General features: G+C 40.6%; 3 protein-coding genes across 3 annotated transcripts; all 3 read right to left on the bottom strand.

The window, feature by feature from the left end:
- Positions 1-10,979: 10,979 nt before the first annotated feature.
- tars1 (threonyl-tRNA synthetase 1) lies at positions 10,980-27,741 on the bottom strand. The gene is made up of 19 exons (XM_020099296.2): positions 27,461-27,741; positions 26,137-26,214; positions 25,382-25,572; positions 24,883-25,006; positions 23,907-24,031; positions 22,020-22,137; positions 21,814-21,878; positions 21,265-21,343; positions 20,887-21,033; positions 20,285-20,383; positions 18,657-18,823; positions 17,764-17,926; positions 16,324-16,461; positions 14,402-14,479; positions 14,217-14,317; positions 13,895-13,999; positions 13,398-13,470; positions 12,447-12,561; positions 10,980-12,338 (listed from the first exon to the last, which is right to left on the bottom strand). The coding sequence occupies exons 1-19, from the start codon at positions 27,518-27,520 to the stop codon at positions 12,190-12,192; spliced, it is 2,175 nt and encodes a 724-aa protein (XP_019954855.2). The 5' UTR covers positions 27,521-27,741; the 3' UTR covers positions 10,980-12,189.
- Positions 27,742-54,374: 26,633 nt separating this feature from the next.
- On the bottom strand, positions 54,375-88,372 carry tmem8b (transmembrane protein 8B). Its single transcript, XM_020099032.2, has 13 exons — positions 88,142-88,372; positions 83,653-83,842; positions 82,960-83,167; positions 79,468-79,601; positions 78,592-78,860; positions 75,728-76,110; positions 69,312-69,408; positions 68,900-69,023; positions 65,587-65,729; positions 64,106-64,284; positions 63,229-63,375; positions 58,637-58,753; positions 54,375-55,484 (listed from the first exon to the last, which is right to left on the bottom strand). The coding sequence occupies exons 1-13, from the start codon at positions 88,224-88,226 to the stop codon at positions 55,149-55,151; spliced, it is 2,412 nt and encodes an 803-aa protein (XP_019954591.1). The 5' UTR covers positions 88,227-88,372; the 3' UTR covers positions 54,375-55,148.
- Positions 88,373-94,183: 5,811 nt separating this feature from the next.
- On the bottom strand, positions 94,184-108,522 carry mccc2 (methylcrotonyl-CoA carboxylase subunit 2). Its single transcript, XM_020098977.2, has 17 exons — positions 108,305-108,522; positions 106,204-106,270; positions 105,661-105,745; positions 105,266-105,367; positions 104,677-104,804; positions 104,000-104,112; positions 103,168-103,281; positions 102,869-102,933; positions 102,500-102,599; positions 102,309-102,404; positions 101,030-101,102; positions 100,874-100,950; positions 98,767-98,833; positions 97,992-98,148; positions 96,389-96,503; positions 95,361-95,446; positions 94,184-94,603 (listed from the first exon to the last, which is right to left on the bottom strand). The coding sequence occupies exons 1-17, from the start codon at positions 108,434-108,436 to the stop codon at positions 94,486-94,488; spliced, it is 1,695 nt and encodes a 564-aa protein (XP_019954536.1). The 5' UTR covers positions 108,437-108,522; the 3' UTR covers positions 94,184-94,485.
- Positions 108,523-113,450: the final 4,928 nt, after the last annotated feature.

Raw genomic sequence — 113,450 nt, 5'->3', positions numbered from 1 at the left:
TAATCACGTTCCTCAGTTTTGTTTTGTTTTTGATTAAAAAGTTTCTCCGTCCGCTTTTTTATTCACATTTTACATTTAGGTTTGTTTTTTCATTTGGTTTAGAGCCGTGAAAAGAAATAATGATGTAATATTTTTTGTGATAGCTAATAATAATATTTACTGATAAAAATATTTTTTTATCTCAATAACATTTTTGGGGCATATCATCCCATTCTAACATGAAACTAACACATGACACATATATAACAGAACCTTTATGATCAATTTATCTCCACTTATGTAACAACAAAACAATTATCTTCGTTTATTGATCTCATAAACATTTTTTAAATCCAGATTTTTGGCTCCAGTAAGTTGAGTTTTGAAAATGGCTTCACTGGAATCAGTAGCAAAAAGCTGCAGAGTCCTGGCAGCGACTGAGTGAAGCAGCTTCCTCCTTCTTTCATCTCCCCTCTAATCTTGTGTTTGCACAGCTCTCTGTCTTGTCAGTGTAGTTTGTTTAGGTTTTACGCCCATCAATACGGCGCTATTCCTCCGTCTCAGCCCACATCTGAAAAGATCATCGCTGATAGATTTGCAGGCACAACATTTCCACAGCCGCAATCCCAGGGCTTTGACTGGAAAATGATTAAGGCCGACGGAGTGTTTCTCCCCAAACAGCAGCAAAGAAAACATCTGCGAGTTGCTGGAAGTCTGCAAATTCGCTTTCTTCTCAACACACCTCGATCCAAGAGGTGTTGGAGATCATCGGAGAGGTGACTGCACCAGATTCACATGGTGCACCAGAGAGCACTGATCAACGTTTTCACAGATTCCCCACAGAATGATTCATGGATCTTGATGGGGAAAAAAAATCAGGCATACTTGGACAGAAGTAGGAGGGCAAAAAGATGACAGGTCGGCCGTCGCATCACTAATCCAAACAAATAAAAAGACTGGATGATGTTGACGGCCCTATGGCTTCCACAGATTTAAGTTTTTGAACTAAAATTTTAGATTTTCCACTGAAAAAAAGAGTCTGGCACATTTTGGGAAATGATATTTATGAGTGTGTGTAATTTGGTGCGGCTTGAATTTCAGGCGACTGCAGGGTCTTGGTGGAGGTTTCTCTTCATGAGTGCCCCTCTATAGTTTGATATGCAGCTGCATTAACAGAATTTAAACAGGAACACACAGTAAAAGATTAAAATAGTGAGAAAACCACGCAATCACATTTATTTTGGCGTAGTTGGTGTAAAAACCACTAATGTTGTGCGGTTGTAGCTGCTCCTGGTTTGAATGACACAGTAACATGGTGATGAGCGTCCAACACGACTCCGGCACGAGGAGGAATGAAGGCTCAGGTGTTCACGTCTCCACTGCGCTGACCAGCTGTGCTCCGCCCGGAGAAAGAGGGTGTTGTTTCCCGTCGACCTCTGCAGGCGCTGACTCACGCTGGAACTTGTTGCCAGCAGACAGAGTTTGACAGTTTAATATTTATGCTGTCAATTCCAAAGACTAACTTTGGTAATTAGGGGAGGGGATCCCGGGCAGATGTGGATGGAGGGACAAAAGGGCCTTTTGTTTGGCTCCCGTAAACACTCGTCTCTACCATGACAACATTAAAATAGGCCCAGAGTCATTGGCAGCCCGATGAAGTCACATGTCTCCGTGGCGTGATGTCACTCTTGGGTGGGACGTCACGTCAATCCACGTGAGAACGAGGCGTCTCGTTGACTGTGGAGAAACTTAGCAGCTGTCGTTCATTTAAAAAAAAAAGAAGATTACTCTCTAACTGCTCTGAATTATATATTTAAACATAGTGACTCAATATTTTTCCAACAGTGGAAAAGTAAATACAGACAAAGTGTGACGTGCGGGTACAGAGACGGGTCTGTGGACGCTTAGAGTCACAGGTGCGATTCTGTCAACAGCAATATTACCTGAGTGCAGGCAGGACACTGAGGCGGCTTTACTGTTATAACAGTCGACTTTTTGTACTTTTGTATTTTGCAAGTAACATTACTTGATATCTTGACAAGATCTGAACTCTGGGGATGGAGCTCTGAGTATTTTCCCTGTAATTCTTGCCAAAATCTTCATTTTGCCAGAAAAAATACCTGAAGAAGCCTGAGATTTATGTCTGTCTGGACTTTTTTTATTTTTTATTTCTGCATACTGGACACTCATACGTTATGAGAGAAAGACAACTTCTGCAAACCTCATTCGCTGCACAGCCAGACTGTCATATGTTGCTGAAGTCCAACTTTAAAAACGCTGGATCAACGTTTCTGCTGTAGTGTGTTTTTTCAGTTCTTGCTAAAATGGCATCTTAAAGTTCTGGATATTTTTGAATCGTATGATTAAAACCCAGATACTTTACTTAGATCTGGTTTTTGTTTTATAAAATCTTCAATGAAATATTGTTTACAAGCTTTAAGCAAAGACATTTTTTGCACGTGTGCAAATGTATTTTGTTGAATTGTGTATTTGTGTATTTACATTATCCAAAATGTTTCCAATAATGATAAAACCCAGAGAAATGCACAATTTTAATCAAGGTGAAACACACTGCTAGTCATTTAGCTAGTTAGCAAGATGGTTGTTTTTTCTTTCCGACGTTTGCAGTGGTCACTCGTAATAGATCACGATTATTTATACGAATTTAAAAACATAACCTCATCCATGAACTTGATTTTATCGATTTGATGAGTCCCGTGGTGAAGACAACTCCCATGAGCCCACATGGCGTCATTTACCTGGGTTATTTTGTTGTTGTTTTGGTTGTGAGACCCCTAGTGGCCAAAATTATTGTACGTTCAACATCAAACATCAAAGCCAAAGAAATTCAGTTTTCTCAGATTATTTGACAAAGAAAACTACAAGTTCTGATATTTGAGAAGTTGAAGAAATCCATTATTTATAAAGTCATTTCCAATTAGTTTTCTATCGTTAGACTAATCGTTTCAGCTCTGCTAGGATTTAAGTTCAACCAGTAACAGCTTTAGAATTCCCACAAGAATCTCAGCAAGTGCACATTGCATTTAAATTTTATGCAACAATACATAACAATAACTGGAGAAATGTAACAATGAAAGCATCATAGTTCACATTGGTGAAGTCGTTATACAACTACATATTCCCAGAAAAGTCCACTCTGAATATAAATATATGCATACTTAATACTACATAAATACACGGATACATACAAGCTGATACTCTACACTAACCACTGTTAACACTGTGGTCATGTGGTCATCGGCCCCGGCTCGGCCTCTCCTCTCCGACCACTGACTGTAACTCTCTCTTCCCTCCAAACACATCACACACCACAAACGACCGCTTGTCCACAGCAGCACATCAGGTACTTCATACGTCCAACGTCAATCAGGCTCCGTCATAATGAAGGAAATCTAACTGCAGGCCTCGTTAATTAATGCTGATTTTATTCTATATTCAATTTTTAAACATATAATTAGTGGATATCTGTAGTGAGCTGTTGAGTTTAAGACCCAAATAAAAATTTGAAGATTGTCATTTAAGTGGTTCAAGGTTATGTTGTTATGTAATCAAACGAAAACCCACACTGTTAATTATTGTCACATAAAAACACCACAGATCATTATTCATAAAATCTGCAAATTTGTCATAAAAAGAATTATTCAATCACAGCATGTTTTTTTTTTCTCACAGCAGCTGGTGCTTGACAAATTCATCAAATTCATTGCTGACATTAACCAACAACATAAACCACAGACCGGGCCGCAGCGTTATGACGAACATTAACATCATTTATTTTATTCTCCACATGTCAGCCCACCTGGGCAGAAAGAGAGAGCGGAGAACAGGTAGTCCCCATAAACACTCGGGCTTTATCGTCATGGGGCGAAGCCAGGAGTCGTTTTGTTGCACACTCTGGTTTAATGAGAGATGACCTCCAGCCATTTATAGGCAGTAAAGGACACGCCTGTAGCAGCTTTAGTGCATCGGAGCCAGGAGGTTTCAGGCAGAGGTCAAAGTGTACGGTGAAGACAGAGGATAGGCCAGCGTGCAGGAGGGAGGGAGGGTTTTCACGTGAGGGGGTGAAGTGACCTCTAGGTGTGATTAGTTTCTCCTTCACTTCTTTATTCTTCTTTATGGTTTGGCAGGATTACAGTTTTCACACACCTAAGTAAACTGAGGGAGGATGTGGGCCAAGGGCAGAGTCAAAGCATGAGGCTCTTTTCTTTTTTCATCTCTTCATTGTGCGTTATAGCCTCTGCAAGGGATTCGTTCATGGTGATAAAAAAGAATTATTATAGTGTTACTCTCTCCACTGATAACGATGAACCATGAGTCTACAGCTGCTTTAAACTGTTATTATAAATCTTGATCAATCTGCCAATTATTCTCTCAATTAATCAATTAATGTTACCAATACAGTCATGGGATGAAAATAAAAGCCTGAAGCTGTCGCCCAATATTCTTGTTAAGTGCCTCGTTATCAGCCCAAACCCCAGTAATTCAGTGTGCAGTCATCTAAAACTGAAAAAGAGAAAACTATTAAGCAGGAACAAATCTAACTTTGCCAGTTTTGATTGAAAATTTCAGTTGTTTTTCTCTGCTGAAAACATGCAACATTTCAAATGGCTTAAAACTGAAATTTCTGTATCATGTTTGTAGGATATATGTTTGTCCCTCTGTTGCAGCAGGAGGTTCTCCATATTCATTTATCACCAAAAGCTCTATTTCTTTACGCATGGCTTCACTTTTTCAACGTGTAATTTTTATTTTTGCATCTGTTGCATGTTAAAAATCATCAAGACGTTCTTTCACTCGCTCTAAATCCAGCTGTTTTTAAAACATAGGAGAGAAAGGGAGAGGAGCGGTGTTTGATCAGTTGCTATCTACAACCTCACCTCTAGATGTCATTAAATCCCGAACACTGCAACTTTAACACAAATATCTAAAATACAGAATTGATAATAAATAAAGACTCGATGGATTTGAGTGCATTTTTAAATTATATTCTCAGCATCAGGAAAAAGTCAGTTAAGATCTGTAACATCTGTGACAGCATTTGTTCAGATTCTAAAAGAAAATAAGAAACACACGGTTTTCTATTTGTACAGATTTGCTTTTGTTTTGCCCATTTCACTCCTGGGAAACTGTGCACACTCATCAAATGTTTGTCACGGGACACAACAGCAGCTCAGACACGCCAGAAAAACATGGAGAAAACGGGGGTGGTCTTACATTTAGACTCCACATGCATGGTCAAACCTGATGGCACGGGGGGCCCTTCACCCAAGGTGGAGTTTTGTTGTGCAGGACCCAGGGATTCAGGCCTTGTGATTGAGCAATATGCTCTGCTTTGTGTGTAGAGGGTCCGCCCCCTCATGCTCTGCTTGTGTTTTATCTCCGCTCTTTACAAAGAAAGAGGCCCTGCAAGCAGCCACCCTCACACCTCTCTCAGAAGCTCTATACTGAATGGGCTGGAGCACGTCTCCATTCACACGTGGAAATATATTGCACACGAGAAAAAAGTCAAGGTAGTGGTGAGTGTGCAGCCCTTTCTCCTCGGTGTGAAGAGGAAAAACAAAACGTATTCCACGAAGCTCCGAGATCTTCATATGAAAGAGGAAAAAGCAAAGGCTCCTGTTTGGTTATTGGCCTTGAAATGTTTATAGGTTTTTCCAAAAGGGCGATTGAGGAGGGAAGCATTCGACAATATGCCCCAAGAAGCTCCAGCAGCTTGAAACCTTTATGAAAGTGCCAAATATGAATCACTGCACTGCGGATGCCAGACGGGCCTTTCCTGTGTTGCTAAGAGAGCCCCTCGGACTGGAGCGGGCCGGGCAGCTTGAGGGGGGTTAAGTGTTTTGGATGACTGTACAGTGCTGCACGGTAGATATGACTTGATGCTCCTACTCCTGCACCGCAGCATGGGTGGTCTGCGCTTGATTTTATACTGCCACCTATTAGCACCATGAGCTGGTGATTTATGCAGCTGTCAGCTTCAACTTCATCAGCTCCGTCAGCCACTGGTGAATTGTGGGTATGCTGGCAAAGCCTTCCCTCTCCTGCACCTCCTACTTCGGGGCTAAAGTAAACCACCCCTGAGAGCAGAAAGGAGGGGGAAAATGCTGTTAAAGAGAAAAATACAATTTAGATAAATAACAACCGTGCATACCACTGAGGCCTCCTCTGTGGAGAACTTCCAGCCTAAACATCTGGCTGGCTGCACATAAGGAAGAGACTGTGTTTGAGTAGAAGCAAGGTGAGAAAGAAGGGATTCATGGTTGGAACAGCCAGCTAACAGTTGAACTGCTGGGATCAGTCAGATGCTGCACAGAATTATCGAGGGCAAGTGTAATCAGGAAAAAATGGCTGCATTTATGGGAGTAAATGTTCTCAAAGTATGTCACTTAATGGGAAATAGTGCTTGAGAACGGAATGCGTTTAAATGTGGAAAAATCTGTTGAACATTTTTTGATTGAGGCAGCGGTAAGTTATTTAGCATCAAGGCCGTAGAGTAGAAAGTGATGGAAACTGTGAGTGTCTTTACTTGGTTGTGATGAGGCTGCTATAGATTCATGGACCAGATCATGAAGGGAAGGCGGACAGTGCATGTAAGTGATTTACAGTATCAGGTCTTTATCGTCAGGAGAGAATTAGCAACAAGAAAAGCAGTTTGAGTGACACTGTGATTCTCAAGGCACCGATTTAAGATTAAAATGCTGATGTGTGGGAACAGCGCTGGTGTTTTGGTTTAATTGCTTCTACTGCAGTTGCAGCTCAAGAATGTGAAACTTTATTAAACACATGTTAAAGTAATAAACTGTTTGTTGGAAACCTGAATCCTGTTGGATAGAACTCAATGGAAAATCATAACCTGGAGGGAAGCAGCACAGGGAAATGACAAGTGAATCTTATATTTAGAAGGTTGGAAAATCCCTAACAGTATGAAAAAGTTGTGTGATCTTTATTATGACGATGACCACTAACTACCACTAAATAAATCGATTAATGTGTCAGGTAGAAAAGGTATAGATTGTTTCAACAGTTAAAGGTACAGTGTATGTTGCATGTTGCAGCTGATCACCCCTCACCTCCCCCTCTCCTTCCAAAAGTGAAAGAGAACCTGTGGTAGCCTTTAGTAAAAACTCAAAAACAAACTGGTGAAAACATCACGAGGATTGTTCTACATTAAATATCTATAGTTCCCTTTCACCTAAATCTTACACCTTTAACTAAAAGTAAAAAAAAATGGATAAACAGTTGAAATAGTTCAATAATCAAGTTTTGAAATCAAGTTAGTTAAAAATATAAAAGTAATGGATAAAGCGTTAAAATACCAGATAGTCAGACATTCAAAATAGCCTAAAGAAATGGATTAACAGTTGAAAGAGTTACAGCTAAAAGTAAATAATTAACATATGAAATGGATTTAACTGTAGTGGATCTATAGAAATAGTTGAAACTGTTGAAATAACTAATGAATTGTTTAATTGTTGAAATTGTGTGTTAAAGTGGATGAACAGTTGAAAACGTAATCGATAGTTGAAATAGTTTGTTAAAAGTAAAATTAACTGTTGAAACAAAAGTAATAGAATCAGTTAAAATATAAAAGTAGTGGATACACAGTCAAACTCTTCAGCTTGAATAAAGTAGTGACTGAAAACTTTAAAATGTCAGATAAAACAGGCAAGTGGATAAATGGTTGAAATATTCCAACAGTAAAAGATAGTGAGATAAAAGTCCTCTGATAGAGACACGAACATTAGACACAGGTTTGGGAACCACTGCAGTGAGAAACGCTCATGTACCAATTTATCACATCAGCTTTTTAACAAACTGACTGAACGAACACTTCATATCTTTTATGGTTTCATGTTGATCTTCATGCTCCTCTGAACATCTGCTCAGTTGGGTGTGACGTGCAGCTGGCTTGCGTTTGCACATCAGACCTACATCACAGATATCCACAGTGAATCGTTGGTGCTGTCTACATGTTGGGTGTGACTGGTGGCAGACTCCTCTCCTCGGTGTAAAGTGGTTTACTGAACTTACGCTGGTTCACAAGCGGAGGTCGTTCTCTGGAGATGGGAAATAACGCCTCTTAAGGTCACACGTAAGCTCTCCAGATGACAGAACGTGTGATCAAACGGTTCCCAATTAGAAGCATATAATTTGGTAACATTATGATATTAAAGATGGCAGCTTGGTTTTCCCAAGCAAAACTAACTTCACGAGCGGCTGACCATAATTTGGGGTTCTGCTGCAGCTCTGCAGAGGGGTAATGGTGCAGGAGGAGGCCGGGTGCGTGTTTGTGTGTGGTGAGGGTGGTAGAGTCGCTGCAGAGACAGAGAAGTATTCTGGAGAGGAAAATGGTTGGTAAGGATTCAAATATGCATTCGGTTGGTCCAGATGCAGCATGACTCAAGGAAGAAAAGGGCGGAGAGCAGATAGAAACACAAGCGTGTCACCGGGGAAGCTTTACGGCTTTTTCGGCTGTCAATGTTGGGAAAAAAAAAAGTTGATGGGAACAACCTTGTGAAATACATCATTCAGACTGATCATGGAACAGTTACTGCAGTTTTCATGGTGACAAAGAAACACAAACGAAAGAAGAACCTGTTTCTCCTGAGAGGAGAAAAATTTAATTGGATGAGAAATCTCATAATCTTTGATGTTCCTTCAAAGGAATAGTTTGAGATTTGGGGAAATGCACTTAATTTGCTTTCATGCTGAGAGGAAAATGAGAAGATGGATATATCATATGTTTCTGATGAAGTCCGAGGCTCAGAGGCCCGCTAGCGAAGTTGAAATTTGTTAGCGAATAAATTAACAATCCACCTCATTCTTAGAGCACTGAAAATAATTATGGGTGGAATCTACTTTTATCGTCCTTCACAGTGTTTTTTTATTCTTTTAGGACTGTGTTATTTGTTTTTAGGTAGTTTTTCTTCTGTTTTGTTTTTATTTGTGAAGCGCTTTGTGACTTTGTTTTGAGAAGAGCTCATTAAATGAAGCTATTATCATTATTATTATAACTTCCAGGGGCGATAGCAGAAGCTGCAGTAATCTAGTTTGAGTAGTTAAATAAAAGCAACAAGTAAAAAATGGAGAATGATGAGTACTTCAGAATAAGTTATTGCTGTCCTTGTAAATGGGAACATTTTGTTGGGCTTTTAAAAGCATTTTTTTGTAAGTAATTAAAGGTACAGTGTGTAGAATTTTGTGATATCTAGTGTTGAGATTGCATGTTGCAGCTGAACACCCCTCACCTCCCCCTCCCAAACATGAAAAAGAAACTGTGGTAGCTTCATTTGTGATAAAATCTCAAAAGGTGTTTAGTTTGTTCAGTCTGGAATAATGTAAAAAACATGGCGGCCTCCGTAGAGAGGATCCCCTCCCTGTAAATATAAAGTATTTAAATATAAAGGGCCTTTTCTGAGGTAAAGAAAACTACACTTCATACAATTTAGATGAAACAAACCAGTGAAAACATCAATTATTCTACATTCAATTTCTGCCAATAGTTCCCTTTCACCTAAATCTCGGAGCTTTAACTGTTTAACATACAAGCCACAAAGTATTTCAGATTAAAAAAGTATGAAATCAAGAGATTCTTTGAAAGACGGTGAAGAACAGTGAACGCTGAAGTTTTTCCCCGTTGTAAAAGTAGAGCCCTCCACCTTCCCACCATCATCTGAGTACAGAGCTGCAGCAGTGGGACCTTCTCACATGTGAATCGATACCTTGAAATGCACGTGTGTCAAGAGACAGAGAGGAGTTTGCTCAGTTCAGTGAAGCGTTGTGACCCTTCGTGGTCCGTCTGCCAGTGAAGCATACAGCCGAGGATCCAACGAGGGGAAGAGGGGGGGGGGGGGGGGGGGGGGAGGATTCACAGGGAGGCAAAGAGTCAACAGCCGAGCCGGATCCCCAGAGATCTCTGGCTGTCTCGCTGGGTCTGTTGACTCTCTCCTACTCCACTGACTCTTTCATTAACCCCTTATCAAAATGTTTTCCTCTCCCACACTCCACTAACATTGGCCCCACTTCCCCCCCCCCCCCCTCCTCAACCACAAGATCCTGGTTGAGCTGTTCCATCTTGTGGTCAGATCTGATATGAGGATGTCCCTTTAATATACCAGCAGAGGGTTGATCTGATCTGTCATAGTTTAATGTTTGCTCCATTTAAAATTGTAAAAAATAATGAGAAGAGTTTAGGATCATTTTTCTTTACGTATTTCAATCTGAAACTTTAACATTTCACAAAAACAAAACACAAACATTACGTTCATTAAAATGAGTAAATCCTTTAACTCCTTCTCTTTAACAACGTCTCACTAAGTATGAAACATAGACCTACACAAGAAACTGAACCTGTGAACATATTTTATTTGGTGCTGAAAACTTCAAATTGGCCAAAATAACTGATGGCTTCTCACTTATTTTAATTACTCGCAACTTGCAGAGCGGCCAAAATCAATGTTTTCATTGGCCCGTGTTCAGAGTTGCTGCCTGTTCCACAACTGTGAGACCATCTTTCACTCCCAACTTTAACCTTAGCGCTAATGTTCCTACTTAAATTAATGGGGGAAGTTTTGCGTGATTTAAATCTGTATCGTCCAAATAAAACAGGGAACAGTTAATGCGAAGTCCCGGAGCCAGAAGTATCTCAGGAGTTTGCAAATGTTGAACCTGTTAAGTACTTTGTGAACGTTGAACCTGTGAGAGCGACTGAGTAAACAGCTAAAGTCACAAAAAGTGTTTCAGGTTTTTATGGACAAAAATTGCCCTGTGTTTTTACTTTTCACGAAAAAAAAAAAAAAATCCATTGGCATTAGTCAGAGCCACAGAGTCACTTCTTCCAGCTGCTGAAACACACTCCTGTGTCTCTGCTCCAGCTGTGACTGGAGCATACGGATATACCACCCTCTTGTGGCTGGAATAAAAATGCAAGCTGTGCCAGTTGTATACATCAAAAACTAAAATCACATCACAAATTTAAATACAGTTTTGCATGATTTAATTGAAATGACAAGAGCAGGTGGGAAACAACTACAGGATTACATTGGAGGGAAAAACTGGAGCACAGATGTTGACAGCTTTCACTTTTTTGTGTGATACTAAAATGTCAATGGAAACAAGGTTCTTATTATTTACTTATTTAGAATGAACAAATCTTCAATCATGCTTTGGTGTCATAGAGCATTATTAGATATTCTTGAGTTCAGTAACCATGTGACGCTGAGAAGCATCAGGTGTTCACTGATTCTCATCCTCGCTGATGAAGCACTGGAGGAGGACGGTGATAAAGATCCTCTGCTACACCTCATCCCTCTGTTTCCACCTCTGCCTTGTGGAAAATTGGATGTTTTCAGTCTCGAACGATCTGAATATTTCAATTTTAATCCTAAACTTGTGAGGTGAGCAGTGATTTATTAAAAAACTGTAGCAGGGAGCACCAAAAGACAAATATTTAAAGTTGCCTTTATTTTCATGTCCTCACAACGTTTATAGTGCAATTTCAACACATACTGACTTTGTCAAATATTCTGCTTGATTTGATGCTCAGTTTAATGACTCTACCCTTCAATAATCTTATTCTTTTGTTCTCACACAGGTCACCTATGGACAGCCTCATTTAAAACAGCAGTATAAACTTTGGTTGTCAAGTTTCCCCCAAACAAGAGAAAAGCATCTCATCTTATCTAGTTTATAAAAAAGCAGAATATCCACATCAAGAATAGATTGTATTATTATCAAAATTGTAATCCACGAACAATTCCCTGAAGAAAAAATGAATGATTGATACAAACGAGTTAAGACAGCGGTAAAAAGATCCCCTGAGCTCATGGCTCATGTTTTTAAGATGTAGTCAATAGTACAGACATGTGCTGTAAAGCTGCTCAGAGACAGAGCCAGTCTCATTAGTTGTATTTCATTCTAAGCAGAGGGGATATTGACTTGATTATATTTAATTCTGTGTAGGACAGTAACCATTAGACTCGGAACTGAAAACAAGGATTCAGTTAAGAAGCAGCTGAAGACACTAGAGAAAACAAAAAAGGACTTGTCGAAACAGGAAAAGGCTAGAATGTGAAATAAGTTTCATCCCTCACTACAAACTGATTTCAAACACACGACCCTTTGAAGTTACCACATTCAAGCTGCTGTTGAGAGAAGGACAAGCCGATCGCCGCAGGTTTTGGGAAAAGCTCAGAAATCCTCCTCGGCGTTCTTGCTCCTGGACGTCTTGAGCTGCTTCAGACGCTCCACGCACTCCTCCACGCTGCGCTCGCCGTGGACTTTGTTATCCCGAGTGCGGACATTCACAGTGTTGCTCGTCTTCTCCTTCTCTCCCACCACTGAAACAAAGAGGAAAGAAGAAAGTCAATAACTGGTTTGACAGCGAGGAACAGACTGAAGAAGGAAGTGAAAGACAGAACAGTGAAGGAAAGTGTGTCGCCACTCGCCCAGGATGAAGTTGTACTGCGCCAACTGGGCGTTCCTGATCTTTTTGTTCAGAGTGCAGCTGGGGTCGAGATCCACGTCAGTCATGAAGCCGCCTTTGTGGAATTCCTGCTTCACCTGACATTTAAACCAGAAACACACCCAACACTTAAAAACAGCCAAGTTCATCAATTTACCATTTATCGACAATTCGGCTCAAAATTGTATTATAAATGAATCATTTTGTAGATTTTCAGTTCACTATCATGTGTGACAAAGAAAAACTTTTGTCCTTAAATCAGAGAATCTAGAAACAAACATTTCACATTTGTGCTGAGAATTCTTTTTTATAACATTTTTAAAACAACTACCAATTTTCTGTCAGTTCACTTATAATTGCAGCTTTAAGATGTTCCACACATTTTACTTGATTACATTTCTGTAGCACTGGCCAACATGTTTTATCAGTTTCAACATTCATCTCTAAAGTAATGCTGAGATCTCTGAACACTTTTCTCTTTTCAGTGATTTGTCAAAGGCCAATTGTAGAATGATTACACAACATATTCAATTTAAACAACCATCAAGGTTTACAGACAGATTCTTGACTCATCTTATTCACAATAAAACATTTTAGTGGCGCTCACTGTGAGTTTAACCTTTAAATAAAGTGGTCGCTGATCTGGCTGTTTAAAAACCTGTTTTATTGTCTGACCACTTTCCAAGATCTCAGCGATTACTTTGGTGACATAGAGCCAATGGCCTGAGCTGTGGACATAAAACCAAGGTTGTAATGAAGTTTGGTTTTAAAAGATGCAGGAACATGAAAGAGGAACTGTGAAAACAGCCTGTGACACCAGAAATCTAAATATATATAATGAAACAACTTCAAAATCAGTCTCTTGTTGATTTAAGTCTGGTTGCTTTAGGGCACTGTTTGTTCTGTCTCTGAAGCAGCTGAGGTCAGTGTTTACCTTCTGAGCGTACTCCTCACAGGTTGGTCCCACAGGTACAACCATCACCTGCCGAGGAGAGAGCCACAGAGGCCTGGAACGGGACACAGTCGGTTGGTTAGCAAGAAAAGAAGACCAGACACAATCTGTGCAAATGAGGTGATTCTGTTTCTGTCCCATAAATCTGAGAGGAGTCATCAGGAGAAGAAAGGTTCTTAGTTACTACTCTCAGTTTAGTCAAACTTGTTGCCATGGTAATACAGAATATCTTTTTTTTTTTTTTTTAATGAAACTCAAAACCTCAACCTCACCGCCTGATTTACATCATTTTGAATTTCATGAAGTGAAAGTTTTACTGCGTAAACAAAATGATTACAGATGGACGGACATACGGATCACTGTATCCCACGCATTATATTAAATACTATAATTAACAATAAACATGATCATCAATCTGAAACAACTGCAATAAAATTAGACTTGAGAAGTCAACCTTTCAAAAACGATCGTTTACGAACCATTTGCCTCCGTAGTTTTCAGTCAGGATAGCGATCATCCTCTCTACTGATCCCAGGATCGCTCTGTGGATGATCACCGGTCTCTTCTTGTCGTCGCCATCATGGCTACAAAATCAGGGTAAAGAAAACGGAAATTGGTATATTTCATTATTCAAGATACGCTGTTATAATATGGTACAATATTTTCTTAAATGAAACTGTGATCTTTGGTTGTGCTAATCATACGTCGACAGGTTTTAAGTCTTGAACACATGCATTTGCAGCAGTGGAAACAATCTTCTTCATTTGAGTTGACACAAATAAAAAAAGAAGCACCAGTCACCTGACAAAGCTGAGATTAAAGCGGATCGGCAGCTGGAAATCGAGCTGAATTGTGGCACACTGATGGTAACGACCGATGGCGTCCTTGATCTCGATGTCGATCTGTGAACACAGGACACGTCATGAGCAGCCGCCCTCCTGCTGTTTCACAGGCTAAAGACATCATTAGTGTGGCGCACAGCTCACCTTTGGTCCGTAGAAAGCTCCGTCACCTGGGTTGAGAACCCACTTCTCCCCAAATTCATTCAAGCTGTTCTCCAGTTGCTGTAAAAACAAACAGTTGCTGCTTTGTGAGGATATCAGTGGCTGACCAACAAGTAAACAGCGGTGTTAAGCAGAGCTGTAAATTTAGACTTGACATTTTCCTCATCTGGAACTAATCACTGAACTGAGAAATGTTAACATCTCAATAATATTTTATGGTTGCTTGTGGGAGTTAATGAGGTGAGGGAAACATGCAGCAAGTTCGGTTCCAGTGGCGATGCCAAGTTTAGAAATCACCGTGGTGTATTATTTTCCACCTTTGTTCACGCAAACATTCATAATAAAAACTCAAGAGGTTCATTTAGAGAATGTTTTCCTCAGAGAAAAGTCTCCCGATAGGTCAAGTGAAACAGCTGCAAGATTCACGAGCTATTAGAACATTCTTCTTCTTTGCTCTTTTAACAACTGCTCTCCTGACCTCACTGTTAATTACACAGATACAGTCCATACGTGGACTTGGGACATAATTAACACATGGAGTCACTGAGAATCAGCAAAATACTGTTGAACTATTCTGTTCAGTAGCAACTCATACTGTGGTACTGTGGTTTCTTGGTCTTAATGAGTTAACACATTCACAATAACTTCCACATTTACAAGTGAACTTAAAAATACCCACAAATTCAAAAAGGGCAGTAACTGTCATGGAATTTTCCTCTATTCAAACTAAATGTTATAATTGAGCAGAAAAAGATCATATTTGCTGCAGGCCCTCACTTTTCCAAATAATCTAGTTCAAACCATTTTTTTTTACATGACACACAATTTGTTCAATTATATTTTGGATTACACCCTGGCAGAAAATCAGAAGAGGTTCAATTACTGGACGTTGCTCTGCTTTGCAAACCAACACTTGTTTGTTACAGTCTATGTTACAAAACACAACACAACTTCCTCACACTGTTTTTCAGATGCTTCGGTGACCTCTGGCACATTCCTGGCTCAGTTTACTGATAGGTCAAGAGGTCATGCAGGTCGAGTTGATAGTGAGCGCCCACTGCTGGATCACCACGCAAACTACTTTTCATCAATGTCCAAGTTTCTAATAAAAAGGGACAGCCCTCATTTGCAGCACAACATGTTGAAATATCCCAGTTTCAATATGTTCACACTAAAAGACTTGAAGCTGTGAGAACTGAAAGTGGAGAATGGGGACTAAGGTTTCTGCTTCTCAAAATAGTGAATTAATCCTGAAAGGTTATTGATGTAGCACTTTTCCTTTCACCTACCAATGGTCAGACAAGAGAATATCAATCCATCAATCGAACAGTTGCCCTGGAGACTACAGCCCCCGCACCTTTTCATCCATTCAGAGCTTGACAGCAAAGACTAATGAACTGATTGCATGTGCTTTACACACGTGATGAGATTATGCAGTAAACACGTGGCACTTTTCCTCTACAGATTCATCTGTTCGACCCGAAGATGTATTGATCTGTTTTTCATCCACTTCAGACAGCACAGAGAAATAAAAGCTCATCATCACTCACTCTTGTTATTACTTTGTTAAAGCTCATTTTGATATGTTATCTTTTCTTGCACAGAAAATTAGATCTGAACCCCGGATACTAAAAATATAGCTGGTCTACACACTGAACTTGATTTGACAGTGATTGCACTGTCGTGGATTCTCTGGAGAAGAACTAAAAGCAGTTCTGCAGAATAAAGCCCATTAAAATATAAATGTTCACTGGGTCTACAAATCTCTTCAATTTGCCGTCTGCGGAGTGGCTCTCTAATTTCCACTTTGATACTATCACTTATGTCAGCATTTTAATTCTCCAGTGAGAGAGCTGCTCACATTTTCCTCTATATAAAAAAGAAACAAGTGGAATCCTGATTACCTTCTCGGCTTGGTCCCACACCTCCGGCTCCCCCAGGAACTTCTCTGGTCTTGTGGAGAGGTTGAGTTTGAAAGTGAAGCCAAACACTTCATACACAGTCCGCAGGAAGTCCAGGCAGCCCTTGATCTCCTCCTCAATCTGGGGTTGAAAAACCAGACATAGTGCAAGTGTGACTTCTGGTGTAATGTCTGATTTCATCTTTCTGTATTACTTAAGAGGAACTGATGAAATAAATATCCAATCAAAAGGGTAAATGATGCAATCCAAATGAGATCCACCTTATAGATAATACAGCTTCTGGAACATATAAGCATAATATAATGGTTTCACATGTTGCTACAGGGTCTCCATGGGGCAATCATTGCACCAGCATCACATGTGATCAATCACAAGTTTTGAGTGAGCACCTTGGATTTATAAAAGGAAATAAAACACAAAGACAAGGAGAAGTGACTAACGGAGGGATGTCTCTCCTAATAAACACGTTTTATATACGTGGCCCACCATCTGGACTCACTGATTATAAACTTAATGGTGGCTGTAAGATAAGAACATACCCTCTGCAGTCTAACTCAAGTTTGGATTTTGTGAATAATAAAAGACGAAGAGTACAAGAAGTGCTTTGCAGGTGCCGCTGTGAAAGGGAAACATTAAAACTGAAATACTTTTGATTACAAAGTTCAATCAAATGCTTAACCATCTAACCCACTGCCGTTACTGACAGAAAGAAAACAAATCAGTGAGATTCTGGTGGCAAGTCGCTGCGTCGCTATGTTTGAACGAAGCCATTAAGAAATCTCTTTGGTCTCTCAAAATCCTGTTTGTGTGCATCAATATAAGCAGCACTGCACTGGAGAAGGTCTGAGAATGTGACAGGACATTCAATGGCAACATTAACTGCATTTATTCAATTAACTGTGGCGGCAAGACACTGATTGATTCTTGTGAAAGTGTGTGATTGTTTACCACTGTTTGTCTTAACATTGTGTTCCATCAACAGACTCTTTATTTATTTGAATAGCAGATTACTAATTTATCAAAAAGAGAAGTCATATGAATGAATTAATGTTAAATGTGGGATTAAAGTCAATGAGAAAAATCACAATGCATCACCCCCACCATAAACCATAGAGTTTAAATAAAGATGGAGGTCATGAAAACTCCCCAGAAGGGAAGCGAAATCCTCAGATGACAGACGTGTAGTTCATCTTTATTTACAGTCTATGCTACTGTTAGAATGTCATTGTACATAACAAAACTGAATTTTAAAAGTGCAAATTTATATAAAAAAAATTGAGTCGAGAAATCAGCAACAAGACACAAAACAATAAATATGATATTCCCATCAGGCAACAGTTTTAATCAGACTTGTATGAATCCAAAATGTGTGTGTTGTGTGAGCTTGGCGTGGTAACGTCATTGCAACAGTGCACGACTCACCTGGTCCATGGTGCAGAAGATGTGAGCATCGTCCTGCTGGAAGCGGCGAACTCTGGTGAGGCCGGTCAGGGCTCCTGACAGCTCATTCCTGTGCAGGACGCCAAAGTCGGCCATGCGCAGGGGCAACTCTCTCCAGGAGCGTGGCCGGTGATCAAACATCAGACTGGGGTGAAAAAAAAAAACATAATTACTAACTGCAATAACAATAACTGAAAATTGCTCTGCTACTTCAATACCACCGTGAAAGACTACATTTAATATTTGATTTAACTGACATTCACTTTGACAAAATGTGTTGGCAAGCTCAATTTCCATTTCGGACCGATCACCAGAGGGGCTGCCCATTTGAGTAGCACAGAGATTGGAACCGTGAAAAGAAGAGAAAAGATTTGAATACAAAGAGCCGCAGTCTGACTCTTTACACTGCAATGCAGCACTTGGCAGTAAATTGAACTGGGTCATTCAACAGCTGAAAACATAGCAAGAGCATCAGTCATTTTAAGCTGAGCTGAAATGGATGACAAACTACTGTGGCAGTGAAATATGATGCTATTTCACTACTGATAACAAAACCCTGAGCAAACTCTAATAGGCTATTCAGGTGTGGTAACCCATTATTTAATGGCTGTCCTCTTTGCCAGGGTTCTGTGTTTTTTCTTGCGATATATAAATGAAAAATTCTAGCAAGGTCCAGACATTTTGCACGGCGACAGCAGCACCCCGAGTTTGTTTAATGCTTCCGACAAACACAGTTGTTTCCAATTACAGACAGAAACCAACTAAAAATACCTATTTCCCACTTGATGCCAGACTTGATGCAAAATGTGCGACACGAGCGGATGTGTTTTTCTCAACACTTTAAACTCGGCCTGTGCGGAGAAGTGAGGCCTCACCAGTGTCCGGGGCAGTTCATGGGTTTGAGGGCGAAGGTCTCCTTCTCGACCTCGAAGGAAAACATGTTCTCGCTGTAATGCTGCCAGTGGCCAGAGGTCTGCCACAGTTTGCTGTTGTAGATATTGGGTGTCACCACCTCCTGGAAACCCCTCTTCTTGTACTCACTCTGCAAAACACAGATCAACGTTGTCTCACAAAGGAGGTTTCACTTTTAAGACCAGGCGTCAGAATTCTGCACACATCACAACTACAAACTCGTTAAAACTATATCAATTAATACCACTGATAGTGTACACCCTCTGAAATCTACATAACTGCAAGCAGAAGCAGTGGTTTTGATTTTTAAAAAAAAGCAAAGTAGTTCTAAGAATATTTCTGCTGCTACATTAATGTTTGTTTACATATTGTGAAGGGGGTCTGGGGAAGACTGAATGCTTTCATGCTGTGTGGTTTTGCCTGTTTTGTTTGCCGTCAGTTTTAAAATTCAAAACAGACAGCTGATGGCGATAATAATATAATTTATTTAAAATCCCAACGGTAATAGACGATACAAATATTTAGAAGTGTGCCGTGCTGTGTTGCTTCTGGAGGCAGAGCCATTTTTAAACAGATTTCATTACTCAGTCGCAAATCTATTTTACCACATTTAGGTGAAATCACATCCAATGTGCACTGCATTGACCCCGCACCTAACGAAGTGAGTGTGTTGAATCATATTGATGTGTGAACGCTTAGCTTGACATTTAAAACCATGAAATAAAGCAAAGACCTTCCTTACAAGAATATAAAAGTCAAAGAGACTTCATTCATTCACTCATCATCTACACCACTGATCCTTTTCATTGGAGGGCTGGAGCCAATCCCAGCTGACATTGGGCAAGAGGCAAAATACACCCTGGACAGGTCACCCGTCCATCACAGGTCTGATGCCCTGGACAGGTCACCCGTCCATCAAAGGGCTTTTAAATTGCAGCAGTTTATCTTGTGACAGGTTATTAACAAGAACCAAGAGACGTAATCACATCACTCCTGTTTTAGTCTCTTCATACTGAGTTCCTGTACATTTTAATATAGATTTTATAGATTACAGTTAAGGCTCTTCAAGACTTCTCTCTGTGTTTTATTTCTAACCTTCTAGTACACTTCTTACCAGTTCGTAACCAGACATATCCTGAGGCAGAGGCCTGTTATCTGAGACCTGTCTTCAAGCTTATGAAGACAGAGTACTTGCAGTCAGGGCCCTGAGGCTCTAGAACTATCTGCCTGAGGAAATCAAGTTGGCTTGCTCAGTAAAGTCCCTTCATAAGACATATTTTCATCTGAGATTTTACTTTAATTTAAATTTAAATCGCTTAACCTTTGTCTTCTAATTCTGATTATTTCATGACTTGTTTGTTTTAATTGCTGCCTTGTGAAGCACTTTGTAATCTGGATAAGGATTCTACAGATAAAGATAACAAATATTATTATCATTACAGGTTACGCCAACTAAGGGCATAACCTGCTCTTTTCTTCTCCCCAGTTGTTCAAGCAAATTTGTACTTGTTCACATCCTCATCACCTCTGTCTTCAGTTAAGAGTGAGATCACAGCATTAATCCACTGAGGGTGTGAAAGCTCTGACTCACTCTGATGAACTCAATCAGTGCGTTGTAGATGAAGGCCCCCTTTGGCAGGAAGAAGCAGCTCCCTGGACTCAGGTCGTGGAAGAAGAACAGTTCCTGCTCCTGAATAATGCAAGAAAAATATCGTCCTGTTACTGCGGCGGAAAAGGGAAACCACTCAGGCCAAACTGGTTTAAAAATGAAATAACGCAGCAGCTCATCAGATATTTAAGGTTTGTCGCACAAACTACTGCTCAGCTCGCTTACCCACACCCGCCATTGTATTCAAAGAATAGCAACAACAAACACACCCATACATGTAGCCTGTCAAAAATGAAGTTACAGATTATATGACAAGAAAGATTCACTGCAGATTAAAACAATACGCTGCTCAGAGACGCCTCTGGATATCTTGTCTGTAGAGAGAATGTGACTGTAACATCAAATCAAACCACTTCAGAGGTTTTCGTCCTATATTTCATATTTGTTTGCAAGTCAAAGCTTCAAAAACTAAACCGACAAATACCAACATACTGTAAATAACCTGCTTTCTAAGACTGAAAATCTTTGGAGACCATTTTAAAATGACACTTAACCGACAGTCTTTTTGCATTTTCAGCACTTACTCGACCCAGTTTGCGGTGATCTCTGTTCTTGGCCTCCTCCTGAAACTTCTCCCACTCTTTCAGCATTTTGGGGTCAGGGAAGGAGATTCCATAGATCCTCTGGAGGGTTTCCATGTCCGCCTTTCCCTCCCAGTATGTAGATGAATTCTAGCACACCACAAAAAGGATTACGTTAGCTTTCAGCGTTCTTTTGGGTGCATCAAATCCCTCGAGAATGAAACAAAAGGTAACAGCTCTAGGAATGGGGACAAATGCAGCAGACATTTAGGGCACAGATTAGAGAAACTCAAAATCCTATCTAGTTTAATTAACCATAAATCCACATGTAGTGTCACAACCATCTGAGTGCACATGATGGTGAAGAGAAAACAGGCTCACCTTGTGGACCTTCAGTGCCTTGATTTTCCCAGTGTGTCTCACATGGGGCCCCCGACACAAGTCAATTAAGGGGCCGCACCTGAAATTAGTTTTGAAGATATAAAAATAATAATTGTTGTGTTTAGAATGAGGCAAGCGATATGTTAATGTCAACCAATTCCATAAAAGCACCAAAACTAATGAGGAGTTCTTAATAAAAGAAAAAAGAAATTCTGAAAAAGAAATTAAATATATACAGAGAATGAATTACTAGTGTTGTAATTGGTAACACTAGTGCCACCCCTTGAAACTGCAGTCTTGCACATGGTACACGTCGCTCTGGCTAATGCTACACAACCAGAAATCAGTTTAGGAGTGAATAAGAAGAATTGATTTCCAGTTAAAGCAATTTGAAATTTTGAGGACCAAAAAAAACCCAATATATTTTGAAGACATGGTATTGGATCAGTAGATTTGAATACTCAGTTCATTGCTGATTTCAGTCTTTTCACAGGATTCGCTGACAAGAAAAAACTGAATTATCTTCACAAGCACAGTCCCTGAACTCACCTGTAGACTGTGGTGGTCGGAGTGGTGACTTTCTCATTCAGGATGCGGCACTTAAACTTGTTGTACTGTAAAGGACAAGAAGTGGTTTTAAAGTCCTGGTTCTAATGCAATTCTCCTTTTATTTTATTTTAAGTTTACATATGTGTGTGTGTGTGTGTGTGTGTGTGTGTGTGTGCGTGTGTGTGTGTTTTAGTACTTAAAGATACCTTGAACATTTCCAACAAAGTCTCCTTCTTGATCTCCAGCCTCTCAAATGGCTGCTTCTCCTTGATGATTTTTTTGCACAAGTTTTCCAGACCCGGGAAGTCATTGCTCGATACACCCCTGTCCAAAAACATCAAGATATAAACAAAACAAGAGCAGCACATTCAACAAGGACTCTCACTTAGACACCTAAATTAATATGCAAACCACTTCCAATTACTAAATTTTGTCTGCCACAGTTTCCAGAGGGCATTGTGGATGTAACCAATGTAATTCTTTGCCTACCAGAAACTGATAACCTCTGCAGAGGATGGGCAAACACTTAAGAGTCCTTGGCTTTAGGGCTTGAGCAATGTCAAAATATCCTTGCACAAAACAGTCTCCAAGAATGCCATTAGCATAAAATGACTTCATTAAGGAGCTTGTAGAATTAATTAGACAGCACTCCTCGTGCTCTCCTGCAGCCTGAAGCGGGGAGAAATGCCTCGTTTCAGGGAAAGGTCAAGTGAAAAAGTTGTTTACGAGTAAGAAATGTTTTTGAGATTGAGGGTGTCTCAACACGCTTTCAAAGCTTCACTGAAGTAATGTCTAGCTCTCTGTTTGAACCGATGTGCTTCTAGGCTGCCAATCTCATACACAGATATTGAAAGGTGCCATTTAATATCCACGCCCGAGAAAAATCCAGCTACACAGCATTACTGTCATTCCACCTGTTTTGTGTTTACTACCTGTCTCACACAGTGAACTTAATTAAAAATAACCAAGCCTTTGAATACACACCAAAATAACACAGAGCTGATCCATGAGAATTTAGACTGAGATAGAGTATTCAATATTTTTGCCTCTGCATATCACCACAATTAATTTGAAATGAAGCCATCAACAAATGAAGGCTTTCCACTTTATTCAAAAGTTTGAATATCAAATTACCTCATAAGAAATGACTGCCATTTTTATTTATAGTCCCTCCATGTCCCCATTAACTAACACAGAGGAAGAGGGATTCATAACCTATGCTCCAGACTATTGACGTCACCAAACGCTGAGCTTCGTCCCTCTGACTTTGAGGTCATGTGAATGACTTGGTCAATGAAGGATCCCATTTCTTTGCCTTGAGAAGCTCTGGGGTTGCTTTCATGGTACGTTTTGGGTCATTATCCATCAGCAGCGTGAAGCACTGCCCTATTAGCTTTTGCAGCATTTGGCTGAATGTGAGCAGATAGTTTAGACCTACACACTTCAGAACTCAACCTGCTGCTTCTAGTCTACTCAGCGGTCTCATCATTAATAAACAGCGGTGACACAGTTCCACTGGCAGCCATACATAACCATTCCATAAATACTGGCTCCCCCTGGTGTAACAGATGATGTGGAGGCTTTGGATCATGTTTCTTTTCCTTTCCTTACTCTGCTCTTCCTATCATTCTGGTTCAAGTTCATCTTGGTTCCCTCTGTCTAAAAACATCCAGCACAGAAAGATCCACATCAAGATCATTTGTTTTGCAATTCCAGAATTTTATCTTCATAATCACCTCCAGCAAGGATATTATGGTTTCACCCCACAACCATGGTTTGTTTGTTTTTCAGCAGGACTGGGCAAAAACTACAAAACAGATTTCCACAAAACTTGATGGAAGGACATGACATGAGCCAAGAGAGAACCCATTTTTATATATTAAAATGTCAAATGTCTATATTAAAATTGAATGGTTGCGCAATATTTTTACCTTAAATTAAAGCTAAGAGCCTACACATCGATCAAATATTTGTGGATTCATTTCAAACATATCGTGGTGGTGTACAGATATAAATAATGGAAATTGTGTCACTGTCCAAATACTTCAACTGTAATAATACAGATAAATCTGAACTCAGATTCTGTGACTCACTCATTGTTCTCCAGGAACATGTCGTAATAGAAGCCGCTCTCGATGGGGGGACCGTAGCAGAGGCAGCCTCCATACACCCTCTCCATGGCTTCACCCAGGATGTGGGCACTGGAGTGCCAGTAAACCTAAACGATATACAAAAATATATGGTCACATCCACAAAACAGCAGTCCATTCTCTGTTTAATAAAAATGAGAAGTGTGACTTCTTTGGCAAAGTGTGAGAAATGTGTACTGTAAAATCAAGATTGTTGTGATTCACTGAGCTGTTAAAAGCCTTTGACAACATCTACACCACATAAACAATACACATGTCACTTACTCTGAATGTTGACAATATGCAAACTGTGCTACAGAACACTCTGAAATAAGACACCAGGGAAAGTAAATTGAATGAGCCTCTGAAATATCTTACTGCAGGAACGGCTGACAAATGGTTCAGGACCTTGTAAAGAGGACGACACTGAAATTGTCCTTTTTCTTTTTAGCGATGTGTCTCATTATTCTCTCAGAGAGACCACTTGCTGTCACTTTTATGACAGTACACGATTGCAGCATTTTTATATATTCTCAAATCTCCTCTTAATGTCTTAGTGGCTCAGACACTTAGTGGATAACAGGGCTTTGAGGTTTATTATTGATTGTAAACCTCTCATTCATCACTTTAATCTTACATGCTCAGGTACTTTGCCCTAAGTGCATATTAATAGGGATGAAGCATCTCTTCAAAATGTTGTGTATCAAAGTAATGACCTGATTTGTTAAACTAGCTGAACAGTGACAAATCCAAAAGGGCAAATTATTATTTTTACTTGTAACACAAAACATACATATATTCTTAATTAATCATTTGTAGAAGATCCATTTGAATTTAATGCTAACCTCCTTTGAACCTAATGCTGGGAAATAAAAACAAATCTGCCCTATTCATACTTAGTCATAGACAATGTGTTAGAGCAGGGGTGACCTGTACTTACAGCTTGAGCTTCCTCATCATCGAACTTGAGCAACTGAAGGTTGCAGTCATCTTCCAGAGGTCTATCCAAGTCCCACACATTCTTGTCCACTTTTGCAATGACTGTGTTGTCAGCGAGGCCTTGACTGGACAGAGAAAAACATGAAAACATCTGGAAACCTATTTTATACTTGACAACGCTGGTAGGAAGCTCAGTTCCATTGTTTTGCTGAGGCAAAGTTTTCTCTTCTTTTAACACTGGTGAGGTTTTCTATGTCCAAGGCCTTTCTTGTCTTCAGTGGTGGCTGTCATTTCCAATTACTGTATTCATAATGTGGGTTTTATGAAGTCTTTTGAAACTGTAATAATGATAACAGGCTGCAAAGCTGACAGCTCATCTTTGGAAATTAAATTACTGAGGTACCCATAAGGTTCTTTTTTGTGCTACATGAAAGCAAGGTGCCACATTTAATGAGACACATCTCATCAAACATAAGTCCCATCATCATCATCTCACTCACCTGATTCCACAGGCCACCTGATATGGTGTGGTCTTCCAAGACTCGGCGTCCACCACCTTTCCGTCGGGCAAGGTCACCTTGATCGCTCGACTATTGTTCGCCGCCCTCTCCGCCATCAGAGCTTCGTGCTCGGTTTTCAGCTTGGCGTACAAAGCAAGACGCTCATCTATGTACTGAGGTGGTGGTGACAACTAGATGAAAACAAAAAAGGTGTGAATAAATTGGGCGTAGTGGGAAATTTCACCTGATGTTAATCTGTACAAATTGCTTATGTCACTGTTACTTAAAGAAAAAACAGAAAAAACTGTTTGAAGTAGTTAGAAATCCAAGTATGAGGGCCAAAGCAAGGCAGATGAAAAAACGGTTAAAAATGATTTCGATAAGTTAAATATATCTTTTGATTTACTTTTTACTGGAGAAAGAAAACTGAAATCAAAACCTGATATTTGTAGTATAGGTTTTGATTTGACAAATCTGCTTCTGTTAGTCCATTTATTTAGAAAAGGTACTAGACGTGAGTGTTATTATCAAAAGTCTGCTCAAGAGGTCTGTGCATGAGACTTCAAACTGATGTCACACAGATAAACATAGAAATAAGCATTTAATAGAGAGATAGATATTCTACATGCTACTACATGTGCGGGTGTGTAATGACTCACTATGCAGAGTTATTTATGTACTTGTAAAACAAGAATCTAAAATAAGGTCTAAATATAGCAGGTGCACACTTTCTGACACTTTAATTAGAAACTCACCTCGGCCTTGCCTGCAGACTCTCCAGCAGCACCCTTAGCCTTCTTCTTTGTTCCATCTTTACCACTTCCGGTTTCTCCCTTTCAACGAAAAATGAGATCATCAGGTTAGTTCTGCTTTATTAACAAAGCTTAAAAAGGTCAAGTTTATTGGGAAACTTTAGTGTGAAGTACATAAAAACTATAAAAATATTAAGACACAGCTACACATTCACGAAGCTTGATGAATAACAATGGTGAGATACACAGCTAATATCCTCAGGAACACACTCACCGGATCTTTTTTAGAGGCCTGGGTATAAATCCTGCAGTACATTGAATTAACCTTTCTGTTTCCACCATGTAGTATTTCTTTGGACACACTCCATCAACAAAGCAGTGCATTGGTATTTTGTACGTGCCACGTGCGTCAGGGATGTGATGACAAAGACGTTTATAATATCTCGACAATGACTGAAAAACACACTTTCGAGGATTAAATACTAACTTAGATGAAACTTTGAGCTATAATGCCCCACAATGCTGTTCAATTCTAGGATGTTGATCACAAACCGTTTACCCAAAGTTGCTGAAAGCTGTAAAACAATGTGGGAATCATCAAATGAGACTAAACAAAGTCAGAGTCCACAGTCCAACAGTTTAAAGTTCATCAGCACATGTCTCCTTTAGTCAGGATCCAAACCTCGTGAAATTAGCAATGTGACCTAAAGTGTGATGGTTTGACACATAAAGACCCAGATAACATGTAGACCAGGCTGATTCACAGGGAGTGGTGGGATGAATCATTATGAATTACCCAACATAAATATAAAAAGGCTTCAGACCACCACCACCTGAGCTATTACTGGAAATGTGTGAGTCCAAACCAGCTTTTAGAAGGCGAGCTGCTTATATCTGAGAAATCCATAAATCACGTAGTGTATGCCGATTGAATAGAAATCAAAAGTGAAACATGCTACACGATATACAAGATCCTCGCATGTTTGCAATACGATGAACTAATAGCGAAACTTTTAACCTGCCAACATTTTGAACCAAGTTTGGTTCCACACTTCCTCTCCTCAAAGCTACGTCTGCTCAACCCAACTATCCGGCTGGACGAGCTTAACTGCAACGTGGCACAAGTGTCCTCCCGCACGGATCAAAACACAAACACACAGACGCTCCCGACACGGTGGCAGAGACATGTACAGTGAAACCAGCACAACGTTTCTCACACATGTTAGCTTGTAACATTAGCACCGCGCTGGCTCAATGACAGCACTGAGTCTGACCGGTGGCTAGGCTAGCTGCTTATGCTAGCCTGCCGAATGATAAGAAAGTTCACCTTTTTCCCTCCGTCCACTTTCAGCTCGCTCATCTTCTCCTCGACCGTCTGCTCCGACATCACGAGCTGCTTCGTTCTTCAGCACAACTTCACCAAAGAGAGACAAGTGTGTCCCGAGCTGCCGGTGCCGGGCGAGGACCAATGACGTCTCCCGGATGTTGCGATTCTGATGCAACATTTTGCCGTGGTGGGCGGGGCTTAGTTAGCATGTTAGCATCATGGTGATTCGCATCTGCAGGAGGGGAGGATGAGTCTGCTGATTGATCTGAGGTTGCATCAGGGGGCTTTCCAGATTTCAGTGCTGCGTTATATCACGTAACATTTCACAGTCCATTTATTCAACCAATGGGTTTTAACCTGATGCAAGATTGCAAGAACATGTTGCAAAACAATTTAAACCCAAAAAGTTTATCATGCCGTAAAACAATGTTTCCTTAATACTCAAATATGTCCTCATGTGGAACAGTCTTGTTGTTGATCTCATTCCCTTCTCTGTTTTCTTTAAATTGTCAAATTTACTCGCTGTTGTATAGTGTGGATTTTTTCATCAGCCTGTATTCTTTATATATTTATATATATTATATTATATTATTATTATTAGTTTATTATATTTATATATATATAGAACAGAAAGCCTTATTTTTGAATATTTTTATTCATTATATATCATTTGGATTTGTTTAAAAGAACAGAGTGTAGTATTTTGTATAATCTAGTGTTGAAGTTGCACGTTGCAGTTGAACACCCCTCACCTCACCCTCCACTTCTAAACATAAAAAAGAACCTGTGGTGACCTTCAGTTGTCATAAAAACTGAAAAGGTGTTTAGTTTGTCCACTCTGGACTAATGTAAAAAACATGTAGAGAGGGTCCCCTCGATGTAAAATGTAAAATATTTAGATATAAAGGGTCTTTCCTGGGATAAAGAAAACTACAATTCATACAATTTAGATAAAACGAACTAGTGAAAACATCATGAGGATTATTCATCATTAAATTTCTGCCAATAGATCCCTTTCACCTCAATCGTACACACCGGACCTTTAATCTTTAATCAGGTGAACCAAGTGGCCTAAACACTTAATTTAAACTCTCAACGCATCCACAATCAAAGTAGCTAACAACAGATTCTCGTTGCTGATGAGAAACGCATTGCTGATTCCTCTGCTTCCTGAAAGAGTATCTGCTGCCATGTTTGTTTGCCTTGTTTGTTATTTTCCCTCAGCCTTGGTTAAAGCCTCCAGACTTCAGACAACATGTGCATTTCAATTATTGTTGAACAGTGGTTTTAAACTCCTGACACTCTCCCAGGGAATAAAGAAGAAGAAGCTGTAGCTCACCGAGCCATCCTGCTGTTCTTGGCTTGTTGAGAAGAGAGGGAAGTCTTGAATAATTAACCTTGAAGTCATTGAAAAAAGAAGCAATATGTTTTATTTCCTGGCTGTGTATCAGGTCCTGAATATTCTTCTTCTTCACCTCATTAGTGCAGTTTATTTGTTTGTTCAAACCAAAATGCATTACAGTGGAAGCACTGGATCTGCAGCAATATGTTTATAATGAGCTTATTTCTTTCATGATATATATCATGAATAGTAATCACATTTTAGTATAATACCTCATTTCATTTAATTCTCAAAGTAGCAAGATAGAGCCAGATTTAAGGTCGTAAAACAAATAATTGATTGATTTTCGTAGGTCACTGATTTAATAATTCATTATGGGAACTATTATAAAATGCCACTAGTGTCTATTTCCATAAATAAAGTAGTGCATAAAAGCAGAAAAAGGGGGAGAAATAAAAAGTGAAAAGGGGATACTTATAATTTATAGCCAGAAAGGGCAGAGGCACAGATCCCGTAAAAGTGGATTTATTTGGGGAGACCCTGCTGTAAGAATAAGATTTATGAGCCGTGTCTACATTCATTCTCTAAATATTTGGACACATTTGAATATTTTATATCAGTCTAGCCATTAGGTGTCAGTAGAGAAACCTTGGGAAAGACAAACCTGAGCCTGGATCCAATGGCTCCAGTCTCAAACACCCTGTTCTGTGTGTGCAGTTTGTACTCCCCCGCAGTTCAGCAGCTGACATTGTCACCTCCCTCACTGAAGTTTTGATATAGCCAGCATTTGTCTACAGGCGTCTCTGGAGAGAGCAGCACAGAGCTCCCGCCTCTTTCACTCTGCTCTGCATTCAAAGGAAATTGCAGAGGCGAGTACATGATGGGATTTGTTCCAAATGCATCATAAATATTTTACTCCTCCGTGGTAAAGTCTTTCTTTCCCAATCCAGAGTTTGTGAGATCATTATCGTCTTTCACACGTTTCTCACTTTACCTGCGCAAACCTTTTGATCTGATACTTTGAAAAAAGGTCATGATCCCGGGAAAACCCAATTAACGATTCTCACTCAAATCCAACGTCCACAAAGTAAAGCCTTGAACCTGTGACGCAACACAGCAGCAAAGTCTGGGTTTGTACAGAATGAATGGAGATAAATGGTAAGACTGGGAGATGTTATTCAAGTTCACAGCTGATTATAGCTCTTAAGAGCTCCTCATGTGGGTCATCAACACCCCACAACCGATCCCAGTTTAATAACAAAGGTCTGTAAGTGAAAGTGTTCTCACAGATAAATGAGCCTGCTGTGTTCCTGCTCCAAGGGCACGCTCCTGTATGAAAAATCACTGGCCTTCACCTGCTCTCCATACTGGAAAAGGATGACACCGTGTCAGAGACGAGGGCAGGGAGCGCCGCCGTTCACCCGGACCAGGCAGACAACCATCTGCTGCAAAATCCTTTATGAGATGGTCGGATTCTCCCCAGGCTCAGTCTGAGAGCAGTCACACTGCTCCACCCGCCAGTGTCACGCTCATCCACAATGCACACACATTCAAACACACAATGCACACACACACACACACACACACACACACACACACACACACACACACACACAGTCTCTGGACTCAGTACATCTAATTTTGAAATCTACTATTTCTGATTATTGAAATTCTGTTTAATTATTCCTCAAAGTATTTTCTCTTAATGCATCTATTGTCATTTAAACATGTCCATCAGCAGTTAGTTAACTCCAGTGTTTTATTTATTCATCTACATTGCAGTTTAGAGTCTGTTCTATTGTTATGTTCTTACCTCACAAATCACATATTTTGGAGTTGGCTGCAGGATTTCAATCACAAACACACAATGTTCATTGTTGACATTGCCAAAATATAAAATAAACACAATTTAGGCAAACAAGGACGTCTTCCATCCATCCATTCTCTATGCTGCTTATCCCTTTTGGAAGAGGACATATTGTGAATCTGAATAATCCATGTGTCAAAACTGATGGTGATCCAGCCGTTAACATATTGTTATTCCCCAATATCTCAATTGATTATTTGCAGAGCATTTACTTTTATGTATCAATATCCAAACAAATAATATAAATTCTATTTGTGATGTCTGTGATCATCCCTCGTTCCTTATGAATAATCCTCAGCTCAAATCTCCTCATGCTGTGTGAATACAGATACAGCCCTCCTGGAGATGGCTCTTCAGATCTACATCAGCCATTGTGAGCTCGCCTATTTTTCTCCACGACACTCTCACACACGTAGATGTGTTTGTGGGTCGTCTCCTTCCTCCGCTGTAGCTTCCTGCAGAGTTTGCGGTTCAGACAGAGGTTCTCCCTTTGAGTTGAAATTCAAATTCTCAGCTACATGAGACAGCTTTGACAGCAGACGAATGAAGCACAATGAACAGGAACAAAAAAGAAAAAACTTTTCAAAGGAGAAACATGAAAAATATGTTGTCAACAGTGTCTCACTGAGCCTGACTTGTTTTTACTCAAGGTGAATCACTCACATAAAGCGCTCCCCTCCTTAACAGCAGAGTGGCATGAAGTCATGAAGTACACTAATATATTAAAGTACCAATTCCGCTGCATCCATATAAGTGCAGATGCGGAGAGATCAGGTGTGAGAGTCTGCATAACCACCAAAAACATATGAATAAATCATTCACTATACGATTTAAATTGTGGTCACATTTTTTGTGTGAACCATTTCTTCAAAGCATGAGGGTCACATTCCAGGCAAATGGTAGGGGGTCCAGATTATGCTGCTTCGACTGCCAGCTCTGCTTTGCCACATAATGTCAGAGAAACCAAGGGAAGGCTTTAGCAAAGCTTCCTTTTTCAAACGCTCTGTACTGCCAGGGGAGAAGGTAAGAAGCAGAAAGAGAATGAAAAAAAAACCAAGATGTTCAGCTTCTTTTTCCCTGCTCAGAAAGAAATGAGAATGAGTCGACGTGCTAGACAATAAAATGCACTTCACATCACGTGGCATCAGCGGAACATTTATTGGCTTCCGCCCACAGCCAGGGGTGATGACAGATGAACTGGTGGTGGTTAGTTTGAGGAGAGGAGACAGAGACGGAGGGCGATAGAAGGATTAGGTACGATCCCGGTTCCTTATCATTCCGTTCAGTCTGCTGGCTCAGCAGCAGTAAGCAAATTGAAACTAACAGGATCTGCCGTAGCTTCCCCCTCTTCACAGTAATATGTGAGCCAAGTCGGGCCTGACTGTCATTAGAGGATTACACTTTATGTCCTCGGCAACTGCCAAAAAGAATCCCGGTGTACTTAAAGGAAACAACCTTTCCCTGAAACAAAAAAATCTCATTTAGCTTTTGTTAACACGAGGGTCGCTCCCCTGAAACCAGAAGCCAAGAATCTCTCTTGCTTTATCAGGACAATGGTTTTGTCTTTAACTTTAGCAGTGGTTTATTACTGTGCTGCAGATTGGAACCTGGAAGCACAATCATCTCCTATAGGATATTCTATCTCTGGGTTCTATTCTAACTTCATGATACTCAGTCAAATTATTGATCCATCCATTTATACAACCGCTAGCTGGTTGATTATAGTGACTGTTCATTTATTTATCTATTTATTCATTTATTTGATCCATCAACCAAACAAAACAATTCAAATGCAAACACGAAATCTCAAATCTTGAATGAAAAGGAGCAGAAAGAGGAATAATATAATCTGCCCCTCTTTCAAAAGACATTAATTAACAAAGCAAATAACTAAATAAAAAATGTGAGTAATGTGAATGAGGGGTATTCGCTTCACTTTAAGCCGTTTGCAGACATGATCTCCGGAGAATGTTCGTATGTTTGGGTCCGAGCTTTCCCCAGAGGTTCTCTGCTCTAACGCATTTACAAAAACACAGAAATCTCCAGAGCGTAGATTGCATATTTTTGTTTACAGCACACCAACATCAGCTCTTATAAACAAACCCTTGTTTTGTTAGTGTCCTCTATGTGTGTGGCTCAAGTACTGTGTGTTCTTTTTGTTTGTTTCATTTTTGCATGAATCCAGAGGGTCTCCTGCTGTTCTTACATTGGGTTATAGGACATTTTCTGGAGTTCTTAATAGGGGGCTGGCTGGAGAAACTGAAGAGAAAGTCCGCAGCCTCTCAATCGGACATTTGCTTTCTAACATTCTTCCTCTGGAGAATGTCTGGAGATTATCTGGAGTTCAGTGCAGGTCTGAAAGCAACTTTATTCTACTGAAAATGTTGTCACGTCGGATGTATCATTTAGACCAAATATAGATCCCCGAACAAAAGTTAGGATGCTACTACGCAGTAGTGAGAGGAAGTGAGACTCATTTTTAACTCCACAATACACATGTATTCACCTCAATTACAGAATAAGCCCCTTGAGATGAAACAGCTCATTAGAAGCATAAAAACAAGAAAGAAAAAACCCGAGCACGACTTTCTCTGAATCATTCCCAAATTGTACTGTAATGGAAATCCTCAGTGACACACACGAGTAAGCTCTGTTAATCTCACAGGTTCTCATTTCTTTATACAAATTAAATAGCAAGATCCAGAAAGCTCATCAATTCTTATAAGGAACATTAAACTGAATATTAAATTTTCTACCTTATAAGAGCAGCAAAGACAAACATTACTTTGAAAAGCTGATTGTACTGATATTGCTATAGAATCATCCAGATTTCATGAGCTTCTGCAGTTGTAATCAGTATTCTTTTATGGGCTGATAACAACAATGTGGTAACAGTGTGAAAGGGGTTGCTCACGGTGCAGCAACAGAGAGAATTATCACCTGAATCTGCAGCTCTTCTCGGCTTTGCAGAGCTTTATAGTGAGTTTCAGCTCATTGATTATCTGCCTGACCTCCCCAACTTTACTGAGTGAACATATGGTTCACTCTCACAACTCTGGAGCACCAGAAATGAAAGGCATTAAAACATTTTAAAAAGTGGAGCATTTGTTAGCTAAAGAGACAGATGTGTCTCTCAGAGAGTGGAAACACACTTAGTGTGAATATTGGTCTGGTATTCAGAGAGATCGACATTGTTTGTTATTATATCCAAGACACAAACTTAACTGTCTTTGCTATCGTAACCATATTGACGAAGTTCCTCCAACGTTAGGGAAATATTTATTTGAACCCAAACTGATCTTTTCCTAAAAAATAACAAAGTACTTTTCGTGCCTCAACCAAACTGTGCATGGAGACATTTTCACTCACTGAAATGATTTTTATGTTTATTGATTGAGTCAGTTCTCTTTCATTTAATCTTCTCTTACACTCAGAGAACGTCTGTGCACAGCTCACATGCACGTTATTCACTATAAACAGTTCACTGACTGCTCATTGGAAAGCTGCGAAGATACTGATAAGGAAAATAGTCAGAACAAACAGCCTGTGTCATTTTCATGGAGGTTAGTTCAATTTTCCATGTAAAACACAGTCTCAGGGAATTCTTCAGGTATAGAAGCCACCGGATTTTGCAAGATAACACAGTCAAATGGATAAAAAATGGTTTTGCTATTAAAGTAAAAACCTGCAGTCAACTGCAGTGCCTCACCGCTCTTTTTCATAATTTGGAGAAAAAAAGGAATCACTGTTTTTCCAGTCTCCTAAAACCAAGGCCACACTCCTGTAACTCTCTATTTTGGCATCAAGTCACATACTGTTTATAATAAGAAGTCGACTCAGTGGTAGAAACTATAAAATTAAAAAGACACTTCAAGAACTCTACTCAGGTACAATTTTTAGATATTTTAATTGAGTATTTATTTCCTGCTACTTTTAATATCTGCTCCACATAAATCAGAGGCAGGTCTGTCCTCTTAACTTCACAACTTTTACATTATAACTTTCGATTTCGATCAGCAATACAAACTGTAATCAACAAAAAGTTGATTCATTATTAAAGGTAAAGATAAGATATGACTTGATAAGACTTCATTAATCCACAGGGGGAAAACAAAGGCTACCCAGCACCATATGAAATAATTAAAATGAACTCAACCTCTACGAACTGAAGTGATGTACACATTAATGAAATAATAATTATAATACAAAAATATACTTTATTCTGATACGAGCTGTTCTGCACATTCTCTACTTTTACAATTGGTTCTTGAAGTATATAGTGGTGCTAATACTTTACACTTGCATTATTGTATTCTACTTTTACTTTAGAAAGAATCTGTGTATTTCCTCCAACATGAACATTAGTAGAAAAGCTGGAATAGGATAAAATACACAACAATAAAATAAACTAAATAGACTGAAATAAGTAAGAAATTATTAATATTAGCAGACTTTTAAAAGATTCTGCAAACCTCAGATGCACGGAGCTGATTAATATTTATTATTGTTGCATGTTTAAAATGCCCCCTTACTTTTTTAGCAGTGGGAATATTGTTCCATTGTTGAGTCATTTTTGTGAACTGTTCAAAAAACATTGTACCTTCAATAGTTTTTATCTGAAAATGTAGATTTTGTGAATAGATGGTTTGTGATAATCTTTCTGGGTGCAATCATCTGCACACCAAAGAGCGGTGAGATATTGTTGAACATATAATGAGACATTCACAATTCACCAGCATCTGCTGCAGAATTCAAGTAATGGAGAGGGAACACGAAGCAAAAGCCAATGAACCAGATACCACATGAATAAAGCAGTAGGGAGATGGATGGAGCAGGGGGCGCAGGCCCCCCCTCCCCTCTCATTTCCTTCGGAGCGGGTCGGGAGGCATCCTTGGCTTTAATCAGGCTCACCTAAGCGCTGCCATGCCACCATGATGGATGGCCTGGAGAAATACCTGTAATGGCAAGCTCTCTGCAATGCTTTGTGTTTGGCAAACCAGGTGCTTGCTCTCACAAAGTACGATAGTGAACCGAGGAACAGACAAACTGAGGCGTGTACGTCTGCACATTTTTCAACATTTTCACCCTGTTAATTATTGCATTACCCCACTGTGCCTTATTTGCATCTGGGGGGGGGGTTACCCTGGTGTGTTGATGTATGGACACAGCTGAGGAGTGCAGTCTCTCAGGGCATCTCTTACATTTCGCGGGTTGTACCACAGAGCAGCAGTAACGGGATTCATGGCTTTTTGCCTCTGGACAGACATCATGTAGGGCTGATAGAAAGATGTCTTTTCACTCTGTCCTTAACGATACATTTTGTTCTCTGAGAAGTGCCAGAGGCTCAGTTTAATCTATTCACACTCTCTTTGTCATGCTGTTGCCTTGGAGGGCTGAATCTCCTGCTGCACACAGAGCAGGTCTTGTAATTATTATAAATAAAGTATGATTAATATGGCTGATTAAACAGTCTGGGAATCCTCTCCCTTTGGGCAACACTACTTCTAGCAGAATAACAAAGATTACCTCAGAGCTTTCCGCTCTTGTCACACCATTGTCTGATAAGGAGATAGACAGCGGCTGCAGATCAAACAAACACCTTCATGCAGTATATTCAGTTTAAGCCTGAACGTCCTGTGGTTTACAGCGGGCTGGTATCACACGGTGTGTAGTTTGCTGCTTTCACTGAAATATGTGCTGTGAAATGGATGGTAATGTACATTTATTTTGTTCAAAAATACTTTTACTTTTCCCACAATTACCAGCCCTATCTACTGCAAATTACCTTGATGGGGCCCCCTGCTGGTCGTTGGGCTAAGGCGTGGAACATGGAATGGGGTGAGTACCTTTGCTGCATGTTTTTCATCCGCTAGCTTTATTCATCCTTATTCTCTGTCATCACATACAACAAATCAGGTGTAAAATCCTACCCAAACAATCGGAAGCAATCAAAACTGATTACAGTTATATACAACAAAACTGCAGCAGCAGAGGTATTTTGAGTGAAGTGTAATTCAGAGTGAATTATGTTTAATATCATTGGGAACACATTCAAGGAGTATAAGCAAACAAATCTGCTCTTGCACAACAAACTCTGCTTGGAGCAAGAAAAGCCTGATTTACATTCATGGTAATGTTCAGGCACTCAAAGCAATTCGTAAAGGTTAAGGAAAGATCATGCTCGTGCTTGGATATATTGAAAAAGTCAAGGTGATTGAATTTGTTATTATAATTATCGCTTTTGTTTTCTACAAGCTTTTAGCTCCACTCAGGACTCAGACTGCAGAAACAGACTATTCAAACTGAACAGCCTCATGGGACCTGCATGGGTAGAAGAGCATAAAATACATTTTCAGATATAACCACACAGCCATTATGTTCCCCTAGATAATATATTGGTGAAAATAAATGTGCTAACATAAGTAGAAGGACCTCCTCCAAGGCTGATTGGCCACTTTATGTTGTATATATATTTATTGAGATCAGATGCATCAGATCATTATATGGATGAACATCAAATGTCACCAGCTCATAGATATGAGCATTGAACATGTGCATATTATTTTCATAAAGATCTGCACTATTTTTTTGAGAAACTCACAAAAATGTTGAAAATGTTGAAAACATTTGAAAAGAAAGTGGGGAAAAAATCAACCCCTGATATGGATCCACACCAAAACTGAACGTCTTGTCTCTCTACCCATACTGCATCCTTCCACCAAGTTTCAAGGTAATCCATCCAGTAGCGTTTGTGTAATCCTGCTAACTAAGGAAACAAACAGATGAAAACATAAGTCAACCTCCTTGGCACGTGGACAGAACTCGCCTGGATCCAAACATGGACCATACGATTCACCTAATGTACAGCTGCATCAACAGGGGAACGTTGCTATCATGGAGCTTTTAAATTTTTATAATGAATAAAGGGACTGTATTTTGGCCAATGCATAATTTTGAAACCACAGTGTAGGCTGCTTCTATGCTTTTCATCCACTCTGCATATACTCACTGCCATTTGTGTTTCAGGAACAGTACTAGAAAAACCTTTTTATTCAGCCTGTGTTAAAATCACCTGTTGGGAAATTGCATTTAGCCGCTGCACACAAGGTCCGCTGCCTCCAATCCTTGAGTCACCCCTCTTCTCCTCTACTTTGGCCTTCTCCTGGCACCAGTAACACATCATCATTACTTGCAGAGATAAAAAAATAATAATAAAGCTGGCCTCCATTTCTCATTTTGAGATATTTCTTTTCTTTGTAGGGTTTGTGGAGTGCCCTGCTCTGAGGACCATTCAACAGTAGACACAAAGTGTGAAAAATTACATCTCCTGTCTGGTCTTCCTGATGGAGACAACACCAAAACTTTTCAGCAATAAATTCTCTTTAAACGTCCCCGGACTTTAGACAAGGTCATAATCTTTGTCCAAGAACAGGCCCCTGATGTATGAAGAGGAAATGCAGTACAAACTCAACTGCTTTTGAGGAGGAAGCTTTGCCCCTGCACTTCGGATAATATACCTAATGGAACTGGTAGCACAAGCAGTCAAGCTAGAGTAGGAATGGCATATTTCTAATTTAACTGCCAACATCTTTGACAGACACTGACCTTTGTTAGACAGAGGTCCTTAGGCACTATTATAGGATTTTGGGTGGAAATAGAAGTCATTTAGCCTTGTGCCTGGCACAGGCACTCACAGCATCCAATAAAGCAGAAGGTTACAGGCTGTCCATTTAAATCTGAAAGAGTGCACTCAAAGAACACTTGCTAAGTGCTGTGTGTTACCTTGTTGGGACTCCGGAAAACTCAAACTGATCTGACAGGTCGAAATAGGAAACCAGCAGTTTGATTCACTGGAAGACAGATTTGAATAAGCTCAGACACAAACTCATTTGTTATGTAGTATTGAAAGTAACCAGGCTGGTGAGGTTGACTGAGCGCTGAGCAAATACAGATTTATAATCAAAAGGTGACAAACTAAAAGATACTGTATATGCCAACAAGCATAAGGTTTCAAGAAGCTCTGCCCCACCGAGGTATTGTTAAATTGGCCTGAACATCTGAAACAGTAACTATGGAATTCTTTTTACATCTTATCTTTGCACTTGCACTGAAAAAAACCCTACAGCATCTAACTTCACAAGGTTTTCCATCCAAGTTTAAAGCTGACATCAAGATTTTCAGCACTTATGCACATAAGCATATGACTCATGGTATTTGTTCACTGTTGAGATGTACAATTGAGAACAGTTTGAGAGCAGAGAGATGCTGTGTTGCTACTCCACTGTGCCTCTCACTACTTGATGGGGAGTTGGCTGGTCTTAAAACAAAGCACACTCAATATGTGCGTGTTGTCTATAACAGCATGCGTAGGAGGCACTCTGGGATTCATCAGGATCTCAAGACAGAGGGAGTGAGTGAATAAATAAATGCTCAAATCCTGCAGACATTTTGGCATTTTACAACAATACAAAATGACAAGTGAAAAGACAGAGGAAATGAGGAATGACTGTGATGATATTTAGCTAATACCGCTGGAATGTATTGTGTGCTGGCTAAGACTCCATCAGGGCTGCAAGTCACACACACTCTTGTTTCCAAAATGAATGACATGACATGCATGTGTTTGGACAACATCCAAAAGATATCCACACACGAGGTAAAAATATGTAAATGCGCTAAAAACTGAGCCACCGCGGCGCCGATTTCCATATGTAACTCAAAATATTGAAGCACAACTGTGATATATTTCAACAACACCTCCTGCAGCAGAAAAAACGTGTGTTAAAATGAAAACAAAAATGTAAATTGGCCCTAATGAAGGACAACAACAAGGTTAATGGCCCGGCTTGCTTTATGGAGGGGGGGATGATTACTTTTCGTGGTAATTTGCTGGTTATAGGAATAGAAAAGCCTATAAATACTGCAGCCTTGTAGAGTGACAATGTGATTATGGCTTTGGCAAGTCAAGATAAGAAAATCGTGTTGCTCTAAATAAAAGCTTGCCTGGGATTCATTTTCCTTGACCTAGAAAGTTCAGTCTCTCCCACTCATCCACACACTTATTTCCCCTCGGGATGGTTTGAAAAGTCAGTTAGTCTCCGAGGCAGCGGGTCCGACAGTGTCCGCAAGTAACCTGACTCTTTACAGCCCCTCACGGCACCAGACTTTCACAGACTGGGGCGGCTCATTCCGTCTGTGAGGTGATTATTGTGTTTAAAACAGAATTTGCCGTCTAAAAGAAGAGAATTAGAGCACACATTCATGTCTCCCTGAGGATAAGCTGTAATTACATTGGTGATTTCCTCACTAGAAATCTTAACAGCCCCACTTGGTCCTGAGGAGCTAAACTCTGAGTCTAATTGGGTTGGGCCAGGCTTCATTTTATAGCTGAAGAAGGAGAGATTAACTTTGTGTGTCAATATCTCCAATACCTGGGTGGATCTGGACGGACCTAAGAGGACATAAAGTATTTCACAGTATCTGCTCGGATCAAGTGGGACATCACAATGTCTACAAGAGGGAATAATGGTGTGTTTTGAGGCAAGAGGGAGAACGAGAACAGCGAAGTTCATGTTTCATTCAGCGCCACAATCATGTCACAACTTTTATTTTCTCCAATACTTTGGTTTATGACCAAATGTTCCCACTAGCCACAGTTGCAGTTCTAGCAAATGTGCTAAACAACAATGTCTAAGCATTCTGCTCAAAGTACTGCTGTGCAAGTACAACAGCGCTGGCAGCATGCAGCTATAGACTCTTAGTACGCGATAACAGAGTATTTCCGTCGCGTTCATCAGTCAACCATGTCACGACTAACGGAGCGGAGACATGTTGCTCAGGTGTTGTTTGCTAACGATTTATTGAAGAGAACGAACAGAACTAAATCACTTCCTTGTTCATTTCTCACTTCAGTCGAGCGTTCTCAATTCTGCTCACTGGAGAAATGGGATCTGTTCAAGTCCAGGATGGTATTTCATTGATCATGTTGGGAAATCACGAGTAGTAGGAAATAGATGAATATGTGAAGAGAGTGATTGATGGTGGAACAAAAAAAAATAGTAGCAGAGCGAAATACGAACGAGCTGTTTTCAGACACACGGCAGTTTCAAAAGTTCTCGAATCTCGTTGTCTTTCCAAGTTGACATCTTTGTCGGCGTGTTCTACATCTGTGGCACCTCTTTTTCATCCTGAGATATTTCTGTTCTTCCAGTTTTGTGGCCGTTGCATGTTCATCATCAACACGCCTGATCTCTGGCTGTAACTTTTCCCTCTGTATTCTCACATGGGCTCACTTTGACATTTCCAGGACATTTTACTCGGAGGGGCTGGCAGGAAAAGTTCTGGAAAATGTCCCTGGCAACTGACTTTGACATTTGCATTCTTACATACAGTCAGGACTTCAGTACATGTCTGAACATAAACAGCGTTAGTTCATGCAGGTCAAACTCAGTCACAATCCAGTGCATCAGCTGACAACAGCAGATCTCTGTACTGGCAAATCTTATCCAGGGCGCTGTATTTAAGCTGTTTTAACCTGACTCTGCACGCCGCTTTGCAACCCGCCTCCGCCCCAGCACCTTCTTTTCATGCTGTATCCAACTCAATCAATCAAGACCCTGCTGCCCTCCCTGACAAATATTACTTACTGCACTTTTGTAATGATTGAAAATAACATCCACGTGTACCTGACTGAATGGTGAATAGCTTTGAAAGATGTAGATTACAGCAATTCATATGAATGACAGCTAAATATACCTGTTTCAGCAGAGTATTGGCATGGCAACAAGTATTTCATATATTTGTGACAGAACACAACAGGAGGAAAAGGGAGGAAAATATTGGATTTAAAATAATTGTTCATATTAAATATCAGTGCTTCTTGATCAAGTAGCCTAAACTGAAAGAAATGTTACGTTGGGAAGCTCTGGCTGGAGATTCTCAGAGCCTTTAACTGTGAAGGGGTCGGTGATTCGTTCACTGAACATACAACACAAGACGTTCACTGTGTCGTACATTCAGTGAACACACACCGCTCCCTCGAAGTGAAAGCATCTGATCCAGTCTGAAGCTGCTGACATCCCCCTGATACGTTCACTGAACAAACCACGAGTGAACTGGTGCGTGTTCAATGATTGGTTCCCTGAATGTAGCCTTCATGTGATAGTCAGCGAGTCGTAAGAAAGTTTAAGTGTAAAGTCAAACTTGTAAAACAGATCAGTGAAAAGAATGATTCATCTCAGAAATTCAGCAAAGAAACTTCAAATATCAGGATTTGGTTTGTCTGATAAATTCAGCCTGTGTGGTTCTGAAGCTGTGGATGAAAAGGAACAGACACTGCTCAGCCATGTCTCAGTCAGCGAGTGGGACTACACCTTCAAAACTCTTTTCTTGGCATTTTTATGGACGGAATGGACGCTGGACTCTTTATGATATGATAATATGATAATCTGATTAGTGTGATGAATCGTTTTTGTGTGTTGTGATTTCTTGTGCTTTCTTGTCGTGCTGTTGCGATTTGCAGTTCAGGGCCAATCTATACTCACCTTTAAAGTAAAAATACTCAGAAATAAATTTAGGTGCTCAGGCTGTGACGATCATGTTTTCTCATCGCAGCTATCTCTAATCATTCTTATTCAGGGATTTGTCCGTTATCTCTCTCTGCTCGTTCTGTGCCGGGTCGGAGCTCAGTATACGTGCTGACAACGTGGAGTTATTACATGAAAGAGGCTGACCATGGCTGAGCTTTTACAATCAAGCCGGTGCCTTAGGCGAGAAACACATTAAAAAATCTGCCAAAACAGCAAAGTGGATTCATTCTCTCAGCAAAAATTGATCCCTAATGAGCTGAATGATGACTTCCACCCCTTTTTATGTGGATGTTGTTAAATTTTTTCTTTCCATTATATTGTAATTTGAAATATAAATATGCAAGACAATTATTATCGCTAGATTTACATTACTTAAGATACTAATGTAGTAACGTCTCACATCACTGGCAGCTTACAGCCATTGTACTCATGTGTTATCCATATTTTATCATTGTATATTTTCTACTGTTTATTATGGGAAGTGGTGACACAATATCCAAATTATCACATTATTCGTTAACTTGATGTTTTTATATATCCTACGAATTACGTTTGGTATTAAAACAAGGAAAATAATAATAAATATGATATATTATAATTATTAATATTCTTTATTCAATGAATTGGTCGGTCTGGGTGGCCAAGAAGATGCAGACAAAACGCTGGGTTGACCTTTCTGTGTGTAGTTTGCATGTTCAGCGTCAGATTACTCTGGGTACTCTGGCTTCCTCGCCCAGTCTAAAGACATGCAGACTGGATTTAGGTTAATTGGAGACTCTAAATTGGTTTGTTGATATGCTGGCAATCTGTCCTGGATGCATCCTGCCTCTCGCCCAATGTCAACTGGGACTGGCTCCATTCCCCCTGCAACACTCATAGGATAAGTGGTGTAGATACTGAATGGATGGATTAATCTTTCTGTCAAGTTTATAAAAGGTCAGCAAATAAATGAAAAATGCCCAACAGAAGCTGCAGAGGCCACAATGATGTCTTCAAATATCTTGTTTTATGTGCTTCACTTTTATCACTATAAAGAGATGACAACAGCAGAAAGGAGACATAAGAGAAACAGATGTAAAAGCAGGATAAAAACTGCTTAATGAAGCAAATACAAAAACTACTTGAACTGCCAATTAAGTTCAACAACCTCTTTCAGTGAGGAGTGGTGCGACAAATTCCAAAACCGAGACAGCGTGAGAATAAAGGCTGTTCTCAAACTTTGCATTTCTGTCCGAGTGGCACTTCCAGTGATAGCTTCTACTTGATGAGAGTGGAGTAATTAGTCTGTCGCCCTGTCGTTGAGTTTTTATCCGTGCGTCTCCCAATCACCGCAACGAAATGACACCCACAGATGGCGACTGTGTTCCAGAGCTCTTTAATGTGCAATGTGTTGTTTTTATGACCTTGTCTGTAAACCTCCAGTCCTCATCAGAACAGTCTTCTGATGAGACTATGTGGAAACATTGACTGTTTGACCAGCTGCAGTTGTTGCCTGTTTGTCAGCAAAGACACTGGATATTCCTAATAATGGGAAAACTAGAAATTCCACCCTGCAGTTGTATGCCTCCTCAAACCAGTTGAGTTTCAGTCTATATACATTTCTTTCCAGACTCATATGACCACTTTGACAACTTAAATCTATTCAGTTCATCCATCTGTCCACATTTTATCAACATATTCCCTGAAGGTGTTACACTGACCTTTGACCTTTGACCAAATTGTAATCAGGTCATCCTTGAGTCTTTGTACACTTGTGCCAAATATATTGCATTATCAGGAACGTAAGGTATCGGTGACATTTGACCATTGAAATTGAAGAAATTCCTTCAAGGTGTTCTTGAGCTGTTGTGTTCACAAAACACAAGGTCACAGTGACCCTCACCGTTGACTTGTGTCTACCAATTTCTAATAATGTCCTCCTTAAATCTACTTGAACATTTACACCAAATCTGAAAACATGTCTTGGAGGTGTTCCTGAGATATCGTGTTCACAAAGTAAAAACTGAGCTCGGTGCACCTTGACCTTTGAACATCAAAGTCTAATCAGTTCATCCTTGAGTCCAACTGAACATTCGTACCAAATTTGAAGAAATTATCTTCAGGCGTTCTTGAGATAATGTTTTTACAAGGATGAGCCAGACAACCTGAAGACATGATGCCTCTGACCTCTTGGTGTGGTCTTGGCTTGAAACCATAATAATACTTTCTTCACACCGACACCATTGACAGTAATAGGTGAGTGCTCTCTGCTGTTTTCCTTTGAGTCAGTAACGATTTCCTTCGTCTTTGTGGCATTTAAATCAACCATAATTTCACTCCACGGCTCCGTGAGTCACACAAACTGCTCTCTGTGCAAAAGACTCATCATTATTCTGAATTCCCGCTATCAGTTTTGCTGCTTGCAAATTTAATGATGCAGTCCCTATCATATTTTGCAATGCAGTCATGAGTGAAATGTGAATAGAAGTGAACTAAGGACGCACCTCTGGGGTGCACCTGTGTTCATTACCGTCACAGATGAAGTGAAATCATCTTTCCTCACTGCTTGTTCTCTACCAGTGGGAGAAAAGGCCCAGAAACCCAGGCAAACAAAACGTCTGCCCACTGTTCAATGAAATATATTTTTAAATGTAGAATCAATATTGAAATATTCTGTCTATTTTTGTTCTAAGCTCTCTACAATGGAAAACACATGAACACATCCAGATTTACCAGATCCCTGTTTTTCAACCTCCCAGAATTTATCAGCATCTCTCTTCATTTCCACGATGATGGATTGAATGTGGCTGAAAAATAGACTTTTATAAGGTTGACGAGACAAAGCTAAGACAATAATAATTTTAATAACACTGACAGAAATACTTATGCTTCTAAGGATCTTCACACTTTTATAGCAATTTCCACATTCGATGGGAATAATTCATGGATCTTAATGAAAAAGAAAACCAGGCATGTTTAGGGGACTGATGTTGTGAATGTGTGAAATTGTGTGCAGCTTGATTAAATTTAAGGCTCTCAACTTAGTGCTATTCTAGTTGTGTAATTGTTTCTTTTTTGTGAAAGAATTTGAATTTATTGAGAGGAGAGCCTCTTGTCACAGAAGGTCACTGAAGGTCATCCCAAACAGGGATCTTTCCCCAAACTTAACCAAGTTGTGTATGTGCCCAAATCACAAAAACTATATCATTTTTCCAACAATGATTTTCAATGGATTTGCAAACACAGACAAATGATGTTCATCGAGGTGTCACTTCAGAAAATGTTATTAGCAAAAGACATATTTTGTCATTTGATTTGGAGCATTTTACTTTTCTAGAGCTCTATGATGTATTCACATGAATCGGTCTAAGAAGAGAAGATTACTGTTGAACTTCTCATAACACACATACACATATCCTACTTTGTTTAAGGGGTCACAAGCCCAAAAAAGTCTTGGCTCACTAATCAAACCTGTAAAAAGTTCCACAAAGCTTCTGTCAGCTCATCTTCAGCGTCACGTGAGTGGTTGCATCATCACGAGCTGTTAATGAGCATGTGTTTTCACCCACTTAACTCCGATCCTCCTTGTTTTGTTTTGTTTTTTTTGTTGTTTCTGGCTGCTTTCCGACTTCATTTCCACCTCCTCATCCCGACCAGATGTCGCACCCTCAGCAAAAGTCTTTGCCACCAAATATCCAGAATTTCACCGTGAGCCAACTCCAGGTGAACAAGCAGATCAAGCCCTGCATGGGCTGATTATGTGGAACACACCCAATCTTTTTAATGTTGCTCTTTTTAATGCCAGAAACGCTCCATAGTGCAGCTTAAGCAAATGTTGCTACTGCCTCAGCGTTGGCGTATTTCCACTTTTAAAAAGCACATTTTTCTCAGTGTATCAACACCCTCATTTCCAGGATTCTAGCAGATTCTAAACTGTTCAAAAATAATAAGTAAGTGTGTTATTTACAAAACACCGTACACCATCTCCACCGAAAACCCCACAAACGGACGCTCGAGCCAGTCACTGACCCAACTTTCCGGGCTCCCCAATCCCTCACCTCCCAGAGCAATACTCTGTGCCCCCTAATTGGGGAGACTGTGGGCTCATAGCGAGGAATGAGCCAATCAGGATGTCGTCCTCTCCACAGGAGTGGAACTGAACGCTGGCTGTGGAGCTTGTTAAGGCACAGTTACTTGTAGCATCATGGGAGCTGTAGCACACACACACACACACACACACACACACACACAGAGCAGTAACTCAAATCACCAGCTGTATAGAGAGCACCAAGCAGAAATTTTATGTGGAACATTTGAGGAAAGTACACAACATCATAGTCAAACATTTTGTTGTAAATCACTTCACCTCCCAAACCTGTCCAGTGAACGACAGTTGGCTCAGTTGAACAGACACATCAGGCTGACTGAAGGACGATGAAACTTAATGGAGAAAGTAAAATGGGCTCAATTAATCAAATTGTTGTCTGTTGTTGTTGTTTCACCACCGTCAGTTAATGTTTGAGGGTGCCCTGGCACGAGTGCAGCCTCAGCGGCCTCGAGACGCGAGCTCTGACATGAGTGAGTGACAACCTGTGAAGAGATCACAACACAGGTCACATCAAACCTGGCTGTCTAAGAGAAGACAGTGACTCACGAAAAACCTGTCTGTCATATTAACTACAGGCTGCTTGTTTCATGACGCCTGTACGTTAACAAGCACTGAATCCAAAAGGAAAACACAATGGAACTCTGCTGATATAATTATTTTACATGTTTGATTCAAACGGTCTTTTATAAAAGAAATGACGGAATAAGAAAAGTTTCGTGGAAGGTTTTAATTCTATCTGCAAACTCTGCAAACTCCATGAGATAGTCCTCACTAATGAACGTCAACCTCAGCAGGTAAATAGTTTGTTAATTAAGTCTATTTAATCATATAAGTCATTTTCATAATTTCACTCAGCAGCTGGTACCAGCCTACATATGTTGAGCTGATAGGTTTAAGTATTAAGCATAATGCATGACACCCCTGAAGGCTACAGGGAGGCCAGATGTGTCTCATGATATGGAGGAAAGGCCTCAGGCTCCACTATAACCGTTAAGTGTAGTCTGCAGCAGCATGTTGTTGGACCACTTCAGATCAAAAATAAAACTGGGGGGAAATTACATCATATTATAAACCTGCATTATGCAAAACAGGTGAAGCAATCAAAGCTCAGAAGTCCATTAAGTTGGTTTTGCAGCTTTCAACCACATATATATATATATATATATATATATAGAGAGAGAGAGAGAGAGAGAGAGAGAGAGAGAGAGAGAGAGAGAGAGAGAGAGAGAGATTTTCTTCAGTGAGAAAATTTAGATTTATCAGTAAATCTGCTATGTCATCTATTTGGAGATGCTGCTTTCAAGCCCTGAAGTGAACATGTAATCCAACCCAAAAAATATATATTTTTAAACTATTTATAGACAGGAACTCACCTCATCAGATCCAGAGGAGTTGATTTAAAGAGCTGGGCCAAGAAAAAGTTTAAATTACGAGACTAGGAAAACTTTCACTGACCTGTTTCCTGAGATTTCAAGACAGTGTTATTCCTGAACATCCTCAATGCTACTACATTTCAGAGACCTCTGTTGAATTATACATTTATCTGATGGTTAGCAATTACATTTTAGATTCAAATTCAGTCAGGAACAAACACACTTCTCACTTGTTCTATTATGATAAAATGTGCAACATATACATATTTACATTATTATTTACATATAACATATTATGCATCATCCACAAATATACTATCATAATGTCCCTGTGGTCATTCTGCCGTTCAGAGAATCTGAATCTGACTTTATTACCTGTGTGCTTCCCTTCAGAATTGCATGGACAGCTTCCATTGCATTTAATCATCAAAGTTAGCTTTGTTGTGTTCATGTTTATGTCAGTTTTATATGATGTGATATGAATAGCAAACATCAATCTCATCAAAAATGATCCGACTCGCTCTTCCTTCGAGGGTCGCTCAGTCCCAGCTGTCGTTGGGCGAGAGGTAAGGTGCACCCTGCACTGGTGGCAAGCGCATAGAGACAAACAACCGTTCACATTCATATTTGCAATTTAGACTTTTTTCAGTTAACCTGAGCTGCATGGTTTTGGACAGTGGGAAGAAGGAGAAAACCAACCAAGACAAGCTGAGAGCATGCAAACTCCCCCAGCACGGTGGTTTCAAAAAGGAATCCTGATTCTGAATATTTTTTGTTGTTAACTTGCATGAAACTTCAAAACACAATTTAAGATTTGGCATCTTTAACACTCACAACACAGTGTTGACATTGAGGCGTGATAATGAAAGCCCTCGTCATTCTGTCCAGCACCAGTCAAATCTGAGGCTAAACTGCAAAGACAGGTTCCTAATTCCTGAAGTAGCATCATGTTTGTATCTTAAACTACAAGCATCATTAGCTCTACAAACCCGAGGCTCCTCACTCCGTTAAAGGCCAGTCATCATTTGATCCTGCATGACAGATGTCTGTGCACGACTACACCCTGTATATATACCCACGACAGAGTTTATTAAATTTCCCAGCGCCAACGTTCAGCCGATCTCTCTCTACACAGCATCTGAAATGTAGCATGACCTCTCTGGTCCCATCAGACGGCGCGGCTGTCTGCTTGATGTGTTTGGGTCCACCATGTGTTGACAGGAATCCAGAGGAGGAGCAGAACACAGCCAAATCAGAGACGTGAGGCTATTTATTTAGATCTGCTGTGTTTTGACAGTTTTCTTCCTCTTCTACACTTCTCTTCTCAGGCCTGACTTTAAAATGCTCCTCAGCTTAAATTTTATGTGACATTGAACGATCAGTATGTAAAATATCTGGACGAGTCAGAACCATATAATTTTCTATAAAGAACTCATGTCACCTATGTTCAAAAACGATGATCTATGAGCGGCTGGCAGTATTTCTGAGTCAACATTTTTATTTTCTATCTCAGTTTAACATGTGCTTATATGTGGCACATGAATTTGATCATCAGTATTCAGCCGGCACACCAGCTACAAGAGGAGCCTGCACAAGGTTTTATGAATGTAAAGGAAGAACACACTCGATTTTAACTAATTTGAGTTTTTAATACTTGAGGCTGATACCCTGCAGGCGATTCCTAAATCGTGTGTATCAACCCAATCATGGATGATGTAGAAGAGAAAATCCTGGGAAATAAAAGTCTTAAAAAGCATTTATTTTGTGTAGTTTGGTGCAAAAACTATCTACGTGTTTGAATTATTGATCAGCTGAATGATAAGGGAAATATAGACAATGTTGTTCCCTCTTTTTCATCAGCTCTATATTTCCTTTTGTGATTAAAACCTGTTTTGTGTTGATATCTGTCTCCATTCACAGCTCTTCCGAGGCACAGGGGTGATTTGAGCTGTTGTTATCACGGTCATGACTATTATGTTTGACATGTTCTCCAACTTAAAGTTAGCCAAGCAAATTATTGAATGTTTAAGTAAAGAAGAAGAAAAGATCTTCAAAGTAAAGGCAAAACAGCAGGGATGAGATGATTCATCTTCAGGGGGCCATGTATGTTTATTATCGTCTTTAAACGTGAACATGAGCTTGGCTTTCACATATGAAGAACGCAGCAGGATCTGGAACATTCAGGAGGGGGGGCGTCTGGATGCAGGAGGCAGAACATGATGCATACATTTGAGTCTTGCTGTTCTTCCTACTTGTTTGAGAACATTGGCATCAGTCCCTTATCACCGAAATCTCTTGAATCTCATTGTCTTTCCAAGTTTATATCTTCGTCTGCATCTTCTGTGTGTATGATGGACATTTGTATTCTTCCAGTTTTGTGTCGCACGCACATTGGAAACTTAATTAACTCGCCCACTCGCTCGCTGAGAATGTTCTGGACATTTTCCTGGTGTATACTCGCAAATGTTCAGTCTCACATTCAGCCCCTCCAGGAAACTGCATGTCTGAAAGCAGCTGATGTAAATATCATCAAAATTCATGCAGTAGTTGTTGATATATTTCGGTCTGGACCCAAGTTCGGACGTGCACTGGCAGACCAACAGCGTGATACCCTCAGGGCCATGCTGCTAGTGTGGCTTAAAGTAATTCAGTAAAGGCAATGAACAAGTACTTTTGGGTTAAAATAGGTCACTGTGGTAAGTAAATACAATTTAAAACAGCAGCAACAAGGAGCCATGAGAGATCAGGAACAATAGGATTCAGCCCGAGGATCTTTATATGTGATATCGATCGGCTGCACTCTGATAGTAACTGCATGATCAGACCTGTGGGTCGTGGCTGCACAGACTCCCATTAGAAATAACTGGACAGGAAGGTTTTCACTTGAGATATAGTATGTCCATTGACTTTACACCCTCGGCCTCTCCAGCCCCTGCAAACCACAATCGGTACAAATATCAGCCCACTCAGCAGACCTCTTGTTCCTGCCTTTACCTGGCATGTTCTCTGCGGCGCTTCTTCCCCACAACAGTGTTTAACCTGCAACCTCGAGTTCAGCAGCCAAGATGAAGCTCAGCTTTCCCTTCGGTCTGCGTGCTCTTTTCTGCTGGAGTCCTCTGCCTCCTCTGATAGAGCCATGGCGGCTGAATCAACTTCATTTCTGATTTCGCTCCCTTTCGGAACTTTTTTAATCTCCCTCATGGACATTCGCTAATCTCTCATTTATATTTAAGTCACAACTTTATGCAGAATTATTGGCTCATGAGGCAAATGAGGCTTGTTACTGTTTCAAGCTCAATTTAACTGAGTGATAACATGAAGACGCAGGGAAAGCTAATCTTTTTGCAGCCTGTTGGAACACAGCTAGGAAACACTTTGACGTCTCCATGAAAGATTCACTGAGAAACCAGCATGTTCCTCAATAGAGCGTGTGCTTCCACTAAAGCCCAACATATGAATTCCACACTAAACCTTCAATGTTTGTTTTGACATCATTATAAAACATTGAAAATACATACAAACTGTTGATTGCATTCTGAATCTACATTATCTCAGGTTTGTAGCTCGATGTGTTAGCATAAAAAGCCTACATCCCAATCAAACCACATTTAACTCTGCTAGATCCAGATGTTAAATTGATTTGCAAAAACATCAGTCCAAACTATAGCGTGTATAGAAAAATGGACAACAAAATGAGGTCAAAATATTCTTTATCTGCAGTCTACAGTCCAGATCCAGACCAAACTTTCTTTCTTTCTTGGTCCATGTTCCATCCTTCCAACAATATTGTGTAAATTTGTTCAGTATCTTTTGCTTAATCCTGTTAAGTAATAAACAAACCAGTGGACAGGGGGAAAACCTTTTTAATTACCGTCTATGGCAGAGATAAATATGATGAAGAGAGAAAAATGAAAACAGCTTTTGTTTATTTCCTGTAAAACGTATTAACCTGCAACAGATTCTTTATTAACTTAATCTAAACTATCCCAGCATCATTATGGGCCAGCGTCTGCACCCTGGACTGCAGCCGATCTCATAAAATAACCTCATATTTCCTGGTTGCTATGCAATCTTGCAGAACAAACAAACCCTGGACTCTCACCAGATGGACGCCCAAATCATTACGGATCGACCAACATGTTTAATGACAGGCAACAGATACTGTAGGTGACATTAGGCTTTCTTCAAATTTAAACCCTTCTGTATGAAAAGGCTGAAAGGACTCCTTATTACTTGTCCATCACTCATCCTGTCACCGTTTGTGCCCCGTAGATCATAACAGGCATCTTTGTGTGCCGGCCTTGGACACAAATGGTGCCCAAATTGCATTTCTACCATAATTCCCATCTTTGGGAGGCCTGTGATGTGCAGTACGTATTGTTTATGAGGCAGAAATTCAATTCTAAAGTGAGTAAATTTCAAGGCTAAGCTGCAGTTTTCTCACTGAGGCAGTTTGTCCGTGTTTGGAATGAGTTGTCATGTTTTCCAGAGTCCTCCCTCTGCAGCGTTCAGTTTATCTGACAGCTGTACGTGCAACTTGGGGAAGCATCTATTGTTCCTCTGTGAAAGTCTGTTCGCTGCCTTTTGTCGATTTATAAACGCTCATTCTCTGAACTCTTGTGCTGTGGCATGTTCGGCTAATTAGAATTCAAATTAATATAAGTTGTTGTGCGGCTGCTTTGTTATTGTGTGATGGTTCATTTGAATTCTGTCTTTTACATCCAGTTAACAGAGTTTTCTCTTATAGTATCTCATCATAGTTAACTGCAGTTAACTATGATGAGATACTACGCAGTTAACTGCAATTCGAAGTAATAATATTATGAAAATTAAAGTAATGAGTCAAATAAAATAAACAGTATTCAAACGTGTTTTGGCAAAGCACTGCTGCTGAGTTTTCAGCTGTGCACCGTGGGTCTATGCTCAGACTGCAGGATTTATCCAAGGACGAAAACAGCCCTGTAAACAAGCGGAGCTGAAATTGCTCTGGTGCTGTAGGTTATGGTGTGTCAGAGTAATAATCCTGTTAGATATGTTAGCCAGGAATCCATGAATACAAAGAAGGCACTTGCTTTGAGTTCATGTGTGCTGGAATTACAGGGATATAAACTGTTTGAAATTTCAATATCTAAGACCTTGTCGTTTTGGTCTAATTTGTCTCATTAAGTGCAGTCACAGGGCCTTTATATTCCCACACAGGGGTGCACTCCCCACTCAGAATACTGAGTCTCTCATTATATGAATTTCCATCTCTTGGCTTTTCACTGGAGCGGCTGGGGACTGACCGAGACATGCCCTAAAACACAACATACTGCAGAGCTTCACAGAGCTTGGTGTTGATTTAACCACAGTTTTCAATTACTTTTTATTTTTCCTTTTAATATTAGCAGGATCCTTTTAGAGCAATTTGATGTGATTAGACCTAAAAAACAGGGAAGAGGTTGTTTGACGAAAAGGTTATATGGGCGGTTTGCTGTCTTTTATATTCTTGATACAATAAAAGGATATAAAGATTGTTCTATTTAAGATTTATTTGTCATTACTTTCTTGTCCCTCCTTCACTTTCAGACCCAGACCAATGAGCAGAGAGGTTAACGTGCGGACTTTAAAATTACATTACAGTTAAAAACTCAGAAACACTCAGAGCAGAGAACCACTGTATAATTAAGTGCAGCTGTTCTGATAAAAAATCATGAATTGGATTTTTTCCCCCTCCTCCTCTGTCAAATAAGCGATTACAGTTTGAATTAAACGGATCATTAAAGGTGAGTTTGAGTCTTTGTTTAGCATCAGCAGCAGCATCTCTGGTTTATTGTCAGATTCTCTGCTCAACCATTCAGAAAATGTACACAAACATAAGTCAGTCTCAGCTGTCAATCGTTTCGACCGCTTCAAATAAGTCAAATCCAAATCGATCAAAATAAAAAATGAACATATTAGTGCGAAATCAAATTAACATGTAATTTGACTTTTGAAGGTTCATCCACACCCCAGTAGCTAACATGGAGGAGCCAGTAGAAGCTGTAACTCATGTGCAGTGCTTCTGTTATGAAATCAGAATTTTAGTTTGGCAGAGCAGCAGCTTGCAAATAGCTTGAAAATGCCTGCTGGGTAATATGTAGTATTAATGGACCAACTTTCAGTCAGATTTTCAGACTACGTTCCCTCCACAGTCTGACAGAAAATCACAACAATGGAAACAGCTTTATCAGGAATTCGTCTGTATTAAAATACAGTCTATGAGAGGAGCAGCCAGCAGGAGCATCCTGACATTGTCAGGTTTTGACCCAGTCTTGATTATTTGTGCCTCTAATCTTTTCTTTGCAGAAAGATGCAGAGTGATAAATATCCAGGTGCATCTCACCTAATAAAGAACAAAGCAAAGAGTGATAAAATCTCTTTTCCTTACGTAAGAACACAGAGAGGCTGGATATCAGTATGCTCCGACGCTGCCGCCATGCTGCTGCTGCTGCTCTGTAGGAGAATTATTTATCCCTCGCTCTATTCCTGGGAGGATGCTGTTGACAGCGTCTCATCTCACTGTCTGAGCAACACCAGCTTCCATTAAGAGCCGCGGAATTGCAGTGAGATGTCTTTGCGGGAGGTTCCACCGGTTGCGCCGCGTCTAAAAGCTTCGAAAGCACGAGTGATACTGAGGCAAAGAAAGAAAACATTTATTGTTTATGAATGTGGTGTCACACAGGTCCTGTCAGAAAAAGAACAGGGAGGTGAGGTCTTGGTTTGAGGTCTGTGAAGTATTCCTGCCTCCGCTCCACGTCTCTCCCTCAACAGGCAGCCGGACTTTGGAAAAGTTCCTGTTAAAGAACAATCAGCACGTTTGTGTAAAAGCGAAAAACATTGCAAGTGCAAAAAACAGACGTTCTAACATTCCACACGACTACTAGGATTTTACATTTGTGATGTTCGTATTGTTATAAAATCTTACAGAATAACATTTTTGTGTCTCAGTGCAAAAGATATATTTCAAAAGAATTTCAGAAAAGCCGTGCCCTTGATCAATGTGCCCCACACGCCCACCCTGACGCCCCCGCCCCCACGACCTGTGCCCCGACAGTAAAATAACTGGCCTGTTAACGAGACCACCAATAAATAACCAACAGAAGCAGTTTTACAGTCACCGTCAGATAGCAGCAGTGTTTCAGCTTTGACTTTAAATACATATTCACAAACAACAGTGTGTCACTGTACACCCACGACTCGTCAGAACAACTTTACCTATAGATTATAATAATTACAGCTGTTTCCATAGCAATTACAATTACAACAGAAAAGAAAGGAACTCAGTGTTTCACATACGCATCAAAGTATGTACAGTACTTTTTCAAGTTCTGTGGCTTAATTTCCCGTGTGTGAATTCCCCAAGTAAAAGAAGGCAATGACGTGTCTCTAAGGTCAAAGGCTGAGAGGTCATCAGCTGGTGCAGATGCTGTTGATGGAGATGATGGCGGGGTCCACCAGGCCCAGCTCCTCGTGCTCGTTCACGCACAGCTGATAGCCACAGCCCCGCCTGCGCTTCAGCGGGGTCACCTTGGCGTCGGGCTTGGCGCGGGGAGGCAGGAGGAAACCCACGCTCCCGGCGATCAGCATGTGCCAGATGCTGTGGATGTAGAAGTAGTTCTCCTCCGTCTCCACGAAGGCGTAGAGGGCCACGGCCGACGTGGCAATCATGGTGCCCGGAAAGAGGAAGAACACCCAGCGCTTCCAGGTGGGCGGGTAGCAACGCCGCCGACGGATGGTGCGCACGGTCTGACGGGCCAACAAACACACAACACAATGTTTAAAATGTTGTCTTGGTATTTTTAATACATTATTTAATATTCCTGTTAGAAGGTTTCCTGGAAAAGCCTCTGAAGTTATAGGTTTAAGGTTTAACAACTTAAAGGTCCAGTGTGTAAGATTCAGGTGAAAGGGAACTATTGATGTAGAAATTGAATGTGGAATAATCCTCATGATGTTTTCACTAGTTCATTTCATCTAAATTGTATGAATTGTAGTTTTCTTTACCTTGGAAAAGGCTATTTATATTTAAATATTTACATCGCCGCCATGCACATTTCAGTTTGAAGAAAACCCAGTTTTCAGCCCGTTAACAGTGTGAAGTACATCTGTGAATCTCCCGTGAACGAATTTAGATTTGTCGACGTAAACGAGCAACAATATAAAAATGCCTTAAAGAGGAGTTCAGTTTCCTCCGCTCAGCTGGAGGCTCGCCTGTGGCAGAGCTGTGCTGAAACGTACGGCTGCACTCTGAAAGAAAAGTGGAAGAAAACCTTTTGACAGGATGTTGAACTTTCTTGAAGTGCAGGTCAGCGCTATATCTGCGTTGTTGAGACGTGGGAGGAGTTCAGTTCACATCGGGTCCTCTGTGAGCCTCTGCCTGTGTTTCTGCTTCCAACTTCACTCAGCTTTAAAACACTCTCTCTCTTGTCTATGTGAAAAACTGCACCATCATTTACAAAAGTCACGTAATTACTCGCAAATGAAATTGTCCTTTCTAAGAAACCTCGAAAGACATGTAAATTACACTCAAAATATCTTCCTAGAAATTTATAAAGACCCATAAAAAGCACTTTATGGTTTATTTGTATTAAAGAATTAGAGTGGGAGGCCACACAGGGAGCAGTCATTCAAAACAAAGAGCAGTGGGATTTCATCGAGGCAGCACTTCGACTCCTCGTGAATCTCTATTGGTTCTAATGTCTGAAATATGTATTAAAGCAAAAGCCCATCGCAATGATCAAAATCAGCTGATGGATGTTTTAAATTGCTCATTTAATCATTTGATTGAGTTGTTGTGGAGCTGCTCGAGTTGTTTTCTCATTCGTGCTCGCGCTTTGTTCGACACCTCATGTGCACAAATGTCTCTATTTGTTTAATCCAGGTAATTTGCTCATTCTTTCTATGAGGAGCCGCAATTACTGAAGGTGTGGCCCCTGCATTTGTGAGCAGTCAAACTGGAGAGTGATTCATTATTGTATTCAAACTCGCTTTATAAACACTGATCGCAGATCTTCCTCCCTAATCATTAAAATGACGCCTCATTGGAGGGAAATTAAAGTTCTTCATGAATGAGAAAAATAATTACATGTGTTCTGGAAGGAAAATGGCTTTGATTTAACCATTCTGCACGCATCTTAGGTTAAAGACTAATAATCATTAACAACTGTTCCAATTTCTTTGGAAAAGCCTTATTTTTTTGTATAATATATATATTTCCAGCTAAGACAAACAGTGTCCAGGGCGGCAGGACGGTCATTCAGAGAATTAGGGACATTTAGCAGTGGAAATTTGAGCTTCTTCACTCCTCTTCTCACCGCTCATGACAACCCCTGCAAAGCAGCAGCAGCCGCTCTGCGCCCTCCGCTTGACTGATCTAATTCGGTTTGTGTCTGGGAACATTCAGAATGCCAGGCTTTGCAGAAACATGACAAGTTGAAATGAAAGGGCTCTTGTCGAGAATGTGCGGCACTCAAACTCGGGAGCTACAGAGGCCGGGGGCGGGGCAGATCTACACCGTTGAACAGCTGATAAATTATGAAGCAATCAAAGCGTGAGTGCAGGTTGATTTTACAGAATTGTTACAGAAATGCTGCATTAGCATGAGATCCAAGAGAACACCATGCTAACTGCAGCTTTTATTGAAAAACAGCAGCTTGCATAGAAAAGCAGCTGTGCGGAGTTTGCTATCGTGATCTGAGAGTGTGTGCGGTTCATTGTCAGAGATCTCCTGCCTGCGTCAGTGCACCTGTATATTTCCATTCTATAGATAATATACCAGACAAGCATTAAATAACATATTTCAATAAGCCATCCATGATTGAATTACCCAAGAAAACCAGCCATAGAGGCTTTATGTAAATCTCTGCATACCCTCACATTGAATGATGCAGCTGGTGAATTCTGAAGAGCTGTTGTTAAAGAAGAATCTCATCTGTGGTTAAATATACTATCTCCTGTATTCGGTGCTGAAGGCAGAGGGTTTACATGGTGGAATTAAACAGGACTTCATCCTCCACGGTTTTCTTTTTGTATAGGATCCTGCAGCTCACAGGAAGATAACTCACAGCTACAACTCCCACGCTGTATTCAATGCAAAGCTTTCTCCGAGGAAGCCGCGAACCATGTTTTCAAACTCATGTCAGAGGTTTGGTGTTAAAGGCTTCGTCTTCTTCTTTTTTCAAAAACGTTGCCCGAAAGACTATTATTTTTTATCTTCTCAGTTCAGGGAGCACATTATGACTCGACGTAGAGTCACTGAAAGTACAAGCTGACTTATAATGGAACTACAACCCATGACTAATACCCACAGGCTGCAAAACTTTTAAAGCCCCTTCGATGCTAATGTAAAGAAGCTTCGTTGGTCGGAACCCCTCAAGTCTTTACAGCCGTGCACATGTTTCACTCCCGTGTTAGCTTAAATGATGGATTATGGTTTTTTTTAACACTTGCTGGCATGAGGAACAAAAGAGAGACAGCGCCGACATGTTTCAGCTTCATGTTTGAACAAGCTTGTCCATGAACGTCAAACACAGGCGGCATATTAGAAGAATTATATTTCATCCAGTTTGAAGCATCTACAGGAGCATAACTCATAATTTCAGAATCTCATGTGGTGACTCTACCTCAGACGATCACAATATCTATCTATGTAGTATCTTTACACACTGTTGAGCTCTCCTGGACAATTATTTGAAAGCATTTAAAAGACAGTAACAACCATGTTGTGTCTGGCTTTACAACTGCAACCCTCTGATTTCCCTAGTTTATTTATTTCACTCAAATAGTTTCTTTATCTGTTGTGTTGTGCTGCAACATGTGAAGTCAGATCTTAAGATCAATAATCTCTTATCTGCTCTTTTATAATTGAATCAGTTTGCAAACATATGAACGTCTCTTACCCAGGCCACGGCCATGATGCCCAGAGCGAACAGGCTGGGTCCCAGCAGGTTCCACAGACCATGACGGTCCAGCTGCAGCGCCATGGACAGAGACATCGCCCCCAGCAGATACAGCACCTGACAGAAAAAACATGCCGATCAATAAGTGACAACACCGGCTACATCCCAAAATAAATATGTATGCAAGAGCTCTCCCCACGTTGAAAACATTGTGACGAAATCTTCGGAGATGCATCATAAATCTTCCGAAGTGATCGGTGCTCTCTAAACCACCGGGACATGATTTGTAAGTGTTCAATACTTTCATTTTTCTCCCCTGTTTTGCACCTGTGTCCTGGTTTTTTTTTGGCTGCAGGAGTTTGTGCTTTTCCTGCAACAGCTGCTGCCATTGGAGATTTGGTTGAGAACTTTGTTGTGATTAAAGAAAAGGCAGAATGTGCCACACAGAGGCAAAGACAAAGATAAACCTTCTGGAAAATGTGTTCTAGTTCATTCAGTTTGGTTGAGAAAAAGGGATAGAACATGAAAATATCTTGTCAGTATGATGTATTATAAAATCTAGTTTGAAAAGAGTTAACACTATTCTTGTATTTGATAGCCAACAGGCTGAAAAACAGTATATCAACAGTTCAAGCTCGGGATATTCTAAATTTGAATCTCTGCCAAGGAAGTTATGTTTTAATAATAAAACAATAAGAAGAAGAAGAAGAAAAGAAAAGAACCCATTAGATTTAGGGGCGAGACATTTTTTGTAGATTTCTTCGATGGATCTTGATCAACTCAATTGGTGCAGATCCAAATAAATATTCCTGTCAACAAATGACAGAAAACGACAAAACTGAATAGGCCAACAGGGCAAAGATCCCAGTGGCCTAATGGGTCAGAGGGTCACAACCAGACAGACAACAGCAAAGAGACAGAAAATAATCATGAAATGCAAAATAAAGGAGACAGAAAACAACATGAAACCGATTGTACATTAAAGTTCTTTCAGTTTTTCTTGCTTCCTCATCAATCCTGTGCATTCAAAGACTATGACATAATGTCATAAAACTTCATTGTTGCCCCAAAACTATGATGAATGCCTCAGCACGCCTCAATCTGACATTATCATGAACACACACAGTCCCACATATTGCATCATATAGTGTTGTATACGCACTGGAGCCATTAATCCACTGCTGAAAACAGTCCCCAGCAAATGCACCATTTACTGCTGCTTTTAAATAACTGGGCACAATAAAAACAACTGTATTTTACCTTTTTTTTAAAGAACGGTCTTCAGAGCTGAGTGCATCCGACAGGTTGGTTGAGTCAGACAGTAACTGAGAAACAGTTTGACTCATAGTTATTTAGTCTTTTCATGGAATTCGTTGACAATAAAAAATAAAAAATAAAGCGGCGTAGCCTGATTTTATAATGTTAACACCCACTATGAGAATTGGCTGTAACCAGCAGCATGAGGTAAAAAAGATAAAAGCCGGTCGTTACGTAAACATGCCATTAGTTTAATATCAGTGGGGAAACGGTCAGTTCACAAAATAACGATATTAATGATAAAATAATGATATTTTAAAATGCTTTCAAAAATAATGCAGCAACTGAGCTTCCTCTGTAACAATGGAAACAAAATTCTAACAATAGAGACCAACCCCACAAATAAAGACAGTTTAATATTTTATTTCTTTGCCAAGCTCACAATTTGACACAAAGCCATGGGATATAAAAGAGATAAAGCGAGAGGGAGAAAAATCAATAAACTGTGCTGCACATGCGTCGGGAGAACCTAAGCCTGTCCAGGATGCCTGGGGTCTGCATTCGTCCGTCTGCTGGAGGAACGTGAGGAGAAATTGGGGGATTTTCGAGCAGGGGAGTCGATGACCCGCCTGCAGAGGAACAGGACTAATTGGCACAAACCGAGGAGAGGAGGAGCAGCGTGGTGCAGCCAGAGGACTCTGTGCAGCAACAGTCATCAGTCATATGCTGCACCACTACTGAATCCCACCGCAGCACCCAGGCATGCATGTGTACATGCATTGTGTGTGCCGCCGTGAATTGCATGGACGCTCACAGGCAGAGGTTTCGCTGTAATTAATCATTATGTGTCATTGTGATGGACGAGCTTGTAGGAATTGTGGTAAGGGGTCTATTTTTATCAGTCACATCTTTTCATGTTTTCCAATATACAGTAACACAGACTCACACTGTATTTGTACATGTGAGGATCACAGCAACAGGGCCATGATAGGAGGATTCCTGAAATTAACAATTTTAAACATGGTCGTTCAATCTCGACCTTTTGGAGCAGTGAAGAGAATCTAAACACAGAGATGTGCTTATTGTGTTTTAGAGCTTTCAGACACATCTCAGGGTCATAAATATCAAACCTTGGCACTTCATTCGCTTCAGCACATAAAAAAAATCTCATTCATTAATGTTGAAAGCTTCTGTGCTGCTGCTTTAGCGCCAGTGCTTTCACAGCTCTGATACTGAAGGTCTGTGTACTCTGCTGATCTGCTGCTGCTAAGGTGGCTGGACAAATGTTCTACTTAGGAACATTCTGAAATAAGTGAATTAAGAAGATATACAAGTGATTTAAATGCTAATAAATAATACTTCACTGACTTAAAATGATAATTTTTGCTTTTTATTGCGACTTTGACGTTGTCTTCATCTTACACTGCTAGAATCTGTGGTGACATCGTGAGGACTCTTTCACAACTCTTAATTCTGACACAACATGTGTGCAGTAAACAGACCAGTGTCCCTGGACTCTGATTTTACCCACAGCCCTAAACTAAGTTAGAAAGTGGCCAAAACTACTAAATGAGACTGAATTCATCACTCTGAAGTAATTCTGATTTAAATTCTGAAGTCGAGAAGAACAAATCTGTGAAGCTCACAAATACTTGTGAGATGTTCTGCCCGTTTGTCTGCGACTTTAAGACCTTCGGAGGTCTAAGCTCTGGTGATGGACTTAAAAAAACAACATTACATATGCAAAGAAACAAACACACACTATTTAGTACACACACACAAACACACACACACATACACATACACACACACACACACACACACACACACAGTTCCACTAGCCCGTCCTGACGTGCAATTTGATTAGTGACTGCGTACTGCAGCGCTCAGCAAAAACGAAAACTCTAGAGGACAGCAGATGTTCGTATACACTCCCCTCCACCCTCCCTCTCACTATCCCCTCCCCTTCTCCTCCTCCTCCCATTTATGAACACGGACACACACACGCACATACATGCACACACGCTTTCCCTGACTCTGCTCCATGTTGGTGTGCAGCCAGGGGAGTGACCCGTGGAGAAGGTGCACCTGTTAGTGTTTCCTGTCATCCGCCGCAATATGTCAACAACCAGATAATTTAGCACCAGGCATCTTTGGTCCTCACACATTGATCTTTTAATTTATCACTAAAAATCGAGGCGTCTGTGCACTTCTCATTTGTCGCTCTCTCACTCGGCTCTGCAGCTCCTCGTCCTCTAATCCCTCTTTGACTCGGAGGCTCGTGTCAAGTTGTCGCCCACTAACAAGGAGCTTTGGTTGAAACGCTGGCAGACGGCAACACGTGACAGTGGACACGCGTTACTGCCGACATCTAACGTCTTTGTCAAAGAAATCAAATGACTCTAGAGTTGCTCTTGGAGGAATGACAGCGTCTCTGCTTAAGAGACACAACTCAGCCAATCACAGCCGTGCGTGTGGAGCTGAGTTGAGGTTGAATCACTATCAGCCAATAATGAAAGATCTAAAAGTGGAGAAGATGGTAAACTTTAATCTTTTCTCAGTTTTGCAGTGTTGGCAGTATCGTCCCTTTTCATTTTGGATTCAGCCAAAACAAGACGAGTGAAATATGTGTTTAATAGTCTGGATTGTTAATGATACTGTTGGTACACTTGGACTTTCAGTGTTATTGATTCAGGTCAGTGATGTGTGACGTGTTTTGTTCTAAAGAGAACATCAATGAGGGCAGATTTACAGTATTGGGTATTTGTGTTGGTTATCAAGCTGTGTCAGATGGTGCATTCATGTCGGATCTCGTAAATCAACATCAGAAACTTTGTGAAGCAGAAATGATCTGATGCGCTTGGTCATGACTCGAATAAAAGTTTTATTGGAGCAAATCAAAATGGCCACTCACTCTGAGTATCAGGTCAGAAAACATTATGTGTCGAGGAAGGAACAGGGGGTGGAGCCTGACTGACAGCTCAAGGACAAAGCCTGTCCACTGGATGGTACAAGCTGTCAATCACACTGTGTCCACACCCCAATGTATAAGGTGCTTTATTTTCTATTGGACTTTAAACGGGACCCTAGTTTACAGAATGAACATCATGCTGTGTTGAAGAAGACTTGAAACTAAGACCATAAACGTCTTAAACGTTATAAATCAAGTGAGAAGTCTGGTTATTTCCTCATAGATTTCCATAGAAACAACCGAGTCGCCCTCTGCTGGGCAATCAAGAGAACACAGGTTTCAGGCACTTCCGCCTTGGCTTCACTTTCTAGACCTGAAGTCTACGTTCATTTTTATATACCATACATAGTGTAGGGGGACGTACCTGTTTTATGATGGACTTCAGCCTCGCCATGGCGATGACAGTGACCCACACAGACATGAGCGACCCGAGGAAGTCGCAGAACTGCAGGACGTCATACTCCATGATGCAGAACACCACGATACCCGGCTGGTCACATGCGTGGTAGAACTGTCGGGAGAAAAGAAAATGTTGAGGCCAAATAACAGGAAAATGTCATTGTGAAAATGTACTATTAGATGAGTGACGGGAATTTTATTTTTTACCCAACAACAGTTTTCTGGTTTGGTCTAAATTTACTCCGTTGTGGATAATCTATTTTAATCCATGTCTTGCCAGCCCAGTTCCAATTTCCTGTGTGTTCATGCTTAATAATCTCTCAATTTACTTAAATTGTTGTCCCTTTTCCAAACTAATTATTTTCAACCAAAAATACATAAATATTAAATAGTTTGTGAGTCATCTCTTTGACCGACCAGAACACATCCGTCCCTGAATATTAGTAGATTCGTATTTCATTAAAGCTTTTTTTTTTGGATGCGATATGACTTTTATTACCTCTCCGATAAATCCCTGTGGAGTTTTCCTGTTAATACCGAGCAGGGAACGAGCTGCCCCAACGACACGTGAACTACAGAGAAGTCCAGTTGGATCAACAGGTTGAAAAAAGAGGAGACTGGTATCTGTGTGTAATTTGGCCTGATTGAATTTAAAGGGACTGTCGGGCCTTGGCGGAGGGATGAGCCGTTCTAGTTGCTCTCATGTGTTTTGAGAAACAGCAGCTGCAGGGGAAGCAGTGAAGCTGCTTCCTGGTTGTTTGTGCTTTTTTAACACCCAAAAATATTTTATAGGTCAGCTCTGGTGTTTGTGCAGAGACGTGCAACAACATGCAGTCACTCACAGTGGAGAAGAACATGGTGAAGATGTAGACCGACGCCTCCAGCAGATAGTGGCTTCGGATGGCGATGGCCACGGGCGGGACGAACATCAGGTTACTGAGACAGAGCAGCAGCGTGGAGAGGAGCTGGAAACTGTAGGAGTACGCCTCCGAGTTGTCTGTGCAGCCCCAGCCCTCCCAACCTAACACACACACACACACACACACACACACAGAGTCAGTACTGTATGTTGTCTAAGAAAGCAAAGATGTAAGAGAGAAGATAGCTTTTGTGTTTGCAGGTTTTATAGGGTGTTTAAAAAATGGCGTCAAAGCAGTCTGTGTCATTCTTAAGCTCTATATAAACTTTATGAAAGTCTTCTTAAATCTTTCGAGAGGATGAGTAGAGACTCAACTCTACATAAATCAGTTTCCTTCAAAAGCTCATCCCCTCAGAATTGACCGAATCTCTCGAAATGGAAGAAAAACATGTTTATCTCTTACAAGTTGAAAGTTTGATCAGCCCTTTGTTCTAAACAGACACTTCTCCATGAAAACCATCAGAAATCGATACGAGTGCAGTTGTTTGTCGTGCACAACAGAGCCGCGGTGGCGTGATCTGCCTCCGATGTTACAATCCCCCGCTTTGCCACTTGATCTGGATCCTCATCAAGCCGGGGATTGGATGAGACGGTGCGAATTAAATATTCGTGAGCGCTGTTGAACGGAGGCTTTGCGGCGCGAGACGGACCGAGGGGCTAGGGCTGAATGCAAATGCGTGCCAGGAAGCAGTCACACATATGAAGTATGACAATGAATTTAACTGCAGAGAAAAGCAGCTCCGATTAAAAGAAGATCAAAGCAGGACTTAAAACAAGCCTTGGAGGACGTGCTTTGTTTAGCTTCATAAGCTCATCTTTTATTAAAAAGCTGTTCGTAATTAGGAGTGTGTTTTATTGTCTTATCAGAATGGCTTATATTAGAAGATTAATACCAGGCCACTGCATGACTCATTAGACAGTGGCATCTACGATTTAATGGCGGTATTGTCGGTTCAGCTCTGGCAGATGACCCGAGCCACCCCCCACCTTGCTCCGCACCCATTTCTCTGTCACTCTGCGTGATGTATTTTCCTGCAAATTAAAGATGCTCTGCAGCAGTGATGACCCAATTTCCTCACAAAAACTTTTATCTTATCTTGTATGCAAAAAAGCTCTTGACTGCTGAAAATCACTTCCAATTATTAATTCATGGTAATGTGTTTTTTCTAATTATCAATTACTGATTAATAACCAAAGCCCCTGCATATTTATACAGCACATTTGAACAATTATTTCTCCACTTAAATCAAACAACTTGCGTTGTTTTGTTAGTGACGGGCTTCCACAGCTCAGTGAATGAACTTTGAACGGACCCCCTTATCTGAATTGAGTTCATCAGGTGGAGGCTGGAGAATGAACTGACAATGCAAAGCTTAAGAGTAGATTTTTACAGTGAATTATTACCTGCTTTGCATTCACATGCAGCGTATAGGTAGTTGTTGGTGCGCAGCAGTTTGCACTGTCCATACGTCCCACAGTCATTGATGCAGGGAGTCAGGTACGAGCGCATATACACCTCGGCTGTAACGTTGGTGCACGCCTCAAATCTGAAAAAAAGGCACAGACAGACAGGCGGACGGATGAGGAAAGTAAAAGCAGAACCGCTGGTGAATTCAGGTCCTTGTGTAACAGCGTGAAAACAAACATCAACTGTTTCACCTATTAATGGATTTCAACTGACTTGTTTTTTGTGGGTAGCAGCTTTTAGCAAAGACTCTCAAGTTATTAATGTCAGTCTGTTGTTCAGCTCCGTGGTCGAAAGTGAAATATCTTAACAGCCATCAGATGGATTGTTATGGCAGTTTACACAGAAATTCATGTTCCCTAGACGATGAATCCAAGCGGCCGTGGTGATTAACCTGTGATTCTCTTCACTGTTCCTCTCATGCTACAATGAAAATGATATTTGTAAATCTCAGTGAAATATCTCAACAACATCTGGATGGATTAATGACTTTTCATTTGGCATCATCATAAGGTTTAAATTAAAAAGTCCTACAAAATCATTTCAGTTTCACCAAATACCATGAAGCTAAATGTGATGATAATCCATTAAGCCTCAGCAGTTCTCTGCATTTAGCGCAAATTAGCAAATGTGGCCAATTAGAAGATGCTAAAGATTATACCTGCCAAATGTTGTTGAGGGAATGTTAGCATTTATTCAACCCATCACCGTTGTGTCGAAGTGCGGCGCATTGACTTTGTCTCCACTTCCTCACATTTAAAATTATTTGAGACCAGAGTCTGCATAGTAGTGATCGTGAGGTGGAGCTGCAGTATCATCTGCTAACATGGAGGAGGTGCTGTTTATGACCTATACTGCAGCCAGGGGGCGATAGAGATGTTTTGGCTTTACTTCTGGGAGCCGCCATGTCGTCCATCTTCATATACAGTTTACAGCTGTATCCCAATTCAGTGGCTGCATCTGTCACAGCAGTGCAGCAAAGTGCGACCACTTCAAGAGCTCCACCTCATGAGGCCAACAAAAGCATCTTTCCATCCCTGCACTTGCTTATATGTTTCTGCTTGACAATGTAATTGCTAATTCCTGACAATCAATCACAGAGAATAAAACTCCAGGAGGTAACAAATGTGTTTCTTTGCCAGAGGCCATGTTTTTAATCGACACATCTGCTTACTTTTCTATTTTTAACTCATATCAATCAACCTCACGTCACTCACGCCCCTTTTCTCTCTAACGTTAGCATGTGTTGCTGCGTAGAAATCCAACACATACAGAAGCTATGTTCACGTTCTCCACATTGTCAAACCTCAGCAGTGCTTCTCATGTGAGGATGAGTTTGTGTCTCACACCATCTGTTATTATCCGTTACTCAAATTCAATGGGAACTCCCAGGAGACACAGGAATAGAAAAATCTGCTTAATTTCATTCTGTTCACATTTTCTCGCCATTAAGGATTCGGCAAAACAGCTCAATTTGCTGAATATATATTATCGCTGTGAACTTATGAAAAACATTGAGTTGGACAGGTTAATAGAATCATTTCTGCCTCCTTCTCTTTCCTACATCTCTCACAGTGATTTTACACAACCCAGAGAACGAGCAAGTTCTTATCGCTATCACTGTACATGAAGGTGCAGAGAACAATGGAGATTACGAGACGTTTTCTGGTTGAGAAAAGATAAGAGCTGTGCCCTTTACAAGAAAAAAAACAAGGTTTTGTCTGTATGTATTAATATTTACAGATGGAGAACCAAAGTCTCTGCCTCTGTACAATGAAATTCTACCTGTGTGAACAGTGACATGATGATAAGCAAACAAAGAGATGAGGAAGCACTTGCTCTCTCACCAAAATCAGACATTCACTTTTCACAGTCAGATTAATTTAAAAAAAGATGCATGAATTCAAAATAAGCTGCTTCACAAATTAAAATGAAATGAAAATTTAAACTTGCAAAATTTCACGAAATACATATTTGAATTGTTTTGTTATCACTTCCCAACATGCAAATGTGACCTTAAACCTCAGAATCGAACCCTCTCTCTCGTCGTATGCTAGGTGTGCAGCAGAAGCACATTCACGAAGCCGGTCCCAAATTAATTTGCTGGGTGACAGATGGGAAAGGATGTGGGGGGCTGCACCGTTTAAACGATGAGGATGTTGTCTTCATTAGAGCACTGAATTATTAATTTAGGTAAATAAACTAGTGATGGTTATTTGAATATGAGCTTAAAGAAATATTGAATGTCCCGTTTTGAAATTGTCCTCCTGTAATCGACAGCAAATATTGTCTCATGTAGATTGATGTGGGGCGCTGGGACAAAGCCAAAGCGCTAATAATGAGACTGTCAAACATTTATGAGCAGCAGTCATTCAACTGGCTTCAGTGGATTTTTACTTGGAAAATCATGTTTTGGAGAATTTCTGGGTTGAACAAAGCTTTGCCATCACACAACTGTTTCCATTCTAAAGGAAAAGTTCAATAGTTTTGTGGGAAAATGCAAATTTTCCATCCTGCCCCTGAGTTACATGAGCAGATCGACAGCTCTCATGGCAAATATAAAGCTCCAGCTAACAGCTCGCCTGATTGTGAAAATGTAAAAAAACAAACACCTGCTGGCTCCTATAAAGCAAAACGATTATCACAAACATGTTTTTTCAAATAGTACAATGGAAATTTGATGATTGTATACTTTGTTTTTGTAAATCGACCACACGAGAAGTGCCAGCACGATTTTGTTCAGATTTAACACACAAAATGTGATGTGTTGATTTTTGAACTTTAGAGCTGCTGCTGGGCGGATTCTCACCTTTGGACAGAGCCTCTCCTCCTCTTCAATGCTAAGCTGAGTTAGCCAGCTACTGGCTGTAGTTTCATAGTTGGTGTATAGCCAACAATGTATTGATTGTTTAAAAATGATCAAATAAGGGAATTTCTGGGTTTGTCAAAAATCATCTTTGAAGACAAAAACTCAATTACTTCTGACAAGGAGGTTCCTGTCTGTGTGTTTGTTTATGCGTGTGTCAGCAGGATTACACAAAAAGCACCTAATGGATTTAATGGCTAAAAAGTACCCATTTAATTTCAGTGCAGATCTGGACAGAGGGTCGGATACAGGAATTAATTTTTTGGGACATTTTCACAATTGTTCCAGGCAATTTGTTGCAGCCTGATTGAATTTAATGGGACTGTTGGGCCCCTGGGTGAAGTTCTCCATTGGCAAAAACACAATCGCAGCAGTGGCTGTCTTACCCGTGTTCAGTGGCACACAGAGAGCGCAGACTGAGGTACCAGGTTCCTGTCTGTGGGTAGGGAATCCTCAGCTTGGTGATATTAGCAGAGGCGTTTACAGAGAGGAAGAACCCGGACACCGATTCTGCATCAGAAGAAAACAACAAACAAGATTAAAACTGATATGAACCCAATGAAAGAGAAGCTGAAGATCAATCACTGACTGTAATTTAAACGTCAGCTTCATCGAGCTGATAAATCGAGTTCAACTGAAGAAACCAAAAGATGATGGTTGAACTTTAAGGAAAACAGTCGTAACTTGCCTACGAGCAGTCTGAGTTTTGGGAGTTAGAATCGGTGAAGTGTAAAACTCTTATAGGAAAACAAACAGTTAATCAACTTGTGACTATTCTGTGAGTCAAATTGGATTTACCTGATTCACATTTCAGTGATGAGTTGCCTCGTAAGAAGAGAGGCGTCCCGTGATTCAAGCAGCCAAACACCGTGACATTAGCTCCTCTCAGCACAGTCTGCGGGAGGAAACACAAACAAACGTCATTCATCCGTCCAGCCGGCCATCAACCATCTGCTGCCATCACGCCTGTGAGCTAACACTGTCCATGATTACCTGCAGCTCTCATTTCCCCTCCGCTGTGAGACAGTAAACTTTAAAGCTAACAAATCAAGCGAAAGTGCTCTCCCTCTGTCGGCCTCAGGCACCTCAATGAAGATGTTAGCAGTTTATCTCCTTAAAGCATCAATTATACATTAACACGCTCGTGCATTAAAAGAAAAATTCCTGGAGAGGAGTAGTGAAGCGTTGAGAACTGTATATGCTTAAACACAGCAGCTCACTCTGCAGAGACGGGAGGTGAACAGAGGCCGCCGCAGTCCAATTTGGTTTTGGTAGAAAACAACAGGGATACAAATAGCAGCAATAAATACTGGATGGGTTCATCCAGTATTTATTGCTGCATCCAGTGAAATTTGACACTTTATAAGTTTGGAAATTCTTTCCAATTTATTCACAGTGCTTCTGCCGTTTGGGAGCAAGGAGAAGGTGCAGCAGAGCATTGAAATGTTTTACAACCAGAGTGGAAAGTGTCCAAATAAGTTACAAAGTCTGAAACTGCAGCTTTTATTCCTTCGTTTCATCCATTTGCTGCTTTTCACGCGTCAGACTTCGACATCGGCTTCGGCCTAAAAGCTCTTGAATCTCATCGCTTTTTCACAGTTGAGATGTTTTTTTGCGTCTTCATCATCTCCTCATCTCATCCTGAGATGTTTGTATCTTTTTGTTTTGCGTTCAACAACACACACACACACACACACACACACACACACACACACACTGACTCGTGCGATATAACCTTCATGCTTTTCCTCCGTGCCGCCTCAAACTGAAAACTTAACATAATAAGATTCAGCACAGGTATTTGCTGTGTGTCCAAAGGGAAACAGAAGTGGTTTGGATAACTTAAGGCAATTATTTCCTGAATAAATAAGATTTGTGTCGCCCCCCCCAGCATAAAATGTATACGCAGGGGGAGTTGGCAAAGTTGTTGATGCAATAACTTAAACACTTTGCCAGGTGCTGAGATTTCAAGCTTCCTAAACTCACCATCTGGCCGGTCCTCTCCTGGAAGTAAGATAATGCCCACTAGCATTTCAAGATAGTGCCCCCCCCCCCCTTTTGTCCCCACTCTCCCCCACAGTTTGAAGATGAAGGATTAAGAAAGAAAAACACTCGTGGACAGAGAACTGAATGAGACGCACGGGGACATGCAAGGGTAGAGTGGCCCCCAAAGCCAGACGTCGTATATCAAGTGAATTTTATCAACATTTCTGGTTGGCAAATCAAAGAGCTCAGTTCAAAAAGGGGAAATGTTTTCAGCCATGCAGGCTGCATGATGATGTCTTTCATCTGTCCCATGTGGATCTTTTGAAGGACTTTGATCTTGTCGGACTCTTTGTGTTTCTGTTATCTTGTTGTTTTCATGCGTTTGGTTTTTGGATTTGTGTCTCTGTCGTCTCCTCCTCGAGTTGAACTACGTTATTTTCCTGTTCTTGCACATTTAGTGAGTTTCTCTTTTACCTTGAGTCTCATTTCATTGCACTTTACTTTCTGTCTTTGTCTGCTTTCCCACCTTCACAGGTTACGTGTCTCTCCTTGATGGTGTACCTGTGTTCTTTGTTAGTTATCGTCTTGTTTTCCTCGTGTACATTTTTAACCATATGCTTTGTTTTTTGACCATTCCCTTTTGCTTGAATGTAGGAGTCAGTTGGTTTGTTTTTCTGGTCGCAAGATTACACAAAAACAAATGAAAAGATTTGCACGAAACTCGGTTGAAGGGCGTGAGATAGGTCAGGGAAGAATTCATTCAATTTGGATGCGGATCCAAAACAGGGGGCGAACACTTTTGTGAATTCATAAAAAAGTAATTGAGATCACCAGGCATTTTTATGGGACTGATATCTTTGAGTGTGATTCATGGTGCCGCTGATGAATTGGAGGGGAATGCTGGGCCTTGGCAGAGGCTCTACCGAGTGCTATTCTAGTTTCGGGACGTGTCTGATCCGTCATCTGAACCATTCACGCTGTGTAGAGACCAGGAAACTCCTTTGTTTCCCCTCTGACTGACTGCGTGGAGCTGAAGTTAAGATTTTGCTGACAAATTTCTCGACTGTAATCCGTCTTCCAGCTCCATCCAGCCTGGAGCTAACCATTCCTCAGCAGCCAACATCTTATCTGTCCAGTACTGTGCTTCAACAAGAAAAGGATTTCAATCACTTACACAAATACAGTTGCATTGTCAAGGCTCTGCTGTTAGTTTATGTTCAGTTCTTGTTGTGCTGGTCATTTTTTTTTCGTTTGCACAATTTAAAATGGATGTTTATGTTGTTTGGGCTTTTATTTATTGCTTTTCCTTGTAAACCACTTTGTACCATTGCTGCGAACACTGCAACATTAATCAAACTTAATATTGTGATTTACATGCCTGATCCATTATGCAGCTGTTAGTTAATATTATGGGATGTGAGTGGCAGAGGCGTAATTGAATCAGGTGCAAACTATGCAGAGCTCAAGGTGACTGTAGTAAAGTACTGTAGAAAAAACATCTGAGTACACATCCCTTCCAAAGGATTAGCACAACATCACTCATACTTCAACTCTGATCGTGAAGACGCTTGCAGATGGAAACAACTTCACGAGGATGCCAGTTTGTCTCTGTTATCGTCGTCTCGCTTTTGATTTGCTGAATTTCCCCGGAGTTATGTTGATGACATTTGCCAGACAGGACACAATGCCAACCGATGCAAGAACATGAATGAAGTTGGCAAGTGAGCCACATGTTGCACATCCCAGTGCCCAAGATAATTTAAATAAAGTCCTTGATGAGTTTTCATGTGGCTCAATAAAATATTGCACTGTTGTAGGGTTTTTTATTTTTTTGACTCGTATTTTTCATGCTGCTTAGCAACAGAAAACATCAACGTTTCTTACATTTATTTCTCTTGGCATCAGTTCAGTATTTTCCAATCAAATTCTTTTTTTTATCAAAAACTTCTCATTCACGGGGCCCAGAAGACAACAAACAAATTAATACATTAGCATGATGAAAGAAAAAGAAATAGATTGATGGGCCACATCTTTTAGAATATTTATGTCCGAATGTTTTATTTCCACATTTATAAATGTTAATAAAAATAAGAGATAGTTGTTTACAAATGTGTCCATGTAAATGTGAATATTATGCATATAATCCATATATGGATGACGGATTATCCACCCATCCATCCATCCAACTTTTAAGGGTTGATTTTATTGAATTATTTCATCAATACCCATTAGTTTATCATTTATATTATTTTTTATAATATCCGTTATGAATATTTTTAATGTCATGGCTCCAAACCTAACCCTATCCCTGCAGCCTGCGTTCCTTTCAAGATCACCTTCTGCGAGCACGTCAGCCATGACTGTGATTGTCAGTTCTATGAGAAGTCGAAGAAAAAAGGTGTAACACGCAAAAGCTTATTGAGCATTCATTGATAGCGTCTCAAGGAATAATGTTTATCATTGTGCTTATAATTCCCTTTCTCTGCATGGGCCCTGATGTAAAGAATGTCAAGAATGATGTAAAGTGATAATCTTCCACTGGAAATAAAAGTCATATGCATTAAGTTTACACTCTCTCACAGAGAGCGATAAGAGGCAGACAAGCCGTTCACTGAAAATGTCTCTATAAGCCCTGCAAATCAGTCACAGTCCCCCACTGGCAGCGGCTGCCTGGATTCTGTGCCTGAGACAAGCAAGTGACAGATCATCACCGTGGGGGGAGAAATCTGTCCATAGAATAATATAGCATGACAGTCTCTCTGAGGAATACATCTCGTGGCGCATACAAAAATCACAGCAAACCTGGCAACACAGCAGACTGTCGATGAGACATACGTGTGACTGGGATATGTTGGGCTGGAAAATGGGACAAGTCGCTTTAGCAAGGCCAACACAGACGCACATGTTGTCTTGACTGGACTGAAGGATGAGATGAGGATGAGAGGAAGGAAAAAAACAAGGTTGCCATTGGACGACGATGTAACTGTGGCGTCAGTCAATAAAAACATTAAATTAATTGTCTTTTCCTTGTGTCAACTATTTATATTTTTTCCTGACATATTGGGGGGAAATACAGCTGTTTGTAATCTCAGCGGGGGTTGGATGAGAAAATCAATTATCAATTTCATCTCTGTGTGTTCAGTGGAGATGAAAGACGTGTTCAGGGCCCGGCTTATCGCAAAATGTGGGAGCAGAGGAGATTCAGCATAGAAGATAAATTCCAGCAACTTCAATCCTGTCGTAATGAGATGTAGGACTACAATGAATTAAACACATCATTTTCTTGATTAATTATCTTGTGTATAAAAAAGTGTCAGGCTCTTAAAGCCTTTGCTGACATTATAATGAAATATCTTTTTTGTTGTTTGAATCCATAAGTAGTTTAATATCACACAACAAGAAGAAAATACCACATTATGGTGGCTCTGCCAACCACTGCAGTTTCTGTTTACATCATAGTTTCAAGGTCTCAGTAACTTTGATCTTTGACCTTTGAACAACAAGATCTTCCTTGAGTCCGAGTGAACATTTGCACCAAATTAGAAGAAATTCGATGAAGGCGTTTTTGAGATATAATCTTCACAGACGGACACACGGGTAACCCCAAAAACATAACGCGTCCAGCAACCAGCTGTCCTCAGTGCTGAGGTGCAAAAAATACCAAATATTTACATTTGAGAAGGTGAATTTGTTAAAAATGTATTAGAAAAGAAAAAATTGTTCCTGGTTAGTTTTCTGTCGATAACTTTATCAACCAGCTGATTGATTATGTCAACTCTCAGTTTTTTGGCATATGGTATTAAATTACAAAATGTAATAAGATGATGTTGAATTACAATCTCAACTCAAGCTTTGTTCGTCGGCTGTTGTAGAGCTTTGAGTTTTACCACATTCTGAGGTCAAGAATGAACTTAAACTCAACTTTTAAGCAAAAAGTTCTCTGTGTGTTTGCCATACACTGGAAACCTGTCCTGCTTGTATCCCACCTCTCGCCCAATGTCAGCTTTGGCTCCAGATTCTCTGGCAACATCCTCAAAGAATAAGCGGCAGATTATGGATGAATAGTGGGAATCTTATTATCTCTAATTCCATTAGGAAAATCCATCTGCTGATTGGAAGCTGTGTAAAAGCTGCTGATAGGACCTTGCGATTGTCTTGTTAAATGTAAAACTGTTAAAACCGAAAGTTGTATTTTCCTTGTTGTTGAAGGCCACCTGTTCACTCCTGTCTCCTCTTTTTGTGCAAAGCCACAGACGCTGTAGGCGAAAGATTCCCCTGATAGATATCTTTTTCTGAATGCAGAGAAATAAAACCGATTCCAATCTAACTTCCTGTGAAGACAGAGGAAATGTCAAGATATTTCTTTTTGAACTGGTTTATCAAAGAAATCTGTGAGGGGGTTTTATGCTTCCTCCCTCAGTTATTTCCACGCTGACTGGCCTGCGTTTCCATTAGAAGTGAAATATCTAAAAAGTCCATCTGCCAGCCTGTAGCTCTCCTGGTCCCGGCTCCCCGTCGGCCTCCAGAGCCGCTGCAGGTGGATTTCTAATGCCGTTAAGGGACAGCGCAATAAAGACTTATCAACTGCAGCTTGGATTATTTCTATATTTTGTTCACTCTCAGCTAGAAACATATGTCACACTCCCAAACATTGGCGTCTGTTTCCCTGTGAAAACTTTTTCAGCTCCCACAGCAGATTCTGCAACCATATGAGCATCCATATTTAGCTCAGCCAGACACTGTGAGCCCAATTATTCACCTTCTCTAAATGGAGACTTTCACTTCGCTAACTGGTGCATATTTACTTTCTTAACTACAGTCTCACCCTTCTCCACAGTGTAACACACAGCAGGTGAAGATAAGGGTGTCGACAGAGCCAGAGTCCAACATATTCAACCAAACGATGTAGCAGGCGCCAGGTTTTGGGATATTTTCACTAATTTCAAGGGAAATAGTTGATGCAAAAAAAACCAGGGATGTTTATGGGACTAAAATCTTCAAATGTGTGCAAATTGGTGCAAAAATCTTCATCTAGAATGTAAATGTGGTTTCATTAGGAGGCTGTAGGGTCTTTGCAGAGGTACATGCTCTATGAGCGCCATTCTTGTTTAAAGATATACACTAAGATAAATGTACATCCTGCCTAGTTAAAGACTTGCTTTAACCCGTCAGTGGAAGCTTTTTGTGTTTGAAAGTATAGTTTTCATAGGACAATCTGAGGAACTCACCACGTTGAGCTTGAGCTCCATGTTGAGGACTCCTCCACTGTCTAAAACTGGCATCAGGTTGATGGCGAACACAGCGGCCCGGTCTGGTGGGATCGATATATTTGGCCCGAAGAAGACGTAGAAGTGCACAGAGAAGGTGTCCAGCTCGTTGCGCAGGGTCGGGCGAATGGGCCAGCACTTGTTGGTGCCGGCTGTGGGGGGGAGGTAAACGATGCTGTCCTCGGAGGTGTGCAGGTGACTGTCGTTCTGCAGCAGACTGGGCAGCGTCGCCACAGAGAGCGTCTCCGACAGCGAGAAACCCATCGCTACTCCGAAAGACTGCGGCATGTTCATAGAGGAGCTGGGCTGAGCTCGGTCTTTAGACAAATCAGGCTTGGAGCAATCTGTTCAGAAAAGACAGATATCAAATACCCAAAGGAAATCCATCAGACTGGCGCCTGTATCAGCTCAACATTCTGGTGTATTTTTTAAGTTTTTAAAAATTGTCTACAATCCCCTTCGTTAAATCAAACGACCAATCACCAGCTAATCTCAAACAAACAGGAAATAACCAAGTCAGGTTTTTTACTTGTGTTATTATGCATGTTAAGCAAGTAAGTATTTTGCAAATGTTTGAAATGATCCCCTCCGGCTGGCTTCCATAATGTAAACAGTTAGGTTCGGTGCAGTATCATGCTTTTTAATGAGATAAAGATCCACAGTAATTGCAAACACTATACGCTCACTCAACACAATGAAAGTCACTGCAAAATGGTCATTGATGGCAACTGGCAAAGTACCATCAAATATCGTCAGTCCCCGCGGGGAACGGATTTCAAAAGGCTGTTCTGGCTCAGCCTTGTTTGCATAGCGTTGTCTCTGAAAGGGTTTGAAGTATTTTGACATCTGCTCAGGCAACTGGAGCACTCCTAAAAATACTGAAATACTAAATAGTGCATTGGCTGGAGGCAAATGTAAGTTTGGTGGAAACAAGAAAAATCTGTGTAAAATCTGAAAAGAACAAATTATATAGCACATGTTTATGCATGTACTGTATACGTGTGGGTGGATGGGAGAGGACGGGGGTTGTGTTATCATAGTTTTTCATTATCCCAAGAATTGGATTCTTTCTGCTTTCATATACAGCCTAACGCATAAACGCTGCCCACATCCACTGAGGGCAAGATACAGCAGCGCAAACACTGGATAAACAATAGTGATAAATAATGAAGTGCAACCTAGTTTTGCCGTCCTCTGTCTCTGCCGGGGAATGTGGCACCTGTAAATTGGACTGAATTTGAATAAGGGCACACTTTCCTGAGAGCGTTCATAACAATAATAACCAGCGACGGTGAGAAAGTGCAGGAGAAGGTGAGCACTCCAGATGGTCTCTCTCCTGAACCGGAGGTGTTCTTCAATTTAAATCCACAAAAGGTCAAGTAAGAGCTGCCTGGCAGGCAGGGGGGAGAGGCAGTGTGAATAATTAGTGTCTGTGTTACCATGGTAACAAAGTGCACTGTACAGTGACGAGCAGAGGGAGGGGATCACTACATGGGAGTGGACTTCCCACAGATTTGTGGGCCATCCCTGTGGAGCGCACATAAAAAAAATATCTCAGCTCTCCACAACCCAAAAACAGCATCTAGCACTTAAGCGCGGTAACTCGGGCCTTTTAGCGCTCTCGTATGAATCGCCTTCGTTTGGGTTCTTTTATTGAAAAAAGCCACGTGATGGTCCACCTTTGTCTGGGCTCCGTCTCCCATCACAACATGTGTCAAACTTCAGTTTCTGCCCCAGACACATGGGCAGCGTGGGACACACTGTAAAAACCACCTAAAGATTTTTTGCTATGATACAAAAACAAAATTAAACCTAACAATCAGTCTCACAATCCTTCATACATAGACTGGAATATTTTGGATACTGGTTACGAAGTTTGACTTTGAGCTTTTGTTTGGCCTAATTTAGGAGTTTTCAGGTTTACAGAGATCAGCCCTGGTATCGTCTAAGTTACACTTCAAACGCAGCAGAAGGGGAAATAATGAACAACACTGGAATCAAACGGCTAAAAGATTGTGGAAACGGAAATTGAGGATCATGAGAGAAAAGAGAAAATCCAACACAATCCCCCGATGACAGTTGTGAGCAAAATGCTGCAAGTTATTTTTAGATTAAGACGCAAAAATACCAGTGAGCTGAATTCTCATGCTTGCTTTTGAATAATCAGACTAAAAGAGAAATAAAAGTAAAATGTACAAATGATGTTGTTCCACATTAGTATTAATATAAAGCACTGGACACAGTCACTAACTATGAAACACCAAAAAGACATACGAGTTTGAATTTCTGATACTTTTCTTTTAACTCTATGTAAAATATTATTATCATTCATGCATCCACTATACAGATGGTATTTACTGTTATTACTGATGAATGTGTAATGGTGGAATTACATCACAATTAATTGGACATATATATTGGATTTTCAGTAACCTGGTCAAAGTAAAAGGGCAAAGATCAAAATGATGTCTCTGATTTTATGGGGAAACATTATCAGGTTAGAAATGGTGATTATTTTTTTTTCTTTCTTTCCAGGATTCATGACCACGATCGAGGCACTTTGGCTTTGGGGCGCAGTCATGTCATCCATCTTTATGTGCAGACTATGGTTTTAACATCTGGCCATTTGTTGCAGTTCAAAGGATTTAAATAAGTTTGTAATTTACCTCTTGAAGCTGACAAGAATTAAAAATGAGTGAATGGGGAACTCCCTGCACGGTCAGACTGATAATATTTTGTTGTATAATAATATTAATAATATTCTACATATATCAAGTAACATTTATGGTGCATTTTTAAAATGAATTGCTGCTTAATGCTCTCACCTGTGACCTGCACCCCGATGCGGAAGTAGACGTCAGAATTGCTCAGGTATCTCTCCACCAGGATGTAGTACCATTGTTCCCAGGCAGGATCCAGTGTGTCTAATTCACAAGGGTTCCACTCCCTGCAGTCGAGGGCGCTTGAGTTATGAACCGGCGGCGCCCGGGCTCTTATCTTCAGCACCACGGGACAACTGTCGCTGCTCTTGTTCTTGGTGCTGCAGTTTACCAGCTGAACCTTCACCTTCGATATATAATTGGGGATGAATACTCTGCACACACGCACAAACACATACGCACAAACACACATGCACGCACGCACACACACACGTGCGCTTTAGGCAGGAATAATAACATATTATGTAGTGAAGGCTCTTCACTGTCCAGTTTGCTATAGAGCATGCATATATAGGTTAATGTTTGTGCACTGAATGAATAGTACTATTAATATGTTTGTGTATAATTCATAATATTAAAGGTACTATACAACTAGACTGGTACTATATATTATTTGTGTGTGTGTCTGTGTGTGTGAAGACAGATAGATTCAGCACAACAAAGATTACAACAGTGCAACATTTTAATATCATTCACATCATTCATTTTTTATGAAGCACTCACCTTAGAGAGAAAAACTGAATGTAAAGAAAAAGAAAACAACTCAAACTGCTCTGCTCACGATACTGAGGTGACTTTTCGTGCAGGGGAAGTTAATAAACTTGTACTCGCACTTGGAAATTGCGTCTTTGAGCTACTAGATTCAAAGAAAATCATAACTGGATGGAGGAGTGAATAAATTCATTCTATGAATATGTGCAGCTTTTCAAAGAAAATCCCTCCTGACTTTTGGTTTTCTGGACGCTCAGGTAGAAGACTTACTTATAAAGTGCAGATCTGTTGTGGATGGGGATCATCTGGTCGATGAAGTATCCTGGATAGAGAACTGAAATCCCGATCAGCCTCTGGACGATGAGCTGAGGTTGGAACAGATACTGGCACTCTTCAGAGAGACCCTACAGAGATAACACAGCAGTGACATTAGCTGCTATTTAACTCCACAATATTTCTTAAATGTGGCTAAGGAGGAGACTGGATATGATTCAGACTGGCTGGAAATTCCTAATGGACTGTGTGCATATCCTGTCATCCTGCTGGATTAATATCACTCTCTCCTCCCTCAGCCTGCCACACAGTGTAACACGCACCCGCTATTTCACTCGTGTTGTTCTGAACCATTACTGCTTGATGTGCATTACTCTGTGAGATGAGCCGGGCAGACAGAATGACTCGGAGCCAGCCGGCCGTGCATCCTTTCCACACATGATCTGCTGTAAAAATGTGTTTTGAAAAGGAGCGAGGGCGTCTTGCACCTGATTCTAGAGGATAGGTGTGAATGCCAAATGAGGCTCTTCGTTCCTGTCAAGTGATCACGGACGCTTCCTGCTCCGGCCACAATTACTCTGGCGTGTCATTAGTCGGGGGAGCCGCTGAGGTGACCCTTTGATTTATTGCAACCATCACTCAGAGGTGCACATGTGTCTTGTAGAAGGAGTTTTAATTAAGGCTCAACCAGCATGTGATTTTGAAGGCCAACGTTTTTACACTGTAAGTGCAGTCATCTTTGATGGTGTTCAATTGCTTTAAACACGACCATTAAAAGTATTTCAAAAATGTATATTCCCCAGAATAAGAATCAGGATGGCTCAAAAAAGGATGTTTTGCAGGAAAATTACAAAAATAAGATATAAGATGTACAATTGATAAGAATCAGTATGTTCTGAAAAAAAAAAAGTAATAGCAGCTCTAACAGTCTCAGACTGAGCTCCATCATACTGACAAAGACAATGCTGCCTGGCCAATATCCAGAATTTAATAAAAGACTAATATACTGGAAAACCATTATATCAAACCCTGATTTAATGATCATAAAACAGTAACATCTATTTCAATGATAGATAAGTGATGATTAAAAGTTAAAATGTAGATTAAATGTGTAAACCCCGCAGCACTGTGAGTAATGTCATTTTCTTTCCTGACTCTATAAAGCGGCCTTGGGCACCTTGAAAGAAGAAATATAAATGATTATATTGTATTACTGTACGTTCATATTTTATATTATTATTGTTAAGTATGTTCCTAAAGCCTAAAACTAACTATGATTGCTGTCACTCAGTCACAAGATGATTTGTTCGCCCCACACATTCAGTCGCACCAACAAATATCTAGAAGCACAGAGAAACATTTCCCTCCATCCATCCATTATCTGTACTGCTCATCCTTGAGGGTCACAGGGGGCTGGAGCCAATCCCAGGTTGACATTGGGTGAGACATACACAGAGCTGACAAACAAGACCTACAACTAGTCGCGCTCACATTCACATCTATGGCCTCCAATTAACCTCTGCTGCATGTGTTTGGACCGTGGGAGGAAACTGGAGAACCCAGACAGACTCAGGGAGAACATGCACTCACCACACGCCAGCTGTCAGGTTCAAACCCACAACCTTCTGACTATGAGGCGACAGTGTTAACCACTGCATCGCCTCAAGTAAACATTTAATATCCTTTACTACTCTTATCATTTCCCATCAGTTTCCTCATTTACACTGAGCTTTGTATGAGGTTCATGGTTCAAAGCGTTTATTGTCATATATACAGAACAATGAAAATCTTTCTTTGCCTTCCACTATGAATACCGTGTTTTTTTAGAGAGAAAGAGAGAAATATAAAAATATAAATATGTAAAATAAACCGTATATGATGTAAATGGCTGCACTTCATGGTGCGATACAACAGGATACTATACGTTATGATAAGAAACGGTACAATTACATACGTTACGATACAATATAAGATAATAATCTCTGAAGGTGAAAAGTGAATGTCACCTCACACAGGACAAACAAGAGGCAAGAGAGAAATCAGTGAGACATCAACATATTCATAAATACCAACACTGCTGAATGAGTTGACAGTTTGCAATGTTGTTTTTCGTCTTATTAAACACACAACGAGGTCCACGTAGTTAGAAGAACAGTGAAAGTGCAAGGGGAGCAAACAGGAAATAAAGCTCATAATTGCTTCTTGTAATTTTGTTGTTAAATCCGTGTACACCGTGATAGATTTAGTCTTTCACTGAGATTGTTATTGATGCAGAGTGTATCCCCCTGTGGAAATACTTCAGCCCAATGTTTCCCTTCTGAACAGAAAACATCAGAAAACAAGGAAATTACTTTCGACAGCAGAATTTGGAAAATGTATGTAAGTCCCGTCTATGCAGTGTGCTGCTGGAAGCTGATCACATTTTAGCCACAGCGGCCTCTTTTCCCGCTGCCCCCAAAGCAAAACCCATTCTTCTGTACATGAAATGTTGAAGGCAACTTTTGATGATGGTTTGTGATTGCTGTGTATTCCAGGTGCACGTTTGCCAGCGAGTGGAAACCCAAGAGAAAAAGCACAACTGAAAAGCTTCCCAGTGACAGATAAACTCCCTGAAATGGAAATCAGCAGGTGTTTATGCAGCCAAACAGCAGAACATGATAAGATGAAGAAAGACTCTCTGACATTGTTCTGCTTCTTTAAGCTCTGCAGCACAAACTGGAATACTAATCTCAACCAAAATTTACATCAGTTTTATTTGATTTTTTTCTCCTATCATGATGAGGAGTTAAGTACCCATGAGGAGAATATTTTAGATTTAGATCACACTGAAATCAAATTACACAACACATTAGCACAAATAAGCTTCTGTGTTACCAGTCTCCATTAGTGGGTGATGCAGAACACAACAGCCATTCATGCTTTTCATTTACTGCTCTTAGCAGCAGATGCTGAATGAGATTTATTCTATATGGTTCTCAGGATGGGTGAGCTGTTGTGTCAGTCGCTCGATCCGTCCACCATTGAGGCTGCTGACTGAAACATCTCAACAGCTTCAGGAAGGATTGTCCTGATATCAGTGAGATCATTATCTTTCTCTTCTTCTATCCTGTACTTGCAAAAAAAAAACATTTGCAAGTACAGGACAGTGTGTGGGATTCCTCTTTTTTTTTTCCTGACCCACAATGCATCCTTCCACCAATTATCATGGTAATCTGTCAGGTAGTTTGTGTGAAATCCTGCAAACTAACAAACACAGATGAACACAAAACTTCCTTGGCCGAGGTAATTCATCTAGTTCCAGTGACGTGCTGTTGGGTATGCTGGCTCTGGCTTGTTATTACTTTCACCTGTATTATTCCTGCTGTGCCAGGTCAAAAACAACAGAGTAATCAATGTCAGCATGAAACACGCTGACAACACAACGACCCACAGGTTCGAAAATGAAACATGAACCTATGATGTCTGTGTGTGATGAATGACCGGGCTCACCTTGACTGAGATCTTGCCTTCATCCTTGGGTAAATGTGCTGCTAGGAACCAGTCTCCGGGGAGCGGGCTGGTCACGTTGAAGGCTCCTGTAGTACGGTTCGGGAGGGTCCAGGTCAGAGTCACAGAAAAGGATCCTGGGACAACCGTGTCCCGTGGGAAGCGGGTGTACAGGGGGTTGATTACTGGCGGAGCGCCAGACCTGAAGTACCTATTAATCACAAAAGGCAAAATTCAATCCCTGTTAGAGCCCAATATTTCATGAACAACACAGCCAAGTGTGAAATGAATCCACAGGAACAGCTGACGGAAAGAGCACCCTCCATTTGAAATATGGAAAATTCAAATATAAAACATGAATATTCATATGTTCACATGTTTGAATCACAGGGACACAGAGGAGTTTAAAATAGGCAGGAGAAATTAAAGCTTCACGCTTTAACAGCCGTTCCTCCGTATGTCCAGGCTGCAGTAATAGCTGACAATGCTCAGGGCTAACCAGCTGCTATAACCTTCTTCTCCCTGAGGTAAAGTAATTAAGATACATGTTATTATTATCTATGCCCTACAGGAGGAGCAGACTTTAGCATTTTAAGTGCAACTTTGGGAGAAGAAAAACCAAACCAAAAGGCTGTCAGCTAAACTCCAGCAACTCCAGGACAAGACGAAGTTGTTGTGACACTCGCGTAGACTTACACGGTCACGTTGCGGTTCGGGCAGCTGTCTCCGAACGTGCCCCCCTGCTCCTTGAAGGTGATGAGGTTCCATACGGCCATCATGGTGTCGTCAGGCACATTGAAGTGAAACAGTTCCACGCTGGCGAACGAGTTGAAAGCATTGAGTTTCCGAGGCGTTCGGGTGAAGTATTCCGTCACGAAAAGGCAATCTGAGGAGAGAAGAAGAGGAGCATGTGCTAGCATGTTTACCTTGATTAGCACATTACCACACATGTCCTTAATGTCATTAGTTCCTCAGGGATTTAGCATTGTTCACATACAAAGATGGACGACATGACGGCTCCCAACAGTGAAGCCAAAACATCTTGCTGGCTGCAGCATAGGACATACCATCCCTCCTCCCTGTTAGTGGATGGGACATGGACAAAACTCTGTAAGATGTTCTGAGACCGACTCGCGATTAGGCGAGTGATTCCCTGCAGGTCCAGTTCATGATCATTACTACGCAGACGCTGTCTCCAAATGACGTCACCAATGCAACATGGCATTTAAAAATAGGCTTCTTCATTTAAAGTTTGGTGTAATTTACCAGATTTAATGCCATCTCATGCCATGATACTTTACAATACAAGTGAAAATATGACCTATTTATGGACTACAGATAAAAATCACCAACGTCTTTCGAATTCGACCTCTGGGAACCATGAAATCTGCCAAACCATCCAATAGCTGACAAGAGATTTCAAAGTGTCAGACCAATCGACCGACAAATTGCCATCGACAGCCTAGCCTCTGGACTGAATCCCAAATACAAGGCATTTTCAAATTCTGCAGAACTATGGTACTTGTAAATAGAGCGGAGGCGGACGCAGCCTCTCTGTCTTAAGTCCATAACAACAAGCTCCTCCTTGAACCCAGAAAACTGTCGAGAGCTGAAACATGTAATCACAGACTTTAACTCCTGTTAGATCAGCTGAGGGAGATTCATGTATGCGGGCGCACTCACGGCCTGCATCATGTCAAATCCTTGGATTACATCCACCGGAGGCTCTGCATATAAAAGCAGCAGAACAAATGACAGGTGTAATCTGCCATATTACCTACGTGAGCTCTGCTGGCAGCCAGCACACACAGCAGGGGGTGGGGGGGGGATGGGCGTGAGTCAGTTAATTGCTCCACTAGAACATATTGCACCTCTTAGATGTGGTATAAATACAAACATAAGTAGATAACAAAGTAGGCAGCTGTATTTCAGGGGAATAATGTGATGGCACCATGATGTTTCACTGGAGCAGAATGTTTTCCATTTGTAGCACACTCCCATTGTGTCGGTGCACGTCAGCCCTTTCTACCATCTGTACCTGGAATACTTATGTCTGCATCTTCCACTGTCTTCTTTCTTTTGGGGTTGTAATTTATTTCCCTTTGCAATTCGTTCAAAAGCTATAGTGCTTTCACATTATCGTTTTGTGAACGTAGCAAGGAGCCTCTTAAACAGCACGAGCCCAATTCATTTGAGTGGTGGCAGCATGGAAGCTCACAGGACTGATGCCGTCCTTTGCAGCTTCGTGTTTGTGCTTCTGCTTCATTTCACCTTGATGAAGATAATGCGGAGTAAAGAAAACCAAGTGACGAGATGTTGAGCCGTGGGTGCACACAGTACTACCTCAAAGCCCACACTGGCTCGCACATATGGAGGCAATCTTAAATACTAAAGATGCAGAATAAGGAGGCAGAAACAAAAGAATGAAGCAGGCTGACTGTCAGGAGCTTCAGCAGAAACCCAGAATCCCAGCCTCTGGTCCGCTGCATGAGCCCTCTTTATATTAAATATTAAATGCCATTTTGCCATTTTATTACACGGACACAACGGAGGCTGCGAGGAAACTGGTCACAGACTGAAGTGTTGAGTAGATGAAATGCGGCACAAACACGTTTGGAGTGTGTAGGAAGTCCAGTGTACTTACGGCTGATTAGAACTGAACCAGGAAAAGATCACAACTAAAACCAGGGAAAGTTAATGAGATGCTGCTGATAGTTGATTACTTCTCATTGTTTAAAAAGAAAAAAGTCAATAACTTTGCATATCTGGGTATAAAATCTCCAACATGGTCGGTATTAACTGTATTTAAGTAAGACTTTAAATCATCACAAGCTGTTAGAGGAACATGAAAACCAAATAGCTGCTACACAGAATGGTCTTTATTTTTGCTTTTTAGTACTTTTCCATCTTCAGCATGAAAAAATATTCAAATACTATTCACATTACTCATCTGTTCACCCTTGGACATTTCGTTGTATAACAGGGTCACAGAGATGAACTGAAGAAAGATTTTAAATAGAAACCTTGACAGAGGCTGCACACAAAAATATGGCAATTTGTCCTAAGTTTTGACCGTGTGCAGAACATTATTTTTGATATTTTAGTGATATATCTCCAGACGTGTGGAAAAATACTTTCATTTACTTGTCATTTATGTCAGTGGACAGTAAATAATCTGAATTGGGGAACACTTCACTGCAGGTTATGTTTTCACTGTTATCCAGTGGTTGTTTGTTTGTCAGCAGGTTAATGCAAAAACTACTGAACAGTGGAGGGATGGGACGTGGGCCAAGAAAGAACCCATTACATTTTTGCATGATCTGGACAAAGGAATTTATTTTCACTTTCCTAATATTAAGAAATAGGACGTTAAGAAAATTAAGAAAAGGCAGAAATAGGGAATCGTTTTTGACATTTTTACAAATCTTTCAGGAAATGAATGGATTTGTCAAATTTCACAAGTCACAATTATGACTCTTAATGTTTTTATAACATATAGGACATGACAGACACCCACATGTCACGGTATGGACTGAAAATCACAATAAAACACTTATCTGTCTTCGATATGTGAAAATAAGATTCTGCACAGGAAGTGTCCCCACGAAAACAGATCTCAGAGACAATCCAGCAGCCTCCTTTAACTACACTCACAATGTGAAGCTGTTAACGTGCAAAAATATCTAAATGTGCATGTTTGTGTGTCAGCTAAATAAAGACATTTCATTTGGAGATGAAAGCAGCAGAATGCTCACAGGCTTCCTTACAGCACAGCTCTGACCTGAGTAATCTCTTCAATGAGCGCCTCCCAACCACTGTTTTACTCTGTTAGAGGCTTAATATAGACATAATCCCGCTTTCTGTCGTCTCAACTCCTGATTTATCCTCGAATGCTTAGCTGGATCATCTTCACACTTTATTCAACCTTGTAGGTAAAAGGCTGCTCGATATTTTGAAGGTTTTCAAATTTATTTAGCTGTTAAATAGGATCCAGCTCCATGAAGAAAAGAAAGATGAATTTAACATAGCATATATCCTCTGATTTTTCCTGCTCACAACCAAAACCACCAAGAATGAATTGCTTTAAAAAGCCCAAACAGTCGCAAAGATCATCAGACCTTTAACTCTCCACCAGCCTCAAGGACGTCAAACACCAGAGCTGCCAAACATTCACAGAGCACTCAAAATCCATCCATCTATCCAGAGTGAACCAGGCAAATAAACATCTATTACTTCAGGAGGAAAAACATTCAGCTTCTGTCTTCTGGATCTAAAACACATCCCAACAAAGCAGAGGGCAAAAGCCGGTAAAGTCGTGAACTGAACCCTCTCTTCAACCAAGTGGAGACATTGACTGAAACTGATGGAGCGAAGCAGCAACAAGTCTGTCAGGGGATGGACGGATCATCCTCCACACACACCTGACCACAGCCGGCTCAGTGCGAGCTGGAGGGGTACGGATTCATTGTTGTCACACTACTGAGCACGCAGGTGTTTGTTCAGCAGCATCGTCTCAAAGCAACAAAGAAAAAACAAACACCAGCAAGATGTCCATGAAGATGCTTGAGAAAATACACATAAATAATAAAGGGCTTTGGCTTTTTTGGTAATTTTCTTATAATAAAATTTACTAAATAAAAGGGATTAAGATTTAAAATTGCCAAATTATCCAATTATACCTGTTCAGTATTCAATCAGGACGCATTAAAATTAGGAAATGACATGATTTGACTTGAAACCTTGGATCCTGAGATGGTTTTACTCGTATTTCTGGGTGTCTTAACTTGTCTTCTTCAACAAAGCAACACAAAGAAATACACAAAACAACCAAAGGCAGCAACTATGAAGGTATCCAGCCTAGTGTGTGTGTGTGTGTGTGTGTTCTCCAGGATCACAGCCTATACAAAACCTATGGAGCCAAAATCTGTCACTGACACAAATGTAGCAGCAACATTCCCCCTGAGCATCACGGAGCTGCAGCCAGTGTGAGAGGACTGGAAGCCGGGGCTGTGGATGTGTGAGGCTGGATTCAAACCGGACCAGGAGCGGAATGATGCTGCTGCTGCTGCTGCTGCTGGAGGAGGAGGAGGAGGAGGAGGAGGATGCTGCCGCTGCCGGGTTTCAGCACCCCGACAAAAGCGGACAGTGAATGGGAGCACCGCACCGTGGATGGAGGAGCACTCACCTCCGAGAGCGCAGAGAGCGGAGTAAACAAGCCAGAGGAGCCGCGGAGGGCTGCGTCCCGAGCCCAGACGCTCCAGCGGCCACATGGTCGGAGGCTGACGGCTGAGTGAGGCGGCTGCAGCCCGGGTGCGGGTCTCAGTCTCAGTCGCTCTGCTGCTGGTTCACATTTTCTCTCCTGCACATCTTCTCTCTCCCTTTTTTTTTTTTTTGTCTTTGCCAACGACCAGCTGTTTGTGCATGACGTCATTGAGACGACGCGCGGCCGGCCCCTCCTCTCCGCCTTTGATTTGACAACCTCGAGATGTCGAGTGATTTCATTGGACCCCGCGACCTGTCACTCAGCGCGCACCGTGCACACGACCACTGCACCGCAGAGAGAGCGCGTCACCTCGGACCCACCACACGCGCACACACACGCGCGCGCGCACACACACACACACACACAAACACACACATATATATATCTATATCTATATAGATATATATAGATATAGATATACAAACACACAGATGCACACGCACATATATGCGCAAACACACACACATATTTATAAACACATATATGCACACACATACATACACACATCTACACATACACACATGTACACATACACACATCTACACATACACACATCTACACATACATACATGTACACATGCATATAACCCATGTACATACATACATGTACACATACATACATATGTACTTACATACAGGCCCGCCGACAGGGGGGGACAAACGGGTACGTTGTCCCGGGCCCTGGACTGGCCCTGGAATGGGGGGGGCCCATAACTGGACCCCCATGAAGTTGGGATTAATTATTGTATGTATACTTCAAAATGTGTTGATTTAGAGAAGAAAAGTGCTTTATTTGCATTCAATTAATGACTCCTAGATTGTTTGCCTTCATTGCCCTTGAAAAAACGGCCAATAACCCCCTATCAAATGCCAAAATGGTTTGGTCTTTGGAGAAGAAAAAAGACGACATCATTCCATTAGTGGTCAGTGCGCGCTGCGCAAGTCGATTCAACATGCACAAGTCAGGAGCCCAAAAAAAAAAAGAAAGGCGAAAAAGAGAGGAAGAAGCCGAAAGCCTGAGGGGATCTCTGTATAAATATTTCAGAAAAGACTCAGGTGATGCTGCAGGTACCAGTAAAGGCAGCTGTGCAGCACAGCCAGGTAAGACACGGCCAACTTTTTCCAGCCCCGTCGTCAAGTAACACAGGCGGTGTGTCAAACATATTAGCGCAGCACCACATGAGAAAGTCACACGGAGATCAATATCAGACAGACAGGGTGCATTGAATAATTTGATAACCACAACGGCTTTATTACACTGTGTTTCATACGCCTATATATAATTGAATCTTAGAATATGCACATTACCCCGCAAATGTTTCAGGCAGGCACGCGCTGCGCACTCCAATCAGGCTGAATTGATTTGAGAATAATTCCCAGTCAGCTGAATTACAGCCAGTGTAACGCGGCTCATGGTTTAAAATAAGCCAGTGGCATGGCAACATGTGGAATTGCCATTTAGATAGAGTTAGATTTAACGAATGGGTTATAAACGTGACGTTTTGGGGTAGCCTGTAACTTCGTTTCTGATTGCCGTTAACTTGAAACTCGCCAGATGAATGGGCTCCGCCTTGTTCCCCAAACATTCTCTGGAAGTTCAGCGGACATACACGCGGGTCTGGTGATAAATAAAAGTACCCTTGACATGATTCCCCTTGGTCAAGTGAAAAATGGTTGATGAAATGTGCAGTTAATGAGCTCTAAGTGAATACAATAGCGTGAGTTTTATTGTGGTATGATTCTGAAAGCCATAACTTCACTCAGTCCATATCCATAGCCTATCCAATTAAAGTTGTAAATAATCCTTTTGGTTTATCCGTAATAAATGGGCTTGTCATCCCGATGTCATGTGTTTGGGAGCTGCACAAGCGAATTCTGTGGTTGTGTTTCGGCGTTTGGCAATTTTGGGAACAAAAAAAAAAACCTTAGATTTTTAAACTTTTGTAGTCTTTGGGATAGAGTTAGCCAAGTTGATCAGTCTATTCTTTTCTGTGTTAAATCATCAAATTAAGGGGTTTTCAATTTGTTATTTTATAAATGGTTCATTTTGACACCTGTTAATTTAGATATAGCCCTTTTTATCGAAATATGTTCACCTTTATAGGAGAGGCTAGAGAGGATGAGAGAGAAGAAGAACAGGCTACCAAACAGTATGAGAGAGAGGAAGAACAGGCTACCAGTGAGATAGAGGAAGAACAGGCTACCAGTGAGAGAGAAGGGGAGGAGAGTGAAGGGAGAGAGAGAGAAAGACACAGTGATTCAGGAGCATTTATGGGGACCTCTGCATTTTGCTCAGGATCTTCCTGTCCATGCCTGTGACTGTGGCTGGAGGTGAGCGAGCTTTCAGCAAATTGAAGCTTATAAAAAACTACTTGCGCTCAAAGATGTCACAGGAGAGGCTCAACGGGCTGGCAATGCTTTCCATAGAACACAAGCTTGCAAAGAAGCTGGACACCACAAAAGTCCGGCGCATGGCACACAAAGTTAATGTTAAAATGTTCAAATAAATTGTTTGTTGAGTAATGAGTATTTTTTTGAATTTCCGTCATTTAAGGGTAGGGTAGGGACTGAGAAAGTAGAGGTGTGTGTGGGTTTTGTTTTGGGGGGGGGGGGGGGGGGGGGGGCCATTGAGAGAATTTTGTCCCGGGCCCAGCCAAACCTGTCAGCGGCCCTGCTTACATATATACATACGTACACACACACATACACACAGGGCCAAGTGAGGACTACAAAGGCTGCAGCCTCGGGCGTCTGGATGCACATTTGAGGCAGAGGTTGTGCTGAAGTATCTGACCAGTGTATTTAATTTTTGTAACAAAATGTCCTCTTGTCTCGGGTTAGCTGGATGCTTACCATAGTTTTATGTTCATACTGAGTTTTCCTATTTATTTTACTGTTGCACATTTTATTTTATAAATAAACATTTTATTCCAGTGGGTTAACTTTCACCACAGTACTTATATGTGTAACGTGGCTCACACGCTCAGCAGGAAACTCTCTGGACATATAATGAAAATGTTCACCAGTGTCTGGATCAGACAATAATCCATTTCCCTCCAGGAGCTGGACATTAAGACTGACTCAAAGCCTCAGTCATGATTATTTTTAGGCTGTGGGGTGAGTCTTCACCATGAGTCATAACTGTCCAGGCAGATCTGTCAGAGCGTGAATGAGCTCCTGAATCAGGTCAGAGATAATTTACAATATTTGACCAAATTAATCAACTGAGCTGAAATACTGGCACCGATTTAAGAACAAATGTCCGACAGAATAAATTTCAAACTGTTAAAATATGGTCGCTGGTCTCAAACAAACAAAGCACAGAACTGAACTTTTGTGTTTTGGGTAAATTAGTTCACAATTTAAAAATAAAATTTGCCTGGAGATTGTTTCATTCAGGCTGTAAATCCACTGACTGAAGATTAGTTTGATGTTTTTCATTTTCCTTTGCTTTGATTGGGATATTTATATGATTTTAATTTAAGGGGGACATCATCCACTGTCAGAGTCAGTTACAGAACATGATGTCCCTCAGGGGCTCTTCAGTTTGGAGATCCAAAATGTTTCGACAAGTTGGAGGAACCAGAGATGCTCAAGAAGGTGGTGAGTGAAAAACAACTTTAATATCTAACGGCTAATGAATCATACGAACAGTTCAAACATACTCACGCATTTCAGCCTTCGAGGTCTTCACCAGAAAGACCCAAACTATGTCCATGCTTATGGGCTGTTTCATACCTGGTGGTCATGTGATCAGTATGGACAGGTTAGCAGTCACATGATCAGTGCAGAAAGTCACATGACAGACAAATTAAACAATTCAATACGTGCACATCATCTTAGAGCATCTGAAGATTAAGGGACCCAAAATAATAAAATCATTTTCTCCAAAAAATCAGATGTGGAAATAAACAATTACATAAAAGAAGAGAAATCAAATCCATCCATCCATCATCTGCACATCTTATTGACCCTGGACAGGTGGATACATACAGAGACAACACTCACATTCACACCTATGGGAGGAGAAAACCCACACAGAGAGACCCTGGCCTGACTGGGATTCAAACCTTCTTGCTGTGAGGTGACAGTGTCAACCACTGCACCACTGTGCCGCCCAGAGATATCGGGATAAGGTCCCCATTTAAACAGTAGACTCTTACTGAAAAACACAACTTTCAGTACACGTGTGTGACACAGTAAGTCAAAGAGAGGTGGGTCACGAGAAAAGACAACAATAGATCATGTCACTTCGATGAGTTTGGGACACAAAGCCTGAGTAATGCTCGTCTTTGCTGCGACCATAACAAACAACCACTGTTAGGTGCAGTGGAAGTTTACTCTGAAATTTTTCTTGGAAGTTGTAAAGATTGCTCTGGCCCCTGGATACCACAACCCACGCACAGCAGCCCATAGTGTCTGTGGCTGGATCCTCTATTAAACACTGCAACAATCAGCTCAGCTACAGAACGCAGCCTCACTGCGTCTGACTGCAACAGTCTGAAGAATCCGTCTCCAGCTGTGGACACTGTTCACTCCTTAATACAATGATGCACATCACTGATATGGATTTCTAAACAGGCACATTGGTGAGGTCTCCTGAAGGTTTCACACGTGACTCTTTTGAGGTGAAATCTTTGGTTTTGTGGGGTTTGTGAGCCTCTTTATGTTTGGATGCACGTAGATGTTAATGAGAACATCTGTGTGTGTGTCTGGCCACCTGCCCTGATCGCCTTTTAATTCACTGTACGCTGGGACCTCTAGGTTTTGAAGTGTTGCACAACCTCAAAACCAAAATAGTCGACAACAGATGGAAACCTCGTTAGATATTCTCCACGGACCCAAAGGACATCCTCGCCCTCCTGTCAGAGCAGACCTGGAAGCCACCCAATCATTATTACCGTCATTAAGAGCAGCCCGCCAGGATCTGATCGATTCTGACAGACAGAAAGACAGAGAATGACGATAAGTCATCATGGTTTCCACAGATTGATTAAAATACTACAATCCCCTGCTCGGTTTCTTTTCATCTTTTACACATCTTGGGGGGAAAAAAATCCATAAACTCTGTCTCTCTGGCAAGTTTTGCTCATTTGATTAAACTTTTTAAAATGTGGTTTGCTCAGGCCTCCCACAGTGATGTTTGGTGGAAAGAGGATGAGACACAACCTGCAAACCAGTTTAAAAAAAAAATGTTGTTAGGAGGAGGTGGAGTATGTGTGTGTGTGTGTGTGTGTGTTGGGGGGGGGCATATACAAATACAGCATGGCAGGAGTTATTTCTCTCCACAGCCTCGGTGTAAACAGCCACACAGTCGTACACACAGGATCACGAAGCGCCTCCGGTTCAGCGTTTTAACCAGCCGGCTTCATGGGAACACATTCACACGTTCACATCCACTGCTGCATCTAAATCCTTGGCCTCGGAAAAGTGGATGAATAAAAAAGTAAATTGTTGCCAGAGTAAAATCACATGTCCTCCACCAGCAGAGAACTGCCACATGTTACAGAGATAAGTCAGCAAACTGCAGAAGGAAGAGAGAGAGAAGGAAGAGAGAGAAGGAAGAGGGTGGCCGGCTGGTGAAGTTAAGCTCTCTCCCTCTGTAGCTTAGCTCCTGTAAACAGCACACTCTGCCTCGAGCATCCTATCTATAGAGACCACATCCTATTCCTGCTCACCATAACACAACATTTGCACAATAACAAAAATGAAAAGTGCACATTACAGATAACTGCACTGAGCTCGGACATTTTTTAAAAACCCTACTTTTTTAGTGTGAATCTCCACAAAATGTCTCATCTGTAAATATCAAAACACCAGTATTTGTTATCTAAAGTTCGAAAGTGAACTTTAACAGGTGAGATATTCATGGCTGAACAGCGCCCCCTTATGATCATTGTTTCTCTCATACTCTTCTTTCAGTTCAGCTCCTGAATAAAAAAAAAAACAAACAGCACACTTAAATTTAGATTTTCACATTTTTAATTCCCCATTTACAATATTTGACAAAAAAAACCGAATACAAACCCACCAAAGGAAAGAGATTAATAACTAGAGTTGCATTTGCACAGGTTTAGTAACAGTAAGGCACAACCTGACAGTAGAAATGTCATCCACGTTGTGTGATTCCACTCAGGTGATATTTCTTTAGTGTTATATTTTTTCCCAATCTTTGTTAATCTGGAGACACATCAAGATTAAAACTACAAAAAACTAGTATAAATACAGTACGACTCTGTTAAATCCGAGGTCTACACCTGAAGGCGTTACATCCTGAACACTCCGAAACGCGTCTTCTTCGTTGGTGCGTTCAGTGCCGCGCTGAGACTCAGTCCCAACACCAGGCGAGTGTCAGCTGGATCAATAATCCCGTCATCCCACAGTCTGTGAAAAGAAACGCTTCAGTTTGTTAGATGACACATTTCACCTCCCTCACCTGATGCTGCCTGTCGTACCCGCGCACGTCTATTAACAGCGACAGATTTTTATTTATTTCATTTAAAATCTCATCCACAGGATCGTGAAAGACTTTTTCTTGTCAGACAGACTTTGAAATCAATTTCAAATCTTTATGATTTCATCTGCTTTTTCAATATCGATTACTCTCTTTATATTTCACCTCGTTTCTTGTAAGTCTGTGTAAGAAGTTTTGAAACTTCTCTGTTTTTGGTGTAAAAGGTGTAAAAAGAAGTTTAAAACTAATTGAGGTCGTTTCCCAGTTCATCTAATATATAATCTGCTTAATCCCAACATTGCAACTCATCTGCAGATCTTCCAGTCACACTGTTTGAACTAAGAAATCCTCTGATATGTGAAACCCACAGGACTAAATGAAAAACAAAGAGGGCTCATTTTAACAAAACAACAGAGTGTCTGACGGAGAGGAAATACACTTGAAAGACATTACAGCATCACTCCTCATGCATGAATTACTTGTGGTTTCTCCATTTGTGGAAAAGCAGGATCACATGACGTGTGTAAAAATAAATCTGAAATAAATCCCGGTGGCTTTTTTTTTTTTGTCCCCGTTTGCCCTATATCATCGTTCCACAGAAGATGGGACATACTCTCTGGGAACCATTTTGTAAACGTGCGTCTCATTTTACCACAGAGACATGAAGTCTGATGCATCGTGACTTACCTGGCACTGGAGAAGTACGGGCTGCCTTCTGCTTCAAACCGCCGCACTATGGGTTCCTTCATGGCGGCCTCTTGCTCGGCTGTGAACTGTGAAGAAATTAAAATGATTGGTTTGCAAAAGGAAACTGAATGAAAGAAATAGTTTTATAATCACATCCATTAAAACACAGTTTGTCCAAATGAAAACACTGAGTAATAGAAAAATTGTTGAGTCAAAACCGTTTTTTTTTTCTAACTTCCAGTATTTATATAAACGATGTGAACAAATATTAGAAACACTTTAATATAAAGGAACCCAATTCAACAACAGCTCAAACTACATCTTCAAAGATAAATTCAAACGTTTCAAATAAAACAGATTTGCTGATTTTTTCATGACCGATAGATTTGCTGTTAATTTGATCAATGAATCAATAACAGTGACTAAAAAGAGGTGGAAATGTCCCACGGTTTAATTTTGATTCTTTAATTCAACAACCATGGTTTGTTTTAAATCCGTCTCGTGACTGTTGCCACACACTTGCAGAAGGAAATGGACGATGGGACTTGTTTTGTTTCATGATTTTGTTTTGAATGGAACGACTCGCAGCGTCAACAAAAAGCTCTGTAAAGACAACTGGAATCAAATTAGATAATAAAAAAACCATAATAACTTTTTACTACCTTCTCAGTCTTTTTAATGCTTTATATTGTTGAACCATCCAAACCCCTGATTGAAGCGCCTTGCCATCGGGCACTGATATGAGGTGTCACTCTGTTGCTATTAATGCAGTCTTAATACTCCCATAACAGCATACCTGCCACAGTTTAATTATATCCATCTGATGACTGCACTATCCAGGGTAAGTCATCACTGTAACACTTCCCACTGATATAATATTATCCTTGTATTAAGTGCCATGTCAAACCATTACTGAAAGAAAAGTGTCTTTTATAATGTTTATGCTTTTGGCAGCAAAAAAAACCCGCCAAGGCTAATTGAAGTCGTTCCAGTGACGTGCCGACGGGATGACTCATGGGAATCATTACCTCCTTTCCCTCGCGCGCCCTCTGATCCTTAGTGATGGTGGCGAGGACAGTGGCCGCCTGCTCGCCGCCCATGACGGAGATTCGAGAATTTGGCCACATGTACAGGAAGCGTGGGCTGAGGGAGGAGAAACAGAGGGTGTTCATTTACTTGTCTTTTCTAAACTAGAATGGACAGATACATTACAAACAATTGGTAGAGCCGGGCCGATATGGATTTCAGGGGGCCAATGCCCATAGGGAGTAAACATTTTAGCTAATATGTAATAATTAGAAAAATGGGCAATGATTTCAAAGATGTGGTTATCAAAGCGCTTTACAGTAGTTTAACCATAAAGTTTATTATAAATAACTAAATACAAAAACACAAATAGTACCAAATACAAAGAACTTGAAATCAAAATTGTTTTCATGTAAACCTCTTTTCTACATTGTTTATTCAGAAAGATAGAATTTTTCATATCAGCAAACATGAACACAGTCACCCATCTGTCTGTGAAAGGTCAAATGATAAATCCGACTGCAAAATGCGACTGATGAGGAATTCGATCGCCTTTAAGAATTCAGAAAAGTCTAACTGAAGGTAAATACAAATATATAACTTTTCCAAAACGTTAACTCATCTGTGCTTGTTTGAAAATTTTTTTCAAAAGTGTCTTAACATATTTAAATTGAGGGAACAGAGGGAGACAGATTGGAAAATTCAATCTTTAAACTGAACCACAGCTTCTATCTAAACTATGATGCAGATGTCATTTTACTACCATATATTTTGCAAAGAAATGAACGAGGGTGCACACACACAAAAAAAAAATCTGTTTAAAGCGCTCTCCATTGATAATACACATTAAAGTTTGTTCACAGTTCATGAAGTGTACAACTGCATTCGTTAAAAAACACATGCAGGCCTGTGTGGATGTTGAGGGAACTGGGCAGAATTGCAGGGTCTGTTCTGCTGAAGATTACAAGTCTGAAAGTAGAAATTATAGAAACGTCTCTGCAGCGCTGTTGTCTTGTTGTTGTTGTTTTTTTTAAACTCTCCATTGTGAGTCCAACAATGTTACAGGAGTCTTATGTTAAATTGGTGGAGTACCATCCCCTCATTCTGTCTTTTTGTTTTCACAGAAGTAAGAGTAATGATAGGGGACATTCTAATAAGTAAGGGGTGGCGGTGAGAGTGAAATTTAATACGGAAGATGAATTGAATAAAGGTTTCAGTTCTTCAGTTTCTGACCTCAAGAACCTCTTGAATGAGGTGAAACATCCTCAAGCATCTTTAAGAACCCAGTCCCCCTCGATTCCACTCTCCTTGGATAACAATCACCTTGAGGGCTGAGAATCTCCACAGAATTCAAATGCGTTTACTATGAAACGTGTTTTTCTGCACTGAAAGCCTCTTTTCCTGCTGCTACGAAAAGGTCACCTGCACCCAGATGTAAAAATACAAGTGCACCTGATGCATATTATGACACAAACAGAAAGCACAGTGTGGTTTTACACTCCAGTTATTCACAATTAAGACACGGCTAATGGCCGTTACCAAGGCTGCTGTTCTTCTTTCATGGTTTCCGGTGCTGTCACCGAGCACACATTAACCTTTTCATACCTGTACGCTCTGCCACACATGCCGTAGTTCCCTGCGCCGTAGGAGCCTCCAACGATAACGGTAATCTTGGGAACATTGGCACAGGCGACTGCGGTTACCATCTTGGCTCCATCCTTGGCAATCCCTCCCGCTTCATACTCTCTACCCACCATGAACCCTGAGATGGAGCCGACAGAGATTGCAAGTAAAAAGGCTGTGTTGACTTTGCAAGTGTGTGTTTGTTGTTATCTCCAGGGAGAAAACCTGAGCGTGTTAAAAATAAATCTTTAATGAGGAACAAGTAAAACTGAGAGACTGCTGATAAAGATTTGTACACCATGCCACATGAACTGATGATGATACCCAGCATTGTATTGTATTACATGCGAGGTTCACTGGGTGCCTCGGAACCCATTAAAAACCACAATACTTTCTCAGTTATTTCACCCCTTAGATAAGAATTACCTCGGCCAAGAAGGTTAGGATTACCACGTCACAGTTTTGGTGCGGATCAAAATCAGGAGGCAGATCCAGGAATCATTTTTCTCTCTGTGATAATGTGCTTTTCAACATTATTGTTTATTTCTCAGGGAATAATTCAAGGATCTTGACGAGGACTGATACCTATGAGCGTGTGAAACTTGGTGCGGATCCAAATAAAAATCTAGATGAATTGAAATGTGGTTTCACAACGTGACTGGTGGGCATTGGCAGGGGTGTGTAACTCCCTGTTACTATCTTATTCCATCATATGTCAACACTCTTCAAACATCAGACAGTGTGAACTCCCACTGACCTGTTATGTTTTGTAGAAAAATGAGTGGAATGTTTCTTTGGCAACATAACTCGATGAAATGCGTCCCCTGAAAAGAAAAGAAAAATATTCATTATTTAAATGAAGGAGTTAGTAATGATTTATGTTTCTTCACAATCACAAACAATGAACTCCCTAAAGAAACCACAGTGTAAATGTGTAGATTAAATATGCAAGAGGAATTTATGCAGAACTGCTTGAGGAGCCGGAGATAAAACGCACACGAAACTAAACTATCTCGGTTAATTGTGGATGTTTTCATTTCAAAAACAGCAAACTTGGTGACCACAGTGATGCTCCTAAATCCCCCGAGTGATAGTTTCTTAATGTCTTGTGATCGAAACAAATGGGGCTTGAAAATCGACTTCAGCTGCTTTGCACTCATCGTCCAGTGTGTGTCCTGTGATCAGTCGGCCTCATCTCGATCATCATCCTCCTCGTGACCACGCAGGACGGAAAGTTATCAGGCCGAGAGGAGGGACGTCATCTGGTGTCGCACTGCCTTTGTATTTGCCAGACTTTACTTTGAAATGAAGGAGCCGAATGGCTTTTCATTCGGCACAACACAGAGCTGCCAGGAGCCATTGTGCAGGCAAACGGGCACAAAGGACTGTGCACTGTGTGGAGAGACACCTCATTTACATACACTTTGTATTGCTGAATTACTCAGCTGTTTTCTTTATTTTGGCATTTACCTCTACCGGCTTTCTTCCGGTGATGCAGCCTGCATCGCATCACAAAGTGTAAACAGAGGTTGGAGACAATGTGGGAGACGGCTGCCTATTAGAAACTGTCACTTGGTGAAAAATGATCCATCAGCTGGCTCCCTGATGTGTGCACAACAACACAAATCTAATCTTTTCTCTGCTACCTCTCCCTTTCAGCGGCACAAACACCAGGGGAAAAGCTTTAAAACGTTTACAGTTAGCATAACAGAAGCCTGGCATGTCTTAAGTAATGACAGCGTGTCAGAAAATACAGGTGCTGAATTGATTTTTCTTGGATGTGCTCGCTGAGCTCGTCTGTTCCACGTCTGTGTTTGTCTGAAGCGCGGAGTCCGTCTCTCTACACAGTAATTGCGTGATGAGATAACCAGTGTTCATACTGTCATATTGAGACCTCGCAGAAATAAATCAAAGAAACCTTTTTTTTTTTTCTCCGTGCCAGCTTGTAATCTAATTCAAAATGTGTTAGAAATACTTATTAGTCCATAATCACAAATCCAGCTCCTCATCTTTCCTGAGGCTGTGCAAAGTTCAGGTCTGTTCACGGCAGATTGGTTTGCAAATTAAGTGATTTATATAAAATGAAAATTATGATTGTGCCTCGTCCGTGGTTTCTAAATTCTACGTTATTACAATGCCATTCATCAGCGTACTCAGGAGATGTTCCAGACAAGTGCAATTTGAGGGCTTATTGTACGAGATAAACTCGTCGCCTCGACTGTGAAGGGTCTCAAGGAACCATCTGAAACACTAAAGCTCCCGCACGAGAGAAATATTGATATTTAGCAAATCCCTGTGGAGAATTTCATCTAAGCTGCTTCACTATTAACATTTCAGAGGCACAATGTTTTGAAAACTCAACATCATCATGAGACTTTTTATGATTTCCAGATGTTTCTTGTTTGCAGATCTCATTTAAACTCATGAAATCTTAGGATTGCTGCTGTACAAATTAAACTTTTAAAAGAAATTAGGTTTGAGAGACATTGTGGAAATGCCATAGAAATCTATATTCATTACCACCACCAAGGAGGTTATGTTTTCACCCCTGTCCATTTTTTCGTCAACAGGATTACTCAAAAACTAATAAACAGATTTCCAAAGCCCTCGGTTGAGGGATGGGACATTGGCCAAGAAAGAACCCATTCATTTTAGCACAGATCCGGAACAAAGGGGCATTTCCTTAACGCTGCATTTTTAAACAACTTATGGATCCTGACAAAAAAATATTCATGAGTGTGGTGCTGAGCCAAACAAAAATCCAGATCTACTCAAATTAAATGTGGTTTCATAGGGAAAATGTTTTTTTGTTTCTGGTTCACTTTTTACCATTTCAGTCGTCTTTGGCTCCAAACCAGATTTACCTTTTTTGCAGATTCTGAAAACAAGACTCCGTTGTTGCCAATGATTCCGACCGGGTAACCAAATATTCTTGAAAAACCTGCGGAAATATTTGAGTTCAAATTCCAGATTCTAGAAAACAAAAAAGTCTGATTTTTGATTTTGGGATTTTGGGTTACCTGTAACAAGTGTGTCTCCGTAGAAAGCCTTGAACTCATCAAATTTGCTGCCGTCTACAATTCTGGCAATGACCTGCACACAAATACACGATAAAGACTTGTTAGACATATACATCTATTACATTTCTTCACTGACACTTTTAAAAACACAGGTTCTTTAACTTAAGCGATTTGACTTCGGTGATTTAAAGGCATCTCTTGTTGAAAAGGCGATTACAGCAGAACTCATGTAAAGACGAGCACTCACTTGAGTTTGCAAACTAAATGCACTGTCAATAGTGTTCTACACTTTGACCTCCTGAGGGTTAGCAGTAATTCTTGCTCCTGGATCTACATCAAGAACCAAAGACACAGGCTTTAAACCAAATGAGATCATCTGGCAAGCACCGGCCAGAGAAAACACAAGATTGATGCCAGTCGTCCATTATCGACTTCACTCCCGATAGAGAGACCTGACAGCTAAGTAGTGTTTAAAGTGCATTCTGGGCCTGTGAAAGACAGGTTTATTTATAAAACCTGAGTCTGTGTTCAGTGAATCTTGTTTTCTGATGGTAATATTATGGCAAATCAATTTAATTAATGACGAATCATAAAATTTAACTAACAGGGTGTCTAAAGCTATAAATAACTTAAATTTAAGGCTTTTTAAGACACGTTTAATGCCTGATTAAAAACACAAAACTTGTGATGGAAATACACACTAAAATAGAAAATGTACTTGTTCCAAGTAAACACTCCACTGCCTTGACCCCGAATGTCCCAAGATTGAAAAACTTTAAACACACACTGCAGTTTGCTTCATAAGTACCTCCAGGCTCTGCATTTACCCACCACAAGTACTCGTCATTCTCAAGCCACTTTTCATTAAAGTTGCATTTGAAAAGCATTAATTAAATGCAAAAACTTGAAAAACAGACACAGACTAATGATGGAGCACACACTGGAACTAGTAATTCTTCTTCTTTGGTCTGGCAGAGTAGAGAAAGTCTTGCAGTAATCTTTGGTGGCGATACGTCTCAAAGAATTAAGATCTATATAAGCTGAATTTAATACTTTAAGGACCTGCAACCACAACGACAAAGGATATTATGGCTAAGGAATGAGTGGAGCTAAGGAATGATTTTTAAATGATTATGTAGTGCTTTGATTAAATCCCTTGTAGTAGATTATCAAGTGTTTTAAAAATTTGATTTGAGTGTTGCCATGTTCAAATGACTTTGACTTACAGCCTCCACAACATTTCCTATTCTAAGGAGTGTAAAGGAAACTGGACGTCTACCTCTCTGACATCAAAGTTGCGCTTCAAGTTATCTCCAACTATGCCATAGAGTTCATCTGCAGGGTACAGAGGAGCTTCAGTGGGTTCCGTGGTGACCTGAAAAACATCAGACCGGCTCTGTTTCAACAGGAAGCTCAGACACAAGAACTGGATAAATTATTAAATGTCAATAGTTATTTTTTTGGACTGACCTCAATATTCTTCCTGTAGTTGAGGCTTCGCACCGCCTTTCTTGCCAAATGAAGCGCGTGATTATCGTCTAAAGCGTAGTGATCTGTCACACCAGATTTCCTGGAAAATATACAACTGATCAATCACCTGGAATTTATTACAGCACATACATCAATACTAAAAATGATGACACCGATGGGAGCATGAGCATGACTAGTTTTTAACGAAACATTGAGTAAATATAAACCAGTGAACATTCTATCCTGCGATACAGTAATTTCGAAATACTGAGATCTGTGTAAAGTGAAAAAATCAAATCCTAACTAGTGTCTGAGACTTCAAACAAAGCATCACAATTCCACACACGTAAAGTTATATTAATTTCATACTTGCAATGAAGATCGGCGCCGCCAAGCTCCTCGGCAGAAACTTCTTCTCCAGTGGCAGCTTTGACCTGTCAAAAATGAATTGGAGAAATCACTTGAGTAAAACAGGATAAATCTGACAATTGAAATTATTGTCCCAACTAAGAACGTTCCTTCATTTAACCATTAACTGACAATAACATCCATTAATCTGTTAATAAAATCTAACCAACAATCTGTTAACTTGACTACAGATTTCTCTCTCTCTCTCTCTCTCTCTCTCTCTCTCTCCACATTTAACCAGGATGTAAAAATGAGCAAACCAGTGGCGGTCCTCCGAGGAAAATAGTTCCTTGCTTCTGCACAATGATGCTTTCATCTGCCATTGCTGGTACATAAGCTCCTCCAGCGGTGCAGGAGCCCATCACTACAGCAATCTGAGGGAGCGAAGACAAATAATAAATAACACGAAAATCTAGTTACAAAACATGTACAACATTAAGAATGAACTGATGTGAAAACTCTTGATGGCAAATTAATACAATACTGGTGAAATCCATTTACTCTGCAGAAACCATTATTGTGATCCTTTCAATTACCGGTAATGTTATGGGCGCTTACAACTGGGATTTTAAATGTGAAGAGCAGGAGATCAATCCTCGAAGTTTATACAATGTTCGTCACTGGTGGACAGATTTTGGATGAATGATTGGGCACCCCAGTTAAACGAATATATGCTGCTGTGATTATCACTCCTGGGTGAATAGGAAAGCCACTGCATTCCTCAGCTCTCACCCGGTCCGACTTGTTTTGTTACTAAAAAGAAGGATGTCTCTTCAAAACAAAAATCTAAAGTAAGATGGATTTTAGTCGCCTACAGACAAATAAAAGATGAATGAGCAACAACGGTGCAGATTTACAGTATCTGCTGCCTGACTGAATTTTTCATACATCCTTTTCAACTTTCAAAGGAATGAAAAGAAATATGAGTCCAGTTGTTTTTGGCCAGAATAAAGGTAAGACTTTTAAAAAAGCACCAAAAAGATGCAAGCCAAGAAAACAACAGTGAACGAGAGGACACATGCAAATTATGAAGACGTTTAAATCTCCTTGTGCTATGCGAATAACGAGATACGAAGAGAACATGAGCGTCACCTGTGCTATTCCCTCTGAAGACAGCCTGGCCTGGTTGTAGAAGATGCGTCCAAAATGGTCTCTGTCAGGGAAGACGTCGGCCTGTCTGGGCAGGTTGGCTCCTCCAGAATCCACTGAAGGAAACAAGAACACCAGGAGGTTTTTTAGAACTAATAGATTATTAAAATATATATACCGCATCTACTTTATCTTCTGTTATATGAACTACAGCCTGCAACTCACAACCAGGGCTCTCTGGGATGTCTTAAAGCAACACTGTGTAACTTTAGCTGAGCAGCAGCGCCCTCTGCAGCCACACGTGGGGATTCATTCTGTCGAGTGATGAAGTAGTTTTCATGCAGGAAATAAATTTCCTCTGCCTCCGTAATCCCTCTTACTGAACTGCCACAAAACTCTTTATTACCCATGATCCCCGGCTTCTTTAACCAGGAGAGACAGGGAATGAAACATTCTCCTTCATAAAAGTCAGAGTTCAATCAAACTAATTCTGAAGCTTTTAAGGTTAAGAAGTTGCATAGTGTTGCTGTAAGTCTACAGATTCGGCCCATGGGGTCCTTTCACTGTGGAACTGTACTTCTCTGTATTTCTAGCATGACCTTCATATTTATATGTGTAGTTGTGGTGGCGAAAGTGAAAAACGTGTTTGAACAAACCCTTACAAATACAGAAACACTCACCTAAGTAGATGCACGGCAAGTGGTTCTGTTGGGCTATTTCTTGTGCACGAAGATGCTTCTTCACGGTGATTGGATAATACGTTCCTCCTTTAACTGTGGCATCATTTGCGACAATAACACATTCCACCCTATGAAAAATAAAAAAGATAAAAAAAATCAACTGGAATGTTTTAGTGAGTACTTAAGTGAAAATCCATTAAAATAATACAAAAAAGCTAAATTATCATAAGTTTGAATATTTTGCAGAAAGTTTTTTCTGTATTTACAGGCAGATAGAGTGTCTTATAATCCAGTTTGCATTTCTAGTCTGTGTTAGCAGAAATATTTATCTCAATGAATTTATCGATCAAAATGTTGGTTCTCGCACTGTGATAGAATAACAGGTAGTAATAAATATTCAAAAGGACAATATTTCAATTGTTTTTCCACCAGGTCAAAAAAATCATCCATCGTTGCAGCTTGTTCAAGAGTCACCTTTTCCTCCGGTGCTGCTTTCATAAGAGCCTTGCACATACAGTGCCTGTAATGTGTGAATAATTACATTACTACAAATTAGCTGATACATGCAAAAGGAGGTCATTATGATTACCCCGAGACACGTCCAATCCCGGTAATTATACCGCCTGCTGGGACTTCCTCTTTTCCATACAACTCATTGGCTGCAAACTGAGAGAATTCCAAAAAAGGGGTCCTGCAAGAAAATAAACAAACATCATGTAACACCGGCAGCGACAAACAGCTGACACCAGCGGATTCAGATTCCGAAGCCTGGCTCGCTCCTCATTTTACTGATAAACTACTATTAACTCACTTTTGACCCACATCACGCTTTTCAATTAGTTTAGTAAATTGTGGTTCATTCAGTGTTAATACATTTTCTGCTAATTTGCACATTTCACTACAAATTTGATGAATCTGGTTGCTCGATGACTGAGCCATGAATTTTGAATCTATCGAAGCTGGAGGTGGAAGTCGATGCATTACCCTGGATCCAGGAGTCTGTCTACACGCTCTCTGGGCAGGAGTTTCCCACGAGACGTATGAAGCCTTCTGGCTTTTTCTCCTCCACCTTAATCAATAAAAATAAAAAGCACATTGACAAATAATTTAGCAAGACTTAAAAAATCCAATGTTGGTTTTCAACGAGGAAACATTTATAGATCCTAACCCAAAAAACAAACGTATACCCAACCCCATGCACTAAATGTTTGAACTAAGATAAACATTTTTGCTCCATATGCACAGCTTTGCATACAACTGCATCAACTGTCATGAAACGCAAAATTCTACATTTAATCTACCCAACGTTAGATTCACTAACAATATTGATGTTTATCCTGCAAACTAAAATGTCAACGGTAAATGTGTGCACACCACAAAGTATAAAACAGTTTTTACCTTTTAGTTATATTTATTCACATTTGGGAACAACAGAGCCTTAAATCCAAAATGTCTACTCAGGGACATATGGAGTTTAACGAGAACAGAGTATAGAACTGACGGGTATAAAAACTTATGCTCACACACCCAATTTAATCTTCTCTGTCCGGCTTTTCAGTTCATCAACAAGAACCTGCATTCGTTCATAATTCTCCTGTAAAACAAGAAGAGCACATAGATAATACATTTACTTGTCATGATATATAACGGTGAGTTTCATGTAAAGCACTTGTGCAGGAAATTTATCTCGAGATTTGAAATAAAAAGTTTTTCAGACCGGAGTTATCGTTGGGTCTTTAATAGAAAGCTCTGCAGAAGGTTCTATACGGTCAGGTAAACAGGAAACATAAGAGATAACTGTTTCTGAGTAATGGCATGAAAAACTGAAGCCACCCGTAGTCTGGTTAACACAGGAAGCTGTCTGCTCTTACTTCTGCAAGAAAGAAGAGGTTTGCTTCTGCAAAGATCAGGGTCAACGAGAGGATCATCATCGAGAAAGGACATGAACTGAGGTTACATCTGACAGGTGCATAGCAACAGTCAGGGCATTGGATAGTTAAGAGTCAAACAGTAGAAGGTTTCTGTCTAGTTTTGAATCGTCCGTCTGCACGTACACCAGGCAGTTCCTCTTATGCGAGCACAACTGTTTCTATATGAGTTATTGTTGAACACAGCACACGAGCATTGATCAGACATAGGAAAGAGTTCAAGTAAAGTTCATATGCAAGTTTTCCATTACACACTTTAAATATATATACACACATTATATATTAATCATTAAAGACTGAAACACATAATTAACAATTTATTCAAAACACCACTTTACTTTAACAAAAACCAGCTCCTCTGAATACAAATTAAGTAATTAACACCTACTCAGCCGCCAGAATCAACACACAACAATTAAGACCTTTCATCAAATAATGCCTTTCACCGAAAAACCTGTTACCTTGTTACAGCACCCCCGTCTTCTGCCTGGGTTTCTCATTAGAAAATAGGAAATGTTATGATTATCGAACTAATTAAATTGTGAAGGTCGGCCAGTGGTTCAATTGAAATAGTGTTTACTATCCTCTCGACACTCGGTCGTCTAACTGAGTCAAGAGGAAATAAAAAAAGGTCAAGAACACAGCTGGAGTAAAAATGATTTAATGTGAGACACAATCACTTCAGAGCCAAAGTTTGTGCATTTGTAAACAAGTGCAAACATTCAGTGAGTGCGTCTGCAGCGACATCCAGTGGCCTTTCATGGTGTTGCATCAGTTGATGGAGGGTGAATGTGGACGTAATGTACCAATAGTTAAATCTCTAGTTTTACACTTTATTCCTGCACTGTTTTTCACCTTTTTTAAATACACTTAAATTAGCTGTACTGTGATTTTACAGGCTATGTTAATCTAATACACAACTTTTGTATAGCTTCAGTTATTTATCTTAAAGTATGTATTTATATTTGGCTTCAACACTGAGTTACTTCTGTCTCAATCACCTTATACTTCAAATATTTGTATTATCAATATATCCATTAGTACGTATTCTTTACAGTCATAGTTCTAGTGGTAAGACTTTTTTATTCTTGACTCATTGTTTACCTTTAATTATTCTTATGTTCTTGTATGTATCTATCTATCTACTATGTTTTAATCCAGTTCTATTAATATTTATTTTATAAGATCACAGTTGAACACCATGTGGTGGGTTTCATTGTTTTATTGGGTTTAATTTTGTCATTTGTTTTTTAAACACATATCCCCATCAATAGTTATGAATGAAATGACTCTTTGGAAACACATTCTCTATCTGCACACGAGAATAAAGATGTGTGTAAAGTGTCTCTGTCCTGTTTCAATGAGGATTCAGTGTTTTGTTTTAGCTTCTACAGTTCAACAGAAGGAACAAACATTTAACTCGTGGTTTTGTTCAGATAGGAACAGTTTGCTGTTGTTTCTCCATGTTGTGCAGGGGACAGATGTCTGCACAGTGGGACCAATGACAGCCGATGACCTCCTGCAGCCACAACACTTAGCTTCACTTAGCTTCACTTAGCTTCTGCTAAAATATCACATGACATCATCGCGTCTGCACCCCGTCACAGGTGTGACCTCACAGCTGAGCAGCTTTAACACTGATACTAGCAATTGTCAATGTGACAGTGTGGCTAGCTGCCGTTAGCTGCAGGCTAACCTACCTGGTAAACAGAGGAGTGTTTATCCGGCTCCGAGCCGAGTCGAGCCACTTTGTCCGCATAGTACGGTCTGGACGGAGACAGAGGCAGAGTCCTGCAGCGGAGCAGCCACGGCCTGACGGTCTGCAGAAGCATGTTTCAACTCACGTCTGAGCAAACGTGAGATTCACAGCTGCTAGCTTGGTGGCTAACCCAGCAGTGCTCTTCTTCTATGGTTAGTGTAAATGTTGCTCTATGTCGCCACCTGCTGTTCAGATAAAGTCTGCTGTTTAAAAACTACATCCAACTATACATCCTGCGAGGTGGGAATTAAAGGCCTATAACATTATTATTATTATTAATATTAATAGTAGTATTGGTAGTGGAAGTACCAGTGGTTGTAGTAGCAACTTTTTTATTTATCTGCATTCAAGTGTTATTATTGAAATTGGACAGCAAAGATACCAAGTACAAAAACATGCACATGGAAGCTGCCACCATGTGGACTTTAAAAGCATTACAATCTTAAAATCAGTGTGTGTGTTCGTGTGTGTGTGTGTGTGTGTGGGTGTGTGTGTAAGTCTTCATAAGTTAAAGTTTAAACTTTGCAGTAGTGTTTTTGCCATCCACCCATTCACCTTGCAGTGAAGGGATCATTTTGGGGTTCGGTATCTTGCCCAAGGACACTTCTGCATGCGGAAGGGGGAATCGAAGCGCCAACCCTCTGGCTAGAGCGAAAGGACGAGTGTTGAAAGTTGCAAGACTGTATTTGCCATTTGTATAAGGCACTGAGATTCTCTTCAGTTGTGTTTTAATCTAAATTATAATAGATTAAAGTTTGAGCATCCTTCACTCTCCTGCATGTTGTGAGGTTTTGACTGATATTTTTCAGTTTGGGCTTTTCCAGTCGATTAAAAAGCCCAGAGAAATAGAAACACTTTAAACTGCAGCTGAAACTGATGCAGACAAAAGGCCTGGTCTCACTTAGAAATGGGAACTAAAGTTGGTTTTAAGTGGGGATCAGAGTTAGGCTAAAAGCTTCAAAAAAACATCCCTTCTGACCCGCGTGCCTTATTCAAGGCAGAGTACATTTGCCAGAGTATTGGCTGAAGAGCATTCAAACCAAGAGCTTTTAGTTCATTTAGTTTGGAGAGGCCATTCTCCTCCAACGCTTCCACCTATTCTAACAGCATGCATCGAAATGTCCATGACCTCCACTCAGATGGCTGCTCCTGTTTTCTTAGGAAATATACAATCCTCCACTCTGTGTGTGAACTTACACCCTCTCACTCATCCAGTTCCCTCTACTTTGCCGTGACCAGTGAACTCTTCTCGCTGCCGCACGGTGAAGTGACAGAATAGATGTAGAAGCATGAAAAGCCTCTTATAAGTAAAAAAAAAAAAGAGGAAAAATGATATTAAATAAAATATTTTGATGACTGTGAGTTGAGTGCAGGAAAGTGGTTGAAGCACATATGGGTTGGATGAAAAAGAAAGAACAAGGTATATAGGATCAGGCAAAGGTTCTATATGTGTGTGTGACTTCATCTGTTACCTTAACCATCACAACTGAATGTCGAACCTAAGTGTGTTAGATTTATGTGAAAGGGATTCATTGGCAGCAATTAACTATAACATATCACAGTGATGTTTTCACGAGTGTGTTTCATCTAAATTGTATGAATTGTTGTTTTCTTTACACTTTATATTTAAATACTTTATATTTAAATACTTTATATTTACCTCTGGAGTGGGTCCTCTCTACGGAGCCCGGCTAAAACTAAACACCTTTACCACAGGTTCTCTTTCATGTTTGGAACGGGAGGTATTCGGCTGCAACATGCAACTTCACCACTAGGTGTCACTATATTTTACACACTGAGCCTTTAACCCTCAAACAAACCTTTAAAAGGTTGATCCCCTAAATGGTCCTCACATATGTAGGGTTAGGGTTATTAAGTACGAGTACCCACACACACATACACACTTTCCTCCCTTGTCTCCAAACGAGCTGAGCTGAAACCTCTCATCCTTCCCTTTTTGGAAAGAGATGATAATACTTGTTTCACAGCTCAAAGAAGTCATTAATATGAGACACAGCGTTGAATGCAGGATATCAAAGTGCTGCAGAATGAGCCCCCACCCCACTCCCACCCCAACAGTCCCAACCTTGTTAAGACGGCGGAGACATGATTTAATCATCAGTCCTTCCTGTGAGAGGACAGGAAATTTTGAGTAGCTTTGGTTGTTGGGACAGAGGAAAAGAAAGTCCCTTTGAATTGTACAAATGTGTAAAGCTCCTTACAAATCTTTCATCTCTTTACAGGATCATCATGAAATTTACTTCACCAGATGAGCTGATTGATATTCTCCCTATTCACCATTATCACCATTATCCAGCTTCTCTTCACTCATGGGAGGGGACTGGAGCGGTGAAAACTGGGAGCAGGTGAAAATTAGTGAAGTCATATATGACAGGGACAGATCTGAGTTTAAACGCAGTGCAAGATCATCAATGAATGCTATGAGCTTCAAAGCTAATACATAGGAACCCCCCGAAATATAATAAAGAATACAAAAAATACAAACATACAACATAACAAATACATAAAACATAGGAAAAAAGAGAGTAAATGAATGAATAAAAACACCAAACAGAAATTTAAGCACGACCTCCCAATAATAAAACTAAAATTAGGTCAAATCAGGAAACATGGTTAGATAAAACAAAGGAAGCTACTTTACAGAGAATCTTGGACAGTTGAAATATCCCTGCCATGTCTCATCCATTAACATGGCAACGGTGGGATTTATGCCTCATACTGCAGACCAGCCACCAGGTGGCGATCAAGATGCTGGTTTCACTTTTGGGGGGCTGCCATGTCGTCCATCTTTATGATCACATTTTCATGATCTAGTGTTTGTTATGAACAAACAGCCAATTGCATTTGTATAAGCTGTTAGAGAAACGTGACCGTCCTGCATCAATGAGTCTGTGTCCAGATGTTGAGGACACTTCTGTCTGTGGGACAAGCAGCTGGAGCTGAGAGACATTTTGTGAAAGTATCTTTCAATTGATCTTTGCTAGCACAGCTGAAGAAAATGGCCTTGTTTCTCATCCGCAGTGTAACAGAGTGAAAAATCAAGTATTCTCTGTATCTTTGAGTATCGTGACATTTGATCATAAATAGCAGAAATGAAAAGTGGAGTGTGGCTCTGAGGGACTTGTGACACAGCTTAACCCACAGTCTGTGACAACAAGCTTTATTCCTCTCGGCAACACATTAAATGTATTAAATGTTAATGACAGAACACTTGACCCGACCACCTTGGCCTCGCTGCATATTTCATTCCACAATTCCCACATTTACAAACCTCTCGACTAGTTGTCAACCCTCGCCTTTTCTTTGCGTGCCATCGTTAATATTCTAATGGTTTCCTTGACAATCGAATGTCACTGCTTCTCCAGTCCTTTGGAAAGAGTCACCCACCGAATGATTCTGCACGAAGAGTCCGTGTTTTCAGCTCTGCTTCTTTAAGAGTCTTTATTTCTGTTCGAGACCCAACACAGCAAAAACAGATTGTTTGTCTTCTGCTTTGTTTACTTCTCTGCTCACGGCTTATGACAAAATCTAGTGTAGCTCTTTCTTTCTGACTTGATGCATGGGTTTCCACAGTATCCACATTGTCGTCCATCCATCCATCCATTCATCCATCAATCCATTCATCCACTCACCCACCTATCTACCTACCTTTCTTTCTTTCTTCCTCCCCTCCTTTCTCCCATTCTTTCTTCCTCTTTTTTTAATTCTATAACTAGTCTGGCATTTCCATCCATCCATCCATTCATCCACCCAACTACCTCTCTTTCTTTCTTTCTACCTCCATTTCTTTCTCTTGTTCTGTTTTTCTTTCTCCTGTCCTTCAATTCTGTAATAACTCTGGCATTTCCGCCGGTACACCCTTTGTCATTTTTGTCGACATCACCACTCTGATAAACACCCAAACCTTAAAAACCCTTCACAGCCATTAAATACAGTGAGTAGAATCAGTGGTGGATGATATGAACAACCTGACTATGACAGTAATTGTCACAATAAATTGTCTGCGTTGAAGTGTGGCGTGACAAACTTTCATGCCAAAAAAAGCTCTGGATTGTGACTCACAGCAGCAGCCGTAACTCCACATCCATATTAAATGAGCTGTGAGAAACAAGGGTTTAAGTGTTTTTAGTGCAAGCTGACAGGTCAGCGCTAGTCTGTCTAACCACCCATTGTGAACGTGCTGTGTTCACGCCGAGCACAGCGCTGGACGGTTGAAGTGGATTAAGTGATCTAAGTGAGGGCTGTGGAGGAGGACGCTCCACCATTACAGTGAATGATAGCTACTCCTGCTGCAGCTCTCCAACCGGCACTTCAAACAGCCCAAAGAGGGAGAGAAGGAGGAAAGGTGGGGATGCAACGTGGGAACGAGCCACCCTACTTCAGCGTTTTCGTATCGAGAGCCCTTGCAGCTTGCAAATTGCCCACTTTCCTGACAGACAGAGAAGTTGGATTAAACAAACAGGCCACACAATGGCGAGAAGGCGTCAACGTGCACGTGTTGAATCATGGTGCTGATGCAGCTGATTTTCTTCACATTTAAACATTTATGACCTCTGCTGTCAGATTCATCATCCTCCAACACCCTTAACGACCATGTTAACTTCCTGACTGCCGGCTAGCATAATGTTTGCTAAGTGCCACTTTACAGAATCATGTGCTGTACTCCACTAACATCAGTTCACTGCCGGACTGGCTCTTACTTAATTCACTGCTCTAGAGGCAGTGGCTCTGGAGGAGGATTATAAATGCAACCGAGTGAGCTCAAAACAAAGTGTGCGAAGCTACAATACGATGCAATTTGATATGATTCAATACAATACGTACGATTCGATACAATATGATTGAATCAAATTTGATTAGATTCAATACATTATGATGCAACACGCTGAGGAAATCCACTTGTTACAGCAGCAGATGTCAAAAGGACAAAATCAATCAAAATAACCCAAAATTTTTAATATATACTCAATATTTACCATCTATGGGTTTAACAGAGAACGACGCTCAGCCAAAATAGTCCACACAATAATTTATTCAACCACAGACTAGAAAAAAGAGAGCAAAGG

This window comes from Paralichthys olivaceus, chromosome 4, assembly GCF_024713975.1.
Source record: "Paralichthys olivaceus isolate ysfri-2021 chromosome 4, ASM2471397v2, whole genome shotgun sequence".
Lineage (NCBI taxonomy): Eukaryota > Metazoa > Chordata > Actinopteri > Pleuronectiformes > Paralichthyidae > Paralichthys > Paralichthys olivaceus.
This window is presented reverse-complemented; position numbering and strand designations above follow the sequence as displayed.

Bases quoted from the DNA above. Each gene is read 5' to 3' on its own strand.
- tars1 (XM_020099296.2), bottom strand. From the start codon at position 27,520: ATGTCGGAGCAGACGGTCGAGGAGAAGATGAGCGAGCTGAAAGTGGAC. The intron at 20,384-20,886 runs GTAAGTGCTGAA...TGCATTATTCAG, and splicing joins ATCACCGCAAACTGGGTCGA to GAGCAGGAACTGTTCTTCTT. The intron at 14,318-14,401 runs GTGAGCTGTGCG...CTGTGTTCACAG, and splicing joins GAGCTTTCTACGGACCAAAG to ATCGACATCGAGATCAAGGA.
- tmem8b (XM_020099032.2), bottom strand. From the start codon at position 88,226: ATGTGGCCGCTGGAGCGTCTGGGCTCGGGACGCAGCCCTCCGCGGCTC. The intron at 79,602-82,959 runs GTGAGCCCGGTC...TTATCTCTGTAG, and splicing joins AAGGCAAGATCTCAGTCAAG to GGTCTCTCTGAAGAGTGCCA. The intron at 76,111-78,591 runs GTGAGAGCATTA...TTTTCTGAACAG, and splicing joins CATCGGGGTGCAGGTCACAG to ATTGCTCCAAGCCTGATTTG.
- mccc2 (XM_020098977.2), bottom strand. From the start codon at position 108,436: ATGCTTCTGCAGACCGTCAGGCCGTGGCTGCTCCGCTGCAGGACTCTG. The intron at 102,934-103,167 runs GTTTGCTCATTT...CATTTTTGACAG, and splicing joins TCCTCGGAGGACCGCCACTG to GTCAAAGCTGCCACTGGAGA. The intron at 100,951-101,029 runs GTAACCCAAAAT...ATATTTCCGCAG, and splicing joins CGGAGACACACTTGTTACAG to GTTTTTCAAGAATATTTGGT.